Raw genomic sequence first — 144,179 nt, 5'->3', positions numbered from 1 at the left:
TATCGTTTCATTTTCCTCATTCATTCGGTCCATTTTTAAGCATCAATAGAGTGTATATAACTTTGGCTAATTTACACATTTACCCTATAAAACTATAGTTTTGTCTCACTTCACTCCCTTAGAGTTTATTATCTCAATTTATCCTCTGTAAGTTTAATCTGTGTCTCACATAATTTGAAATAGTCAAGTCTATCCATTCCACTATTTGAATTATTGACATGACATCTACATAATAAGGGGTAAATTGACGGACTTGACGGTTTTAAGTTATGTGAAATAAGTGAGAAACTTAAAATGAGTAATTTGAAACAATAAACTTTAAGGAAATAAAGTGAAACGAAACTATAATTTCATAGAAATAAGTGTGTAAATAAGCATATAACTTTTATTAGATATTTAGCTCAACCAATGGGAGACTAACTGTATAAATCTATAACCAGCGTTTAACTGATCTGCAACTTGAGAGAATAAAGCCCACACCACATGATAATAAAACGACAATACGGTCATAATCAGCCACATGGGCCGCTCAGGATCGTGGTTTAAATTAGTACCCATAACTTTTTTCTTCAACTTTTTCTTTGTGATTAATTAACATTAATTTAAATACCAGGGAATCAATTCGATAATGGTTGCGTTTAGAAATAATTTTTAATTTAGAGCGTATACGTAGGACCACTTTGAAAGGAACAAGGAACATTTTACTAGGCAAATAATATAATATGGTGTACTTTGCAAGTTGGCTTTAGAATTTGTATAAACAGTTTTCGAAAGATGATTTGGATGTGTTTGTCAATGGGAGGCTGATGGGTTTGGAGTTCTGTCAATGGGTCTAGTCATGTGACTCACCAAAATTTTTCCTTTTGGCTCATAATAATTAACTAATTAAGTAATCAAATTTATAAAATTTGTCAAGTTTCGGCCTTCATGGTTTTGTTATTTTTGACTTCTGATAGAACTTGTTTTTTTTTTGGGCAATGTGATAGAACTTGTTAACTATATATGTTTGAGGTGAATAAATATGTTCTCTTATCAAAGAGTTCAATAATATAACAAAATGTATGTTATATTGTGAAGTTTTCAATTTATATTGTTAATCAAATAAATTCTGAAGTTATTTTTAACTAAGAGAGCGCAATGTAATTATTCATAAGTTGGCACATTTCATTTTGAATAAATGTAGTATAAACTATATTGTCACTAACTATCATGTTATATGTAACCCATTTGTTTTCTTGAAAAACAAAATTACCAATTGTTTCTCTGAAAAAAAAAAAAAACAATAGGTGCTATGAGGGAGTGGGAATTAACTTAGAGCCCAATAATGCCCTTCTTTTTTTTTTTTCCTTTAGATGAAACAAAAATTTAATAAAAGTCAATCAGAATTACATATATTCTCTAACAGGACGTCGTGAAGAAAGTCACGAGGCACATCTTGCCGAAGGCACATCAAAGAAACAGTCATAAAATATCGAAGTAATTCATTAGCTTGACGAGAAATATAGGCAATGGATAGACACCATAGTGCATTTAAAAGGAAGCCAATAATCAATAATCCGCCGAATTCGCACAGTTTGAACAATTTTAAGGAAAGTGACTGAAGTAACTTAAGTCCCTCCACATGATCGATCAACCCTGAACTCAATCTCCATGGTTATTCTCGATCGCTACAAAATTGTCCCCAGCATCCCGAATGATGACTCTCACACTCTTTTTTTTACAAGATTACGAAATATACTTCAACGCATCTACAATAAGTAAATATAACAAACATACATACAATTCTTATAAACAAATAAATAACCTAAACAACAAAGGAATAAACATTTGTATAAAATAGAAACAAATTAAGGAACCTACATGAATTATTCAATAAGAACTTACTTTACCATATATAATTCAAAAAAGAACCTACATTTAATAAAAATACTATAAAGAACCCACATCAAAATCATTCAATAAGAAACATACATTAGAATTATTTAATAAGGAACCTACATTTAATGAAAATACAATAGCTAGCTAATACACCTGCACCATTAGACAAAAAAAAAATATATATTCTACAACATAAAAACTCACATATCTCCAATAAAACCAAAAAACTTACATATCTCTACTAAAAAAAGTCACACATTTATTTCTTTCTATATTTAAATACGAACAACCATAATTCTAGTAATTTAATTATTCTCTATAGTCTAGTGCTTTGGCGGAGAAAGAAATCTGAAATCAACAATAATTACATAATGGCAAAACTTGTAAATAATAGGAAACTAATGAATTATTGTTATCCTGGCATAAGATTTTGAATATGAACTTTAGCTATTAAAAAAAAGTAATGGTGTTAGAGTCTATAAAGAATTAGTTTAAAGGAATATCCAAATATCCCTAAAAAATATCATTCATAATACCCTTTTATGAAAATTTCTATGACATGTGCTTTAGTAGTTTAGTATTTGAACAATAAATTCATCTTCGATCCATGCATGCATATGTTCTCTTTGTCTCTTAATAAATATAATCAGATCGATATGATTGTTCTATGTTGGTGCAATATACTTATCGATCTATCCTTCTTTTCTAATGATTTAAAGAAACAAATACAAATATAGTAATAATATATATTGAGAATTAATTAACTAAAATAAGAAAAAGACCTGTTAGCTAGTACTTTGTAGTAGAAAGATCCAAGAGTGTCTGCATGCATTTTTCTTGTTAAATAATAGAGATATAGATACTTAACTAGTTAACTGTATAGAACCCAAGTACATGCTTATCAGATAATGATTGGTTAAAAAAAAAAAAAAACAATTATACTAGGTTTAGGGATTTCAATTATCCGGCCAAATCTTAATAATCAAGATAGAAATAAAAACAACATGAAAAAGTAGTTAATTTTTAAATTCTTAAACACTACTAACAGAAAGCTAAGGATTAATTTAGAAAGCATCCCTATATATTTATCATATTTTTGTTGTTTTAGAAGCAAAGTACATTAATTACTATATTTTCTGTCTGGTATCTTTGTTAAGACTTAAGACATCATTATATAGAATAATAGATGGCTTGGAAATCAGTGAATAAAAGATTGATCAATCAGTACTATTTGTTGTCCTAAAAAAACCAGTACCATTTGTTGTGCTGATAAAGAAAGAGGGTTTTGTCCTGTTTGGTGATCCATAATTAGAATTAATGCTCTGATCACAATTAATTAGAGGATTACTATTAATGTCATATATTGTAAAATTTTCAATTAAGCACACCATTGGTAGCTTGATTGTAAATCAAGTGGACAAGTGGCGAAGAATAAATATTGTAAATAAAATTAAGAATTAAAAAGAAAAGACAACAAGTTGTTTCAGTTTGAAATGATCAAAAGCTTGTGGGGATCACCTCCGGATTTAAGCAATATATTAGAGGAAGTTAATTAGCTCTTTGGCATCCGAAGATGTGTGTTATTGATTGAGAGTGAGGATGATGTTATCATCGAGATTATCAAAATGAGATGTATTGTCAATTAATTTGTAATGAACCACGACAAGTTTAAGGGCATTTACGTAGAAGCCATGGGAGCACTTACTTGGAAGAATATATCATAATTGGGAGAGACTTGGTGCTCTCAATTATTTGAACTAGTCAATTGAGATGAAGATACATATACGGTTCTTTTTTCAAGTCGCATTTCATGACACCTCAATGCTCACCGTCATAATCATCATTAAAAATGAAACCATATATAATTAGATGCACAGATTAATGCATACATTTATAAGTTTGAATAATGATCTTTGCATGTATCTTTCAATTAATTAGATTTAGCATTAATGATATAAATGTAATTTTGCGTGAATACTTGAATTTTGGACATTTTCAAAAATACTACTAGATTAATTGAAAGTTATTTACCATTGTTGAAGAATATTATTAGGCCAACCGACAATTTTTGTCTATGTAGTTTTTGCATCAATCAACAAAAATTTTTATTTTATTTTATTTGTTTTCAATAGAATTTAATACTATAGTCTTTTTTAATTTAGATATTAAGTTTTAATTCTTAGATTTTAGATAACAAACGGGTTGTCAATAAATTGAATTAAAAAACTATTTGCATTGTTGACCAATCGATGCCGCACGCATCTTTGTGCGGTCGTTCCCTCTAGAGACGGATCACATATATATAATATGTATGTAGTTATTATTATTATTGTTATGTTATAAGAGAAAATTACAGATTTAGTCCACTTATTTTATACCTAGTTCAATTTTGGTCCACAATCTTTTTTAAGTTCTGTTTTGGTCTACTAATTCTTCCACTTGTTCAATAAAGGTCCAGATTTCTTTTCTCAAATTTAGCCTACCTTTTACTCTATCAAATCTCACTCAAATTCAGCAAACATATACTTGTTTAAAAGTTATGCATCTCTTCTTTACAACCATATAAAGATCATTCAAATTAGAGTTCTAAAACTCAAGATAATTGACTCCAAAGTAGGTTACCCGAAACTGCCAATTTTTCAAATTTCACCCAATCTCAATTCTCTTAGATTGTAATACTCCAAATTGGTTCCTATGATTAAGAAATGATGAAATATAACTTATACTTCAATTATAATTTAAGAAAACACAATCTAAAAGATTTAAAGTCACAAATCTAGACCTTTATTGAACAAAAGAAACAATTAGTGGACTAAAACAGAACTTAAAAAAAATCGTTGACCAAAATTGAACTAGGTATAAAATAAGTAGACCAAATTTATAATTTTCTCTATGTTATAAATCTTAGAGTTTGTATTATTTGTATGGAAAAAACTTATTTATCACGGTTGTATACACTTTATGTCTATCTCTTTCATCATATGATCTAGCATGTGATGCGAAACATAGACACAATATTATATACACTCGTTACATAGAAGTCTTTCCGTATATGCATTTATATGTTGATAATATATATGATTCTTTATTAGTTGGAGGTAAAAGTGGACCCATAAGGTTTAACGTAAATGATCAAATCAATCAAACTTTGGAGTTATGTTAATTTAATTTCCTTGGCACAATAAACAAAGAAAATCCATTTAAGGTACGTATAATATCACTATATAAGTCACAATCATATATAATCGTACTCAAATACATACACAGAAGTTATGTATGTTGAGAAGGAGCCCAGCGACTGCATGTAGTGAAAGAAGTAATGGCTCGGACTTTTTTTACTCTCGCGGGCTGTAGGCTAGCCCATGTACAAGGTTAAGGTAAGGCGTGCCTCCTAAATCCAAAGTCTCTGCCAGCTGCTTCATGACTCAGACTGAGACTGAGAGAGAGAGAGAGAGAGAGAGAGAGAGAGAGAGAGAGAGAGAGAGAGAGAGAGAGAGAGAGAGAGAGACGTGTGAAAAAGACCTGGGGGATAGGATGTGGAGGTAGAGTTGGTGGATCTCCCAAGGACATTGAGGGAGGGGAGGGTCTCATTCATTCTTATGATCTTATCAGAAAGTCAATAAAGGGGTTGGTTGGCCACTTTGGCGTTTGCTACGTACCAGCTCTTTGCCTCTTAATTTGTTTCTTCTCTTCTCAAGGTTAGCCCTCATGGGTTTGTCTTTTTATGACATCAAACCCCCATAATTAATTCAATATATAAAATATAATATTACACGCTCAGTAGTACTAGCACTAGTAGGTTAAAATCTTTGAGAGTGTGAGTGCCTCAGTATTTTCAGACCCTTTTATGACCCCCCCCCCCCCCCTTTTCCCTCTCTCTCTCTCTCTCTGGGTGTGGCCTAAAATTCGGGGGGCTTTTCCTAGGACTGGAAAGGACGGTTGTTGGTACAATAATAATAGCTTTATCTCTGTCCCAAGCTTAAGCAACATGCACAACCCTCCTTTCTTTTTTCTGAACCAGCCAGCTGACCCAGCTTCCATACACGCATGTTTCACAGGAATCTTCAAAACTTGCACTGATTCACCAAAAAAGCAATTATAATATTTGTAACACCAACGCGCAACTGTTGTTAGCTAGTGCGTACGTGCATAACACTATCTAATTGGTTAAAGTGTCACCCAAAGTAGCTAGTATTAATTAATTAAATGATCAGAAGCATTCTGGATCATGTGGCTTTATTTAAGTAGCTAAGAGCCCAAGGCACTTGCTTAGAATATGTACGTCCAACGCAATCAAATTGGTCACACATGAATATTAAACTTGCATTTATCAACGCCCAAGTAAATTGATATGCATAACGTCACAATCCAATTGATTTAAAATGTGACTCGGAATTGTGTTATTATTGGGTTTGAGCTATGTTTTAAAAGGAAAAATTATAGGATATAACCAATATATCATTATATGGTATAACCAATTTAATATATAAGGATATTATTGGATAATGTATTTATATTCGTAGGGTATATTATTAATAACATCCACTCATATTATAATACATAGACTGATTATATTATGTGTCAATATATCAGTTATACAGAATAATTTTTCTTTAAAAAGACATCAAAATAATGCGGGACTAAATTGTTAAACATTAAATAGAACTTATCCTTCAAAATTAATTTTCAAGGAAATGGTGTTCACCTAGTGGTATCCTAATATACTACGTATATATTTTAGAGATACCAAAGTCATGTGAAACTACAGTGTCGGTAGCATTTATCCTTAAAAATCCGCTTGGTCATGTTTACATTCTACATATGTCAAAAGTAACCAAATGATGGAGGACTATGCTAATATATATGACCAAGATATATAACACTATTGTTTGTGGGTTTGTGGGTTTATTTGTAGTCAAGGGGCTTAATTAGGCACTTGGGTAGAGTAAATACGAGTGAGAGTGGAAGCACAATAGGAAACTGAAAGGGGGTGAGGGGAAAGGGGTATTGGGGCAGGTAATACACTACTGAAACTGAACTCCAAGTGTAAGAGCGTGCAGGAGTAGTGCAGTGGAGGAAGCTAGGCAATCCTAAAGAGGACCCCGGGATTTAAGGGGAGAAAATGAGAGAGAGAGAGAGAGAGAGAGAGAGAGAGAGAGAGAGATCATAAAAGAGACCAATTCCCAATGGGACTGTGAGAGAGAGAGAGAGTGAGAGAGGCCTCGTGGCCGACAGCCATACGGTGCCCCTTAACTTCTCCTGCGTTGTTGACTTGGACCGCACGTGAGATCTCTCTCTCTCTCTCTCTCTCTCTCTCTCTCTCTGTGCAGCTTGACGCCACGCAGCAATTGGATTGGGTAAAGCCCATGAAGGAAGACAGGGTTAATAACAACAATTTACAAATCATGTACATGAACAAATTATTGAATTATAATTGACAAGTTTCAACAGAGTGCGAGTATTGGAGACCCACTACACTTGGAATGGGACCATCATCATTATTCACATATTTTGTAGTCTCTTATTTACCCCAACCATTGGAAGTACATTTGTACTCTTCTTCTTCTTCTTCTTTGTCTTTCTTTTCTTTTTTTTTTTTCAATAATTAAGGCATAAAAATATGACAAAAATAAAAGAAAGAGTGTAAACTTATAAAATTGGAGCGTCAAAATTCTCATCCTATTCTAATTATACAATGCATATTCCAAAATACAGAGCAGGACAATGACAACGGAATAGACATGCATTTATAACGTTAATTTTTTTAATCTTAAAAATATTAAATGGATCATTCTAAAATTTAATATTTTGAGTTATTTTATCATGTGTCCTTGTATAGGAGAATTTTTCTCAGGAAAGAACATGAAAACGGATATATTGACTTAGTCTGCCTAGAGTTTACGTGGATCCAAGAATTGGATTTGACATTAAGGATTCGTTTTTCAAAAATCTTCTTTATGTCCTTTCAACTTTCAAGTACAAGCTCCCTGAGAAAAACACCAAACTTCTTGGTACCTTTACTCCTGTGCTTGATTAGCTCGTGGCTAACGCGATAATTAAGAATATTATAACAATAATATAGTCTTATTAAGGAAATTATTTTGCCATTAGGAAAACAAAAAAAATACTTCACACTACCGAGAATAAAAATTATTGCTTGACAAAAGGATAGCGAGCACGATTTGTACTGATCAGTTGTATCTCTACACAGGGACGAATCATAGTAGGGGGCTGGACGTGCTCCAGCACCCCCTAAATTTTTTTTTATTTTTAAAAAGCTATGTATCTATTACAGCCCAGCCCAGTCCAATTAAAAAAATACAAAACATCACCCACTCACCCATCACTCCCAGCAACAAGCATGTTTTCATCTCAGCAAGAGCAAACACATTTTCTTTTCTCTTGTATTTGCATTGCTTGTTGTATTGCTTTGTTGTTGGTTTTGAGTCTATATTTTTGTATAGATATGGATTTTTAGGGGTGCGGCTCACTATATCTCCTCTAAGTAAATGTATCTTTTTTATTTATTAATGAAATTTTTTTCTAGTACCGTCGAAGTTTTTTTAGTTTAGCCCCCCTGACTTCTAAATCCTGGCTCCGTCCCTGTCTCTACAGAGTCCTAATAATAACATTATTACAGATTTACAATGGTAGCACTTCCTCATGAGTCATGATCTATAATTAAAGATAAATGTAAGAGATTTACAGTGAGTTGTCTTTAATTCAGTGCAATAAATTTAAAGATAAATATCTTAAATTCTAGAGGGAGATTAGAATTAAAATAGCAAGAGGAATTTTCACCATAATTCTAATTAACTGTAATTCTAAAAAAAATACAAAAAATTATAGTTTAACTGTTACAGTCCAAGGATATAAAAAATATTAATTGATCCCATCCGTATCATTGGTTCCTCTTCTTTCCCACAAGCAATATATATAATTAAAAAGCAACCACTTCCAATTGTTTTTTTTTTTTTTGGTCATTAAACTTCCAATTGTTAATTTAAGTTATTTTATGGATTGGCATTTTTTTTTTTATTGATCATAAGGTTTATAAAAAAGGGAGCTACGTGCTTTCTTGGTAATCAGTATATTCCTAAATTTGACTTTTTTATTTTTGTAAGGAAACAGATGTAATGCATTAATTCAAATGAATACAAAAGTCCTCTAAAAAAGCGTCCTCAATAAAATTAGGGGACTCATGATGCCATAGGAGCTTATGAGATACATAAATAGTATATCTAGCTAGTCTTTGGGCAACGCCATTGGCTTGCCTAGGAATATGACATAAGGCGACCCCTCTAAGAAAATCCGCAAGGAACATAATATCCTCCACTAACCAACTCACATAGAAATGTCTATTATAAGTCGGTTAACTTTTTAATGATCTAAGCGTTTGGCACCGCATTGAGCTCTCAACATCTTTTTTATTTTTTTCTCTTTTTTAATGGAATCGCTAAACAGTTTTAGTACAACGCACTTCAACAATTTCAACATTTTTTTTCAAAAGAAAGGACTGAATTTTACTATGAATCAAGATTGATTACATGATATACAAATTGAATACAATCCGTCCGTGATACACAGATGACCAAAAACCAAAAGAACATATATTGTTCCTTTAACACAAAACGAGCAATAATACTATGCTTTCTCAGCTTACAACAAAAATCCTAGAGATCGGTTATAGCGAACAATGATTTGACCTTCTTCTATTAAGCATTAAGCATTAAGCATACTTGAAGAGAGGTTGACTTCATGATAAAATGCAAATAACCCACATCTACTGATTGCTAATAAATCCAAAACAATAAACCAACTTTAATCCCCAATTGATAAAGTATTTTTCTAATTGAACGACAATCATTCTTTATTCAATAGGGAAGATCACAATAGACTTCTTGTCAATTTGTTTCATACTCGAAACCTTTCTTCCTTCTTTCTTCAAAGCTACATAATACGACGTAGGTTTAAGAAAAGACATAACCACAACAGTTGTGTGAGGCACAATGAGACTCAAACCAAAATAAAACTAGAGTTTATGATAACCCTAGAAAAACCCTTTCTAAGATTAAAAAAAAAAGGGACAAACTCTCTCTATAATCAAGAAATGGACAACTCTAAGATCAATTAAAGAACTCTTTAAACTAAAATGATCAAATCACTAGCCTACAACGGTCTAGGAAAGGAAGACTGCGGCAGAAAAAAATGGTTTTGCGTGCTGCGAAAAGAGATAAGTGAAAGAAAGTCTTCAACAATTTCAACCCTAAAGTCATATAAATTAAAAATGATATTTACACAAATATTTTTTGTCTTTTTGTTACATATATACATGTGAACAATAAATAAATCAACACAAAATTACAGTAATTTATAATCACATTCATCCTAATTTTGTTAGTTAATTAGTATTAAAAAAATAGTTTCAACTATCCAGTTAAAAAAAAAAAAAAGGACACATTGAGCGCTCGACACTGTATAAACACGCAGTTCATTTTATAATTTATGTCAGTTTATCATCATCAAATAATGGCTGAAATTACAAATTTGGTTTACTTATTTTATACTTAGTTCAATCTTGGTCCATGATCTTTTTAAATTATGATTTTAAATCCTTTTGGTTGTTTTATATTCAATTATAATAGAAGTATAAGTTATATTTCATTATTTTTTAGTCATACGAACTAATTTGGAGTATTAGAATAAAATAGAATTTAAGTTTGGTGAAATTTAAAAAATCTGAAAAATTTTCTAAGAAAAATTAGTAGTTTCGGATACCTTACTTTAGAGCCAATTATCTTGAGTTTTAGAATTTCGATTTGAATGATCTTTATATGGTTGTAAAGAAGAGATGCATAGTTTTAAAACAAGTATATGTTTGTTGAATTTGGCTGAGATTTGATAAAGTAAAAGAAGAGACAAATTTGAGAAAACAAATCTAGATCTTTATTGAACAAGTAGAACAATTAATTGACCAAAACAGAACTTAAAAAAGATCATGAATCAAAATTAAACTAAGTATAAAATAAGTAGAACAAATCTGTAATTTCTTCGAGTTAATTATTAAGACAAACTCCCAAACGAACTAAGGATTATATAATTATCTTTTTTAACTTCTTTGTGATAGCAAATTAATACAGGGCTATGAAGTTTAAGAAAGTGTCAAAACTAGTTGCCACATTCTCTGGAGATACGACCAAAATAAATTTTTTATGGCCGCATGAAATCTTTTTATAGTCCATAAGATTCAAGATTGTGTTAGACATATATATAAATAATAGGATTTGTTTTTTTGCGATTAAGCAGTTGAAGATATTTATTGTGAACTAAGTGAATATACTGTAAGAAACTTTTAGGAGCGCTGTCAGCCACAAACAAGCATGGGAAACTTCAGAACACAAATAAGTGCCAAGAATATCTCAAAATTGGCTTCACTAATTTTTAATTGTATGATGTGGGATTCACTCATCCTTCTTTATGGTTGTTATATTCACAAATTGCATGCGTATTAGACTTATAGATAGAGGAATAATGCGTAATACAAATAAAGGCATATGCTATATAGCATTTTCCTAAAATAGAGCTAGATTCTTAACTCAGTCTCTCACAAATGACACAATGCCTTTGCCATGCCAAAAATAACTTATACCAATATGATCATATCGCTAGTTAATTAATTCTGAAGATATTACTAGAAGTTAAAATAATGATGTCATATAGGACCAGAAATAACTTATTCAGGAGTTCCTAACTCCAATAGTATAGCTTTTATACCTGATATCCAAGAAAAGAGTTTGATTCTTATTCTTCAAGTCCCGTCCATAAAAAAAATAATCAAATTACACGTTTTTAATCTCTATATTTTTGGCCATGTTCCACTAAGATATCTATAATTTCAATTGTGCCCATTTTGCTCTTTGATTTCCTAACGGGTTCAATTTAAGGATTCATCCTTAATTTCGTTAATTTGTTTGACAGAAGTAGCATGCACATGAATGAGGTATTTTAGACTTTTTGGAAGATCTATTTTTATTGTCACTATCTATAATATCCCCAATCGGTCTTGTGTTATTTTTGTCGACCAAATTGAGAGAATTAAGGATGTGTCTACTTATTGCAATTGTTAGATCTTAGTGGAATTTAGCTTAAATTACATATACAAAAAATGTAATTTGACCTTAAAAAAAACAGTTCACTATCCATATTAATTTTTCAAAAACAAAAAAAATCATAGATCGGACAACAATTACATGTGTGTGAAAAGGTTAGTATACATGCAATAGGGATGACAAAAAAAATCGTGGGTGCGGAATTGAACGGGACAGGTAATTGGGAAAATTCAGGTATAGGATTGGATTCAATGATTTTTTGAAAATACCCGATCGAGGATGGGGCTGGGTAGGTATTGCAATCCCCGGCCCCGAACTTGCGCCTAATTAAATATATATGTATTATTTTATTTCTATAATATCACTAAAGTAATATTTTTTAGAAATATATGTCTAATATTTTTTTATCGATATATTTATGTTACATATTTTAGATTTGGATATTTATTATTATTATTATTATTATTATTATTATTATTATTATTATTATTTCTATATTAAGAAGATCTATACCAACATTTTGTCATTTCATGTTATCTCGTACTTTTACTGTTTCACATAAAATATTCACATATTTGGTTGATAAATTTCAACGCCTCCAAATGGCCGCATATTTGGTTTGAAATTTGGATGATTGATTGCTTTATCCAATCGTATATTAAAATGAGATCGATGTTCTAATTAATTTCTTCAAGTAATAATTTGATTTTGAGGATGCTTGATTATTGGTGGAGTAAGCACCTTTCTAGCTAATATTTATTTTCTATCGATTACTAAGTTATAATAATTGTTAATGAGTTAGGTAAGTCATGGTCTTTTTATATTTATAGCACCTCACGTACGTAAGAAAATGAACCCTTTCCCATCTGCAATTTGAACACTGTACATGTCGAACCTTTTCTTTAATCACTTAAATTGGGATCTCTCTCTGGGTCAATTTTGAATTGTACGTACTAAATCCGTCTTGTTAAGCTGTTTATTTGCTATTTGTTTATTGCTAATAAAAATAATAATATATTTTTGTTAGTTGTAGCTAGCCTTGGCCTTATAATGGCCATAACAATATGATTAATAAGGGTTTTTAAATTATCTAGCTATTAAAATTTTTGCTGAAAACATGATTTTATTTATTTATTAATTAACTGACTTTTATAAGTATTAAATTTATGATTGATTTACTTGGACAAAGAAAAATTGAGAGCCATTCATTCATTAGATCAAACGGTCATTATTGACAAAACAAGAAATAAAATCGCAGCCAATTTACTGACTAGCTAGATACCTTTGCCACATGGAATGCATTCAATATATAACTCATTGTCGGTACTGAAAAAATATTGAAGTTTATAGCATACATGAGCTTCATGCATAACCCATTGTCTCCTGGATTTTGATTTTTTTGACAAAAATCAGTGCGTAACGTCTCTTTTTGGTACAGGATTCTGAGAAGATCACTCTAATTAAGGATACTGGAATAATTAAGGTTAGCGCGCGAAAAGAGTGGTAATGGTTCTCGAAGATAGGTTTTACCATTTAGGTTAGGTGTGTTAATCATTCAATATGTCAAGTCATGCGCATGAATGAGGTTCTAGGTTGTGAGGTGCGTGAAAAGTCCAAATCAAGTCTTATAATATTATGTTTCTTATTTTTAGAAGTTAAAAAAAATGTGAATTAAAATAATAGAGACAAAAACTCATGATAAATTCTACAAGCTAGAAAGGGCTTATAACTAGGGGTGGGCGCGGTGCGGTTCGACTTATTTTTTCCCCAGAATCGTGCGTCGTGCTGAACATTAATACACTGTGCAGTTCGGTGCTTAAAATCGTGAAATAAATAAAAAAACCAAACCAAATCAGACCATTCAAGGTGCGGTTCTCCACTGCGGTTTTGGGCTTAATGGGCTATTATTCAGATTAGCACTTTTGGGCCTCACATTTTTTTTTTAAGCCTAAGCCCAATTATTTAATGATGCAAACTCATCCTAATTAACAAGTTTTGGCAACAAAAAAACAAATTTACAAGTTTATTCAATGAACTTAACCAAAAAGACTCACACCTTATATGGCATATACCCTATACACTTATATAGTATATAACTATATATTATACCCTAGAACTATAAACAATTTAAAATTTTAGTATATAGAGTATAAACTATAAATAATATAATAATTTTTTTTATATAAAATATAAAGAATATACTAATTTTATTATATAGGGTAATGGGTATAACTAAAATTATATACTAAAACATTATTAATTTATTATTATATTATATATCTACAAAATAGGTCATAGGGTTATATAAAATATATTTTAGGGTCTAAACCCTAAAATATAGCTACGTTAATATTAATTCTAATATTTTATTATGGTTTAGGGTTTATGGTCTAAAGTGTATAAAAATGTGTACAAAAAGTGTATAAAAAGTATATAATAATGGTATAAATATATATAAAAATATATATATATATAATGGTGTATAATATGTATAAAAATATAAAAATATATATTTTTTGTAAGTATGCGGTGCGGTTAAATAAGGTGTAGAACCGGAATCGGAATCGGAGAGAACCGGTGTGGTTCGGTTTTTTTGGCGGTGTTGACTTTTTTTTGTCAACGCGATTTTTTGGTGGTGCGGTTCGGCCGATTTTGACAGTGTGCGGTTAAAATTAATGCCCAACCCTACTTATAACTCTAATATCATAAGTTCGAATTCTTTTTTCAGTATCGATCTTTCTGAGTTAAAATGGTTCATCATTAATAGGAAAAATGACCATATTTGACATTATCCTTCATTAATGTAGCATTTTATTATGACCTTAGTTTCTTATTATGTAAACTTCTCATATTCTATTAACCATGGATAAATCCATTCATCATCAAGAATTATGTCAACTCAAATTAATAATTTAATAAATAATATCTTCGCCTATTGATGAACAAAATGGGAACTCACAAAACTTTTCAAAAATTATTGGTTGGACGATATAATATATGATCATGCTTTTCTTCATATGTGAATTCTGGATCGCTTAATATTAATCATCAACTGAAAATTCTATTTTCCTTAAGCAATCAACACTCGTTTATTGCTTAGAATTTAGATTAACTTTTGGATTTTTGGCGAAGTTAACATCTAAAATCTAAGATCTAATGATTATTCTACACCTTAAAGTACTAAGCAACCCTATCAAAAATGAGAGAAAAAATAAAGAAAAAACTGTTGATCGAAGCAACTACGCTTCTAGTAGTGCAAATTCTACGACACATATCAATATGTGTTGAGTCTAGAGGTTTATAAATTTTCGACATGAGAATAATTAATATGATGTATATATGCTTATATTTAACTTAATGACACGTTATAATAACAATTTATGTTGGAAAAACAATTTTAAAAACTTGCATATCAATCGTTAGATCTTATATGACCGATTAAAATACATATATATATATATATGGATTAGAGTGAGTGAGCTAGATGCATAGTAATCGTTCCAGGGCCGGTCCGAGGATTTAGGTGGCCCTGGGCGAGAAAAAAATTTGAGGCCCTTTGCCCATTCAATAACTAAAATTAATTGACCAAAAAATCAATAAGCAATTTCTAACTTGATACCCATCAATTTAGTAAGAGAAATTAAAAAAATAGAACTGATTTGAATTAATTGAAAATCTTTAAGTACACAAAAGCTGGAGTTAGTTTTAAAGATAAGTAATACATGTAGTAAGATTTAGGCTGCAAGTAGCAAGCTTCTTGGAAATCTATATTCCAAATTCTTTGCTAACAAACCTTTGTTATCAAATTAGAGAGCTTCCTTACTCCTCGATATTAATTAAAGGAGGCAAAGTGTAAAGCAACTAAGAGGAATAGTAAAATGGATGAAGGAGACCCTAAACTGTGAGACTGAGAGTGATGAAGAGGAATGAATAGTTAACAAGGAATAGTTAGAGAAGAAAAATGATTAGAGGAAGAGTCAATAGATGAAAGAGGCCTACACTAAAAGTAGGAATAGTAAAAAAAATTATTTTATTTTATTTTAATTAAAAAGCCTAACTTAGAAGTTGGAAGCCCTTTGGATGGGTGGGCCCTAGGCGGTCGCCTAGCTCGCCTACCCTCAGGGCCGGCCCTGAATCGTTCATATATATAATTTCATAACTTGGGAAATTTTTCTCGAATTTGAAAATTTGGGGGTCACATATTTTCTCTTATTAACATTTCACCTGAATTCACGAGAAATTTCATCAGCAAAGATTAATGTTTTCTATGCATTCAATGATGTAATTGGTCCTTGATAAATAGTTTATCAAAAAGTAGAGTGAGCATCGATTTGGTTGGGACTTAACTCGTTGACTGCTCCGAACCGTTTCTTGTCATTCATTCAACCACCTCCTACACCACCATCAATCAGATCGGTTCTATCGTTCGTAGTTCATTGGGTTTGTTGAGCATTTGTTAGGTTAGTTTAGTTGTGAGGAGGAGATCGACCATGATGAGGTGAAGATGGTAAGGAGGAGGAAGGAATCAGTGAGACACGAGAGAAAAGAAGAGAAAGTGATAGGGGTTGGATTTTTTTTAGGATGATAGGATTAAGGTTAGTTTTACTGATAGATAATAAAATAATAATCATCGGAAAAAAAAAAAGATAATAAAACAATATATAATATATAATTATAATAAATGAACGCTCTAAAACTAATTGGTTAGCAAATTAATTCGAAGCTAACCACCCTTTTGAACCCTCCACATGTAGGGGTGGGCGACGGTTGGGTCGGCTTAGGGCTCAACCCGCCACCGCTCGCACAACCATCGGTTGGAGCGAGTTTAGGTTAGTCGGAATGGCAGTCGAGGTTCGAGTTAAGCCGACAAGGGTTTTTTTTTTCTCTCTCTCTCTCGCCGAAAAAAATGGCAGCCGATGCCACACACATACACACACACACACGTACACTCTCACTCTCACTCTCTTTCTCTCTCTCTCTCTATCTCTATCTCTCTCTCTCTCTCTCTTTCTCTCTCTCCTGGGTCTCTATCTCCCTGTCTCGCTTGGGTCTCTATTTCTCTTTGTCTCACTGAAAAAAAATGGCACTCTGTCACTCTCTTTTGCCTGGGTCTCTATCTTTCTCTCGCCTGGGTATCTATCATACTTTCTCTCTCGGGTCGGCTAGGGTGCTAACAGTCGGTGGAGGACAGAACCCGAAATCGAGTAGGCGTCTATCAGGTTGGGTCGGCTTAAAATTTTTTGATCGGCGGGTTGGTTGGAGCGTCGGCTCGGACGGGTTGATGCCCACCCTTATACACATGATTACTCTCATAATCTGAACCGACCATATTTTAGGCCCCACTTCAAAAATTATCATTGCAAAAAATCAATCAAATTGGAAACTATAGTCATCTAACTGTAATCAAATAAATAGATTAATATTATGTTTCGATAAAAGCATGTAAATGGTTGTTATTATAATAAAATGACTCAAAAACTTTTGATTTGAGAGATTTTTTACTTTGAAGTAGAGCCTAAAAAATGAATAGTTCAGATTATGAAATTATATCGTGTGGTAAGCCCAAATAATTATTAATTTTGTATTAATTTATTAACTAATTAATTTTATAATATTTTTGAATTATACATAGTTAATCAAGCAGTTTTTGATTGCAACTCGCAACCAACCCGCTTACGATCAATTTGTCTCTTTTACTTCGGCCTCCGTCTTTCCTTTCACTCACCCCGATCCGACCCGATTCAGACGGTATGGGCGGGTTGGGCCAAAAATGCCCACCCCATTGACTCAATTACACAAAGCGAAGCAGTCAATCAAAGATGGCTGGCTAGAGAGAGAGAGAGAGAGAGAGAGAGAGAGAGAGAGAGAGAGAGAGAGAGAGAGAGAGAATGAGAGAGGGCCGTCCAGTCCAGTCCAGGTTGGGGGAAGAAGACAAAATAAGTGGGACCCACCCGCCGCAGCACCTTCTCCCACTTGCCCATTCGTCCCCCGTTTTTGTAATTTAAAATCAATATTTTTGTCCCCCCTCACGTTTCAAAGCTAACTCATCAACTCCTTTGCCCAAAAAAAAAAAAAAAACTTATCAACTCCATCAGTCAACTTTCCAAGTGAATTAATTAACCATGGTTAGTTTTTGCACCCAAGTCTAACCCCATGACCAACATCAACATCTCACATCTATGATCTAATAACCCCACCCACACACACACACTTCCCCCATCTAAGGTTCTTTCCCTCAAATGTTTATGTATATCATTAGATCTCACACAAACTTTTAAAATACACTTCCCCACGCTCCTTTATCCTTAATTTGTCATGGACTCACCCATCTAATTTAAATATATTTTCTTGGTGCCACATCTCATTCAACATATATTAACAAATCTTAAAGCTAGCTAATTACTTAATTTTCTAGTTCAAAACTACATTAGAGAATTGCATGATTCATATGATTTCCCTTATCACCTTATCAAAGAAATTTGCTCTATAATAACTAGTTCATGAGTTAAATTTTTTCTTTTTTAAGTTTTTTTCTTCTAAAAGTGCCGATTCATACTCTAGTGTACTTTTGTGTGTCCAAAATTGAAATATATACATGTCCTCTACTTATATACGTTCTATGTGGATATTATGCTTATAGTCAATCAAAACTATCCTTTTTAGGCATTCATTTTATTCGAACTCTAACACTGTAAATTTCAATTAAATTATCAACGCTAAATCAATCTTAAAATTTAAAGCCGTGTCGTTTCGACCATAAATAGAAAAGAGAATAAGATTTTATTATGTACATCAATAGTTATTAGAAAATTGAAATCAAATTAGAGTTTGGCTTATCAGACTAAGAAGTTCAATTGAATTGAGCTCAACTCTGATAATTTTCTTAAGAGTTGAGCTTAATACAGTCTAGATCATTTGCTGATCGATCATATATATACTTGTATTTTAAACTTTCATCTAGATATATTTTATAATATTGCACATTTTGATATATATAAATACCATATCAACATCAAATGCATGCATAGATATTAAGAATGCTATTTGTAGTTGTTTTTATAACCTGACCAAATTTTTTGGTTTGATAAACAGGTTTTCTTAATCCAAAATTGAAAATTCGAAAACCAAAATATGTGAGAATAAATAATAAATATAATTCTTCCCAGTTCCCACACATAGTTTTGAAAATGGCGTTTTCACTTCACGCTCCAAGACCTGAGAGTCATGCTTGCAACCATTGCCTTCTTCCTCAGAATAAGAAATCAATATATAAACTTAGCAGTTAGCACAAATTATTATTTAACATTGTATATTTAAACTTTTGGTGCGAGAGAAATGACTGCGTTTTGAGTCCTTGTCGCCCCCACTCCACCTCATACCTCTCTCTCTCCCTCCTCTTCTTCCCTTCCCTTTCTCTGCACTCGATCTCTCTTGTTCTTGTTGTCGTTGTTAGTTTTTGTTTTCTTTAAATCTCTTCTTATATATTCAACTCTAAAACTTCTAGTACCGGAGCAACCCTCTCTCTCTCTCTCTCTCTCTCTCTCTCTCTCTCTCATCTTTTCCCTTCATTATTTTCTTTATATATAATTTTCCCACTTCCATAAAATAAACAAAAGCAGAAAAACAAAAACAGTTTTTAATTTGCTCGATCATCAGTTTCTTAAAACACTATTTTATAGAAAACATTTTTAATATTTTCCTCCTTGTTTTCTGTTTTTCTTTTTGATGTGTCCATGGCTGGTTTGGATTTAGGCTCAACTCCTCGCTACGTTCATCAGCTCCACAGGTCAGACTTGCACCTCCAAAGACCAAACCAACAAACTCATCATGACTCCGAAGATCAAGATGGTCAAATCTCCGCCGACCAGCACCACGAAGATGGTGGTCAGCACCAAGGCCTCGACCTCGCTGCTTTCAACGCAGCGGGGTCAGGCGACATGGTGGCCCGCAGGCCACGAGGCAGGCCTCCCGGATCCAAAAACAAGGCAAAACCGCCTGTGATTATTACAAGAGAGAGTGCAAACACTCTCAGAGCGCATATTCTGGAGGTTGGGAACGGCTGCGACGTCTTCGACTGCGTGGCCACGTATGCTCGCCGCCGGCAGCGGGGGATCTGTATTTTGTCCGGCAGCGGCACGGTCACCAATGTGAGCTTGCGGCAGCCGGCAGCAGCCGGAGCTGTAGTAACCCTTCATGGAAGGTTTGAGATACTATCACTTTCTGGGTCCTTTCTGCCTCCACCGGCCCCGCCCGGCGCGACGAGTTTGACCATATTCTTGGCCGGCGGGCAGGGCCAGGTGGTGGGAGGCAGTGTTGTGGGGGAGTTGACCGCCGCGGGGCCGGTGATCGTGATCGCGTCTTCGTTTACTAATGTTGCTTACGAGAGGTTGCCTTTGGATGAGGAGGAACAGTTGCAGATACATCCCCCGGTCGCATCCCAGGGCTCGGGCGGTGGCGGTAGCGGTGGTGGCGGTGACGGCGGAGGTGTTGGGAACAACCCTTTTCCGGACCCGTCTTCGGGGCTCCCCTTCTTCAATTTGCCGCTCAATATGCAGAACGTTCAGTTACCAATTGATGGGTGGGGAGGTGGTGGTGGTGGAAACTCGGGGGCTCGTCCCCACCATTTTGAACATTGACATCATAAGTGGGTTATCGGTTTTAACTTCTTGAGATGGTGTTGTGGATTTGGAGGGCTGCTGATTAGGTAATTGCATTGGATGAGATGAGCTTTGTTCGAGATTAAAAAAAAAAAAAAAGGTCAGCAAATTTCATGGACTAGCTAGTTATCATCATGACCATGTTAATTTGATCTTCTTAATTTGCTAGCTACTAGCTACTGTTGATGTTGTAGTTCTCATGATGTTTTTCATTTCGATCCACTTCTTCTTCTTTTTTGTTTTTTGTTTTTTTGGATGGGTCTCTTGGATTTCTGGAAAGAGTGTTGTTGATGATGGTGGCCGGGAAGTACTCTTACTTTTTCTTTATAAGGAACGGTTTGAGGATTCAGCTTTAAACATTAAGCTCTCTACTCTCTATAGCTAGCAATTAATTATTTCTGCATTTAGAAAATGGCATCCAGTCCCTGAAATTTAGGGGTTACTATAATTATGCTAGCAGATCCACTTCACAGTCTTCATATAATTGCCTTCTGTTTCAAGTTATGCTTTTTTTAACTTCATTAATTTTTTGTGTTTAGAGCAGATATAATGTTGTCACCTTTCACTCTTTCAGTACCAGAATAGTTTTCTATTCTATGACTACATTGTTAAACATTAATTTCAACTAAATCTTGTAGGATCTGTGACTTGGTATTCTGTTTTTTTGCATTGTTTTCATGAAATTAATATTAATAAATAAGCAACACTATATATAATTAACAAATAAATAATATTTAAGTTCGAGGGAAGTAGAATAATTGATGTGTTGGTGTCTAGTTAACTCAAGTTACATTGATGTTCATGCTGACTTCTCTAAGTACATATATATTCGAGTCCTTTTATGAACTAGCATTCAACAAGATTTTACTAGCTAGATAACATATATATGATTATAAGATATAAATTCGAAAAATAAGCAAATTACATATATGTTTCTTCTACTTATAGACTCTACTAGTACTACTTCTTTCTTGGATATATAAGTAAATTTTGAAATTGGACCAATATTTGGTACGTTACTCACAAGTTACACCTTACGCTCCAACTAATTAAAAATACTCTAATGGAAAAATCAGTGCTTCCCAGAGCTACTATATAGTCTCAATAGGTTTGGGATATATTCTTGGTGACTGAGATGAGAATTAATAGGCCAGAATACTAATATATAGTGTAGCTAGCTCATTCATTTTAATTAGTTATATATGGTGATCGGCTTGAAACACTACTAATTAACTTGTTGATGTTTCTGAGTTATTATACTCAGGTTCCAACACTTTTTAATTAACTATATACTTGACGTTTCTGGAAACCCATTTGGGTAGGAAGTGGAGTAGTGTATGAAGTTATCCATATCTCTCTCCTGAATCGCATACATTTGCTAACTTGAATGAAGTCTTATCCATATAATTATCCTCCTTGATTAATTTGTGACATTGATGAATTAAGTACAATGCTATTGCATATGCATATATCATCAATGTAATAAATGTGTAAGTAGCTAACCCTCTTCATGCATGATTAGCAATGATATATACAGACTCCTTCTATTGAGGTATACCTCAACTTATTTATGTTGAGGTATACCCTATTGAGGCCCACACGAGTCGTTTTGTGTCAATCCGAACCATTCATTTTTTACATCTCCATTGATAGATCATCCTTGCAAAAAATTAGCCAAATCGGAAATCATTTGCCTATCTAACTTTGATCAAATAAATGGACGAACAAAATATTTTCGATGAAACCGTTCATTTGTTTTATCAAAGTTAGATAGACAAATGATTTCAGATTTGACTAATATTTTGCAAGGATGATCTATCAATGAAGATGATCCTTGCGAACGGTTCGGATCGTCACAAAACGACTCGTGTGGGCCCCAACAAAGTCATACCTCAACATAAATAAGTTGAGGTATACCTCAATAGAAGGAACCTGATGATATATATATATATATATGCTTATTAGGCTCTACAAATTAAGCATTGTTGATTAATTAATTTCTAGAGCTTTAGCATGTACAAATTGAGTCCTTTACGTTTAGATGTAAGTAACTTTTCCCTTCAGTACTTGGCCTCAATGGAATCGGATCGGAGGCTATTCTATCATGTTTGCACGTACACCATAATTTTCTATCTGTAGAGAGCCAAAGAGCTAGTCATTAATTAATGCAGCTAGCTGATCAACTAGAACAGTAGCTAGGTAGGTGCTCCAGATATATATATATATGTAATATGCGAATAATCCTCTCATTATATAATAATTCAACAATACTATGGAATATCACACTTGAGAAACCACTTCCGGCCACTAACCATTATTTTTGTTTAAATAAGTCACTGCAGCCTCTATATATACTTCGCTATGAAACAAGCTGCTTTTCGTCATATGTATGGACAATGAACTGAATATATACATATTTATAAATTTATACACAAATTCTCTGGAGGACGTTAAAGAACGGACATGGGTGTTTTTATGACATTTTGTTGTTTTTTAGGTTATTTTTTACAGGTTTCAACACGTTAGGGTATAGGGTTTTATATTTTAAGGTATAGAATTATTGTTCGAGGTTATATTTTAGGTTTTAACTTAGAATTTGGGCGGTAGTCTAAAACTTGGGAGTTAAAACCTAAATTCTAATAGAGAAACGAGCTAGCTAGAACTCAAAATCATGAGAGTAAAAACCAAAAAATAGGTCTCGATTGATGATTTATATCCTAAATAGTTGAATTTTGCCAAGTTTAAGATTAAATGGTGAAAAAAAGGCCATAAAACATGTGTCCGTAAGAATTTCTGTAAATTTATATATATATATATAAAGTATTATAATAATTAATGTGATTTCCATTGACTTCAATTATATATTAATATTCTCCATTTGGAATATTGTTTATATATGCAAGATACTGCTCAAGATCAAAATGGTTGTTTTTGTATCCGATATTGAAATCAGTACTCCAGATATATGGATGAAACATACTAAATCATCATGGAATTTCATTTGATTCCTTAAAGCACTGAAGGATACAATATTCCTCTTAAGTGGATTCTCAGGCCACATTAATTATATATTTAGGTTAAGAAATGAATAGTGAAAACATTGAGAATCTGGCAACCTAATTAACATTGCATGTCCTCTAAAAAGGTAATGAGAAGCGAGTTAAGAGATGCATGTCTTCTCTCTTTAGCTTTGTGGATATATAACCTTTGGCAATTACGAGAGCAGCCCTTTGCATATACCCTATATTAAAGGGTAATGAATTCTCGATCTGTTTTGACATTATTTAAATTTTATTTTGGTCGTGTAACTACATTACAGATTTAACAGATTCTCCTATATAATAAAGGTTTGGTAAATAATATACTCCAACATAAAGCATTACCTTAAATTTGTAACGCAATTTTGCTGCCTGTTGTTTATATGTATATATGTAATGGATGATGGATCGAGCAGAGATCTTCTAATTTATTGTGTTTGTAATACCTCTTTTACTTTCTTCTTTGACTTTGTTCCTTTCACTTCATGAATGAGCTAGCCTTATATAGTTAGGCACTTCAGCAATGTACGTATTAATTACTGCAGGATCCATCTTTGGTTTGGATCTAAACCCCAAGCCTTATATATCTTCACCCTGTACGTGCAAGTAATCCTTTGTTTTTGTTATAGGTTGGAGCTGTGAATGTTCAATAACCATCAAGTGATATAATATCAGTAGCCATGGATAATTAAATAGGTTGGTACTGTGAATGCTTATAGCCGGATAGATAGAGAAGTTTGGAAAACATGAAAAGGTAGTTAGAACATAGGCATTGATCTAACCTCACCAAATTAAGTAAATAAAATAGGGCAAGTGTTCTTAATTGGATTTTAATTAACAGAAAACTTGGACTAAAATATATGAGCTGACCGGGTCATATGATCTAACAATATAAATTATATAATTAATTTTTCGATCTATGCTTACCCATAATGATTTAATTAATCAGTTGTCACCTTCTATATATATATATAATGATCAAGAGCAGTGGAATATATATGCCCCCACAGATAAACATTAATTTGTACAGGTGTACATTTCCATGAATGTATTCAATTAATAATTAATTTACAACAATCAAATGTAACTAAAGTTCATAAGAGTTGTTTATGGTAGTGTACAGCATCCTAATGGCCACTTCCATGGAGGCAGCAATGATGATGAGCAAAGTACCACGGTGCATGTCCACTTTCATGCTGCTTTAAAGTTACTGGGATTATCTTTTATTTAAAAGTTACTGGATATTTTATATATAAAATTTATGCTTATATATTTTTCATTCTTTAGTGGTCTAGAAAATGGATTAATTACTGTATCCAGATCATGTAAACGTACAATATTAAACTGTTTCATTAAAACACTATGAGTGATTCAATCCCCTACGAATCTTGTTTTTGATGGAGTATGATGAAATTCTAGCAAAGAAGAAATTAAGTAGCACAAACAAGCAAAAGAACAACCCGTACACCAAAATTAATGTGGTTAGGGGTGCAATTTGCCTACTTTCCATGGCGAGCAGTAATAGATTTCACTAATTTCAAGAAAAAATTATAATAATCACACGAACTCTCTCTATTTAGATCTTAATCTCTCTCTCACACTTTTGGCTAACACTCTTAATGTTATTTTTAGGGTTTTTCTGAGCCTTAAGGTCGTATTTATATTTCATAGACCTTTTGGTTACGTGGATCCAAGAATTGGTTTCAGGTGGGATTTCTGGTTGGGTTTTCTGGGTTCGAGTGGGATTTGGTTTTGGGGTTAGCTGGGTTCGGGTGGGGTGGGGTGGGTTCTGGTGAGGGGGGGTGGGATTTGGGTATGCTCGGTTCGGGTGGGATTTGGGTTTTGTGTTAGCTGGGTTCGGGTGGGGTGGGGTGGGTGGGAGGAGGTGGGGTTGGTTCCGATTAGAGGGGAGTGGGAGCAGGGAGCAGGGAGCAGATTGGAAGGTGGGGTAGCCGGGGTGGGTTTTGTGAGAGAGAAAGGGAGGATCGAGGCCGGGGTGGGGTGGGTTCCAGTGAGAGAGAAAGAGATGAGAGAGGGTGCTCAAAGACGGGGGGTGGCCGGAGAGAGAGGAGATTGAATGCTATGGGGCTGGGAGATGAAAGCTGCAGAGAAGAGAAATGAGAAGTGTTTAGAACCAGAAAAGAGAAGGAAAAAAGGGATTAAATCCCGAAAACTTTAGGCAACGAAATCAATGGTTCTGTCGCCTAAAAAGGCTTTAGGTGATGAAAAACATTTTGTTGCCTAAAGTGTGAAATTTTAAAGCTCCATTAAGCCCCGCCAAAATTTCACACTTTAGGCAATGGAACATTTCGTCACCTAAAGACTCTTTTGGCGACGAAATAATTGATTTTGTCGCCTAAAGGCATTAAAATAAATAGCATCCATTCCTTCGACTATGATACCTAACTTCTACATCTCCGATTAGGGTCATTTTTTGTATAGATGATCTCTGAGTGGGGGACTTTAAAAAGAATGATTCAGATTGTTGAAAACATGATCGAGAAGTAGCTTCCACATGTAAATGAATGGATTTGACACTTGAAGACTAAAATTTTATTCACTCTTTTGTTCAAACCTTGTTGTTTCGATAATGGTGAAGACCACAACGTGATTTCAACGATCGGAGCCTGTTCATGTTCTATGTTCATATTCAAACATCATCCTTGTAAAAAATCGGCCTAATCGGAATTCATCTAGCCGTTTGATTATTATTATGAAAGCCACGATCGTTCATACACTCTAAACTTTAAACCTAACTTATTCATCTTCGATTGAGATAATTTTTTGTATGGATGATCTTTCAGTGGGGGACTAAAAACTGAATGTTTGGATCTTTGAAAAAACGATAGATATATGAGTTTCTACATATACATAAACGATAGATATATGAATACACAGCGTGATTTCAACTATTGGAACCGTTCATTTTTTAAGTTCATACTCAAAGATCATCCCTGCAAAAAATCAGCATAATCGGAATTCATCTACTTGTTCGATTAGTATTAGAAAATTCACAATCATTCATAAGTTCGATCGCCGTTACCTAACTTCTACATCTCTGATTGAGCTAATTTTTTGCATGAATGATCTTTGAGTGGGGAACTAAAAAATGAATGGTTTAGATCGTTGAAAACTCGATCGCATCGTATGACACGTACAAGGTCTTTATCTTGAAGCACAAAAAAGCAAACTCGATCGCATCGTATGACGCCTACGAATCTTGTTTTTGATGGAGTATGATGAAATTCTAGCAAAGAAGAAATTAAGTAGCGCAAACAAGCAAAAGAACAACCCGTACACCAAAATTAATGTGGTTAGGCGCGCAATTTGCCTACTTTCCATGGCGAGCAATAATAGATTTCACTAATTTCAAGAAAAAATTATAATAATCACACGAACTATCTCTATTTAGATCTTAATCTCTCTCCCACACTTTTGGCTAACACTCTTAATATTATTTTTAGGGTTTTTCTGAGCCTTAAGGTCGTTTATATTTCATAGACCTTTTGGTTACGTGGATCCAAGAATTGGTTTCAGGTGGGATTTCTGGTTGGGTTTTCTGGGTTCGAGTGGGATTTAGTTTTGGGGTTAGTTGGGTTTGGGTGGGGTGGGTTCTGGTGAGGGGGGGTGGGATTTGGGTATGCTGGGTTCGGGTGAGATTTGGGTTTTGTGTTAGCTGGGTTCGAGTGGGGTGGGTGGGAGGAGGTGGGGTTGGTTCCGGTGAGAGGGGGAGTGGGAGCAGGGAGCAGATTGGAAGGTGGGGTAGCCGGGGTGGGTTTTGTGAGAGAGAAAGGGAGGATCGAGGCCGGGGGTGGGGGGGTTCCAGTGAGAGAGAAAGAGATGAGAGAGGGTGCTCAAAGAGAGGGGTGGCCAGAGAGAGGGGAGATCGAATGCTAGGGGCCGAGCTGGGAGATGAAAGCTACAGAGAAGAGAAATGAGAAGTGTTTAGAACCAGAAAAGAGAAGGAAAAAAGGGATTAAATCCCGAAAACTTTAGGCGACGAAATCAATGGTTCTGTTGCCTAAAGAGGCTTTAGGTGATGAAAAACATTTTGTTGCCTAAAGTGTGAAATTTTAAGGCTCCATTAAGCCCCGCCAAAATTTCACACTTTAGGCAATTGAACATTTCGTCACCTAAAGACTCTTTGGGCGACGAAATAATTGATTTTGTCGCCTAAAGGCATTAAAATAAATAGCATCCATTCCTTCGACTCTGATACCTAATTTCTACATCTCCGATTAGGGTCATTTTTTGTATAGATGATCTCTGAGTGGGGGACTTTTAAAAGAATGATTCGGATCGTTGAAAACATGATCGAGAAGTAGCTTCCACATGTAAATGAATGGATTTGACACTTGAAGACTAAAATTTTATTCACTCTTTTGTTCAAAGCTTGTGGTTTCGATAATGGTGAAGACCACAACGTGATTTCAACGATCGAAGCCTGTTCATGTTCTATGTTCATATTCAAACATCATCCTTGTAAAAAATCGGCCTAATCGGAATTCATCTAGCCGTTTGATTATTATTATGAAAGCCACGATCGTTCATACACCCTAAACTTTAAACCTAACTTATACATCTTCGATTGAGATAATTTTTTGTATAGATGATCTTTCAGTGGGGGACTAAAAACTGAATGTTCGAATCTTTGAAAAAACGATAGATATATGAGTTTCTACATATACATAAACTTGAAGAGTATAATTGTATTAACTATTTCGTTGAAACTTTGTTGTTTCAACAATCATGAATACCACAACGTGATTTCAACGATTGGAACCGTTCATTTTTTAAGTTCATACTCAAAGATCATCTCTGCAAAAAATCAGCTTAATCGGAATTTATCTACTTTTTTGATTAGTATTATAAAATTCACAATTGTTCATAAGTTCGATCGCCGTTACCTAACTTCTACATCTCCGATTGAGCTAATTTTTTGCATGAATGATCTTTGAGTGGGGAACTAAAAAATGAATGGTTTAGATCGTTGGAAACTCGATCGCATCGTATGACACGTACAAGGTCTTTATCTTGAAGCATCGGTTCTTTTTAATTGAGAAATGTACCAAATTTCTCGTTGTTTACCACAAAACTAAGCAATACCTTGACTTTTCCAGCGTAAATTATAAATGAAAAACTTGTGTCTTTCTTTGCTGAGGGAAAGAGTTATTTTTATTGGAACAGGCTTTGGTTTTAATTTGAACAGGACACATACAATTAAGGCCACCATGTACTTCTCCTACACTCAGATCAATTCTCCTCATGTAATTCAGTTAGCAGTTCATTCAGTGTTCTTTTATTTCCTCTCTCTTTAATTAAAAAATTAACAAAAGTATTACCAAATTATTATAGACCTGAAAATTCTGGGAAACAAGTAGTTATTGGTCCAGCTATTTCAATTTCTGATGTAACCTTAACCCATAATATACACATGCATATCTGGAAATTGAGTTTGTGATGATGATGATGATGGTTGATGAAGATAAAGCCCATAAGTAAAGAAAGAGAGAAGTTGAACATTTATAGTTAAAAGGGAGATAATAATGTATTCAGTGCCATGTATATATGTATTCATATGAGTTATAAGATGAACTATAAAATGTTTCTTTACACCAAGAATGTTATGGACTCGTATCAGTGAGCATGGTACCTCTGTTTTCATATATGTGAGTACCTCTGTCTCTTCCTCTATAATCTTCTCTAATTATCTTGAGCGTAGAAGTCCATGATCTCCTTAACATTGAGCTTAAACAAAGAAGAGCAATCATTGTACATCAACCACAACATGTGCTCAAACAAAATAGCATCAACATCCACAAAAACTGTCCTCTCCTTGCTGCCATTCACATGATCAAAATTCACCATCTTCTTGTTTTTTTCCTTGTTCACGGTCTGATCCATCAAAACCCGGAAGGGGTTCTCTTCTAGCACAAAAGGGTCTACCAGGAACTCTCTCTTCTCCTTCCCAACCACCACGGTCACCAGATTCTCCAACTCACCGCCAAACCCATCTTCGGTTAAAGGCCGGTAGCCTAGCCGTGACCCCATGCACCTCTTTCTCAACATGGAAATTGGCAAGACCAAGCAAGCCATTTTGAAATGAGATATTATAATACGTAAACAAGTAGACACAAATATAGGTAGGGGAATAAGAGTGTATGCGTAGGTATGTAAATAATATATTTGCAAATTGATTGTGTATTGTGGAAGTTTGTTTGGTTTTGGGCTAAAATGGGTGCTGCGATTTGCTTGTTAATTTGGAAGTGAAGGCGAAGGAATTTATGGGGAAAGAGCCTGCTTGATAGAGATGGGTTGAATAGGCCAGCCAACGGCTAGAGAGAGAGAGAGAGAGAGTTTTATTTGCAATGAGAAGAGTAGTTTTGTATTTTTATCTGTATTATTTATTGTATGGTTTGGTGTGGCTTTGCTTAAAAAAAAGAGCCGTTGGAAGAATCTCTTGCCTCTTGGTGGTAGAGAATTAGGAAATGGAAGGTCACAACCGAATACACATTAGTAGGCCCAACACCCGCCTGCTGTCTGTTGGCGCGGACCTGATTTTCATGGAAGGCTCCTTCTTATTGATACTGATATTGTGTTTATGTTCGAAACCAACGTTTTAAATTTTTTTTTTAAATTAAACAGGATTTGGTATTTAGAATTTATATTAAAAATTTAAACACAATATTAACAAAAGAATCAATAGAAAATCCGAAAACTCGTTTTAGAGACCGTGGTAAACTGTTGTGAAACTTCAAGAATATGACGCGGTTTTGCAAGGTTTGACAGCAATTAATTGCCTTGGTCGGCAAAACTTTGTATTGGTTTTTCTAAGCATTGCGCGTGCCAACAGTAGTGTAGTGTTGTCAAACTCATTTAATTGAGGATGTATTCAAATGCTATTCACTTAATAATTGCCTAGATAGAGTTCTGGCTGCATTTCATGTACAGATGCCAACTTTCTTCAGCTGGTCTGCGCATGCATTAGGATTCTCATAAATTGTTAAGGCTACTATGGTAATGCTACTAATTTTGGTTTTTTTTTTTTTTTTTTTTACTTTTAGTTAAAGATATAGAAAGCATGAAATTTATTCAGGTGCAACAGATGTTTGCACTGTGTGAATGTCTCACACCAAACGCTCGGTGCTCGGTGTATGTCCGCACCTAATCGAGCCCGTAGAAAGCATAAGGAGAACCAAACAAGCAATGAGATGGTAATGGTGAAGAATAGAGAAGATGACATGTGACTTAAGGTAATCTGTAGTTCACCAATCTTTTGTTTTGGCTATCACACCTTTATGACACTTTAAAATGGTGATAGACATAACAGAAATTAAATTTTGATAGAAATTAAAAACAATTTATGCAGCAAATGAGACTGCTGAAAATGCAGTGAGCCAACTGAAACTTTGGGAGAGAACTCGTAACAAGTTTCCACTCAGCTTTGAAGACTGATATCAAATTTTACACTCCTAACACAATATTACATATTAAATCCAGATACTCCTAGCAGGAACCAAAGAAATATGAAACCAGGAGAAAATTTAAAAAGAGAACTCATGAGAACCTAAGTGACAGAAGGCATATTCTGAGCTATCCACGATAGCCACGTTTTAATCATATAAAAGAAAAAATGTTAACTACCTGGAAAGAAAAAAAAAAAAACTCAAATCCTAGAACTAAAATAAACCCCTCTGAGTTGTTTTGAACAATGCACGTAAGCATTTGGAAATGACCCCTACCCACTATGCAGAATAATGAAGCCAATACCCCAATGTGCTGTACTGGTAATTAAGCGGGAAACATCATCTTCACTGTTGAGCTTGGCCTGCCCATAAGTGTTATCTGGGGAACATCTTCACTGTTGAGTTTGACTGGCCCATAATGGGTGGTACATCTGCATATTATGAATGGGTTGACTAGTATTACTGTAGAGCATAGGTCCCCTGTTAAGAGGGCTACTACCATTCTCATCAGATGATTCACTTGAGCCTCCTCCTTGAGAGGAAGGACTGGCTGGTCTCAGAGCTGCTGTCCCAGGTGCACCAAAGTCCAACATTTGAGTTGGTGGAGGAGAAGAAGGCCCGGAGTTTAAAAAATTGGAGTTGGATTTTTTCCCATCCGCGATAAAACTACCCACAATGACCTGGAAGTGCATTCAAATAAAGTTGAAGTACAAGATGAAATGCATTCATCGAATCTTCGTGTGTTGAAAACTTCTCAATACAGTTAACACAAAATGTTTCTTGCCCTTAAAATCTTTTTATAGGTGCAGAAGGTGGACATATCATCATAAATTCATAACTGATACACAAGCAAATAGTAGCAAAGTGATATACCTGTACAGGTGATGCTGCTATTAGCATGCCTGCAACTCCACCACCCAAAACTCGACCATCAGACCCTGCCAAGGACACACTCAGACCACCACTTCTGCTGCGATTACCATTATTTTCAGAAAACAGGTAGGAACCTGACAGAGAAATAATCTCATATCGACCCTGCAAAAGAAAAAATGCATACATAATATGAAGATAAAAAAAACTATCCACAAGTATGGGGGTGGGGGGGAGGGGAGGATCTCAAACCCTTGGGCCCCTTGGGTATGCAATTGCCACGCCTTGGGAATGCGTTTATTGCATTATTTATGACTAAATCACCCTCATTATAAATTAAAAGTAACAGTACAAGTATGAATAATTTTATACATACAATCTAAGGGTACTACTGGAAAACTGAACGATCTTGATTCCCATTACTACACAAACCAAACATTGGAATGGAAATATATTTTCTGGTTACCATTTCACGACATTTCAAAACACTGGAATGAAAATCTTTCATTCTCATCCCCCCAGGAATGGGCATGAAATTACATTCTCACAGAACTCATTCTGCAAACCAAATGGAGCCTTAAGGGAAAATGTGCCATATCAAAACTGAAGAACTAAAACTCAGTGGCATCTCTATTAATGGACAGTCTATATCCAACCTTTAAATACAAGTACTTAAGGCAGTGCAAAACATCTGGAACAATGTTTTCATGTGCTTTGATCTCATTGTGAAACCTTAAAACTTGCTGGAAAAGAGTATGTGTTTAATTCATTATCCATTAAGGAATCACAAAATACACAATATGTTATCTCAAGTCCTCATCAAACTAATTTCTTGTTTTATAGGTATTGTAAAATCAGTATATACACATACAACCAAATCCAAGTTCCTATGGCAGTATATAAATTAAATCTTATAAAAATGTCAAAGGTACCTCATAGGTGACAGTACCACCAGACATTGCTGGCTGCCGAAGAGTAACGTTGCAGATGGCACCATTTGCAGAGAGAATACAAACTGTGCGTGGTCCTTGCTGTGAAAAGGACATAACCTTTGATGCTATATCCTACAAACCATAAGGGCACGCACACAAATGAGAAGGCATGCCATTACTGGACAATTCGTTATGCATGGATGATGAGATTCCATTGATACAGACTCAATTCCAATACACTTATTGGAGGTATTCAATATATTTATAAAGCATGCAGAAAACTAAAATTGGGTATAAACATAAGAATTGAAAATGAGAACAAAGTCCCGAAGACATAATTAAATACCATAAAGCAGTGCATATATAGAAAATAGAAATTTATTTTCAGCTTCCAGTTATCACAACAGTCAACCGTCAAACAAATATTTGCAACAAAAATTTCTTCTATTAGTATCCTGCTTCTGAATAATACATATATATATGGATTCTAAATTCACAATTATTGATATCTAACACTTTTAAGTCATCTCATATAGTCCCAAATAATCCTGGTTATCTCAAATTTTTGACCTCCAAGTCTCCAGCCAAAGATTGAGTACTATGAAATGAATCATTAATCAAAACACCAATAAATAGAACATTTTACCTACAAAATATGACCATGAGATGGAGAATAATGATTAAGTTTGCAGCCAGAGAAAACAATATCTCTTAAGGTACTAAAACTTACAAACTGAATGTTAAACACCATGCCTGCAGAATCCCCTAGTTAAACTAAGCTATGATTATGTTTGATATATCTCATTGGAGGCACAATGGAAACAAAAGGCAAGACGTATTCATTCTTTTGAAGCAAGGGTTAAAAGTGGGAGAATAGCTTGTGCTTCATATTCTATATCACTAACTCAACAGATCTCCAGCCTAAATCAGGACCTATCTGCACATTGCATACATTTATCATTTCAGCATGTGGTTTGGATAGATCTCACAAGCCATCACTTGCAGGGGTTGAGCAAATCACGGTGGAAACCGACCAACCTAACCCAACGCAGTTGAAGCAGGTTGGTTCGGTTTTCAGTGTGAATCAGGCTGATGAAAGAGGAACCCAATTTCATTCACATAGGTTGAAGGGTCGAAGAATTTAAACTCATAAAATCAACCCGAACTGATATGTATTTTAGAAAGGAAAAAAAAATTAAACATATCATGTGTCTCTTTCTGATTTTTTATTACTAAATGCAGATGTGGTCATTCCCATAGCGAATCAGTCTCACAACTTAACCCTAATCCCTGATCCATTTTCATCAGATGTCTTATTCTTCTTAATTCTCAAACCCTTACTCCCTAAGCTGCCTCTCTTCCCTCTCACTCTCTAGCTTTCCTTTCTTTCACCCTTGCAGCACCGCTTATATCTGTTTTTTCTAATTCGTTTTAGATACATTTAATTTTGGTTTCTTAATTGCTTCCCAAAGTTTTGGTTTACTTTTTATTTCATATTATACTAAACTTTTTAGGAGAACTGCAATATTATGGTGGTGCTAATTGTATTGAGCGTATGCTACAGAAGAGGAGAAGTTGTTATCATTTTTTATAGAACTATGTTTCTTTATTGTCTTAACAAAGGAAAAAACTATGTTTATTTATTGTGTTTTAAGATGGAGCAACTATACTACTTTATTGTGATATGCATTCAACCTAAGATTTTAATCTTGGTTTTTTATAATTTAGATTTTAAATTTTTCTTAAAATGGACTTGACTTTGTCTTTAAACTTTTATATCTTGGGTTGTATTTATCTATTTATTTTTAGTCGTTTATAAGAAACAAAATTTTATTAATAAGTGAAAAGAAAAGTACAGAGTACAGAATATGATGAATAAGAAGTCAATCAGGAAAACCAGCTAAGAATCAAAAACAGGCAAGGCCACACTAAACCAAGACCAGATCAACAAACACCTAGTCCAAAATATCAGACTAACCTATCTGTAAAAGACTAAAGGGGCCTCCTTAAATGTTTAGACAAGGAAGCCCAAAGAGAAGCAAGAAAAAATTAATGCTGTACCAAAATGAAGCTAATTCTTCTTCTTTGTCATAAAAAATTCTTTGTACTAAGTCAGTTCGGTTGATGGGTTGGGCTCCAACCCACACCAAACCAACCCATGCCCACCCCTAATCACTTCAGTATGTAGCTTAAAGGAATCTCAAAATCTTAAGCTTGAGATATCTAATTACAGATTTTGTAACATAAAGCAGCAGTGTTGCTCATCAGAGGCAAAGATGGTTGTGGCAAATATGGACAACATTTGTTTTCTATGTGAACCAACAGTCAGAGGAGAGATGATTTCTTAACTAATAAGTAAATAATAATACAGATATCTTGTACTTCCCCCAAGCATGTACTATTGCCCTCAGCACATAACATCAAAACAAGTAAATATTTTGCGATAATTTGGCAACTATGGCAACAATGGTGTCATCACCATGATGCGAACTTCAATAACACGGGTGGTAGCAACATCATAGACCGCTGTACATCTTTATATAGACATCATACCTTACGTCAACATGATGATGAGTACAGAATGTTCTTACATTTTTCAAACATTATGAAATATAGATCACACTTAAGCCTGTAAATGTATGCACTTGTGAGTTGAAGAATGGGATTTATCACGCATAGCAAAGATGAGCTCCTAAGCCGATGGGGGCATATCTCTACTACATACACTACTGTGGATGGAGCTAGCCAAAAAAAGGAATGGGACGTTTGGGGGATGAGCAGCAGAAGCAATACTCTTTGCTGATTACCATTATATTACCACATCACATTATATTTGTTCATTTTCTTTTCCAGTCTTAAACTGCCAACTACAACAGACTATATTAGAAGAATCTTCTTTACTCACAGTTTCCTCCTTGGCCGAGACAACAAGATGCACCAGCATCTCTGTCTGGTTAATTTAACAACTTGAACAAAGACACTTTCAATTAAATCAAAATATATCTTGGAAACATACAAATATAAATGAAGAATTAAGATATCACCATTTTATCGTGAAAAATTGGCTGGAAAAAAAAAATTCACAATAAATTTGATGTTTAATTGGAAAATATCGTGCCTTGTAAATAACAGAATCTTCTGCAAAATATTGCAAAAAATATCAATACTTAAGACATTGCCTATTATACCAACCAAAACAAATTCTAGAAAAAGAAAGTCCAGAAAAAGAAATTCTAGAAAAGGATTTCTGAAAAAGAAATTCTAGAAAAAAGGAAACGTTTCCTTACCATAAACCAACACAACCAAGAAGTTACTATGGAAGTGCGATTTTCATTAGGTGAAAAAACAAACAGGACAAATGTGATGGACCCATATATTACAAAATAGTTAAGTAATTTTCATTCCTTAAAAAGCAAAAGTTGAATGATTTTCACACTTTTATAACCTAATTTCCTTTTACTTTAATGTAAGCACATTTGGTACATCAGACATCATATCATAATGGAAAAACACTTCCAATGCATTTTAAATAGAATTTTAAAAGAATACCCGTTGTTCTTGGCTGCTGTATGTTTTTCATAAATGTATTTTTATATTATGATGATGAACACATAGACCCTGAAGATATGACATGATTTACCAATTGCTATACTAAAAAAGAAACAAATACACAGATACACAAACTGCAGCATGACATGACCATTTTTTCAAACATTTAATTAACAGATTGCACATATATTCATTTTGAAATCACAACACTAAAAAATACAAGTAATCACATAATCAATAAACTAAAATTTATTAACAAATCAATACCCTCAAAATAATTTACAATGCCATTTTATCATGCAAACCAATATCCTCAAAATAATGACTACAATAACCACGAGCACTTTCCAAGGCCATAACAATACCTATTTCACCATTTCAATCATTAGAGTCACAACATTGAAGAACATCCTTTTTTGCACTACATAACATTGAGTATATGTGAATAACATTCATTATTAATAAATCACACACAGACAACCCCATATATGAAAACTTCCTTGCAAGAAGTACAATAAATCACACTTCATTAACTACAATTTACTCAACATAAGAAACTTGGCATCAAGAAAGTCAGTACTTTTAACATCAAGAAAGTCACATATGTACCTCGCCCGCTTGCACCATAATAACATGAGGCGTGAACCCAAGTCCACCGGCTCCTGCACACCACAAAACAAACACTAATCACCATAATGTACTATAAATTGACACTCAATTTTCTTATAAGAATTCACACTGAAAATCCCAATTACCCAAAGCGTCCAACTGCTTCTTGCCGGAACCGGGCGGCCGCCCCCGGTTCTTCTTGGCAGGGGGTTCCGACGACAAGGTGCCACCGCTCGACTCGCCGTGATGGCCGGCCGGCGGCGGAGCAGATGCAGGAATGTGGGTGGGCGCCAATCCCAAGGCAATGTTGCCGTCGGGCGAGTACTTCCTGGGCCGCCCCCGCTTCTTCTTGGCCGATGCCGCCGAAGAAGAGTCGATGCTGAAGCCTCCGCTGCTGGCGCAGGGCCTCAACGATCCGTCACCGTACGGACTGCCACTCAGAGAATCCAGTTGCGGTTTGGATGTGGGCTGCTGGTGCTGGTGCTGGACCACCGCGTTGAACGGGAATCGACCCGCATTCGACCCGCCCATCATCGCACCCGAGTTGGGGTTTATGTTGGTGTTCGCCATGGCCGACGGGTACGAAGTGGGGCCCACCATCATGTTCGGCTGTAGCGCTGGCGGCGGTGCCTGGGGTTGCGGTCCTTCCCGTGAATCCATTTACGGGGGGAATCAAGAAGGAGAGAGCTGGTTTTCCGAGAAAATGTTACTTTTTGAGAGTTAGAGACCTACTTTGTTCCTGAGAGAGAGAGAGAGAGAGAGAGACTACTGATGGAATTAAAATAACTAGCAAAGAAAAAGCGTTTGATTTAAAGTAGGGTTTAGATTTTAGGGTTTTAGTATTATAGCCTTTATAGGTATCCCTTTTATATAAGATGTTCTTATTTAGAGGGCAAAAACAAAAAGAAAAAAAAAAAAGATTTTTCCTTCTCACCGCATACCCTTTTTATTTAATTTATAAAATGACAAATTTAACCTAATATTAAAGTGGCAAAAAAAACCTAATATTAAAAAATCATAACACACAATTTTAAAAGTTGAAAAAATAAAAAAGTCGAAAACTAACCATGCCACCGCTCTTGCCACCAGTGATCAGACCTCATTTAGACGCGTCTCCTCCCATATATCTCCCTCTCCCTCCCTCCCTCTCTCTTTTTCTCTCTCTATCTTCCTTCATCATATCTATATTCACACCCTCTTTGTCAAACGAAAAAGGAGGTCGACGACCATGCTGGCCTCAAGATCAAAAGTGAGTGACCTCAGACTTAGAGGCAGGCATTTTTGTCCTATAAGGAAGATGCAAAGAGATAGAAAGAGAGAGAGAGAAAGAGAGAGAGAGAGAGAGAGAGGAGGGAGGAGATGTGCCGACGATGAGGTACGGCGGTTGCTGCAAAGGTGGTGGGTCGGGTCTTAATTAGGCTCAATTCTTGATTTTGATTTTGATTTTGATTTTGATTTTGTATAGTGTGGATTTTATGGAAATGTTAGGGTGTTTCAGTGTTTGTCATAAATTACAAATACCAAAAAGAGGAGTGTGTAGTGGGAAATGGAGTGGTGTTCAAAAAGCAACCGCATGTTCTCAAATGTTTTTTCATTTGTTTTTATTCTGATCAATTTTTTTCTTTAATCACCAACCATTATTGCAACATTAAATAAAAAATAAAAAAACTATTATTCCAATAGGTTTAATTACATGAACACTTCTTGAGATCTTTCGTGTATTTACATACACTCCCGAAGTATAAAAAATTACAGCGAGACCGTTTATGATTTCATATCATTTTCACATAATCCATTGTTAAAATCTTGTCAAAAAATTGTTGACATCGGTATGAAAACATCTCTAAATAATTAATTTAATCTTATAGTTATTTATACGAGCACTCCCTGAAGTTTATTATGTTCTTACATAACTACTTGAGATTCTAAAATTACAGTACAACTTGATTTTAATTAAATTACATTAAGATCCCTTAAGATTTTAACACATTTTTGCATAATCCTTTAATAAAAAGCAAATGTGATAGAATATGGTAAAATACTAAAATAAGCTCAAAAATACTATTTGGCAACTATATAATATTGCTGAATATATTTCCCTCTCCCATATATCTCCCTCTCCCTCCCTCCCTCCCTCTCTCTTTTTCTCTCTCTATCTTCCTTCATCATATCTCTATTCACACCCTCTTTGTCAAACGAAAAAGGAGGTCGACGACCATGCTAGCCTCAAGATCAAAAGTGAGTGACCTCAAACCTAGAGGCAGGCATTTTTGTCCTATAAGGAAGATGCGAAGAGATAGAAAGGGAGAGAGGAGAGAGAGAGAGAGAGAGAGAGAGAGAGAGAGAGAGAGAAGGGAGGAGATGTGCGGACGATGAGGTATGGCGGTTGCTGCAAAGGTGGTGGGTCGGGTCTTAATTAGGCTCTATTCTTGATTTTTATTTTGATTTTTATTTTGTATAGTGTGGATTTTATGGAAATGTTAGGGTGTTTGTCATAAATTACAAATACCAAAAAGAGGAGTGTGTTATGTGTAGTGGGAAATGGAGTGGTGTTCAAAAAGCAGCCGCATGTTCTCAAATGTTTTTTCATTTGTTTTTATTCTGATCAATTTTTTTCTTTAATCACCAACCATTTTTGCAACATTAAATAAAAAATAAAAAAACTATTATTCCAATAGGTTTAATTACATGAACACTTCTTGAGATCTTTCGTGTATTTACATACACTCCCGAAGTATAAAAAATTACAGCGAGACCATTTATGGTTTCATATCATTTTCACATAATCCATTGTTAAAATCTTGTCAGAAAATTGTTGACATCGGTATGAAAACATCTCTAAATAATTAATTTAACCTTATAGTTATTTATACGAGCACTCCCTGAAGTTTATCATGTTCTTACATAACTACTTGAGATTCTAAAAATTACAGTACAACTTGGTTTTAACTAAATTACATTAAAATCCCTTAAGATTTTAACACATTTTTGCATAATCCTTTAATAAAAAGCAAATGTGATAGAATATGGTAAAATACTAAAATAAGCTCAAAAATACTATTTGGCAACTATATAATATTGCTAAATATATTTTTACTTTGGAAATGTTCTTTTATTATGTAATTTAGTTTTTTCGAAATAATTCATTTATTTAATTTGGAAATACGGTATTACATTACATTTAAATTAATAAAAAGTTTAATAATTACATAATGCTTGGGTTGGGATTTTACTTTTGTGTTTAGTCAATCAATTTTCATATTTTGTTAGCAGATTGGTCAAAAGAGTTGGCCCACACGTTGGTTATTTGGGCTTAGAAAACTACAAGCGTGCTGCCTGCCCATCATCAAAAGCTTCGTTTTTTTTATGAATTTTCAGTTGGATTTGAATTCCCGTTTTCGTTTTGGAGTTTCTTGTTTGAGATTTTGGACAATTTTCTTTGTATCTAATCAAGCTTGATCATAGCGGCCAAACAAAAATCAAGGTTGATCAGGGTTGTTGGATTTTCTGCCATGTTGGATTCGATTCTCCCTTGGTATTAGTATTTGAAATCGATATGGTTTCTAGTAAGGTATATATACTATTCTTGAATGTTTTTTCTAAATTATTTTGAATTTTTTAGAGTTTTTGATTGATCTAAATAAATATTTTGTTGATTTTAATTTGGATATTTAGGTTTATGAATTGATATTGTGATTAAGAAAATAATATGTAATTTTTTTTTGTTTGATCTTTTTGAATAATATATTAGTTAGATATTAGATTTTTTTTTTGCCGAGATATTAGAAAATTAAGATTAAATACCAAATATCAATAGTTTTTCAATAAAATAGCAAAATACTAATTTTTTTTAGTTTAGGTATTAACTTAGAGCAAGACATTTTGAATTAGGTCACAAACTGTACGAAACGTGAATTTTTTGACATTGAATGCTTAGCCAAAGTACCGAGCCTTTGGTGGTTTTCCGTTACTTTTTTTCGGTTTGCTATATATCAGTGACGACTGTATGAAATTCATGAAAATTCAAAGTTTATAAGGGTTTAATGCTTTTGATTTAGGCTTAGGGGTTAAAGTCCTACAATCTAGGGACTAAACATTAAAGTTTAAGGCTTAGTTTGAGATTGCTATGAGAAAAAACAAATGTAAAAGAAAACAGCTGTGAAGTAAAGTCAGCTATAAAGTAAAGCAGTTGAGTGTTTGGTAAACTATATTTTCAAAAGTGTTGTGACTACAAAAAGTAGTGTGAAGGTGTTTGGTAAATTGTAATGTAAAACTGTTGTGGCTATTTATAATGGGCAAAATAAAATTTTCATTATTGTTGTGATTCACTGCAACTTTCAAAAGCACCTACAAACTTGCTTTCTATTTTTACTGTGGGAGTTGAGAATTGTGGGGCAAAGCATTTTTTCATTTTTTTTTACCAAACACCAAAACTGTTGTGGGTGATTGAAAATTGTCATCTACAACAGATTTTGGGTCCTCCACAACAATTCCAAACGGGGGGGCCTAAGTCTCACAAACACTGAAAAAACAATAAATCAATAAAAAAATTGTGACTGTTGTATAGTCAAAGTAGAAATTTCTAAACAAAAAAAAATTTATGAACACTCAATAAACAAAATATTAAAATTTGGTATCTAAATTCAATGGACTTTTTAGATATTTTTTATTGGATGCTATTGTTATTGTTCTTGTATCTTGTTTTAGTTCATGTTATATTGATTACAATAGGTGATCCTCATGTGGCTGCCAAAATGAGTTAGAGTCGTCGTCCAATTCATTAGATTCTCCCAAAAAGGGGGATGACGACTTAATGGCGATGCCCATCAAAATTAGTCACCTACTCCTCCCTTTTGGCAAGAAAGTGCAAGGCGTTGCCTAAAGTTTCATCCTCAAATGGTCAATTCATTATAGTGATTAATGTTTTTTACAGTAAACTTTGCTTGCAACTTGTTTTGTAAATCTACAAGATAGACCTAGATGTGCCTAGAATGGGGGTTGAATAGACACGCACTCTCTTTTTCTCTCAAACATCCCAAACGGTGTCGTTTTGGGCTGGGCTTTTTTAAAAACCAAAATTAAAACAAACGCTGAGCCTCAAACAAATAAACAATACAGAAAACCCCAATTCCTGCGCGACTCTCTCTTCTCAACTCTGTCATTGAAGACCCAAACCCTAGCTGCTCTGATTGGAGATTTCGACAGCAACCCATGGTGTTGGAGGTCATTTCGGCGGCATAGAAGTTCCTTTGGAGCACCCTAGCTGCTCTGCTCTGAGTCCGGCTGCTGCAACACTTCCGTTTGGAAGGTTTTTTTTTTCTTCCTCTTCTGTTTCGATCGAAAATGGAGTTTCTGTTGTGATGATTTACTGTTCGTTTTGAAGATGATGATCCCCAAGTTTCTTTCTTTGATAGAGCAAAATCTCCTTCCCACATTGATACATTGGGACATGATGATAGTGATGTTAGTTTGAAGGATGTTGGTGATGATGAATGGGATGAATAAAGTGGAATTCCCTTTAGGATTGTATTTTGTATGTTTTGTGTATGATCTTGTTAGGATTCTTATTTTAGTTGGATGATCTTGTTGAATTTGATATGTTTATGTTGATTATTTTGCTTGAATGACTATTAATGCTATTTTTTGAACTATATTATATATTTATGTCAAGGCTTACGCCTCGCCTGATGAGACCGAAAACTTTTTGCCTTATGCATTAGCGTTTTAAAACCTTGATAAGAACCATGTTCTTGAACAAATATGTTATGTGCACTCAGTGCACTGTACTTCTTTTAAATGTGCTGAATCAGTTACGTAATCATTTGGTTTTAATTTAACATCACCTAAAGTTTAAGCTCATTGAAGTAATATCTTTTTTTTTTTTTAAATCAGATAACTGCTGCAATGGGAAAAAAAAAGACAGAGGACACTGGTGTGACGATGAAGGCTAAGTCAACTGGAAAAGATGCATCTAAAGATGGGAAGAATCAGAAACTATCAGTCTCTGCCATGTTGGCCAGCATGGACCAGAAGCCTGATAAGCCCAAAAAAGGATCATCCTCGAGCACAAAGCCAAAAGTTGCTCCAAAATCATCATACACTGATGGTATCGATCTCCCTCCCTCTGATGAAGAAGATGAGGATGTCTTGGAAGAGGTAGCACAACAAGAAAGTGCACAGCAAAAGAGGTCAAATTATAAGCCGCTTGATGTATCCATTACAGACAAAGAGTTAAAAAAGCGTGAAAAGAAGGACCTTCTTGCTGCCTATGCTGTTGAGCAAGCAAGGAAGGAGGCCCTTAAAGATGATCATGATGCTTTCACTGTTGTTATTGGAAGCCGGGCCTCGGTACTTGATGGTGAAGATGGCGATGCTAATGTCAAGGATATAACAATAGAAAATTTTTCTGTGTCAGCTCGGGGAAAGGAACTTCTAAAGAATGCATCAGTGAAGATATCACATGGGAAGAGATACGGTTTGATTGGGCCCAATGGAATGGGTAAGTCTACTCTCTTAAAGCTTCTTGCTTGGAGGAAGATTCCAGTACCAAAAAACATTGATGTGCTTTTGGTTGAACAAGAGGTAGTTGGTGATGACAGAACAGCTCTTGAAGCAGTTGTTTCAGCTAATGAAGAACTTCTCAAGCTTCGGCAAGAGGTTGCAGCTTTGCAGTATTCAGTTTCTGGGGAGGAAGAGGACAGCCATGATGATGATGCAGGTGAGAAGCTTGCTGAGTTGTATGAGAAATTGCAGTTGATGGGGTCAGATGCTGCTGAAGCTCAGGCTTCAAAGATTCTTGCTGGGTTGGGCTTCACAAGGGATATGCAAGGCCGTCCCACTAAGTCATTCAGTGGTGGTTGGAGGATGAGAATTTCATTAGCAAGGGCACTTTTTGTGCAACCAACTCTTCTGTTGCTTGATGAACCCACAAACCATCTTGACTTGAGGGCTGTTCTCTGGTTGGAGGAGTACTTGTGCCGCTGGAAAAAGACCTTGGTTGTTGTCTCACACGATCGGGATTTCCTTAACACGGTTTGCATTGAGATTATTCATCTGCATGATCTGAAACTCCACTTCTACCGTGGAAACTTTGATGATTTTGAAACTGGGTATGAGCAGCGCCGCAAAGAGGTGAACAAAATGTATGAAATTTTTGAGAAGAAGTTGAAAGCTGCCAAAAGGACTGGAAGTCGGGTCCAACTGGAGAAGGTCAAGGATCGAGCAAAGTCTGCAGCAGCTAAGGAAGTATCAAAGAACAAGGCCAAGGGCAAGGTTGATGAGGATGAAAACCCAGTTGAGGCTCCTAAAAAGTGGAAGGATTACAGTGTGGAGTTCCACTTTCCTGACCCTACTGAGCTTACACCTCCACTCCTGCAACTTGTTGAAGTCAGCTTCAGTTATCCAAACCGGGAGGACTTCAAGCTGTCGAATGTTGATGTTGGTATTGATATGGGGACTCGTGTTGCCATTGTTGGACCTAACGGAGCGGGAAAGTCTACTCTGCTCAATCTTCTTGCCGGTGATTTGGTTCCTGTTGAGGGTGAAGTAAGGAGGAGTCAGAAGTTGAGGATCGGTAGGTATTCACAGCACTTTGTGGACCTCCTGACAATGGACGAGACACCGGTTCAGTACCTTCTTCGTCTTCATCCAGACCAAGAGGGACTTAGCAAGCAAGAGGCTGTCCGTGCAAAGCTTGGAAAATATGGACTCCCTAGCCACAATCATCTTACTCCAATCGCAAAATTATCTGGAGGGCAGAAAGCCCGCGTTGTCTTCACATCAATTTACTTTTCAAAGCCCCACATTTTGCTGTTGGATGAACCCACAAATCATTTGGATATGCAGAGTATTGATGCACTGGCCGATGCACTTGATGAATTCACTGGTGGAGTTATACTGGTTAGTCATGACTCTAGGCTGATATCACGTGTGTGTGACGATGAAGAGAAGAGCCAAATTTGGGTTGTTGAAGATGGTACTGTGAGGACTTTCCCTGGGACTTTTGAGGAGTACAAGGAGGAGCTACAAAGAGAAATTAAAGCTGAGGTCGATGACTAAGTTTGCATTTTTTATTATAGTAAATTTTGCTGATTACATATTAATACTGTTCATGAGATTGCATCCTACTGATGCATTTTTATTATTACTATTTTTTGAGTGTATAATCATTCGGGTTGTGGAGAGTGTAACATTAGATAGATGTCTTTGTAAGATTAACATTTACATGGAGTGTACATTATTGTATTCTCTCTTCTTCTCTTTCTGTTTTTTGGTCAGAACCTTTGCTTTGACGTGTAGGTCTGGACTACTAGTAGGCTGTTAGATTAATAGGGAATGGCTTGTTAAGGTTTGAGAAAACCTGTGAAATTTCAATATTTTAATTGGGCCTACATTTAACTAGATTTGAAAACAATAAATAAAACGTTTCTTGTAGCCCTTTTGGAAGGGCATTCTTTCTAGAGCCCAGTTGTTGAAAAAAGGCTTCACTTGGAGAGAGGGGTTTTGGCATGATGTCTGGAGCTGCTGTGGCAGACTCATTGATCATACCATTCATCCCTGTTTGCAAAAGTTTCTGATTACCATGTTGGATCTGAGTGGAACTTTGGCTGGTGGTTCTTATGGAAATGGAGAAACAAATGTATGTTTTATGTTAATATGTGTATATTAAAGCTCCATTTTGACTTCTTCAGTTTTAGAAAACTTGTTCTATGTACAGCAGGGCTGCATTTATGAATTCTTGGCTCTACTTTATGCCAGTATTATTGGATCTTAGCTTGCATCTATTATTTCAAAAGAAAGCAAATGTGTAATGAATGAGGTTCTGATTCCTAAAATGATGCGTTTTTGCTTTGGAACAAAAAAAAAAAAAAAATTGTGCTGGGTTTTGAGGGTTTATTTTCAGAATTTACATTGTTTTTACTGCTACCATGTTCTTATAATTCCAACTTGCAAGAAGAACAAATACAAAATTGAGTCTGAAATGACTGAAAATTGTTGTTTTTCAAAGTTTTAATTGCTTTGGAACTAAAATTTGAAGGATATTGAAATGAAGTTGCTGGCCTCTACGCTCTGGTTTATTATGCCTCGATTCATATTCTTTTCTTTTTTTTTGGCCACGATTCATATTCTAAAGCAAACAAATATAGTTGAAGATGGTAACAGTCTAACAGATGAGTGGAACGGCGTTTGTGCTTTCTATTTGTGGAAGGAGTTTTTTTATTTTTTATTTTAAATTATGTGTTGTCAAATTTGTAGCAATTAGATGGAATTTAAATGAGTTGGCATGTTTTCAAACAGAAGTCAAGCAGATCTTAGCAGAGAAAAATCCGAGCAGAGGACCTGTGTCCGAAAAGATAATAATTATTCAAATTTTTAGTAAACCTTTATAATGAATCAATGATTGTGCCAAGGATCATTTGGTGCTGTAGCCACACTAATCTCAATTTCATTTTAATATAATTTGAAGTTTAAATTTTATGGAGACCTACTATATATATTATGATCGATATTTATTATGTGGTTTTTCTTTTTCTTTTTTTGGAAACACCATTTATGATGTTGGAAGGTGATGTTTGGACTAAAATGAATTACCTTTTGTTGAATAATTCTTAAAGACGATATTTAAATAAAAAAAGGAAGTAAAAATAAATAAAACACTTTCAGAAAAATGTTTCAGAAATCTCCTTGATGAATTTTTTCATTCTTCTAGGGAGCTTTAACTTGGATAAGATCATGCGGGGGTGAACCACGATCACGACCCTGACGGCAGCGTGAAAGATTTTATGTATTTAAATTAGTGAGGAAATTACAGATTTGGTCCATTTATTTTATACCTAGTTCAATTTTGGTCCACGATCTTTTTTAAGTTCTGTTTTGGTCTACTAATTGTTTCATTTGTTCAATAAAGGTCCAGATTTGTGACTTTAAATCCTTTGGGTTGTGTTTTCTTCAATTATAATTGAAGTATAAGTTATATTTTATCATTCCTTAGTCATAAAAACAAATTTGGAGAATTTTAATCTAAGAGAATTGAGATTAGGTGAAATTTGAAAAATTGACAGTTTCGGATACCCTACTTTGGGGTCAATTATCTTGAGTTTTAGAATTTCAATTTGAATGATCTTTATATGTTTGTAAAGAAGAAATGCATAGCTTTAAAATAAGTATATATTTGCTGAATTTGGGTGAGATTTGATAGGATAAAAGACATACCAAATTTGAGAAAACAAATCTGGACCTTTATTGAACAAGTGAAATAATTAGTGGATCAAAACAGAACTTAAAAAAGATTGTGGACCAAAATTGAACTAGGTATAAAATAACTGGACTAAATCTGCAATTTCCTCTAAATTAGTTTATAGCAATGAAAGATTTTAAGCCTTTTCTCATAACTGATATCCTCTCTATATTATCACCATATGTGTTGTATATACCAAGAAATGAAAAAATGAAATTTTCGGCAAAATAAAATAGGAAATTAGATTTAGTCACTAATTAAATAATTTAATTAATTTCTTTTTAAGGAAATGTCATGGTGCTTTGAATTGTATTAAATGACTAATTTTTGCTTAATTTTCTCCTCAGTTGGTGTTTTATTTTCAAAGAATTTAGTCATCTATTCATTTATGATTATAAAAAGTTATCCTCTTTCGTACTGCTTGATTGTTTCTAAGAAAATTAATTGCTTACGTCTTGTGCTTCACTACTTTAGGCTTTTAGCTGCATTTTTGTATCATGTTTATTCATGTCTCAAACTATGTCTCGTGCTTAACTACTTTTAGATTATTCACATCTCAACCTTTTATATATTTTAACAACAGACTCATTATTAATTATTACAGTTTAAACGAAAAGTCACATACACCCGAGAAGAAGTTAATGTGCTAGGAAGAAAGTGGGCTGAAGAAATATTGGTGCATTCATCTGAGAATTACATTGAATATGAAACTTTTGATGACCTATATTTTTTATTTACAACTTTGACATGGTTTGTTTCATCGAAATTTGTAGATTATGTAACGTTTTATGAAAATATTTCCTTTATATATCTTAACAAAATATAATTTTTGTTAGCAATGTCTTCTTCTTTTTCTTCCATAATTGAATTTTATGGGTGCTTTTAATAATTTTTTTAATTGTTTTTGAGCTTTAAGAACGCTTTTTAGATGTCCTCTTTACTTTTTAATGAAGCTTTTTAAATGTCTTATTTTCTTTCTAACGTCTTTTATTACGTGACATATGAAAGATATAAGGATCGATGGTTTTTCGAATTTTAAATACGCTTTTTATTTTTTTAACAATGCACTATTGTCCATGAGTTTTGATTTATAACCTACTCCAACAAATGAAGACTGAGCCTCATCCACTAGCCCAAATTAAGACGCTATTTAGATGTTCTCGTTTTGTTTTGATGACGCCTTTTTTTGCCTTTCCAATAGTCGAATTTGTGAGCATGGTCTAGAGGGCACAATTTGGATGGTTGGATCCAACTGACAGTTGCACAAAGTGGCTCCCCTTGAATTTTGTTTCATTACACTTATAGGGTGCCACATGTCACTTGCAACTACCAATTTTTTCAAAAAAAAAAAAAGTAAAATTAAGTCGACACTTCTATAGAAAATTAATATTAATAGTTTTCAACAAAGCAACAATTACACTAATTTTTTTTAGTTTAGGTACTAACCTAGAGCAAGAAATTTTGAATTAGGTTACAAATCGGTTTGTTATACAGTTGTGACTGTCGAACAGTTTTAAATTCATAAAAATTCAAAATTTATATGGGTTTAATGCTTTTGATTTAGGCGTAGAGGATGAAGTCCTATAACCCAGAGAGTCAAAGACTAAACATTAAAGTTTAAGCCGAGCCGAACTGTGACCTACAGTTGTGATTGGAGAAAAGATAACATTTGGATTCAAGCCGAGCTGAAGATGTCTGGAGAAAAATGATCTCTCGAGTTCTTGGTGGATCTCAATGTCGGTTCGGATCGGACCTGGGTAGCCCGGAGGTAAGAGCTGATCCCAAATGTACACTATTTGTACTGCTGAGCTAGCATGATGACATAGATAGCTGGGTCTGACCAAATTGACCATTGAAAAGTCAGAACAGAAAATAAGGCCGATGTACCACGTGTTAGATGGTAATTGGTTGTTGAATTCATGTGGATTTATTCACAAACATGCAGCATCCTCATTTACTCTGTCTCTTTGTTAGTACCTCATTAATTATACATTGTTCCCTCAATAGGGAGGCACACAGTTTTTCCAACCAACCAACTATATCGTCCGCATGCATATGTTAACATGTTCTGAAAAAAAGGGAAATAAAAAACAATTAACTAGTCTTTATATTAATCATATGTTAGATTAATTATAGTGTACCAAATTAGGTCGATTAGGCTTGCAATAATTTTGTACTTATATATTCATGCATTAATATTTGTGTAAAATGGTGTGTTTCTCCTTCTTATATATATCCTTATTAATTTATCAGACTTATCATATTTTTGTTGTTGCTTTATGTTTTTGCCATTTCATTAGAGACACTCCTTGATATTAGTTATTTTCTAAATTTTGCAGCCCAAAAAGCCTTGAAAATTTTACATGACATAAGTTGTGGACTAATCCTCAACTCTCCCTCCCACCTAGGATCCCTAATTTGGGGGTCTTGTATATGGACAATTGATCTTTTTTTTTTTAGTGATCCGAAGTAATATAATTCTGATGTGTGATTTTTTTTAAGGTCCGTTGATTTTAGGTACCAAATTATAATGTTTTTTATTTTAATTACCAAAATATTTATATTATTTCACTTTAGATACTAAATTTCAGTTTAGGTACCAACTTTAAAAAACATATATAGTTATACCAAGGTGTGACTATCTAACAGTCATAACTTTTTTATTGATTTATTATTTTTTCAATATTTGCAAAGCTTAAATTTTAATGTTTAGTTTCTAGGTTATATGACTTCATCTTTCAAGCTTAAATAAAAAACATTAAACTCTTATAAATTTTGAATTTTTATGAATTTGAAATAGTCACAACTGTGATTATTCGACAGTAATAACTGTATAGCAAACCGATTTGTGACCTAATCCAACATGTCTTGCTCTAGGTTAGTACCTAAATTAAAAAAAAAAATAGTATATTGCTGCTTTACTGAAAAACTATTAATATTTAGTATTTAATCCTAATTTTCTATTTTTTTAAGGGTATGTAATTAATGTTGGTGGCTCTGATATCATATTGAATATTTATTCTAAAAAATTATATTATTGGGTGAAAAAATTCAATGAGTATGCTTGTGTTATATTATTGGCATAGTTATTTATCCTACATTGAAAAAATGTAAAGGGGAGGCCTGTTACACCCCAAACTTGAGCCTAGAAGGTTTGGTGGCAGTGCCACAGCTAGTGGACATCCAAGTTTATAAATGATTACTAAGTCTGTGATAAGTAATCCTAAAATCAAATGATTAATATAAAGCTATACTTCTTTTTTTGTTATACTCGAGATTGAATAGGTAGGACAGAGTGCTACTAGAAGCATGCATGGTTTGTGAGCCCTAATTAAGGTTGTATCAGTAAGAAATTCTTTTTAAAATGTCTGGCCCTCAAACTCCTTACAAAACAAGATTGTAAAAGTTCTCTACAAGCTCTAAATTATTTCCTCAAAACAGCTTGGAAGTAAGGCATTTGAAAAATTTATTCGTTTAAATAAAAACAAGAGCTTTGAATAAAAATATGAGACATATCTCTTTAAACTTCAAACCTCTAAGAAAGTATAAGGGAATTAAATAAGGGAGAAGAGGGCACTTCAGGTGGTATACACACACTGTCATAGAATTAAGGATCTTCATCACTATTGTAAACTGGAGTTGTGGGTGTCTGAGTGGGTGGGATTGGAGACTCTGGTTCGGAATCCGAGATCACTATGTAGTCAACCATGTTGCCTAACTTTACTGCAAATACTAGGTCTGTGTAGGGTTGAGCTTTACCAATTCAGCTGATCATTTGCTTAATCAACCCAAAATCTTTATACATAAGTTAAATAAATTTAATAAATATAGGGTTTTTAAAAAACAACTATTTATTAAAACTGAGTTTCACTTACAAATAGAAACCCTATTCTTAAACTAGAATCCAAAATCTAACATGTTAACAGCCTTATTTAACCATAATCCTAGAAGTTATACTAATTATCCACTCAAAACCTTAACAAAACAATGTGACAAGGCAACAGGCAGACACATAACATGCAATGCATTTTTATGACGGACTGGTTATCATGCATGCTATATTTTTGTATGCAATCGTACTTTAGTTCTAGTGGCATGATTGTACCTGTCAAATTTTGTAAACAACAGTGGACCAATCCAGTCTAATCCATAATTGACATTATATATTATCCTTTCACAACCTAATGAAAACAAATCATAGGTTTAAGATAGCAAGATGTCCTAAACGTGGATAATTAGAGGTTTGAAAGCATAGCCGGTATAACTCCTAGCATACTTTTAGAACTAAGTAACTGAACCCAAGGACAAGCATGAATTTGACACTTCATCTCAAATTAGGAGGTCCATGTAAGAATTCTATATGGACATACACTAGTTCACTTAGACAATGACAACAACTCATCATGACTTCAGGAACAAGAAATTGAGTTCACCTAGATCAATCCGGATTCATCCTTATACCAGCTATATATACTATCAGTATTCTATAAGAATTAAGGGACTTAATAGGAGCTGAAATAGCTCATCTAGATATGAATTAGGACTATTGGACTATTTTTAAGGGGCAATTAATGTTTAACCATATGTCTTAGTTCATTATGGGTAGGACTTGTCGAGCTAACCCTTATAAATAAAGATAGTCCATGCTCTCATAGATACGTACTGCAGAAAATTGAGCCCCATAAACCAGTTACTTCATAGTTGTAGAGATAGCAGAAGGCTAGTTCAAGCATTCCATCATGTCTTCCTCAATTCCAGGTTAGTCTATGGTAAAGGGTTGTGTTTCATGTTGCGTTCTTATTCATGTATGCCTAAGGTACGTATATATCTGTTTTGGTATATGTAGATTACATGTGGTATCAAAGCCCTTCCATACATGCTTAAGAATCAAAAGGCCTACTAATGATGTTTGCATAACAAGAAACGAAAATAAGTAAATTGTATCTGTTTTGATTATCATAAAGATCAGGTTTTCAAAGTTCAACTTAAAAGCTCCAAGTTTTATATCTTGTATCCCATACAGTTAGATCTGATCCAGGTAGTTTTGAAACAAAACCTTGTTTTGGTTTCACACTTCAGTTAGATGGCAAACAGATCGAATTGGGATTTTAAGTTTCTAAGTATAGATTATAAAATCAAAGTTCTAACCATTCCGAATGGAAGTTTAGTTTCTGTTATTCAGCAATTTTTTGACTAACTAGTGTAGCAAGAATCTTATGCATCAGGTAAGTTTTTTATTTGACATGTTTTAATTTCAGAATACATTTCTAGAATACATATAGGGTACACGTACAAATCAGTTTCCAGTCTAGGCATACCTTTCTTATGTTAATTACTAGTTGTTCAAATATATTTCAAAGATTTTGATCGAGAGAAATATTCCTTTTAAAGATTTTCAAGGTTCAAACTCACGGTGACAAATTAAATATCTTTTGAGATAAAAATTTGTGCATGTGATCATAGATTTGTCTCAAAAATCAAGCGAGCACTCAAAAACAATAAAGGGAATTTGTTTTCTTCAAAGACAAGTTAAAAAAACCCTAATTTGCTATAAACCTAATATTTAAAACTTTATAAAAACCATGTTTGCAAAAGTTTATGATTACCATGTTGGATCTGAATGGAACTTTGGCTGGTGGATCTTATGGAAATGGAGAAACAAATGTATGTTTTATGTTAATAAAGGAAATTACAGATTTAGTTCACTTATTTTATAGTTAGTTTAATTTTAGTCCACGATCTTTTTTAAATGCTATTTTGGTCCACTAATTATTTCATTTGTTCAATAAATGTCCAGATTTGTTTTCTCAAATTTGACCCACATTTGACCCTATTTTAAAGCTATTCATATCCTCTTTACACCCATATAAAGATTATTCAAATTAGAGTTCTAAAACTCAAGATAATTAACCTTAAAGTAGGGTACCCGAAACAACTAATTTTTCCCATAAAATTTTTACATTTTCAAACTTCACCCAACTTCAATACTCTTCGATTCTAATACTCCAAATTGGTTCCTATGACTAAGAAATGATGAGATATAACATATACTTCAATTATAATTGAAGAAAACACAACACAAAAGATTTAAAATCATAAACTCCAAAAATGAAATTTCGGATTAGACCTTTATTGAACAAGTAGAACAATTAATGGACTAAAACAGAACGTACTTAAAAAAGATCGTGGACCAAAATTGAACTAGGTATAAAATAAGTAGACCAAATCTGTAATTTCCTCTATGTTAATATGTGTATATTAAAACTCCATTTTGACTTCTTTAGTTTTAGACAACTTGTTCTATGTACAGCAGGGCTGCATTTATGAATTCTTGGCTCTATTTTATGCCAGTATTATTGAATCTTAGCTTGCATCTATTAATTCAAAAGAAAGCAAATGTGTAATGAATGAAGTTCTGATTCCCAAAATTATGCGTTTTTGCTTTGGAACAAAAATAAATAAATTGTGCTGGGTTGAGGGTTTATTTTCAGAATTTACATTGTTTTTTCTGCTACCACGTTCTTCCTATAATTCCTACTTGTAAGAAGAACAAATACAAAATTGAGTCTGAAATAATTGAAAATTGTTGTTTTTCAAAGTTTTAATTGCTTTGGAACTAAAATTTGAAGGATATTGAAGTGAAGTTGATGGCCTCTACCCACTGGTTTATTATGCCTCGATCGATTCATATTCTAAAGCAAACAAATATAGTTGAGTGGAATGGCATTTGTGCTTTCTATTTGTGGAAGGAGTTTTTTGTTTGTTTTTTTTTTAATTAAGTGTTGCCAAATTTGTAGCCACTAAGATGGAATTTAAATGAGTTGGTATGCTTTCAAACAGAAGTCAAGCAGATCTTAGCAGAGAAAAATTCCTGCAGAGGACCTGTGTCCAAAAAGATAATAATTATTCAAATTTTTAGCAAACCTTTATAATGATTGTGCCAAGGATCATTTGGTGATGTAGCCACAATAATCTCCATTTCATTTTAATATAATTTGAAGTTTAAATTTTATGGAGACCTACTATTATGATCGATATCTATTATGTGGTTTTTTTTTTTTTTTTTTTTTTTTTTTGTGGTGAAAACACTTTGTACGATGTTGGAAGGTGATGTTCCGACTAAAATGAGTTACCTTTTGTTGAATAACTCTAAAAGACGATATTTAAATAAAAAGAAGGGAAGTAAAAGTAAATAAAAAGAGAAAATTAAGTAAAACACTTTGAAAAATGTTTCTTATCCTTATATCATGCTACAAAGTCAATGAGACATTATTAGTACTCACTAAAGGATTCTCCTTGATGAAATTTTCATTGTTCTAGGGAGCTTTAACTTGGATAAGATTATACATGGGTGAACCACCACCCTGACGGCAGCAGTCGATCGGCGAGCAACCACGGTCATATGGGTTACTAGGAGGTGGAAGAATAGCTCCATGTGGCATTGTTGTTCTCTTGGCCATGCCTTGCATCCTAGTCACCTCCATATCCCCATGGCTCAGCACCACCATGCTAGTAAAAAGTATCAAATACACCAACCATGACTTCATGTTGGAAAGCCTCAAGAATTCTTTTTTATTTTGCTTAGACAGTTGTTTTGTACGTATGCAAGGGAATATACAATGTGATGTATATAAATACAGACTATACAGTTAATTAAATATTATGTATCTTGAGAAATTTTAAGGGTGTATCTCCAACTCAGATTTTAATAGATTTTATAATTCATATAATCCATCAAAATCCAAGGAAATTAACTAGAATTCTTATGGAATTTTTTATGTGTAAAAAATGTATCAAAATTCATTAAAATCCTTCACTTAATGAAATCTATGACTTTTTTAGGACACCTAGATTTCATTAGAATCCATTAAAATCTGAGTTGGGGACACCTTGATTTCTTTGGAATCCATTAAAATTTGACTTGGGGACACTTAGATTTCATTGGATATTTAAAATCCAATGAAATCTAAGTTGGGGACACCATATATTCATAATACCTAAACTCTAGCACATCGTATCACATAATCTTAGCAATCGTGCATTAATCACACCCTTAATTCTAGCAAATCATAGTTAATAGCTGAGATATATGTGTTTTCTATTTCTCAGTTGTAAATTGCTCCTCAATTGTAGGTAAGGAGAAAATTTTCATTTTTTGGGGAGGGGGGAGATTTTATCAAAATACCAAACAATTTTCGTTTAGATTTTGGAAAATTTTGCCAAAATTTTGAAAACTTCCTGAAAACCTCAAAATTTCGGCGAAATTTTCTAATGTGTCTTAGGTTTTGTCAATGTTGAGCATGTGCCTTGTCTTTCTCGTATTGGCTCGGTTACGTCTATTTTATACCAGTATTCTTGATTTTCCGACTAAATGGAATGCCTTTTGTTGTGCAATTAAAATGAGAAATTTGAATAAAAATAATAATAAATAAAAAGAGAAAATTAAGTAAACACTTTCAAAAAAATGTTTCTTGTCCATTAATGAAAGTCAAACTTTCACCTTCATTAGCCTTATTCCTTGCTACAAAGTCAATGAGACATTAGTTCTCACAAAAGAAATTTTCAAGAAATCTTCATTCTTCTAGGGAGCTTTAGCTTGGACAAGATTTGCAGTAGAGGTGGGCGCGGTCCGGTTTGGACATCAAACTGGAAACCAAACTAAGAAACTTTAACGGTTTGGTTTGGTCCGGTCTAACACAAAAATAGTTTGTGAACCGAATCAAACCAAACCACTCATAACTGGTTTGGCTCAGTTTGATTAAGCGGTTTGTGTGTAAAAAAAAAAAAGAATTCAACTAGCACTAATCAAATAATTAATTATTAAATTTGAAATAAATTCACTAAAACATTCAAATGCACAATCTACACTAACAAAACAATAAAACATGCAATAATATCAATATGAGAATATGTATTAAGCAAACAAATAACTATGACAGTCCAATCACAATATGCCACATATAAAAAAAATAAAAAAATATAATGAATGGTTTAGTTCGGTTTTACCTGTGTGTCAAATTGTTTCTTAAATTAAAAATTTGGTAAATTAAGCCATCTAACTTTTAAAAATAGGTCAATATAGGTCAATTTCCTAGAATTTCATCAAAATTTTCATCCAAAAGATGTCATGTGTTCTTCAAGTGAGGGCAAATTAAAAAATTCAAATCCAAAGTCTTACATAGGTCTTGTGAGTTTGTCTCAACTCACCACCAAATTTTGTTCCTTTTCGTGTCCTATTTTTCCAGAAAGGGGCAAGTCTTGGTAATGTCAAACCGCATTTAACCCACATATGGCTTTGGACGTGAATTGTCCATTTTTCCGTTACACGATCTTTTGGAAGAAAATTTGGATTAAGTCCTAAAAAATTGGCCCACATTTACTTATTTTTAAAAGTTTGATGGTTCAATCAACCAAATTTTTTATTTCAGGAGCAACTTGACGAACGGGTTATATTTAAAGGGGCAAAATAACTACTAAGTACTAACCTTGAATTTTATCAACTTTAAGTTTTTGGTCACTAATTAAATAATTTCAAAATAAGGAAAATGTCATAAATAGTTTCCTTTCTAAGAAATGGTCATAGTGCTTTGAATTTTATTAGTTTTAAGTCAAACACGATTGATTAGGGAATTGAAATTTATTCAATTGCCCTTTAAATATTTTCAATTTTGAAGCTCACCAAGTATCAACTTGTATGCATGCCATGTGGCAACCTCTATGGGGACCTCCATTGCCATGTCACCTCCACCTCCGACACCACATCACCCACTCCTACCATGTCACTAGTCACCATAAAGAACAATTATTTTACTATAATGTGATGTAACCAATTCACTTTTGATAAGATAGGTGGACGACATGTTTATACTTTGAATGTATAGTACTAATAATATCCACCTATATTATACCAAGTGAACTAATTCCCACTACGTGACGGTATTACGATTATACAGAATGTCTTTTGCTTCTCGAGTGGTGGCAAACAATAGAGTAGGGTACTACAAAAGGAAGTGGATCATGGATTATCAATAAGCCAAGTATGGGTTGAGAAAGGATCATTTGAAACTGGCATACTCTTTCTTTGCTTCTGGGTTTCTGGGTAAAAATTGAACATATATGGGAGTGACGCTACCCTCTTTAGCATCTTTATAGCTTAATTCCCTCCACCGCAACTTCACATGTCGACGCCACATCTGCTACTTCCATGTCACATGGTCACCCTTAATTCCCCCCGCCACGTGTCAAGCCTCTTCTGAAGTAGTTAAAAACATTAGATAAGTTGTAATGGTTGGCCTGTACCACATACATCGGATGCAAGTCATCTGCAAGAGTTTCTGGGAGAAAACAGACAAAACCAGTGCATGCAAGAGTAAAGAACATTTCTTCCGGCAACAGAAACTGTTATTTGATTTCAAATTGTGAAGGACCTTAGTACCAAATCACAAATTCATGTATAGAAAAATGGCTTCAACATGAGAAAACCAAGAGGACTGTTAAATTTCACTAAATCCACCGGCAGCAACCAACGCCAAAATAAACTATCACCCCAAACTTGACCTTGTCACCTCATATGCCAAGAAGCATGCTGCATTAGCTGGAACACTTCTAGCCATAGCTGGTCCAAAGCCCTTGTAGAGGCCTTTAACTCCCTCCGAGGCCAGGATCTTTCTAAATGCATCAAGTGAACCTGAAAACTTGGGATTTTTGTAATCATCTACCTGAAGTACACTCTTGACAACATCAGTAGGGTAGACAGAGACCCAGAAGGAAGCTCCAGCCAAGCCTCCAGCTGCCATTAAAGAGCCTCTTCCCAACCCAGAAGTGTCCTGACCTCCAGCGAGGTACTGCTTGAATGCTTCATAGACACCAAACATTGCAGCATTTCCAGGTATCTCACGTGCCATGGTGGGAACCAAGCCCTTGAAGAGACCCCTCGCACCCCCTTCTGATCTAAGTACCTGCTTGGCCACATCCATTGGCCCTCCATACTTCACTGCAACACCAACTGAGCCACCACTCGCCAATGCACTTTGAGCTTGCAACCTGTTCAACCATTAATTAAACCCAAACAGCTTAAATATAAGAAGGTTTTCATTTCTTTATTGAAATGAAAACATGATGAATTTAGGATTTTAAAATTATCTGCCATAAAAGCTAATTCGAATAAAAAAGAATCAATCTGCAGATACAATTTCCCTTTATGGAAATCCAAATGAAAGGAAAGGAAAATGATTAAGGTGGATAACAAAAAGTTTTAAAGAACAAAACTATTATTGGTGTCTCCGTTAAGCACTGTCTATAGTACTTTTGAGAGTGGTTATACACACTCTGCACAAGGGCTAAAGAGAATATATGCTTGAGAATGAATCAAACTTTAATTCAAAACTTTGAAAATGTATAGAAGATTGGTTTGTAATTTTTTTTTTTTTTTTTAAAGAAAAGATCCATAACACTGACCTACACTTGATCAACTCAGTGGGGCATGCTAGAAAGGACACAGCTAATCCAGCCCCGGCCCCACAAACGACCTGTTGGCTAATTGTAAGGGGAACACCAGGTTGAGACCTCAGCAATGCCTCCATTTGTCCTCTTACCGTGAAGAGGACAGCATTGAAGGCTGCAACAGTCGCAAGTGGAGCTCCCATACCTTTGTAGAGACCCCCTGGGCCTTCAGCAGCTAGCGTCTGCCTGACAGCATCCATAGCACCTGAGAACTTCAGAGGTTGTCCAGGGAGTGGAGCAGGCTGGCTTTGCAGTTTAACCTTGATGGTATCAAATGGGTGCCCAACTATTAACTGTGCTGCGCCCCCAACGGTACCAGAAGTCAGATCCTTCACTATATCCCCCATCTGCAGAATCAGAATTCAAAAACCAAAACAATTAGATTTGGGCATATGAATTCAATATATAAGGACCTTGGTTAAAAGTGTGGAGGAAGAGTGGTTCTTATACAAATTGTCAATCTATAACCATAGAAATGTTGCGTTCATCCCAAAAGGCTTGGAACAGAGAACATTTAGAAACATCACCTTATAAAGAAAGACCTCTTTGTCAATTAGGATATATGAAATACAATATATCGTATTAGATTAAAAAGAAAAAAAGAAGCTAATATGGTAATTGTAAACTACCCTATTTTTCATTTCTTACTTTTACTCCTTTTCCTAAACCAATTTCTGCACACACACTGAATGTAATAATCCTTCATCTAAGGATTATTACTATTTCTAATAAATAAAGAGGAAAAGCTAATTTCTTTCTTTTTTCATTCCGTTTACTTTTGTTTAGGGTGAAGGCAACTCCTGAAAAACTTAACCTAAGAAACGAGGAAATTATGAAATTAAGTGATATCCTTAATGTAAACTCATCCTATACTTGCTAAAAAATTCCACCATACTTGTAGAAAATATTTTCACCAAACCATGCTTCCATTGCATCCAATGAAGAGTACGATTTTAAGTTCATAATGTCGACTGCATTAGATCCACATCAACACTACGTAATATTCAGAAAAGGCAGATCAACCATAGACTCTTAGTAAGGTTTCCCCTGTCACCGAATTATAAATTTCAAACATTTCTGGAAGGTGGCAAATGAATTACATAATGAAATGACATAAATTTACTCATCCTAGTCTTTAAAAAGAATAAATACATTCCTTGGAAACAAAGAACAATCAGCAACCCAGAAAAATAAAATAAAAATATCCCTTTGGCAAAACGAATAACAAGTCCTTGTCCCAGCTTTATTGATCAATTGGACAGAGGTGGGAAAAGATTAAAAGCCAATGTTCTATAAAACTCAACAAACAAAATGAAAAGGTTTTTCCCAATAAATAATAATAGATCAACAAGTTGCCTATGAACAGCGTAAACTTAGAGCATTATCAATTACAATCAGCCTATTTAGCAGCTAAGTCAAGTTTATATCTAAGCTTGATGGTGAAACAGGCCTATCATGAGCAACAAGGTGCTCAAATCATCAAAGCATGTAAACATTGACATTTTCTCAACTTCTTTGTACTGATAACTTGAATTCTAACTGAGTTTATTCCTCAAAAGTACTCAATGTTCAGTTCTCTTGAAAAGCATATAGATGATATACATACTTGCGCTACATGCATGTACATACACAGCTGTTTATACATACGCATAGATATGTGAAATATTTGACAAACAGTTAATGAATATATAAAATATTTAATACATGACAGTAGTACTGTATTCATCTTAATTGCACATCATCCAGTCCATAATGAGGATTAACTAATTAGGCATAGATTAATCAATTAGTTCAAATTAGCAAGGCAAGGAAGCATCACAATTGTGATATGGACTCCAAACTACATATGCATTACAAATGAATACCTTTCTAATAGCATTACAATGTGTTAGTACAATTCAGAACTGAAAGTGACAAGGTAACATCAATATCTTTAGTACCCCAACTATAAAGAATGGCATAGTTTAAATTAAGACTGTTTAGAGTGGGAGCAAAATGACAAGAAGTAAACGAAATAAGGGTAACAAAATTATGCAAGTTCTCAACTTTACAAATTCCTTTTTCAAAACAGCAATGAAAAGATATAACATATGTTTCCAAGGGATGGAAAGAATATGAAGGAAAAGTCAGTTAAACAATGGTCATTAATCATAGGGACAATGGTCCTATTAAAAAATGCCTGTTTCAGCTGATGGTTCCATTCAAATTTATAAACAGAAAATTCACATGATTGCAGCTATGTCTAATGTTGTTCAGCAAAGGGCAAAGGTGTTATAACAGAGATTTTAACTACAAGAAATCAGGAGATGATACTCTACATCAAATAATGCTCAAATAATTATGAATCACTGAAATAAAAAATCACCAGATAAATTTCTATGCAAAGATAAGACCTACACAATTGATTGTTCTTTCTTGAAGATCTCAATCACAATTGGGTTCCACACATTTGTTGGGAAAAACAAAGAAGCAACCAAAGACATTTGCATTTGATAGAATTAACAACTTAAGAAACAGAAGAAGCAAGAATCTTACCGGACGAATTATTTGGTGGCACCCAAAAGAAAAGAAAGAGCTCTGAAGCTCTAACCTGCCAAAACCCAAGAAGCATTAGATCCAAAAAATAGAATTGCCAACATCAAAAACCCAGAAAAAAAAAAAAACTAAGGAACAAAAGTGGGTAAGATTACCAGAAAGTGAAAGAAGGAGAGGAGTTTGGTGAGGGTAATGTATTTTGGGGGGAAGAATGAGAAAGAGAATCTGTGAATAAGCAAAAGGGGGATTGAATCTTTGGGGATTCAGAACCACACGAGATTGGTTGTGTGGGACAAAAACACAGACCAACCACCAACGCTGTTGGAGTGTGAAGAGGACGAGAGGGAGATAGAGGTGTGGTTGAGAGAGAAGGAGAGAGTGGATTCAGATGAGGACGCAGTGAGTGTGGTTGGGCAAAAATGAGTTGTAGGAAAAGCCAATCACAGCCACTCTCTCTCAGAGTCACTGTCTTGTGCTCCAATTGAGTTGGGACTTTGAATATATATATAAACAACAGAGGAGGGAATTGAGTGATGATGCATATATGTAGCCAATGTAGCTGTAATGCTACCCTGTCTGAGTGTCGGGCCAGTCGCCAAGTTCGAATCGGCTGCACCAACCATCAGCTATCTGGGTGGGTCAGCCATTTTGTCCATGTGGCATAATGTAATTGTGAGTTATTTACACATATATCTCTTTAAGTTTATCCTTTTTTTACACATTTTTTTTTTATATTTTAAAAATTACACATACACCCCCTGAAATTTAAAAAATGTTACACATAATCTCCCCTGCAAGAGAAAACATTGTCACAATAAAAGGAGGTGTCCAAATAAGAATGTTAGAAGGGTGCAAAGAGGTGGTGTAAACGTTTCAAGGGGAAGATAAAGAGTGAGTAGAGAAGTTAATACATTAAGGGAAAACGGGTTGTATGTAATAATTTTGAAACTTCAAGAAGTGTATGTGTAATTTTTAAAACTTCAAAAAATATATATGTGAAAAAATGATAAACTTTAGAGGTATAAATATAACAATAATGCTAATTGTCCCATATTTTTTTTCCCACATTTGTATTCCACCTGATGTGTCATTACTTCACTGGAAGGGTATTTCCTTTTTCTTTTTTAGGTTTTATTTTTTAATTTTTAATGTCCAATATATGAATGCCATGTAAAATGGTATAAAATTATGGTATAAAAATGTAGTAAGTGTAGCATTACTGTAAATATAAATAACCCGTAGTATTGTAGCTCCTTAACCTCTATTTTGTGGTCTCAAGTTATTTAGCCTTATAAATAAGAGTGATTAGGGATCATCATTGGCCCGGTCTGCCCTGGAGTTATGGCTCGGGACAGACCTACTTGGGTTTGGAGGCAATGACAAATCAGGGTCAGGTTGAGATTAGGCCACAATATGCAAGCCCAAACCCACTTACATGGGCTAAGGCTGCTAAGCTATGCAAGCCTAAGTGGGTCGGGCTAGATCCGCTCAATTGAGCTTATTTTTTTTAGGGTAAATTACAATTTAATACCTCAACTTTACCTCAGATTTCAAGTTAGTACCTCAAGTTCAAAAAGTTGCAATTTCATGCCTCAACTTTCATTTTGTTTCAAGTTAATACCTCCGTTAGTCTGACTGTCAAAAAAGTCGTTATCTGATGACGTGACACACCACTAAAAGGCTTCATTTCAATTTAGTACCTCAACTTTACCATATTTTTCAAGTTCATACTTCAAGTTAAAAAACTTGCAAATAAATAAATATTTTTCAGTTTTTATCTCAACTTCACCTCAACTTTTGACCCATCAAATCTTCACCAAAATCAACAATTTTATACTCATTTTGAAGCTATGAATCTTCTCTTTGTAACCATATAGAAATAATTCAAAAAGGAGCTATGAAACAAGAAAGAAGTAGTCACAAATTAGGCTACCCGAAATTGTCAATTTGTTTGAAAAATTTGGCACTTTCGGGTAGTCTACTTTGTGACCAATTATCTTGGGTTTCATAACTCCTTTTTGCATGATTTTTATATGGTTGTAAAGAGAATATTCATAGCTTCAAAATGAGTATAAGATTGATAATTTTGGTAGAGATTTGATGGGTAAAAAACTGGGGTGAAGTTGAAATAAAAACTGGAAAATAATTATTTATTTGCAAGTTTTTTAACTTAAGGTATGAACTTGAAAAACATGGTAAAGTTGAGGTACTAAATTGAAATGTTGAAATGAAGCCTTTTAGTGGTGTGTCACGTCATCGGATAACGGCCTTTTTGACGGCCAGACTAACGAAGATATTAACTTGAAACAAAATGAAAGTTGAGGCATGAAATTGCAACTTTTTGAACTTGAGGTACTAACTTGAAATCAGAGGTAAAATTGAGGTATGAAATTGTAATTTACCCTTTTTTTTATAATAAATATGTTTTATTATATAAAACTTGTGCAATTATAAACTATATAAAAATTAGTGAGTACATTATACAACAAAATTAAATTCTTATTAGTTTTATCATACAAATTACATTGATCAATTAAAGTCTATAAATTGGTGAAAACTTAAATCACTCATCAACTAGGTTGGCACCTATATAACTATTAATTGTTTACACTTCACAACCTAAGATAAAACGAGGAAAATAAAACTCATTTATATTTTATAATGAATTATAATGTTAGTTTACAATGTATATTCAAACTATTTATACATATAAGTGTATATTAAAATTAATTAAAATGTTATCCATTACAATATATTAAAATTATGGGCAAATTACACAAAAGTACCTCAACTAACCACCCTATATCACTTGAGTATCCCAATTACAAAAAGTTGCTCTCAGGTACCTCAATTACTGATTTTGCACGCCCAGGTACCTCCGTCAGCTTTTCCGTCTGGGAGCCGTTAATTGCCTACGTGGACTCTGACCTGGGCCACGCGGGACGCAAACCTGGCACTGACGCGGCGACCCCAGATTGGTTCCCGCCCAAATTAGCCCAGTCAGCATCTTCCCTCCAAAAACTGAGCTGCCACGTCACTTAAAATAATAATAAAATAATAAAACAATTAAACCTGAGTTTTAAAAATCAAATAACATATAAACAAAACAATTAAACGTTTCAGATTTCAGAAATTCTAGAAGCTTATCCCTGACCTTCGATCTCCCACCAGGCCACCACCATTGTTGTCCTCCTGAGATCAGAACACCAGAAAAGCGAGATCGAAACACCAGAAAAGCCATACCCTCCCGACACTAGAACAAGACATTGAAGAAAAGCGATGGGTTGGAAGTTTCGCCCGCACGATGTGTTGGAAATGCCCATCTATGGTAAGTTGCTCATTTGAATCTCTTGAATTCCTAGTTTTTCCGTCTTTAAGGCTTTATATTTCTTTGTTTAGGCCTTTATATAAGCTTTAGGCGCGTAGATTCTTTGTCTTGCTTTTAGGGTTTTCGGTGGGTACGGTGGGTTTGGACTTTGTGTAGATTCTTCTCTGGGCATGTGGGAATTGTCGCGTGCTTTGTCTGGTAGTGTGTTATTTTATAGGGAAGTGCTTTGTTGAGTCATAAAGCAAGTAGTGTTATTTGTCCTCTGTTGCTTTACTGGTAGGTGGTCCAAATGAATAAAGCAAGTAGTGTTATTTTAACAATTGACTGGTAGGTGGTCTAAATGAATAACAGTTGCATTCGACTGTGGTATTTGTCCTCTGTTGCTTTACTTTATGCATTTAAATAGTGACTTAAAAATTCAGAATGCATTCGTCAGTCAATTGTTGATTGCATATTGCCTTTTTCTTTTGCACAGACAATCCTGAAAAGTTCTCCATTCGACTGCACCATGGTGGGGAATTCACACACGCAGAGTATAAGGGTGGCAAAATACAATGGGTTGATAACTGCAATAAACAATACATGTGCTTCAAATATATATATAAAATGGCAGAAAAGTTGGGTTATGGAAAAAGTTTCATCTTCTACTACTACAAGTACCCTGAATGGGAATATGATGAGGGTTTGCTGTTGTTGGAGTCCGAAGATGATGTGAGATACATGGTTAGTGTAGTGCCAGAGGATCTTCCAATATTAGACATGTATTTTGAGCATCTCACACCAGAAGAAGCTTACAAGAGGCACAAGGAGTATGTAGATGACATATACACTATGCCATCTACAGTGGTTATTGAAGATCCCGATGAGGAAAATGATGATGAACCTGAACATGTTGGTGATGATGATGAACCTGAAGAAACCCTGAATGGTAATGATGTACCAATGAGGGATCAAAGTGATGAAGAAAATAGAGATCCAGCTGGTGAGGGAGTTCATATTACTGAGGGGCAATCTGATGAGTTTATGGATCCTGACTTCCCACCTGATGATGATCAGACAAGGTTTACAAGGTTTGTGGAGGAAGAATGTGAGATGGAAGGCAATCCTTCTCAACCTACAGAGCCACAACCTACAGAGCCACAACCTAATGCTGCTCCAGGATCCACAGATCATGCTTCCACCAGTCAGGCTCCTTCAAGTTCATTACCAAATTTAGATTTGGATGTAGGAGAGATTGATGATCCTGAGGAGGGATACAGGACAGAGGAGCTAGAGAGTATCCATGGTAGTGATGATGAGGATGCACCAACCAGAAGGTATCCTGCATTCAATCCTGACACTGACCTAGCTGACCCTCAGTTCATTTGTGGCCAAACTTATAGAGATGCTGTGTTGTTTAGGGCAGCCATCAAGCAATATTCAATCAAGAATGGTTTTGGTAAAATTCACTTCACTCGAAATTTAACATTGAAGCTTAATGTCAGGTGTGCAAAAGGTTGTCCTTGGAAGATCCATGTGGGGAAGATGTACAAACAGCCTACTTTGCAAATCAAGAAGATCTACAAGCATCATGAGTGCCAGAGGATCCATGAGAACAGGAATATTCTTGCTGAATGGATATGTGACAAGTACTTAGATAGGATCAGGAATACCCCAGAATGGTCCACTGACTCATTCCAGCAGACTGTTTCATCTGAGTGGAATGTCAAGGTGACAAGAATGCTAGCTTACAGGGCATTGAGGAGGGCAAAAAATATCATTGAAGGCACACATGCTGAGCAGTACAGGAGACTATGGGATTACTGTGCAGAGGTTAGGAGGACAAACCCTGGGACCACTACACAGGTTGAAATGGATGAAGGGAGGTTTCTGAGATGTTATATGTGCTTAGGTGCATGTAAGGAGGGTTTTAAGAAAGCTTGCAGACCAATAGTGGGGCTTGATGGTTGCCACTTAAAAGGTCCATATGGAGGGCAACTGCTTGTGGCTGTTGGTGTGGATGCTAATGAAGAAACCTGGGTCATAGCTTACGCAGCTGTGGAAATAGAGAACAAGGACAGCTGGTCTTGGTTTGTTGAGTTACTTGCTAATGATCTAGACATTGTCAACTCCCACCACTGGACTTTTATCACTGACCAGCAAAAGGGTTTGTTGCCAGCCATACAGGACATATTACCCAATAGTCAACAAAGATTTTGTGTTAGGCACTTGTACACAAATTTCAACAAAGAGCATAAGGGTCAGGCCCTGAAGGATGCTTTGTGGAAAAGTGCCAGGGCCACTTGCATTCCACATTTCGAGACTGCTATGGATGAAGTAAGACAACTTTCTGATGCTGCATATGTCTGGTTAAAGCAAAGGCCTGCTGAGCACTGGAGCAGATCACACTTTCAATGTGGGCCACACTGTGATATGCTGCTTAACAACATATGTGAGTCTTTCAATTATGTGATATTGAAAGCCAGAGGGAAGCCAATCCTCACCATGTTCGAGATGGTAAGAACTATGCTAATGAAGAGGATCCAAGTTAGGAGGGACAAAATGCTCCGATGGCACAAACCTATTTGTCCCAAGGTTGTGAAAAAAGTGGAGGACAACAAGGATGCATGCAGGGGATGTGTGATAACATGGAATGGAGATAGGAGCTACCAAGTGGATGCTGGGAGGGGTCAGATCTTTGTTGTGAATTTGGAAGATCGGACATGTGCATGTAGAAAATTCCAACTGACTGGGATCCCTTGTTTGCATGCAGTGGCAGTCATGAATCATATGCATTTGAATCATTATGACTATGTGGCCTCATGCTACAGCAAGGAGAAATACTTGGAGGCTTACACATGCCTCATCAATCCAGTCAATGGTATGAGTTTGTGGGAGCGAACAAGGAAGACTCCACCAGAACCTCCCCAATACAATAGACAACCTGGAAGACCAAAAATGAAGAGGAAGAGGGGTGCAAATGAGCCACTGCAGCCTCTGGCTGACATGACTGTACTAGGCAGGGAAGAGCAAATCACAGTCAAATGCTCCATTTGCCATCAAACTGGCCATAATGCCAGGACTTGTCACAGGCATTTGCCAAGGAGAAGAGGTGCAGCACCAACCACTGTTAGAGGAGGGCGCTCTCAAGCTAGACAAAATGGAGGGGCAAGTACATCTACAACGAGCCAGAGGAGAGGAGGAAGAGCACATGTAATATTCAAAATGATCATGGTGTGAATTTTATAGAACATTTGCATACCTATAGACTGATTTGTTTTGTACTTTGCAGACCAACAGAGGTGCTAGGGGAAGAAGAGGTTCTCATGCTGCTCAACTATCTCAGTCATCTCAGTCCAACACTCAAGGAACACCCCCAGCCTCCCAAAACACTCAGTGAAGCAGGTTGCCTTTATGGCAAGAATGAACAATGGGTTGTATTGACATTTTGCTTTCTTTTTTGTGGAAAATATGGTTTGTTTTGTGTTTTGGAATTACAGATGAAGCTAGGCTATTTAAGTGATTTTGTAATACATGTGAAGTTAGGGACTTTGGAGCCTTTCAACAGATTTTGTGCAGGTGGGAATATCTTTTTTGGACATAATGGTGAACAAGTAGACAAGGTTATTGAAGTTAGTATTGCACAGATTGACACATGCAGGGTTTTTTGTGTAACAAGTAGACAAGGTTTTTTGTATTGCACAGTGAACAAGTAGACAAGGTTTTTGTGTAATTGACATTATCTAAGCGAATGCAGGGTTTTTTGTGGTATTCCTTATGAGCCTCTTTTTGTTTTTTGCCATGACTTGTGAGCCTTATTTACATTTTAAAGTCCAATTTTACATGGTATTATCAAACCATACACCCACCCTGGGAGAAGGCGTGAGAATTCTAATAGGGGATTTTTGAAACCATGTTATGTATAATAGTGTGTTTGCCATCACCACAATGAAGCTATAAAAGGAACCTCAAAATAAACCATTTAAATTGCAATTGCATTGCATTGCATTGCATTAAAGCCATAAACCATTTCATAAAAGGCATAAACCATTTCAAAATAAACCATTTGCATTGCATAAAGGCAGAAACAAGTCCAAAAAAACCACAAAATATATGGCCATGGTTAACCTACAAACCTAAACACCCACCCTAAACCCTAAACCCTTAACTGCTGGCATATACCCACAACATCATAACGCCTGAAGCCAACAACAAAGTGAAAAACAGCTTGTTCTTCCTTCCCAGTATCTTTAGGCATAAACGAGTCCAAAAAAACCACAAAATTTCTGGCCATGGTTAACCCAAACAACCTAAACACCCACCCTAACCCATAACATCAAAACACCTGAAGCCAACAGCAAAGTGAAAAGCAATTTGTTCTTCCTTCTCACTATCTTAAGCTCGTCCTCAGCCATCGTCGCCTTCCTAAGCAACCCTGGTATAATCACCCTCGAGCGTTCACACATCGGGGGGTCCACCCATTCCCAGAATTGGCAGCCTCCTCGCTGTACATTGCAAAAAATTGTCAAGTTTCAAAAAACAAAATTACCTATTATCTTTATTCAAGAACAAGACAGGCATACCCCATAACTGGCACACCGGACAAATCTCCTCCCAGGGTTTAGATCAGTCCAAGAAGTGAAGAGTACAGCTCTTCGCCCACAATTGCAAGATACCGAATCCATTGGAGAGAAGGGTGAACTGGAACAGAGCATACCCAGAGAAGATTCCTCGGATCTAGAAGATGAAGCCCAATAATGCAAGGTTTTTCTCTTCAATAGTTCTCTCCAATAACCCTAAGTCCTAAATAATCTTCGCGTTTTTCCAAGAACTGATCAGGAACAACTGAAGAAGAGAAAATCAGACAATACCGGTTTAATTGTTTTGTTTTAAATTGTTTTATTATTTTATTATTATTTTAAGTGACGTGGCAGCTCAGTTTTTGGAGGGAAGATGCTGACTGGGCTAATTTGGGCGGGAACCAATCTGGGGTCGCCGCGTCAGTGCCAGGTTTGCGTCCCGCGTGGCCCAGGTCAGAGTCCACGTAGGCAATTAACGGCTCCCAGACGGAAAAGCTGACGGAGGTACCTGGGCGTGCAAAATCAGTAATTAAGGTACCTGAAAGCAACTTTTTGTAATTGGGGTACTCAAGTGATATAGGGTGGTTAGTTGAGGTACTTTTGTGTAATTTGCCCTTAAATTATAATGTATATATAACATTTATAAAGAAGAAGATGCACTGCCTGGTTCAGGATTTAAGAAGCTTGAAAAAAAAGGGCAATTAGGACCATTACATTAATAAAATGATATTAAAAGAATAAAATAAATATGTGGAGTGCAGAACTAATTTTTAGGAGTGCCAATAGAGCCTCCCTAACATTAAATCAATATTAATAAGGATCGATTGGTTTGATTTTAACCATCAAGATTAATATATCTCAAACTGGTTATTTAACAAAAAAATGGGAAAAAAAAAAACAAACAAACAAAGGAGACCTTAAAACTCGGTTTGGTTAGTTTTCATTAGAAATTTAAAATATACATATAGAGAAATGCTATCAACAATCGCTTTAAGTGACACAAATCTACCTTGAAAATCCATCCAAAACCTCCTTCACTTGGCAGTCACCTAATCAATTTTTTCTCTTTTGTGAGAGTTTTACGTTTATTACTTTTGGGGTTGGATCTAATTGATGGAGTAAAGATCTTCCCTTTAGTAGTCAATTCTTCCTAATTTACAAATTAGAATGATGATTTAACATAAATTAATTAATGAGTTTGATTGATTTATTTTGGGGTACTTTAACTTGTGATGAATTTGAGCACAGCCATCAACGACGCCGGCTGAGTCTTTGGGCCGGTGGGGTGAGTTTTTTTTGGTAAACACTAAACAGTGGGTGCAGTGGAAGCTAGCAAGCGTCGATTAAACTTAGGACTGCCCATCGGTCGGATCGAATCGGTAAATGGCCTTACCGATTCGATTACCAAAAATTTCGGTAATCTAGTTTTGTTGCCGATTTCCGAATCGATTTTTTCGGATTTCAGCATTTTTCGGATCCTTCGGATTTCGGTATATTTTGGTATTTTCGAAATACCCACACACAGAGGCACACCAAAACCCACACACAACAAAGGCACACCAAAACTCAGATCAAAATACACAGAAGCCATGGGGAGGGAGAACAAAGAGAACATGGGGAAGAATGGGACCACTATTAACGACGCCATGGGCAAGATTAAGATCCAACGGCGAAGAATCCACCATCAGATCTGTCGGCCCCCGCTGGAAGACTCCACCGTGCTGCTCTGGCTCGAGATCTGATTGTTGCTGCCGCTATGATTATTATTATTTTTAGAAGTAACATTGAGATTGAGAGTCTCTGAAGGGAGGGGGAAGTTAGTCTTGGCCTTGGCGCCGCGGAACTCTCTGGCGGCGACGTCATAGGCTCGAGCCACTTCCTCAGTCGTGTTGAAGGTTCCGAGCCAGACCCGGCTTTTCTTGCCCAGGTCCCGGATCTCAGCGACGTACCTCCCCCACGGTGGCACTGGCTTTGGGTGGTGGCCTTGCCGGCATCCTTCGCCAGACGCGCTGGCGCTGGGCGTAGAGGAGAGAAAACAGGGTGAGAGAACAGAGAAAAAGAGAGAGTGAGGGTGACGGCTGGGAGAGAAAAATGAGGGAAAAAGTCTGAAAATGAAGCTTTTATACTCATTAAACCCTAAGTCACAAAATAACAAAACTGCCCTTCACTTCAAACGCCCATAACTCTCAATCCGTAACTCCGATGAATGTACGGTTCGAGTCTATGGACTCGTGAGTTCGAGACCTATCCAACGAGTCTAAGTTCGAAACCAAAAGCCCAATATAACAAAAAGTCAATTTTTGGTCAAACCTAATTTAAAACAAAAATTAAAATTAATCCAAAACCTTTTTATTTTTCAAATAAATTCCCCAAAATTTTCGAATAACCCCAAAATAAAATATTGTAAAAATACGGGATCTCACATTTTACTGTTTTGTTTAATGGGGTTTTGATTGGGGTTTGAGCAAATTGGGATTTGGTTGGGGTTTGGGTGATTAGGGTTTGGTTGGGCAAATAGGGGTTTGGGAAAATTAAAAAAAAACTAGTTTATATATAATTATACATACATAAATAATGATAGGTATTAAGATATTAACATAAATAATAGGGTTTAGATTGAGGTTTGGGAAAAAAAAAAAAAACATTAGGATTAGGATTAGGGTACTAACAATTTAAGCTTATAAGTTATAACTTTATATAACTACTAACTCTAGTTTCATGGAAAAAAAAAAAAAAACTACTAACTAGTTTATAACTACTAAGACTATAATACTTTGTTATATGTTCTATATGTTACATATATAATTATAGTATTATAAACTATGTAGTATATACTATCAAATATATAAACTATAGTCTTATAGCATTATAAACTATATACTATAAATTATATAAACTATATACTATCAAATATATAAACTATAGTCTTATAGTATTATAAAATATATATTATAAATTATATAAACTATATACTATCAAATATATAAATTATAGTCTTATAGTATTATAAACTATATATTATATTATATACTATAAATTATATAAGCTATAGTCTTATAGTATTATAAACTATATACTATTAAACTATAGTAACTACTAAGTACTAACTAATTTATTACTTTATAACTTTATATATAATTATATATATTATCAGTGCCCTTCCAATAAGAGATCCCTCATTTAGTGTTAAATGAGGGATCACCCTGTGGGGCCCACAAGGGTCATTTTGTGTTGATCCAAACCGTCTATTTTTTACAACTCCATTGATAGATCATGATTGCAAAAAACCAGTTAAATCGGAAATCGTTTACTAGTTTGATTAAGCGGTCAAAGTTTAAAACAAATGAACGAACAACAAGTTCCTCTATGAACACCTAAACTTTGACCGCTTAATCAAACGAGTAAACGATTTCTGATTTGGCTGATTTTTTGCATACATTATCTATCAATGGAGATGTAAAAAATGGACAGTTTGAATTAACACAAAATAACTCGTGTGGGCCCCACAAGGTGATCCCTCATTTAACACTAAATGAGGGATCCCTTATTAGAAGGGCCCTGATATATTATATACATAAACAATGTTAGGTATATATAACATTATAGAGTAATTAATAAATAATAATAGACTTAGTGTATAGAGTTTAGTGTTTAGAAATTAGAATTGTATGCTTAATTGGGTTTTAAGTTTTAACTTTTAATTATAGTGTATAAGATATTTAATAGAGTTTAGTGTATTTTTTTGGCCAATTTAGTGTATTTAACTTTTAACTTTTAAGTTTTAAGTTTATGATATAAGGTAAAGTGTATAGACTATAGAGAATATAATATATATAAGGTTAAGTGTCTAAAACTATAAGTTATAACTAAAAGTCTAAAACTATATACTAATTAGTAATTTTATTATATAGGGTATAAGTATAACTAAAATTATATATTAAAACATTATTATATAAGTAGTTTATACTTTATACTATATACTATATAAATATATAAAGTTAGTAAAGTTATAAACTATATATTTATATAAACTATATGGTATTATAAACTACATACTATATAAACTATAAACTATATATATATATATATTAAGCATATTAATGTAATAATAATACATATAAATATATATAACCATATACTAACCATATTAAATTATTAATGTAATAATATTACATATAAATATATATAACCATATACTAACCATATTAAATTATTAATGTAATAATATTATATATAAATATATATAACTAAATTTCGGTAATTGTTTCGAATTTTTCAGTATATATTTTGATTTTTTCGGTAATAATCGATTCGGTTGCTTCGGTCATAATTTTCGGTAATCGGTCGGTTTACCAACTTTTTCGGTAATTTTTTGATTTCGGATTTTCGATTTTTGGCTTGTTAATAAATAATAATAGACTTAGTGTATAGAGTTTAGTGTTTAGAAATTAGAATTGTTTCAAATTTTTCGGTATATATTTCGATTTTTTCGGTAATAATCGATTCGGTTGCTTTCGGTCATAATTTTCGGTAATTGGTCGGTTTACCAACTTTTTCAGTAATTTTTTAGTTTCGGATTTTCAATTTTCGGCTTGTTAATAAATAATAATAGACTTAGTGTATAGAGTTTAGTGTTTAGAAATTAGAATTGTATGCTTAATTGGGTTTTAAGTTTTAACTTTTAATTATAATGTATACGATATTTAATAGAGTTTAGTGTATTTTTTTGGCCAAGTTAGTGTATTTAACTTTTAAGTTTTAAGTTTATGATATAAGGTAAAGTATATAGACTATAGAGAATATAATATATAAGGTTAAGTGTCTAAAACTATAAGTTATAACTAAAAGTCTAAAACTATATACTAATTAGTAATTTTATTATATAGGGTATAAGTATAACTAAAATTATATATTAAAACATTATTATATAAGTAGTTTATACTTTATACTATATACTATATAAATATATAAAGTTAGTAAAGTTATAAACTATATATTTATATAAACTATATGGTATTATAAACTACATACTATATAAACTATAAACTATATATATTAAGCATATTAATGTAATAATAATACATATAAATATATATAACCATATACTAACCATATTAAATTATTAATGTAATAATATTATATATATAACTAAATTTCGGTAATTGTTTCAAATTTTTTGGTATATATTTTGATTTTTTCGGTAATAATCGATTCGGTTGCTTTCGGTCATAATTTTCAGTAATCGGTCGGTTTACTAACTTTTTCGGTAATTTTTTAATTTTTAATTTTCAATTTTCGGCTTGTTAAAATTGATTTACCAAATCAAAAAATTTTGGTCGGTTTGGTAAATACCAAACCAATGGCAGCCTTAATTAAACTTAATCAAACAAAACATATACACGTGGCAGAAGATTAACTACTTAAAATTTGGCCCTCCAAGTTAGTCATGGTCCTCATGGATACCACGTGAAGTGGGCCACTCTCAGTCTCTTGTAGATGCAACTAAGAGCTTATCCAGGCTTGTGACGTGTCCTCAATCGGTCAACCCAAAAAGGAGGGAATACATAACGGTTTTGCGTAAAACTGTAAAAGCCTTGCACGTAAAGAAGCAAAAACAAACACCACTGATCTCATCTCATATATCATTCATCAAAAAAATGGGTGATACAACACAATCTCATAACTCATCACTGCCTTTGGTGTCTAGGTTGGATCATTTGGATTTCATTGTAAGTTAATTTCTCTGCACTCCCTATAATATATTGTAGGAAATTAATCATGGAAATTATTGTCCTATACTCCTATGCTAGCTGTTCACCCATTTATTTTTTTTCCATTAATTTTAGATGAAATATTTGGAAAGAAAACAAAATTTAGCAAAATTGGGCAACAATGGTTTGAGTGCTGGAGGAGGAGTGAATTGGCAATGCATGCCAGTGGATATGGCATTAAAGGAGACTTACTTCAAAGGGTCACTGTTGGATCGAGTGGCAGCTCTTGAACATAAGCTTTTTCAGGTGAATTTTATTGTTATTAGTTTCATTTAGATAATATGAAATGAAATCTCCTTTGTCAATTGCACTTAATTTCTTCTCCAAGTGTAATATATATATATAATTACAAAAAGCTAGCCAATTAAATATCGATCACCAAACTTCAAGCAAAATAAAATGTATTAATGATTTATAAAATTGCTTTCTTGCAAAGTTGACAACATATTGAATCTAATTTTTAAAGTGGTTCTGATGAACTTTCATTAGTTATATAATACCATTTAATTTTAAAATTGCAATACTTTAATGCTAGATCAACTTTCAATAGGATGGCGGAATGATTACATATGATACTATTTTTGTTTTTTAATTATCAAATAGGTCAAGATCAAATTAACCAATTAAAGTACTTCAGACTTATTTTAATATTATATATATGCCAAGTTAGGTTCATATGATTTTATTACCAATATGTATATACGCTGCGCGCACTAGCAATGACATTTCTAATTAAGTCTAAATGTCTAATGATGGTTAATTAATTATTTTTCTTAATCATGAGAAATTTCATTTTTCAATTAATTATTTGGTATCCAAGAATTAAAAGCTAGAGTTAATTACACTTACACCCCTTAAGGTTTATCATTTTTTCACATACACCCCCTGTGATTTCAATAATTACACATACACCCTATGAGGTTTCAAAACGGTTGCATATAACCTCCTATATGAGATGAAAAATTATACAAAATTATACAAAAAGCATGCTAAGGGATAAAATGACCTAATAAGATTATTCAAGGTGTAAGGTCCAACCTCAATACAAATATTTTATTTTTTGTTTATTTATTTTTTTCTCTTGTAGGGGGTTATATACAATAGTTTTAAAACCTCATGGAGTGTATGTATAATTATTGAAACCCCAGGGGGTATATATGAAAAGACAATAAACCTCAGAAAGTATAAGTGTAATTAACTCTTAAAAGCTACCAGCAGCATCATGATTTGAAAAAACAATCAATTTAATTTGTTTATATATAGACTATAATATACAAGCTTAAGTAGACCCAGTTTTGAAATATAAAATTAATTGTGTCAACTCGCATATATAGCTAGACAACTCGCATTATTTGGTTGAAGAGTACTAGCTAGCTAGTGACCTAATCCTCTTTTTCAGAGGATCAACTATATATATTATTAAAGAACACAATATCCTTCTTAATATATATCTTTTAATTTCCTGCGAAGCAAGAACATTAATTTGTTGATTTTATATATATTGACCTATACATGGTGCATGTGCTTGGTCAGCTGTGCTTAGAAATGGAATCAAGCAGCTCCTCAGGCACTTCTACACAAGCATCTGGGGATACCTATTGGAGCCATGGATCCAAGGGGGAATCATCTTGCTCATTCCCAACTTTCAGTAGTACCATTCCCTATCATGGTCGCAAACGACTAACCAAAGTCCATGCCACTAGGCCTGAAATTCAGGTAATTAATTAAAGCTTGCAATTCACTAGTACATATATCAACGACGATAGTTATAAAAGCTAAACCACTTCAAATTAGGAGATATTTTAGTGTGTGTCTGGCGCACTGTGTAGGATTCAATCTCATACACAAGATGTGGTATACACTCTTACAAGAGTCTTTCACAATGTCAGGTCTCACATCCACTCGATCTTATGAGAACTCTAACCACTACACCGGACGTATACCACAAGTTTGTGTACATCTAGAAACTTAATTAATTAAACTCAAACAAATGTGTTAATAATTGTTTGCCTAGCTTGGTCAATATATGGCGGCATAAGTTGGCAAGTCTATCTTAAGTGCACATTACAACAGTGCATCATATTAAGAGAACAAAACTAGAGCTGGACAGTGTCATAATATATATTAAAGCTTTCTTTAGAAACCTATGTCATTTGCTTCAACTTCTTTGTTGGTTGGAATTTGGAAATTTCCAAGTTAGCTTGTCTTTTTGCTTTGGCACTTTACCAAGTTGATGTCATTGTGTGTAAGGATATATGGTCGGTTTATTATGGATGATGACAATAGACATCTTGCATAAGGCTGGTATAAATCTATCTTCTGTGCAATATTCATGAATGGAGCTTCCTTTGGTCACATCAAATTATTCTCTTAAACTTTCACGTACAAACACTATACACATTGGTTTCAGTTCACCTCAATCTACACTTTCGACAAACAATATAAATTTAAGAAAAAATGATAAAGTGGTGATATTTTAAGACTCCATTAATTATGTGGCAAATGACTGTCATTAATTGATTTATACTAAAATTATTAAGTCGGTCCAATTATTAATTTGCACATCATTTATCACATAATGTGCATGGTACATTAATATGGTGCTGAACTTTATTTTCTTGAGCGTTGCTCTAAACTTATTAAGTGACAATGGTAATTCGGAATGATTGGTTTATGTGCAGGAACAAGCTCATAATAGAGAGCACCCAAAACAGAAGCCTCCAAGTTCTCCTGCTCAACAGCAACTTAGGAAGAAGAAGGATGAAAAATCTTACAAAAGTGAGAAGAAGAGAATCTCTCCTAATTGGCCACACTTCAAAATATTGGGCTGCTAGTCCTCTATATTTCTTTAACCTATTAATCACCTGTTTGGATATAAGAATTTCCTTACTCTAATCCTTTATTTTCTTGTTCTTTTCCTTACAAATTCTAGCATGGGATGGCCGGTATATAAGCTTCGATAATCAGTCTTTTAATTTGTTTCCTTTTATCCTTTTACTAGGTCTCCAATCTTTCAGCCACCAATCAAAGAAAAACATTATAAAACTAATATAGTTGCCAAGCTGTGCTTCCAAATCTTCTAGGCTACTCTACAAATTGTTTCATATACTTAATTCACTGAGGAACAATCTTTCATTTCTTTGGGTCAAATACACATGAATTGCAACAAGACATGAAATTTCTTCTCAAGATTCGAATACCAAAATTTAAAAATGACAATTATTGTGAATACAGCTATTGCAGAATCATTAGCCTCGAATGGCTAGACTCATCGATCTTGCTAAGCCATTTGAGCCTATATATTTAATTAGTTGCCTATCTATAATGGAGTACTTAAAAATTCATTGGTGAGAATAACACCAATCAAAGACTAAATAAACGCTAACATATATCATGACTTAAAAATGGGGCATGGCCTAAACAAACTGCACCAATCCAATATCCTCTTTGCTACTTTATTCATGGTCAAGAAAATTAAAGGAATAAACAAGAACCACAAACCCAAAAGTGGAAAGATCAAAATATTTATATTATATAATATAGGAGGGAACAAGAAGTCGTGGGCAAAGGTATGGCTAGCTAGACTTGTTGGGTTCTTCATGTCTAACATGAAAGTGAATTTGCTTTGTTTTGTTTTGGAGAAAATATGAACCAGGTACACTTACCATTAATTTCAGTTGCAATGGGCTGAGTGGTAGACCTAGGAATTTCTGTTTGTGGGATACAGTCAACTATCAAATCTTTTTCAAACCTTTTATCGAGCAGTTTTTTTCAATTTAAAACAAATAATAATAGACATAAATCCACTGGTGAATGGGTTTCTTAGAATTCTTTATACAATGTATATCTGTCATATATATTTCTTTCACATAGATTAGATTTACATGGAATTCACTTATGTAAGTTGATGATAACTTTATGAGAATAAAAACGCTAAAGTTGTTAGCTGTACGCTTGCCTAGTCAGCAGCCACTCTAGTCAGCTTCCAAGCTTGCCCAGTCAGCAGTCCATCTGTCAGCTTCTAGAAGTTAGTCTGTTACATTAGCTGGCAAGTTAGTTACGATGATGAAACGAATCTGTTAGAAGACAGTTTCAGCTTTATAAGCTCTTATACTGTATCACTTTGTGCGTGTGAGAATATGAGAATTCTCCAGCTTATTTTTCATTTTTCCTGCATATTTTCTCAGCTACCAATCACAAATTTTACTTGCTCAATCATGGTATCAGAGCCACTGATCCGTGTTCGTTGCTGCGATTGCTCTGTTTTCCTCTCTAATTTTTTCTTCGGCGTGATTGTTCTTGATCTTGGTCTTGATCTGGTGCGCTCTCGATCTCTGATCTGTAAGCTTTCTCTGATTTGATCTTGGTCTTGTTCTTGTTGGTTTTTTGGTTTCTTTTGCGAAGTTTAGACAACGGTGAATTCTTGAAAGATTTTAGTCTTGTTGATTTGCTGAAGTATTGGAAAGAATGCAATTTTTGGAAATCTTGAAGTGTTAAAGAATGAAATGTTGGAAATCTGAAGTGTTGGACAGATTGAAGTGTTGTGCTAAAGCTTGAAGTTGAAATTTTGTGTTGAATTGATCATTGCTTGTGAATTTTCTCTCTCGGAATTGAGTTAATTGTTGCTATTTGTTGAAGATTGTGAAGTTGGACTCGATTGCCACTCGATTGCTATTCGATTGCTACTCGATTGCTATTTGTGCTTGATATTCAGTTGCTTGTTGTGATCACCATGACTCCCATATCTCTTCTTCCTCAAATTTGCACTTTAGTTCCTGTACGCTTGGATGACTCAAACTACATGGTTTGGAAGTATCAAATAGAGACTATGCTTCAAGGTCATGGTCTTATGGGTTACATTAATGGTCGAATTCCCTGTCCTCCCAAATATGCTTTTGCTGATGAAAATGGTGCTAATGCTGCTCTCACTCAAGCTTTCTTGGACTGGGAGCAAAACGATAAGGCCCTGATCACTCTTCTTCTTGCTACTCTATCAAGTGAAGCTTTGCCTTGTGTTATTGGTTGTGAAACCTCTCAAGAAGTTTGGGAGAATCTGCGAGATAATTTTGCTAGTCTTACTCGCACTCATGTGCATCAATTGAAGACTAATCTTCACAATATTAAGAAGGGTAATGATTCTTGTGCTCAGTACCTGAATAAGATCAAGTTGGCACGAGATGCTCTTGCTTCTGTTGGGATTTTCTATTCTGATGAGGATATTATAATCACTGCTCTTAAGGGTCTTCCCTCTGAATTCACAATGATGAAGTCTATTCACAGGCATCAGAACATTAATTGTACTATGAAGGAGTTTCGCATCAACCTTCTTGCTGAAGAAGCTTCCATTTCTGAGAACTCACAAGATGTAGGTTTTACTCCTTTGTTTGCAATGTTAGCCAAGCAAGAGTCTTCTCAACCATCTTCTGGTCAACCTGATGCTCCTTCTTCTCAGCATCAATCCTCTGCTGTTCCTCCTTATCAACCTCCTTTTATGGGGGTGGAGGAAGGAGTTCATGGCAGAATAATACCTATCAGGGTCGAGGGACTTCTTTTGGAAATAACTATGGCAGAGGTTTTGGTAACAATGGCAATGGTAACTATGGCAACTATGGCAGAGGTTATGGTCCTAATAATAGATATAATTCTAGTTTCAATGGTTTTCATGGTCAAGGCAATGGTAACTTTGGAGGCAATGGTAACTTTGGCCATAGACAACATGGTAACTTTGGAGGCAATGGTGGTTCTTTCACCAGCACTGGTGGTACAAATGGTCAAGGCAATTTTGGATATAGACAAAATAGTAACTTTGGTGGCTATGGTGGGAATGCTGCTTCTGGTTCAGCTTCTCAATGTCAAATTTGTGCAAAGCATGGTCATTCTGCTGCAGATTGCTTTCAACGACTCAATATTAGTCCTTTATCCAAGCATATTGAGCAATGTCAAATCTGTTTCAAGAAGGGGCACACTGCTCTTGATTGTTTTCACAGAACCAACTTTGCTTACCAAGGCAAAGGTCCTACTTCCACTCTCACTGCTATGAATGCTTCTCTTCAGCCTGATGCAACTATTCAAGATTTTTGGTTAACTGATACAGGAGCTACACATCACATGACAGCTGATCTTTCTTCTATTTCAGCTCCTCAACCATATTCCACCTCAGATACCATTACTGTTGGCAATGGCGAAGGCTTACACATATCTCATTCTGGTTCCTCTTTTATTCCTACTTCCTCAAAACCTTTGCATTTATCCCAAGTTTTTCATGTTCCCAAGATTTCTGCTAACTTGCTATCTGTCCATAAGCTTTGTCTTGATAATAACTGTTCTTTTCTTTGTGATGCTCACTCTTTTTGTATCCAGGACAAGCTGACAGGAGCAATACTCTTCAAAGGTCTGAGTAATCATGGCTTGTATCCCATTCCCAAGACAGTATCTTTTCCTTCTTCTGTTCATTCTTCTCCTATTCAGCAAGTTTCTCCTTCTACAGCCTATCTTGGACACTCGGTCAAGTCTTCTCTTTGGCATAGACGATTTGGGCATCCTGCAAATGAGATAGTTTCTCAAATGTTGTCCAAATCTCAGATATCTTGTACTTTAGATTCACACATGAGTCTTTGTGAGTCTTGTTTAGCTGCTAAAATGTCAAAGCTTCCTTTTCAGCTTTCTTCAAATAAATCTGTAATACCTTTTTCAGTCATTCATAGTGATGTTTGGGGTCCAGCTCCTGTTGTATCTTTGGATGGATTCAAATACTATGTTTCTTTCATTGATGAGTGTACACGGTTCCTTTGGCTATTTCCAATGAAAAATAAGTCTGATGTCTCTTCTCTTTTCATTAAGCTTCATGCCTTTTTGTCTAATCAATTTTCTGCTAAAATTCATACTTTACAATCTGATGGAGGGGGTGAATATCAAAACAAAATTCTTCATTCTTATCTTGCTTCTCATGGTATATCTCATCAAGTTTCTTGTCCCTACACACCTCAGCAAAATGGCTTAGCTGAAAGGAAGAACAGGCATATTGTTGAAACTACTATAGCCTTGCTTAAAGATGCCTCTTTGCCTTCTATTTTTTGGTCTTATGCTTGTAGTACTGCTGCATATTTGATTAACAGAATGCCTACTCCAGTCTTGAATCATAAGTCCCCATTTGAGTCAGTTCATGGCACCCTTCCTGCTCTTCATCATTTAAAAATATTTGGTTGTGCATGTTATCCTCTTCTGAGACCATATAATCAATCTAAATTTCAATCTCGCACCACTCAATGTATCTTTTTGGGCTATGTTGCAGGTTATAAAGGCTATCTATGTTTTAATCCTGCTTGTTCCAAATTTTATATTTCTAGACATGTTGTTTTTGATGAATCTGTTTTTCCTTATAAATCTTTGTCTTCCTCTTCTATTGATTCTCCCTTGCCATCTTCTTCTTCTGCGTCTCCTGTTGTTCTTAATTTTTCCATTCCTTCTTCTGTTCACCCTCCCACTGCACAGCCTGCTTCTCCAGTTGTTACTTCTCCAGTTGTTTCCTCTTCAGGTCATGGTACTCAGTCTCCTATTGCTCCTGCTCAAGCTTCTTCAGGTACTTCTTCTCACTCTTCCTCTCATTCTAGTGAGCCTATTATTTCTAGTGAGCCTCCTATCTCTCATTCTAGTGAGCCTAATGTTTCTTCTCCATCGATTTCACCACCTGCCATTCAACTTGATATTCCCATTTCTTTTTCTCCACCTCATCTCTCTCATCTTCATCCTATGCAGACTCGGTCCAGGTCAGGTATTTTTAAGCCTAAAACTTATCTTGCTCACTCTCCTGTTGATTTAACACTTGTTGAACCAAAGACTTATGGTTCTGCATCTCGCATTCCTCAGTGGCAGCAGGCCATGCTTGAGGAATTCACTGCCTTGCAGAAGCAAGGTACCTGGTCTCTTGTTCCTCTTCCTCCTCACAAGAACCTTGTTGGTTGTAAATGGGTGTATCGTATTAAGAAAAATGCTGATGGTTCCATTTCTAGATATAAGGCCTGGTTGGTTGCTCAAGGCTTCAGTCAAGAGGCTGGTTTGGATTTTGACGAAACATTCAGTCCAGTAGTCCGACATTCTACTGTTAGATTAGTTCTTGCATTGGCTGCTCAATTTGGATGGAAATTGCGGCAATTGGATGTCAAAAATGCATTTTTACATGGTCTGCTTACTGAAGAAGTTTATATGAAGCAGCCTCAAGGGTTTGTTGATGCTTCTTATCCTCATTATGTCTGCAAGTTAAATAAGTCTCTCTATGGTTTGAAGCAGGCTCCTAGAGCATGGAATGAGAGGTTTACTTCTTTTCTTCCTAGTCTAGGCTTCAAGGCCTCCTTTGCTGATTCTTCCTTGTTTGTCAGAAGTGATGCACAGTCCAAGTCCATGGTTCTTTTGTTATTGTATGTTGATGATATTATCATCACAGGCACTGATGATTCTGTCATTTCAGCCGTTATTAAGGAGCTTTCTTCTGAGTTTGAAATGAATGATCTGGGAGAACTCAACTATTTGTTGGGTTTGCAAATTACTAGGACTTCTACAGGTATCTTTGTTAATCAACAGAAATACATCACTGATTTGCTTAAGAAGGCAGCTATGGAGGATTGCAAGTCTTGCTCTACTCCATCTATTCCCAATCACAAACTGCTCAAGTATGCTGGCACACCTCTTTCTGATCCAACTTTATTCCGAAGCTTGGTTGGTGCTCTGCAATATCTTACATTCACCAGGCCTGATATTGCTTTTAGTGTCAACACAGTATGTCAATTCATGCATGCTCCTACAGATGTTCATCTTGATGCTGCTTATCGAATTCTCAGATATCTTAAGCATACAATTGACTATGGCATTCATTATCAAAAAGGTACTCTTGATCTTCTTGCCTACAGTGATGCAGATTGGGCTGGTGATCCCAATGACAGACGCTCCACCACTGGCTATGTCATCTTTCTTGGCTCTAATCCCATTTCTTGGTGTTCAAAACGTCAACCTACTGTCTCCAGGTCTTCTACTGAGGCTGAATATAGGGCTCTAGCCTTCACTGCTGCTGAGTTAACTTGGATTAGGCAGCTTCTTTGTGATGTTCATGTCTTCATTTCTACTCCTCCTCTGCTTCACTGTGATAATCTGTCTGCCATTGCGTTGTCTTCTAATCCTGTGTTTCATTCTAGAGCTAAGCACATAGAAATCGATTTCCATTTCATTCGCGAGAGAGTCATTCGAGGGGATATTCACTTGGACTTTGTCTCTTCCTCTCAACAAACTGCCGATATTCTCACTAAAGCTTTGTCTTCTCCCCACATCAAGTCCCTGCTTTCCAATCTCATGCTTGTTCCTAAGCATGTGATTGCGGGGGGGGGGGGGGGTGTTAGCTGTACGCTTGCCTAGTCAGCAGCCACTCTAGTCAGCTTCCAAGCTTGCCCAGTCAGCAGTCCATCTGTCAGCTTCTAGAAGTTAGTCTGTTACATTAGCTGGCAAGTTAGTTACGATGATGAAACGAATCTGTTAGAAGACAGTTTCAGCTTTATAAGCTCTTATACTGTATCACTTTGTGCGTGTGAGAATATGAGAATTCTCCAGCTTATTTTTCATTTTTCCTGCATATTTTCTCAGCTACCAATCACAAATTTTACTTGCTCAATCAAAAGTTACATAATTTATTCACCAACAATGTCTCAATATACATGTCGATCAGTATCTTTACCAATTTAAAATAAATGAAGAGTTATCAAAATAAATCCATCAGTGATAAATAAACCACTGTCACATGGGATGAATTTCATAAACAAAGTTGTTAAAAGCTAGTATGATAATTTAGAATATTGTGGTCAACAATTAATGTATTACCAAAGAAGAATGGTTTGCTTAGCTGGATTAGATGTGGAATGAGGTCGACGTTTACTTTCCCAGGGAGGAAACCACGCAAGCTCCAGCACCTTTCTAAGACTAAGGATTAACCTGTCAAGTCCAGCTGACCTGAACAAAAAACAAAAACCTGTTGAGCTCAGCTTCGAGTTGAAACATGGTGAACCCTTTGGTTGCAAAGTTTTTTGGCTACTAATTTCTCGATCAATTTTTGGATGCGGAAACATTGCAAATTAAGTACGTAATTCTTTGCAGTTTATGAGATATATATATATATATATATTTTTCAATATTCAGTTTATGATCGAGATTGTAAATAGCAATAAACAGTTAATAAGATTAAATAATTTTATGAAGGTTCACACCCCAATAAGGGAGGGATCCTTAAGGCTATAGAGGTTTTTAATTAATTAGTAGAAGTCTTAATTGGATGGATCATCGGAGATAAGTCATAGCTAGCTTTACTTTTGGACTCATAATTATTAAGCTTTTCCTTTCCGGCCTCTATGCCATATCTTCAATTGTTTTCAAATGATCTGCCTATGAATATTGATTGAAACTTTTTTCAAACCTATACTTCACTGTATGGACTTAATTAGTTTATAAAAGGGTTCTTAGTTATAGTCTTATAGAGTTACTTAACTTACTTTTTGGGCATTAGTAATAAAGACTAGCACATGTTAGATATATCCAACATAATTGAGTGGATGGTGGATCTCAAATCATTTGTATAGTTACATACTTAATTACATATATGTGCACTTAACATATATAGTTGACCAATCACATAGAACTCTTGTATATATGGAGTTTTATGTCAAATTGTCTGACATGCGCACTAGATTATAATGATAAAACTGGACTCAAGGGCGAATCTACAACAAGGGCTACATATGGGATTTAGCCCATGTATTTTTTTATAATTTTTTCTAGGTAATGCATGTTAACTGAAGTCCACCCCAGCTTAGCCACTACTCCTGCCTATCATAGTTCAACCGGCCAGCCTATCATAAGCCACCCTAGCTCATGTTGAAAACATGGATTCGCCCCTAACTAGACCTTAGACATGAGGTTCTATGGTTGTCTTATGTGTGTGTTGCTAGATTGGACCATACAGCTGGGTCATACATGAAGATATATATATATATGGTGAGTGCACGAAATGAGATCTATCACCTTCCATAGAGAAGGTGAATGTTTTATGTTGGCCACCAAGATATTATGCATGAAATCTTTAGTCAAAGTGAGAATTAACTTGAAAAGTAGGTTCTAATTAATTATATCCGGCCATTGAGTTATATCAAATAGGTTGTTCATACATGATCACATGCAATAGGGTTCAATCATAAATATTCATACTGTAATATTTGTGTTTGATACATAGTGTACGTAAGATAGAGAATCTTTATTACATTGAAATTATAATTGAATAGGTTCATCATAATTCTAGTTTCTCTCTAGAGAGAATACTTTGGACCATCGGCCAAGGTATGCACACTGCTAATACGCACACTACTCATTTCTCTCATCTGAGTCGAGATCAATACCTTGATTGACTTTAAGTATCAAAAGGTTTTTGGCCAACACCACACTAGTGTCTTCTTCATAGGTTAATCATTCTTTTTTGTATGACGTTAAGACATAAAAGACATACTTAGCCCCTCGTAATAGAGATTATCATAGTAAGAGTCAGTTCATAATTTTAAGGTATGTTTGGACAAAAAAGTTTGTCAGATAAGCATTTTTCATATAACAATAACCACATTGTAACCCTTAAATTTTGACAGAATTTCACTACATAAATATAATTTTTCTACATTAATATGTAATTGTATGTCATACCACAGATACAAACTCCAGCTTGGACTATCTTTGATAAGATTATGGTCATCAACACCTTAATATACAATTCATTATACTTGCATTCTACTACTTTTTGAAAGGAAAGCAGTAAAGCACTACTCAAACTCCATTCGTATCTTCTAGAGGTTCAAATATAAAAAAATCAAACTGACCCAAACCCATGCCCTAGTGAATAATATTTTTTTTAAAAGAAAGAAAAAAAAAAACAGAAGAAGAAAAATGGACATGCAGTCAGCTCGGCTTGCATTGCAGCCTAGCCAGGTTGATCTGTCAAGCAACCAAGAACAAGTGAAGAACCCACATGTCCGCATCAGCAAGTTGACACCTTTCCAATACCCTTAAAAAAAAACAATTTTTTATTTCGAAATTAACCCCATAAATTTAATAAAAAAACCCCGCATTTCCCATTTTGCCCCCATCTTCCTACAAAATCCCCACCCCATTTAACAAAACACACCCCTTAGAAACCCCCTCTCTTCTCTAGGACTTGGTAATGGAGAAAGGCGAGGGCTCATCGCAAGAGGCGGCGGCGGAGGAAACCCAGCACCACCTCACCCTCCCCTCCGGTTTGACTCAGGACGAGTTCGACGAACTGAAGCGTTCCGTGGTCGAGTTCCACAAGTACCGTGTGGGCCCGGGCCATTGCTCCTCCCTACTCGCGCAGCGCGTCCACGCGCCGCTCGACGCGGTGTGGTCGGTGGTGCGGCGCTTCGACAAGCCCCAGACCTACAAGCACTTCATCCGGAGCTGTACGGTCAAGGAAGGGTTTAAAATGACCGTGGGGTGCACGAGGGACGTCAATGTTATCTCCGGGCTACCGGCTGAGACCAGTAACGAGAGGCTCGACCTGCTCGACGAGGACCGACACGTCACCGGTTTCAGTATTACTGGGGGAGAGCACCGGCTCAGGAACTACCGCTCCGTCACCACCGTGCATGGGTTCGACCGTGACGGGAGGATCTGGACCGTCGTTTTGGAATCGTACGTCGTCGATGTTCCCGAGGGGAACACCGAGGAGGACACGCGTCTCTTCGCAGACACCGTCGTCAAGTTGAACCTCCAGAAGCTGGCGTCGGTCACCGAAGGCGTCGCCCGTGACGGTGACGCTAAATCGCAGGTGATGTGAGAAAAAAAAAAAAAGAAGTTTTTTTTTTTTGTTTTTGTTTATTTGGCTTTGCTTTGGGATTTCTACTTGTAAATTGTAAGTACGCTTCTCTTTTTTTTCTCTGTTTTTTTTTTTGGCCAATTTCTCTGTTTTTTTTTTAATACCGAAAATATCCTTGGTTTTAATGGATTGACCAGGCTGCCAAGGCTGAGTAAGTTGGAATTGTGAGGACAAGGTAAGGGCATTTCAGTCAATGCATGTGTACATAAATGTCAAAGTTGAGGATGTTTATGTTCTTGTTCCTGCCATGTGAAATTGTGAATATTGATTCAGCATTTGGGTGGCAACTCAACTCATTTCCGGCCATCTCTTCTTCTTAAGAGCTTAATTAATTTTGCTTTGTAATTAACCTTTTTTGATTTTAATGCATTTTGTAAATTTAAGGGTAAAAAAACAATAAATTAAGGGTCACAATCCTTTTTCCAAAATCTGCCCACCCTATGTTTTGCATTAAAGAAAAAATGGAATCTATGCTTTTGACTTTATGTAAAGAATCTAACTGCGATAAATGGGGCTTTTTGTCCTTGAAATTCTAATCACAATTCACAAATGCACTTATGCACCATCCGTCCACTTTGTTCCAATTAAAATGTTAATAAATACTCACTCTCACTATGGTTTTATACTTTGTAGTAATTATCAATTTGTCAGGTTCAATGTATCTATCAATGAACCATATATAGTAAAATAGTAATACTGCCCCATATATATTGAAATGTCACCAAAGAGTTATAATTTATAAAGTAGTAGAAGAGAAATGGGGATACCATTAAGGCTCATTGAACTGTCTGCCAAAAACTATTCATGAGGAGCAATTTGCATGGTTTTGACAGTTGATACCATTTACTAATAGTCAGAATCCCTGATATTTTCACTCCAGTCCTTGTCACTTGTCAGTTTTGTTTGGATGGGATGGCTTTGAAAAATACAATTCAATCTACAAAATTAATAATAGAGGAAATTATAATTTAATATCTCAATTTTACATGTTATTTCAATTTAGTATCTTAATTTTAAAAACTTACAAAAAAGTACTTCAATTTCTATTTTGTGTCAAAATAGTATCTCCGTTAGTTTTTCTGTCAAATAAACCGTTAACTGTTAACATGGCAAGGGTATTTTCGTATTTTTTCTCACATTTAAAAAATAATAATATTTTTAAAACTTTTGAATAAAAAAATTAAAACATTTAAAAATTAAAAAAATTGAGCCTATTACTGTTTGGCAGGGAGGGTCGGGGGTTGGGTAAGGGGGGTGAGGGGGGTGGTCGGGGAGGGGTTGGGTTGGGTTGGGTTGGGGGGGAGAGAGGCAGGGGAAGGTTATGGGCGGGGGGCTGGTACGAGGGGGAGGGGATGCGATTGGGTTGAGGCTAGGGGGTATGAGGTGCGATGAGATTGAGGTGGGGGGAGAGGGTGGGTCGGGCAGGGAGAAGGGCTGGATGGGGGCTAGCTGGGTGGGGCAAGGGTGGGGGGGCGGGCTGGGGAAGGGAGAGGATGGGTGGAGGAGGGCTGGGTGGGTAGGGGCAAGGAGGAGAAGGGAGAGGCTGGGGGTTGGGGCTGTGGGGTGGTGCTGCATGAGGCAAGGCTGGGGAAAGGTTTTTTATTTAAAAAAAAAAATTTAAAAGATATTTTTTTATTTTAATTATTTTAAAAAATTTGTTTATCAAAAAGTTTTTGAAAATATTATTATTTTTTAAATGTGGAGAAAAATACTTCTGCCACGTCAGCAAATAATGGTTTATTTAACAGAAAAACTAACGGTACTAGTTTGACACAAAATGAAAGTTGAGGTACTAAGTTGAGGTACTAAGTTGAAATAACACATAAAATTGAGGTGCTAAATTGGAATTTGCTCTTAATAATAATACAACCAACCAATTTCTTCTCTTTCTTTCTTCTATTTTCATTTATTATATTGGAAGAAATTGAAATATGCATCTATTTTGATCCTATTCGTACTTACTTTTTCTTTTCTACTTATTTTTTTTCAATATTCTCTTCTAATTATTTTTCTTCCGTAGTTTCATTGTTCATTGTTGGAACCGTTCATATTTTAGATCATTATTTAAAAATCAATCGAATTAGAAATTATTTGATAATGTAACTTTATCAAATAAATACAATTTTAGTAACAATTAGATTTATCGATTATTTATTTCATGACCAAATGATATCATATTTAATTAATTTTTTATAGAGATTATCTTTGAAAAATGATTTAAAAATGAATGATTATGATTATGAGACCACATTGTTGAATAAGAATAATAAGAAAAAAGGTGGAAGGAGAATGTAGCTAGTAGTCCTCTTAATCCTAAACCTCTCGCTCTTCCTCACTATTTAAACTAAAGCTTAAACATCCAAAAATTAAGACAGTGTAATCTTTTTATTTGTCCTTTCTATTTCATTCGCTATCAAATTCTCAAATGAATTGTCAAGGGACAAAGTTGAGGTTAGAATAGTACTAGAGTGTTGGGGTCCAGATAGGCTAGCTTAACAATACTGCTGAAAAAAGAGGTCCATATCTGGAATAGCACTCTTTCCATTTTGGGCTTAAGGTTAAAAAGCAGCGTTTTATTTTGCCCAAAATCCAGACTAGTATTAGAAAAGTGAGTCTTATTTTTTTTTTTCCTAGGTCCATTGTAATAGTTGGGAGTTGAGATCCATCTCTTGCTGCTGGACCCCAAAAACTGTACCAATCAAAGGTGATCTGGACAGTGCATCACAATCATGTGCACACATGATAATTATGGAACAATGTTGTATAATTTGTTGTCTTGGTTGGTTGTGGTGGGGAATACATGCACCATAGTGTAGATTGAGTACTAGTAAATATGTTTCTATTTTGAATTTCATTTATTTTTAACAAAAAAACATAATGAACATATGTAACAATATATGGTTTTGATGAGCAACTTTAGTGAAGAAATTTGGTGATATTGACATTTCTTTTATAAGATTGCATCTTCACAAAAGGTATCCTCCTCTTCTTCTTAAGTTCGTCTTTGATACAAATTTTGTATGACATATGTACAAACACATTTAATAACAAGAAACCTATACCCTAATATGAAAATATGAACATGTTAACATTTAAAGATAGAAAACGTTTGCATGATGCATTATAATTTTAGATTTGAACCCACACATCTTCTAATAAAGTGAAAAAATATACCACCGGCCACATCATCTAAAGATAAGCTACAATGAAGACACTGCCCTGTATGCATCCAAATATAATGGCTCAAAGTAACTTAAGAATAAAAAAGTGAAAAAATTATTAGGTGTATCTGATATACAACCATATGATGTAACTAATTCAATGTGTAATGGTTACGTTAGATGATATATTTATATTAGTAAGGAATAATATATTAGTATTAATAACATATATCCATATTATGACACGTTGAATTAATTACACTATATAATGGTGTATCGAATGCACATAATAATTTTTCAAAAAAGTGAATCCAACATTTGTAAAATTTAAGGGTAAAACATATGTCCACATGACTCAGTGGTGTTTGCATGTTAATTAGCAGTTCCCTCAAATTTGATGCGGGTGGCATTATTGTTGTAGATCAACATTATGTAGAGCCGTTCAGATCTCTGTATGTCAGGTTGAGGAATGGGATTGGAACGTATCTGAATGGATTGTAGGTTAGGTGTATCTGTATCATCATACATAAATATGATCAAGAATGAACGGACTAGCAACAGCCACGTTGCCCAATCATGTTCAACTAAATTGTCAACATGTTTTGACTTTTGCTTCCTGGACGTTGGGAGTTGTTGGTACTATATATAATACTAGAGAAATGTTAGTTGCATTTAGTTGAACATGATTGGGCAACTTTTTTTTTATTTTTTATTTTTTATGCATTACAATTTATTGTCAGAATTATTTATTTTTTATTAAATCAATAATTAATAATCATCAACTATTATCAAATAAATAAACAATAAATCTACCTATTATCAAACATACTGAAATAAAGAATCTAACTATTATTAAAATTGTTTATTTATTTATTAACAGTTAGATAATTAAATGAATTTTGATTTAATTTAATTTTTAAAAAAATGACCAGTATTTGAATAATAATTTGAAAAATAAACGATTGTAATCATAAATCTATACTACATGCAAAAAAGTACAGAAGTAAAGAGAGTTCACAAAGCCAAACCACAAATGAGAAAGCAACTGCATTTACCAAACTTCTATATGCTTTCGTTATTGAAGCTCCTCCATCAAATGATTTTAAAGATCTGGTTTATAACATTTACCAAAGAAAAATCTGAATTTATACTTCCTTTTGATTTTATTTTATCTCTTTGTTCTTTTAATTAAACATAAAAATAAAAGACAATTGAAAAAGAGAGAATACCTTATCAAAACAAATAAGAAAAGAGAGAATAGATAAATTGAATTTAAATTAAAATCACTCAAACTTTTTAGATTTTACCAGATGTATTAGACTCATAAACCCATATCTTAATATATAAAAACAAATCCGTCAACATTTAAAAAGTCAAAAATTTATTCATATGTCGGTTCGTACAATAGAATTTTCCTCGCAAAACTTTAAATCTTGAGAGCAACCCTCATACTCTAATGAGGTCGCGACGGACAAGGATCCCCTACCCATTTTCCTACCATGCTTGGTACAAGGCTAAAATCTTAGCCATTGAACTCATCTTTCTCTCCCTTCTTTTTCTCTTTCTACTCTCTCTTCAATGGCTAAGATTTTAGCCTTGTACCAAGCATGGTAGAGAAAATGGGTAGGGGATCTTTGTCCGGTCGCGACAATTAGTGAGCGGGAAAATAGAATTAGGACTTGATAGATCAAGAGTTCAATCAATTTTTTTTTTTTTTTTAAGAAGCGTACACCCTATCCTAATCAACCTGTTTCGATATTTATGAAGTACAATCCAATATACAATTATGCTTGATGGGATTGGGGGGCATAGGAGTTGTTTTCCTTGGTTCAAGATCAATGCATGCCAAGGAAATGTCTTATAAAGGTTATGCATGGAATTTCATGTTCATTGTTCTGCTAACTAAAGTAGTCTTCATACAAATGTCATTTCTAAAATAAGTATCAAAGGTTAAGCCATGTACCTAAGACATATGTGGGACCATGGGCAATTTATATGAAGCTCAAAGGACATTTAAAGAAGAACAAGTGTAATTTGGGTAGTACCCACAATGGAAGGCAGTACCGACAACAGGAGGTAGTGGCTACAATGTGAGGTAGTACCTACAAAAGGTAGAGATACTCACAATGATGAAGGACCTACACCTTTTTTTTTAGCCAACGACCTACACCTTAATTAAGAAAATAAACAATGAAAGATGAAACTACCTTAATAAGGTAGTCACCGAATAGGTAGTCACCAATTATTAAAGTACCATAAGGACCTCCATTTGTTTATGGAAAGTGGAAGTATCTTGTTAGAAGGTACTTAACCCATTAAGGAACCTAACAAGGTAAAACCTCTTTACAAGGGTAGTACTTTAGTCAGTACGACCTTTACAAGGAACAAGTACCTTCACTTTCGCAACAAGTGAATGACCTCCTTCTATTCATCAAACAAACAAAGAAGTTGAATCCAAATAAGATTGGACCTCCTCCATAACACAAGATGGGCTTCAATCCTCCCCAAACAAGGATTCAAGCATAGAAGTTCACTCCTAAAAGGAGTATGTTTCCCGGTGATTACAAGCTTAGCAAGCTTACAATCCTTAGGCCATGAGGATTAATTCATCCTCTATAAAGACTCCCTCATATACTCAAGATCAAGGTAATGCCATTCATAGCTCCAATCTTATTTACTTAATTTTATTCAAATACCTTATTGACTTGATTGTTAGAAGGCCCTTGGCCGGCACCACACCGGTGCCTCCTCACCTCCAATGGTTTTCTTATGTCTTTTTTGCAAGGTATATAGGTCAATCAATAAGGTGGCGATTTTATTCTTCAACAACATATAATTGGCATCCTGAACTTTTATTTCCCTTCTAAACAACACTTCCACTTCAGACTTCCATCTGCTTCCAAAATTTCCTCAACTAGCAAAGCCTAAAGGTTAGAAATATCGAACATTTTCAAACCAAGATGTGAGGAATCATGGTTAATCTCACCTTTCTAACGCACATCTCAGCCTAAAGGGTATATGTTTTTTGGTTATAATCAGGTCACAGATCTAGGTCCTTTTACTATACCAGATAAATCCCTCAGAGACCATTTCTAACATTCTACAAAAACTCTATACCAACTTGAAAAATGCATGGGAACGTTGATCTTACCATAACTAAAAGTGAAGGTAGGTCCACCACTCCACCATGGACATCCCCCATCCAGATCATAAAAATTAGGGATAAATGAATACAGGCATCCAATCTTGCAAATAAAACAGCCTTATTACAATGAAAAAGGAAGCTAAAACCTACCCACATCATACAGTAAATGCCAAAGAAAAATAATGGGGGAGACAGAAGATATTTAACCAGAATTGGAAAGCCTTGGAATGTCAGCAAATATAGGATATCACAACTAGATCTCATCTTACAAAGATAGAAAGCACTATAAATTGGCATGTACCTAAAACATCCCCCTCCCCCAGAGGGAGAGAGAGCGAGAGAGAGAGAGGAATTAATCTCAAAAGTCCTACACGTGAACAAAAGGATAAAATGCTAATATGAAGGCAGTTGAAGAAAATAATGGTAGTAGATGTTAAATGCATTCCTTCAACTTACATGAATCTCATAAAAACCTACAATATATTTCCTCTTTCTCATACTATTTCTTTCATAAAGGAAATCAATTCACAAGTGTCAGCAATCTATTATCTAGATAAAAATACAAATGAAACATTTATTTTAACATTATCAATACAAATTTGGGTTATAGTTTCTCAATTTCAGATTCTTCCACAAACCTGAAACAATCCAAGTGTCAAACTTCAATGCAGAACAACAATTATTACTAAGAAAGGAAAACATTGGATCAATATATGAGCTGCCCAAGCAAGATATCCTTCATTGAACAAAACAAGGTACAACAAAGCTAAAATCAGTAATATGAAAATTCCTTCCACGTGCCAGTTAACTGAAGAAGAATTTAACTCCAAACTAAGATTTTAAAATATTACAAAATTACAATAACTGTTCCACTATAAAGCCTACACATTAAATTTCAATTGTCCTACCTCCTTTCATGTTACAGCTGACTTTCCAGTCTTTCATGTTACAGCTCCTGTCAAATCTTCCAATTGCATTGTTGATCTTCACTATATTGCCTAAATTGAACTTGTTGAAAAAAAAATAAAATAGATAGCAGCTGGTACAGAATTCAAGATTCAGAAAAGCTGCAGAATGGGTGTCAACAAAAGAAAAACAAAGAAGTGAGAAATGAACACTACAAGTAGCCCAAAGGACCTCTTACACTACCAGTATACAATACATTTTTCACAAAAGAAGCTCTTAAAAGAAGTAGATGAGTCCACATAAAGAAAGAGCTCATGAGGAAGCATGGAAACTCACATACATAACAATGCTGTGACAGCTAATGATCCCTCCATCTTGGACTTGAAATGGGGAAAAACCCTGAAGGAGATAATGGAAATAAAATTCCCGGAGAAGGTGGACCTTGAGGCCCTGGACCTAATATCCCCGATTGGGCCATGGGTGAAAACTGAAAATTTGGGGTCAGCGGTGGAGGAAACTGCATCCCAGGTGAAAGCAATGGATAAGGTGACCGTGGAGACAATAAGTTCATGTAACCTGTTGGGGATGGCAATAGGAACTGTGAAGTTGGAGAGGGTAAAAGGGCAGGACCATTCACTTGCGGGGACGGGAGATTATGCCCAGGTGGTCCAGGACCATTCATTCTTGGAGGCGGGTGAGCAGGCATGGATGGATTAGGCAGTAAACCCGTTGACGGTGGCTGAGCCTGACTATGACCTGGAACTTGTGGTTGATGCTGAGCCTGGTTTCCCCTTGGAGTTGGATCCAGCATCGAAGTTTGAAGGTACCGCATATATGCCGAGATAGGAGACTCAGCTGTATTCCCCCAAATTGAGTCTCCAGGTGGAAATGGTTGCATAGGTGATGGTTGCCCAAATTGAGGAGGCCGAACTAAGCCATTATTGTATGGAACCGGCGGTGGGGCAGCGGGAAGAGGGACTGGAGACGGGATTGGGGGTCTATTCATAGGTGTTAATGGAGGAGGTCGAATTTTCTGCAATCGCATACTTTGGGGCTTTGGTGGATTTTGGGGAGGTCTAGGCAAAAGTTCTTGAGATGGCGAACCAGTAAGCTGCTGAACAATGTTCCGAAAATCATTCTTGCTTATGTTGTATACCTGAGGCTGAGGCTGAGGCTGTTGCCTAGCAGGATTATTAGCAAAGTTGGGCTGGTGCAATGGACTCTTCCTTATATTTTTCCCCATTTTGTTCACACCCAAATGATCATTATGTCTGTTTGAGGAGTTATCCATTTTGAAGCAAACGCTAACAAACTCACACTACCAACCAAATACCTTATACCAATGTCCCACGAAGTCAAACCATTCACAAGCTTCAAAACAAATAGCCCATGACTTCAAAATTGAAGCTGAAAACCCAGAAGCCTGAATCTCAAATACAACTTCAAGGAATACCCACAAAGTCGTACAATTCCAAAGCTTCAAGGAATACCAAGAAGTTCCAAAATCAAGCAGCAATCTTACAAAATGCAACAAATTCAAACAAATCAAGAAGCACAAGAGGTGCCCTTTTCTTTGCTCAGTCCAACACAAGAACCCCAGTTACAATTAGCTCCAAAAGTCAGCATAAGTCCCAAGCTCGGATTCCTGTATTACCAAACCACAAATCTGAATTTCCAGTACTTTTAAGTTTTAACCCCAAAACAAAAATACCCAAAAAAGCAATTCACGCAACAGAAAAAAGAAAAATTAACTAAATATGAACCACAAAAATCCCCAACAAAGAAAACCAAATTCATAAACTCCAAGACCCACCTACAAAATCCTTCTAAGGGTCTCAACAACAGTAAACGCCAAGAATACCAGGAAAGTATGAAAAAAAGAAAGAAAGAAAGACTAATAAGAAAGGGAATAGAAAATTACCCCTTGACTTGAGGAACTGATACGGCAAAGAAGAGTCAACCTGGAGCTTTTCCCCCTTTTTCCTCTATACCTCCTTGGTTTGTATCCGCAGAGAAAAGAAGCCAAAGATGGTGAAGGAAGCCCTAGCAAGTTGTAGACCAAGGTGGGCAGTGGGTCAAATACGGAATGAAAGAAAGAAAGAATGAGTGAAATTTTGAGACGGAAACAAACAAAGAAGAAAGAAAGGAAGGGCGTTTTTTGGTGTGAACGCACGCAGTGGGGTCGAAGAGTGACGATGGGCTTGCGTTGATTCGAGTACATTCACATTTCTACTAATAGAGACTGCCTTTATTTTCAGAATTCAAAGAGAGCAAAGTCAATATTTTACCGGAATTGACGTCGATGTTGCTTAGCTTTATGCCTTTATCTCTGTGGGTGTCTGACTTGTATGAAATCAAAATACATAAATAAATATGTGTAGGTGTCATAATTGTAAGCCACATACTGAATACCAAATCTTCACTTTATCCAAAAATCTATTCGAAAATTCCTAATTTGTATTACGACTGGGGCAGTAAAATTTTAAATTTTTGCAGAAATTTCGATTAAAATTTCGATTTCGACAAAATTAGACAAAAACAATGAAAATTGCTATCAAAATATGAAAATTTTAAATGAAACTTGACCATATATTTATTTAACATATTATCTACTATATTGATAAAAAACATTGAAGAAACCAAATTATATAGTATGTTTCATGTGATATAAGGTGAATATAATGTGCGCTGGAGACAAATATTGTTAAATAAAAATGGTTCACTAATTAAGAATTACATAAAAATGACCTTTTTTTAAGGGATATTTAATCATTTTAAATGCAATTGTCCTTAAAACATATGTGGAAAAATATGAAAATGACATGTATTGTTATTTTTTAAACCCTTTAACCCAATAACCAAACACAATCCAAATAGATTTTGAGATCCCGGAAAGTTGGTTTATAATTTATTTTGCAGTAAATAGTGATTTATTGATAATTATCTAGTTAATTTGGAGATATTAAAATTTTTCTGAGGAATTTTGGAAGGCAATAAATGAATTTGAAATCGTAGAAAAATAAGATTTATTGAGATGAGTTCACGGGATTTTACAGAACGTTTTTCGAACCTCGAAGTTAATTTTGGTGAGTTATTTAGAATTTAAGTGATTTTGGCGAGCTATGGAGGAACAATAAAAATTAGGAAATGCCCAGTCTTGATTTTAGTCCTGTTGGAAATGTCTCGGGTCAACGAGCGCGTAGACGCAAATGGAACGTGTTTTGGAGTTACGGTTTAAGAATTAAAGACAAACAAACGTTAAGGGGTATTTTAGTCTTTTCACCATCTAGGGTTTAGTATAAAAGAAACCCAAGTTCCAGCCGCCACACACCATCTCTCTCTACCAAGTTCCAACCGCCACACACCATTTCTCTCTACCAAGTTCCAGACATCTCTCTCATCTCTTTCTCTCCCCAACCTCATCTCTTTCTCTATCCCCAACCTCATCTTTCTCTCGTAGTTCCTCTTTCCCCTGCGTGACCTTGTGGGAAAGTTTTCTTTTTCTTTATTTGATAGAAATATAGAATCATGGACCAAGATGTCTTTTAGCATGGCTTTAATTGATTGCCTTGTCTGTATCCTTATCGATCAACGATATTATTTTACTTGCAGATGCAGTGGAGTCACAAGCATCATGAAAGATGTCCATTCCATAGTTCCATCTATCATTTACTAATTTTGTTTTGGGGTAGCTGAGAGAGATCTGATTTTAGCGAAATTTTGCCAAATTTCTCTGAAATTTCGTTAAATTTCGTCGAAATTTCGACGAAATTTTAAGAAATTTTACAAAAACATGCATGTGGGGTGTTCGAAATTTCGCCGAAATAATTACGAAAAATAATGGATATGTGATAAAATTTCAGAACCTTAAAAAAACGAAAAATTTCGCCAAAATTTCGTTGCAATTTTCGAAATTTGATTCCTTGATTACAACTAAGATCTATTTGAGTATCTCCAATTTTTTCTATATTTTTTTTTTTTCCAATTTGAGAATAAGTTAAGAACAAAAAATATTTGGAAAAAGTCTCTCCAATACTAAAGTTGAAATTTTCTTTAATTTATTTCTTTGCTTGGTTTCTAGTTTGAAATTTGACTATTGGTGATTTAGGGAGAGTTTGAATATCCTCATCCGTTCAATTTAATTTGAAATTTTTTTATAGAGAAATCTTAAATTTAGGGAGATTTTAGAGAATAATTGGAGTTATATTTTATGTCATTTTCTCCCAAATCTAAATTTGAGGAAAGATTTATAAAGAAGCTAGAGATGATCTTAAAAATTTAATTTGGGGATTGATTTTAACATTCACATGCGGGTCTTCTACGTATGATCTGCATGAAATTTTGTACAACACTCTTATATGTATTTTTATACAGTCATTCTGATCATGGACTCTGTTGTCGTATAAGATCGCACGCTTCTTATCTAAAATTGCATATATGATTGCCGTATAGAATTCAATATGAAGCACATATGGACGATCTGCATGTGAATGCGAGAATATCTATTAGATGGGTAAGAGAGAGAAACTTAAGGCAGCTTTTTTTTTAATTTATATATAAATTCAAATTAGTTTATTTTACTTTAAAGGCACTAAAGCGTATTAGTATAGTGATTCAATTAGTAAAAAAATGTAAAAAACATATTATTATAAGTATATTTTTATATTAATAATATTATAAAAAAAATAAAACTATATTCATAATGGGTTCCGGGACGGGGATTACAATACCATCCCTGATTGGGTATTTTCAAAAAATTCTTGAATCCGTCCATATACCTGAATTTTCCCTCTATACTTGCCTTGTTCGATTGGTTAATTGCGAGTACCCGAATCCACGATATTAATCTCTAATATATTTAGATTATAAAAAGGGAGGCACTATTGGCACTCCGAGAAAGTAAACATGCACTCCTTTCTCACTTTTTAGTTCGTAGTTCGAGGCATTTTAAATGTTTATACCCTTGTGGTATTTGAAATGTTTATGCCCTTGTTGCATTTCAAATTTTACCTAATGACATCTAAAGTCATGTTTTGACACTTATATAGTCATACCCAAGAGTTTCTAAAGTCGTTCCTAAGGGAATCTCAAGTCGTTCCTTAAAAATTTCAATTCATAGCTTGAGCCATTTTAAATGTTTATGCCCTTGGTACATTTCAAATTGTACCTCGTGACATCTCACGTCATATATTGACACTTCTATAGTTATACCTAAGAGTTTCTAAAGTCGTTTCTTAGTGCATCTCAAGTAGTTTTTTAAAGCATCTCAAGTTGTTTCTTGAGAATTTCAGTTCGTAGTTCGAGGCATTTTAAATGTTCATACCCTTGTTGCATTTCAAATTGTATCTAGTGACATCTAAAGTCATGTTTTGATACTTCTATAGTCATACCCAAAAGTTTCTAAAGTCGTTCCTTAAGAATTTCAAATCCTAGCTCGAGCCATTTTAAATATTTATGCCCTTGGTGCATTTCAAATTGTAACTAGTGACATCCCAAGTCCGGTTTTGACACTTCTATAGTCATACCCAAGAGTTTCTAAAGTCGTTTCTTAGGGCATCTCAAGTCGTTCCTTAAAGCATCCTAAGTCGATCATTGAGAATTTCAATTCGTAATTCAAGATATTTTAAATGTTTATACCCTTGGTGCATTTCAAATTGTACTTAGTGACATTTCAAGTCATGTTTTGAAACTTATATAATCATACCCAAGAGTTTCTAAAGTCGTTCATTAAGGCATCTCAAGTCATTCCTTAAGACATCTCAAGTGGTTCCTTGATAATTTCAATTCATAGCTCAACCCATTTTAAATATTTATGCCTTTGGTGCATTTCAAATTGTAATTAGTGACATCGCAAGTCCGATTTTAACACTTCTATAGTCATACCCAAGAGTTTCTAATGTCGTTTCTTAAAGTTTCTAATGTCGATTCTTAGAGTCTCTTAAGTCGTTTCTTAAGGCATTCTCTGTCGATCATTGAGAATTTCATTTCGTAGTTCGAGACATTTTAAATGTTTATACCTTTTGTGCATTTCAAAATGTACCTAGTGACATCTCAAGTCATGTTTTGACACTTCTATAGTCATACCCAAAAGTTTCTAAAGTCGTTTCTTAAAGCATCTCAAGTCGTTCCTTAAGATATCTCAAGTCGTTTCTTGAGAATATCAATTTATAGCTCGAGTCATTTTAAATGTTTATACCCTTAGTGCATTTCAAATTGTTTTTAGTGACATCTCAAGTCCGGTTTTGACACTTTTATAGTCATACCTAAGAGTTTCTAAAAAACGTAATTGAATATATGTAGTTTAGGTTTTTGGAAATATTTTTTATTTATGGAACTAAATATTAGTCTTTATATTTTTTTAAAAAAATTGAGAAATTAAAAAATAATATAAACGGGCCAGCCCATAACGGGCTCGGGATGGGCCGGTCCAACGGGATAAAAAGCTTTGGCTCAACCTAACCCACTTAATGACGAGTTAGGTCGGGCCAGGCCAGACCAACTTTAAGCAGGCCGCCCTAGCTCGTTGTACACCTCTATTTGCATCCTCAGTTGAAGTCCACAAATGCTTGTTTCTTCCACTTCCTTTTTGTGGATAAGTTGATTGTGAATCTGAAAGTTTAATTTAGGTGATCTATTCACTCAATTAACTTGATTAATTTCACTTTCAGTGATCGGACCCCAATTTTTGGTTTATGTGATCACTCACGAACTAGTCAACCAAACACAACTCAGACGGTCCAGTAACAAAAATGTGAAACTCCACATTGACTTCTAAAAACCAAAAATCACTTCAGTAAACAACACAAATCAAACACACCAAGGATCAAGTGACATCCTATACACTTAGAGGATCCATCACAATAGGCATCCCAGTGTTATCCACAACTACAGTGGTGTGTGATTAGCTAGACAATTAAATAAGGCATATATCAATTTCCAGCATATAGCTACAGTACCGATTTGTGTTTAGATGTTGAGTGAGTCAGTAATCATAACAACACAAACAAGGAAGACAAATGCACACAAGATGTTCACCCAGAAAAACCACAAAGGGTAAAAACTGGGGGTCTATCCAGCTGACCAAGCAATCCACTAAATCAGAAGTTCAATACAAAAGGGAGCACTCAGCACACAAGCTCAATCACTAAGTCCTAGACTAAGTGGCAGCTTTCTTACCCCTTTGTGCAACTTCCATAAGCAAGGCAATCGGTCATTCATGAAGAAGGCAGCTCCACTCCAAGCTCATCAACCCATGGCACCAATCCGCACCAAGCCCAGTGGTTTCATCAATGCATGAACATGATATGCCAATGTAGGATTCAAAGAACAAAGATCAACTTTCTCAAGCTATAGGCGTGAAAAGATTGATGTTGAATCCTTCACCTAAAATCTAAAATGAATGTGTTTGAATAAAGTGTAAAAAGATTTAAGCACTCAAACCCATTTAGAATTTTAGATGAAACAAAAACAATTTCAGAAAATCTCTTTTTGATTTTTCAAGAATTAAAAGATTATTTTCTAAAAATGTTGAAGATGAGCACTTCACATGGAAAATACCCAGACGTGAAACCCCAAGAATACACGCTCAAAAATTGCTCATCCACACACTAAAAAGATCTGAACCAAAAATGCCCATATACCCGTACACACCCACGCAACACTCATGTTCGCCCAAGCCACGTGGAAGCCAATCAATGGCTGTCCACAAGAGACGAATGAGGGGCATATTCTCTTTGTCCTAGAGGGGTATCCTAGTATGACTAAGGATAGGAATGAGGAGCTGTAAAAAGGAATTTTGCTTTATTTTGCAAAAATCAGAAATGGGGAAGATGATGAATAGTGCTGATGTGTGAAGGTGTGTGGCGTGAATGGCAAAGATGCAATCAGATCTGATTGCTACAGTAGGGGAACCAAGCCATGTGCAATGCACATGCATGTCTAGTACTAAACAGAACATGGGCTTTCAAGAAATGGGCTTAAAAAGCAGAGACCCGAAATTGACCCACTGTAGCGACTGTTACTTAAAAAAATCACTCACTGTACGTGAAAAACGTTGTTCTTTATGATCAGTGAATGACTAGTCAAATAGACAAAAATCTGTTAATTTCATGAAATGAATGAAGTGCAGTATACCTTGTGTCTTTGTTCATTCTTGACTTCTTCAGTGCAGCAGAACTTGTCCTAAATCTAGCCTAGAGCTTGTGAGAGATTAAATACAAATTAATACAATTGTTTTGACAAGGAACATAGCCAATATAACAAATCCTAGAAACTAACAGAATCCATTCTTAAAAAAATTATAACTCATAAACTATGTACATGATTCATAAAATATATAATTGGTGACATAAAACAATCCATACAAATGAAAAAGTTATGAATTATTCGTAGAAACAAAAAACACATAAGAGTCATTTTATTCCTAATATATCAAAACATAAATCAAACTTTAACTTCAGATAATAAAAAAACTACTTAACCACCTGGCCTATTAGCCATTCACTCATTGATCGAACATTTTCATTGCTTAATTTGTCCTCCAAGCACTCCATTGGTTAGATGGTTCAACAATAATGATTGGGTCACCTTGCACTTGATGCACATGTTGCTCCAATGTATCGTCTAGTGGGTTTATCATGTTCTAATATTTTTTTAAAAAAATTTTCATGTGTAAAAAAAAAAAATTTCTTATAAATGTAAGTAGTAGATAGTAATCTAACCACCAATCTTTTTTTATAGATGCATTAGAAATGTGCAAAAACAAATCCGATAGTCTATAATTATAAATTCATAATACATAATCCATAAATCAATATATTCATAAATCCATATACCAAACATCCATGATTCATAAATCCATAATACATATACATGATAAATATATTATAATATTAACATATATAATATTAATATTAAAAATAAAAATAAAGTATATATATAATCGGGGCAGGTTCGGGGTCGGGGGAATCTATACCATACCCGGCCCGTCCCCAATTGGTTCCCCATTTAAAATCCCTGAATTTGAACCCGCCTCATTTAGCATTCCTATTTATTTTTTAATCTAATCGTGTCTCCGCGGGAACCTTAATCCACGGGTATTTTTGCCATCCCTAATCACATATAAGGATAGCCCAATGTAGTTAAGTAAACCGAAACACCTCTTAAATAACATTTCTAGCTACAGATTGCTTCATATTAAAAAGTTCTTTATGAGTTTTTGGAATGTGTCCTCCATATAGGCCAGAAGGCCATTTCCATTTGTATACCCAGCATCCACACAAAGTAGTAGTAACCTAAAATAAATGGTTTCAAGTTTGCTTAAAGGAATTATACTAGGTTATAAAAGAGAAAAATATTTATAGTTTTAGCTTACCCTGTGGAATTTGTAAACCGTTTCTCCTACTCACAACATCTCAAAGTACTCCAAATCCAACTAATGAGTCTTCCTAGCTAGTTAAAACATAAATAAATTGAATGTCTTGGAAGCAAACTCCTAATACATTAATTAGTTGCATTTTCATTCTTTCTAGTTTGATATCTAGGCTTGTTTGCCTCATGTACATTCACCCTAATGTATGTACTATCTGGTGCTTCTAAGAAATTCTATGAGGAAAAAAAAAATTGATATGATTTGGAGTACAAACTAATAATAGTTGATCAAGCTACCTTGGATATTATTATATACCTTAAACCATTTTCATCTCTCATCTGTAGAGTTATCAGGACAAGCTCAAGTGATTTAAGTAGGTTTCCATGTAACTAAAAAACTGCATTCAATACTGCATTGAAGCACCTACTAATAGTCTAGCCAAATATCACAAAACGGAACTTCATAACTCGATTTTTTTCATGAGCAAGAATATGTGATAACATTGCGACCATATCATCTACGCTTACATATCTATAATTTTTAATTTTTTAGTTGTAGGAAGCATTGCACACAGCTTGTTAAAAGTATGCCTATCCATTCTTAGATTCTCAAAAAAAATCAAACCATTTCTATAAATAAGTCGAATAAGATTATCATGTCGTAAAAATCTCTATTAGTCGTTGGTTGCTCCCTCAATAAATATTATATAACATTTTTTTGTTCGGGATTGCAACTGAAAACAAACACTTATTTATTTCTGCTTGCCTAAAAATATAGCATAAAAAACATACCATATAAAAATTATATACAATACCATAAGCATGATGTTAAATATCATATAATTCTATGTAGTAATATTACAAAAGTGAACAATCTGCAATACAAACCTAACATGTTGCAATACATATTATATAGAGCAAATTACAACAATGGTCCTCGAACTTTACTCTTACTATATAATTTTTTTTTTAAAATTCGAGAACCAAAGTGATACTCAAGGTAAAGTTAGGTTTAAATCAAGTCACTGGTTGTAACTTTTCAGATATCGTAGTGGATTGTTTTCTTTGGACTAGATTTCGCAATTTTTCTCCGTTTTTCCTAGTTGACGGTTTTCCGCGTCAAAAAATCTCTTTTGTTCTTTGTGTGGTTGATTGATTGTTTGCATGATCAAATTTGATTGATTTTAATTCGCTGCTTAATTAATCAACTTAGTAATCTTGAAAATTGGATTTGTATGTTTAGGCTTGTTAGTAATCTATTTGGGAATTTCATGACTCTCCCATCACCACATAAAAAAAAAAAAGATACATTATTAAGATGATATCAAGCAATTTAGCTATGAACATTATTAAGATACACTAGAAATAATGTAATTGAAATAACTATACAATCATTTGAAATTCATTTTTTTCTTATGCTTTAAATTTCTTTTAGCAAAAAACAAATTTTTTATTTTTTGAAAGTTATTTCATTGAAAAAGCCCAAAATACCAGATATAGAAGAACAAGATCCAACCTGACATAACACACACCAAGAGTATAGCTCAAGAAGAAGACTTGTGTAGGGAGTTAATTGTCACCTCAGATATTACAAAAAAAAAGGCCCAAATAAAACGGCCCAAAGGCGACAGAATCAAGAAGAGAGCAAAACGACAACAAACAGCAACAGAAAACACAGGAAACGGCAAAGAATGCGTTTCTACGGCATGAAAAACACGTGGGAGCACCTCGCGAAAACCTGTGTAAATGGCCGTGGCCTGGTGCGTGCCTAGTACAAAAGTTGAAATCCCTTCGTTTCGTCTCTCACTGCGAAAACCACCTCCTCCTTCCCTCGAGTTTTCCCTTCCCCTCTTTCAAAAATCTGACTCGCACCCACGACTTCGCTTCTGCAAACAGACCCAGATCTGCATCTATATTTCTCAAAGGTATAGCTGCTTTCATGCTCTCACATCTCCTCTGCTTTTCTTTTGTACATAAATTCAAAAGCCAAAAAAAAAAAAAAAAAAGGAAACCCTTATTTGCTTATTTTGTGTATGTCATCATGGTTTCATTTCTCTGCTCATTTTGTTTTTAATCTGAGTGAACTGTGTGGTCACGTTTCAGAAACGATCAAGTACCAAATGGGTTTGTGTTAATTACATCAGATTAAGGTGTAATGGTCAATTTAGAATTTGATTTTGATACAAATTGCAGTGATTCAGTATGTTGCTCTTTGGGTTTAGTTTTTGTGTTTTTAGTTTTAGTAGACTGTAAATTGAGCATATGGGTCAGATGGATTTGTTGTTACTTTCTTTTTTGTTATTAAGTTTCCAACTACTTTTTCTTGCTTATCAAAGCAAATTATGTGTTATTTTTGGCTCTTGAATGTTAGAAGAAGCACTTCCAAAATGCTAACAAAGCCATTCCCTTGAGACCTACATTGTGGCACTAACTGCATATTTTGCAATTGCATAGTAGTATGTGCCTATATATAGAATAATGTATGCACCATGCTATGGTACAATTATATATTGAATATATGTAATTGCACAATGATATGCGGATCTGACTATCTATGTAGTGGTCAGCCTTCTTAGAGTGTCTTGGTATTTATGCTCCAACTTATGCTTTGGTACATTGATAGCTTTGATGGGTTGATTTTTGTTTTCTTTGAGATTTCTTCCTATAATAGTTACAATGTCATGCTTACTATAAAATTGATTTATCGTGGCAGGTTGCAGCAAATAGAGGCAATAGATTCACTGTTAATTTTCAGTATTGTATTAGCTTTTTGTGTTTCAGGTCCAATAATTATTGAATCAAATGGCTTAATAGAAGTTTCATTGCTTCAGGAGTTCCAGATGAAAATATAATACACAACTCTCTTGAAAAACTGCTTTTAGCCTGAAAGGGGTGCTAGAGAGACTGACTTGGCCACTGCTGTAGTTATTCGATGATCGTGTCTGGATTGCGAGTTAAATTCAACAGGGTTGAAGGCTTAAGAAGCTTAGAAGGGAACTGAGCTGCTGACATTGGATTCAAAGATATTTGAGTCCTTGTTTCATGGTAAAAACCCAAGCTTTATATCCCTGTTTTTTGTTTCCCCTTTTGAGGGCCAACTTTTAGATTCTAACCATATTTCTCTGGGGCACTAGTTGTGGCTGATTAATAAAGCTCCAAAGGTTATGAAAAAACCTTGAAGAATTAAGGTTATATATAGTATATTGATAGATTCAATTAAAAAGGGATCCCTCTTCATAAGTTTGCTTAATTGAAGTCAGTTGTCGCCAACTAGTTGTGCGCTAAGTTTACTGTGAAATAGGACATTGTTTGTGAAGAGTTATTGTTTAGATTCTTTCTTTATTTGATTTTTTTCATACTTATTCTAGACTTTGTCTGAATGTGAGGCAGGCAAAGGTATGAACGCCACTCGAACACAAGATAGTTTTATAATGAAGCCTATAGATCAAAGAGACCGCACCAGAGGTCGCAATGACATTCTGACTCGTCGACTCAAGAACCGAGAACGACAACGTAGATATAGGGCCCGGAAGCGTCTTGAAGCAGATATGAAGAAGTCTAGCATCATAAAGCAGTCAACTCCACCAGAAGTAGAAGTTCAATTGAATGGGTTTGCTAGCAATCACACACCACCTGTGCTAGGCAAACGTGATTGGAAAAAGGATGCAAGGAGGGCTCATCTTTTTAAAGATCCTAAAGTTACAGCTAATGGTTGTGCTATCCCTACTCTGATGCCAACTGGTGAGAGTCAAACTGTGTTCTTGTCTGGTACTACGGCAGAACCGCAGCAACCACTATTAGAAAGTGAAACCCATTCTGAGATATCTGTTAACCAAAGTAACTGCAGAGTGCTTAGACCTAAACATGGTAGAAGAAATTGGAAAGCCGATGCAAGAAAGAAGAAAAACTAAATTAGATGGTTGGTAACTCCTAACTATTCCATTTTCATGGTATGGTAAGTGGTAACTTAATGGATTTCGAAAAGAGTTGTCATTGCCGGTCAAAGTTTATCAACTTGTGCTCTTGTAGAAGTATAAGGGATGAGCGTATATGCAGCTAAGTTCTGAGTTGGTTATTACTGGATCACATAAATGGAAGCTTACCAATGACAGAAAAACAGACTTCGACTTCGATACTGTTTTTGTTAGAAAATCAGGTCAGTGGTCAAAGTTATGATAATGTATGATTACTGTTCATGAAGTATATAAGGATTGTCATCAAATGTTTCATCCGTAAGGATTGATGGGATTTGAATATTTGCTTATTAGAAAGTAATGTATCTTGTATTGCACCTGAAATTTGCTTCACATGTCTTCATATATATGCATCTGTACATAGGAGTTTCTGTAGTCAAAGTGTGAAATTGTAACACAGAAGTTGATGTTGCTTACATGTAATGTCAATGCCACCATTAGCATCATTATATGATGAGGCAGCAGGGAGAAACATATCTTTTACATAGCAGTGATGGCTCATCATAATGATGTCAAATCTTAGAGACATGGTTGTGGTGCCCTGGGCCAGACGCCCAGCACGTATCGTAGAAATTCCCCTAATAGCATCTCCGGCCCTTTCTTAAACCATTTCTCAAATTTAAATTTGGGAAAAAATGATATAAAATACAGCTCCAACCATTCTCTAAAAGCTCTCAAATTTGAGATTTTAAAAAAAAAAAATTCTCAAATCAAGTTGAATGGATGAGGTTCTCCTAACTCTCCCAAAACCTCTAATAATTAGATTTTAGACTAAAAACTGAAACAAAAAGAGAAAAGATAGTAGGGAAAATTTCAACTTTAGCATTAGCGAGCGCTTTTCCAAATTTAACACTTTTTTTTAACTTATCTTTAAATTAGAGAAAAATATAGAAAAAGGACTTGAGATGTTCTAACAATAATAATACATGGTATTTTATGTAGCAATTGTTATGCATTATGCATCTGCTGTTAGTGGTGGCTGGTGGTTTGCAGTCGCTATATTTTGTCTGCTTTTTGTCAAGCCTAGAAGAATCATAGATATCAAATTTTAATCAACCAGTGAGCCCATGGTTTCTTTTGAATCAACGCATGATTTTTCAACCAAGCCATAACTCAAATATACTTTTGTTCCTCATTTTACTACAGGAAGGTGCATGAGTGTTGAGATGAATATGATTCCACTTGAATTCACTATCGGTTCTTCTTTGTTTGGTTATGATTGTACTTTGGGACCGCAGAGATTGTGTCTGCATGCATAGTTTGTGGAAAGTTCTGTCATGCAGCATTGTATGTCATACAATTAAACCATTAGATCTTGATGAGTTTATTATTCATCATTAAGGTGTAGATTTTTTATATATTTCTCTCAATCGCTCACACTCTCTCCTATATATCTCCCTTACACTATCCACTCAAACACCCACCGTGACCACCTTCTCCTTGATGTCCCTTTCTTGACTCCTCCCAAACCCTAAACCCAAACACCTGAAACTCCCAAATCCTAACAAACAGAAACCCCCAAACCCATAGAGCCAAACACTCAAAAACCCAAACAACCGAAACCCTCAAAACCTATAGACCGAGCTTCTTCATTTCCTCTCGAAAAAGGTTGCAAGTTTGTTTGGTTGTTAATTGGGAGGGAGAAGGGAGAAAGAGAGAGAGGTCACTGGCAGTGGGAGGGACCGCTGACGGTAGAGGAAGGCCAACTGCTTGTTGGCTGGGAGCTGTATGAGTGAGAAGGGCAGTGGACATAAATGGCCTTGTTGTACCGATTGATTGAGTCCCAACTCGACCCACCAGGACCAATGCCCACCCCTACAAGTCCAGATAGCTTGGAGAGAATTTACATCCAATCTCAACCTTTTAATAACAACACACGACAAACTCTAGATTTTCAGTTCAAAACACATATATGATGCAAACTCTATGCGAGACATATAGTGAAATTGCACAAGGGATAAGAAGATTAATTTCTTTAGCTAGCTAGGGAAATATCGAGAAACAATATATACTTGAGGGATAAGGTGGAGATTAAAAAACTCCACTGAAAACACATGCACTAAAGTTGATTTTAATTTTTTTTTTTTTTTCTGATTTTAAGTATAGGAAATTAGGAATAACAGACATGTACATTTCAATAAGGAATTTTCAGAGTTCAACACTATAAATATATGTTCAAATCTCCGCCCCATTGATCAAACTTCAACCAACCCATCTGCACTTCCCTCCGGCTCCCAAAAATAAAATTAAAAACACAAAAACTCATAAAAATAAAATATATAAAAAGGAGAATGAACATGAAAAGAGAAAGCTCCCAAACAAATATTCTGTATCTTAATTATCTCCCTTTCTTCTTCTGGTTTCTGAGGAGTCCCAAATTCTCAAAACTCCAATCCCTTCTCATTCCGGAGCTCCGAACCAACCGCGGTTCGGTGCTCCCTTCATATGCAACTCCTCCGGTACTATAAAGCCGGCGGTGACCGGGCCCCTTCTTCACCTTCACCTTCTTCTTAATCTCCTTGGTCCAAAACTCAGAAGGTGCTGACTCGTCTATTTGCTCATAACAAGGTGGAGGGGTCAAGTTCCCAGACCAGCTTCTCTCAATGTGTACACAACAAAGCGTCCTATATGCCTTGTCCTGCTGCTTGTTGCCATATTCCCTATCAGACCCATATGAGTTTGTCCTCTGCAGGACATGGCAAGTTAAGCAATTAAGGCTCATATTAGCAAGAAAGCTCTCTACAACAATGAGAGGTTGAAAGCTTTCAGGCTAAGCAGCTAGGTTTGCATATGGGAGAGGAATGAATTTTGGGGTTGGAGATGAAATGGGTAACATTACAACTTACATTACAGTTTACAACAAGGAGATTGAAATATACAATGTTTTGGGGGGTAGTTTTTTGGAGGCAAACTCAATTTGGTTGGAAACAGAACAACCTAATGTTATTTTTGTGAGTTTGGGATTTGGATTAGGGTAATGCCACCCGGAAATACAGCTTAACCAGTTCTAATTCGGGCCATTCACCAACAATATTAATTGATGTCCCTATCCAATTGGTCCAATATAGGTAAAGGTTAGGTTTAATTATATACTGTCACAATTAATATTGTTGTTAATAACTACTTTTAAAATCTGGTTCAATACAATTTAGTTAGCTGTTACTGATGTGGCAGGGAACCTCAAATGTTGAGGTACAAATTACTGTCATAAAATTGTATCTGTATTATTGATGTTGAATAAAACCTCTATGTCACGAGGTACATATCTATTGTCTCTATCTCTCTCAACACATGACCTAATATGTGATGAGAAAGATAAACACACATAATAGATAAGTTTTTCAATTGATATCACATTTCATATTGTCATATATATCTGTATTTTCTTTTTCCTTGTTTTTTTTTTTTTCACAAAATCAATATATATATATATATATATATAATTCATTAGTTTTGTGCACACTGACTTGTACATGGATCATTTATCCTAAAAGCAAAAGGGTGTTTAGTACAAGTACTTAGATGAGTTTCAAGGCTAATTGAAATTTTCGAGATTTTATGGACACCAAAAACATGGCCTCTGAACATCCAGACTTTAGCAACTTCTTGGTGGGCGTCATAATTAAAATTTATATAGAGAAATAGAGCCATTGCGAGACCCATCAAAGGAGTGGCTCCTCAACCAGGAGCTACTTTACCATACTATGAATTTAATAGTTTCAATAAACTCCCTACATTAGTTCGTTTTGGGCGGCCATATTTAGAACTACCTTCAACAGTTTGTTTATTTATATTCATTGCAAAGGAAAAATTTACAAATATGACACATACTTTGATGGTTGTTTCATTTCAAGACATTAGTTTTGATTCGTGTTAATAAAGGACACATACTTTTATTTTGTGTCAATTAAGGACTATATTTTTTTTTTAGTTTTTATCTTAACTTTGATCCAACGTTGGACCTATCAAAACTCCACCAAATTTAGCAAACTTATCAAACTTATACTTGGTTTAAATCTATGCATCTCCTCTTTACAACCATATAAAGATCACTCAAATCGGACATCTACAACTCCAGATAATTGGCCCAAAAGTAGGTTACCCGAAATTGTTCAATCGGACCTCTGAGAAAAAAATTTGGAAAATCGGACAGTTTCAGGTATCCTACTTTGGGGCCGATTATCTGGAGTTGTAGAGATCCGATTTGGGTGATCTTTGTATGATTGTAAAGAGAAGATGCATATCTTTAAACCCAGTATAATTTTTCTGAATTTGGTGGAGTTTTAATGGATCCAACGTTAGATCAAAGTTGAGATAAAAACTGAAAAAAAAAATATAATCCTTAATTAACACAAAATAAAAGTATGTGTCCTTCATTAACACGAATCAAAATTAATGTCCTTAAATGAAACAACCATCAAAGTATGTGTCATGTTTGTAAATTTTTCCGTCATTGCAAAGAGCAACGAGGTACTTAATTAATTTAGAGGATGAGTTATGAGCAACATGGATGCATAATTCATTAGTACCTAAATCCAATGTTAGGGGTGGGCAGCGGTTGGCTTGGGGTTCAACTCGCCACTGCCCCGCACCAACCATTGGTCGAAGCGGGCCAGCGTCCATCAGGTTAGCAATTGGAGCGGTCGGGGATGGGTTAAGACGACAAGACTTCTTTATCTCTCTCTCTTTCTCTCCGAAAAAAATAGCACTCCGGCCACTCTCTCTCTCTCTCTCTCTCTCTCTCTCTCTCTCTCTCTCTCTCTCTCTCTCTCTCTCTCTCTCTCTCTCTCTCTCTCTCTCTCTCGGGTCGGCTTGGGTGCCAATGATCGGTGGAGGACGGAACCACTAGCCCGAGCCGGCGTCTATTGGGTTGGGTCGGCTTCAGGTTTTTTCGTCGACGGGTTGGTCAAAGCGTCGGCTCGGACAAGTTGATGCCTACCCTTATCCAATGTTGTCCCATTATATATGGTGAGACGTTGTGTTACCATAAAAAGTGGAAGTAAATTAAAGGAAACAATGTGTGTAACTCATTGTCATCTAATGTTGTGCCAATTATATATGGTGGGTACGGACCGTACGGTAAGTCAATAATACGGTTTATTCCATATGATATTGTGTCCAAAAACAGCAGGCTTAGAAATTTTTCTTTATGGGATGAGAAATTTAAAACAAATTGTCTACCTCAATCTTCTAGGGTTTGTTTGGTTCACTGAATTGATTTCTCAAGAAATCAATTCCTATGCATTTTTCAGTGAGAAAAGTGCAAATAAAGAATGAAGTTTTTATTTCTATTCCCATATTTAGTTTGAACATGAATAAAAAATAAAAATTGTTCAGTTTTTCAATTATACCTACATCTATTAAACAAAGAATAAAAAAAAAATGTGAAAAGTGGTTTTGGATAAAATTTGACATTTTCAATATTAACAGAGGCATATTTGCAACAAAAAAAAAAGTGGAATAAAATTTTGTATAAAATTTGGCATTTTTAAAACCCAAGCTGAAAGGAGGGATTCATTTCCCCCCCCCCCCCCCCCCCCTTTGGGTGTATAAGATTCTCATAGGTCAGGAAATAATTTCTCATCCTAGCACTTACTAAACATGGGAATAAAATTAATTTTTCATTCTCAAGTCTCCAAAATTTGAACTAAACAGACCTTTAGAGGTATTTCATAGATCATTTTGCCAACATCATAAGAAAAAGAGCAATACTTAGAATCCTCAGCAGCGGAGACTTGTATACCCTTGGACTTGTGACTTGGCTGATTTATATGCATGCTGAAAGGTGTCAAGTTTATATACTGAAGTATTAAAGAATATGAAATAATAAATTAACAAACCAATGATGGGAAAAGATAGACAAATTACCAGAAGTTTTCAATTAAACATGCGTACAAGTCACTCTAAATTTATTACAAGAACATCAACAAATTAATGATGACTTTGAATTTATTAACATTTTCTCTTAGTCCATATACGCCAGTATATATAATATATCATATATGATGACTTCGTATAATCCAAACTAACACATGTACAACACACAATTATATATCTCATTCCAAACTGACTTAGCCAATGCTAGCTGCATGCATGCACCCTTGAGATAGATCTGCAATTCTTACGAAAAAATTAAAACAAATGATATTAAGAAGCACAACCTTTTTTTGGTTTTTCAAAGATTAAACATACGAGTGAGAATTCATGGAATTAAATTTCAAAAATTTTGTTGAAATTTCGAGATTTTCATTTTTTGGAGGTTTCAAAATATTACCAAAATGAAATTATCTAAATTTTGTTAAAAGTTTCAATTGTTTTAGTTTAAATTTTTAACGAAATCGAAAATTCTTTTGAAATTTCCATATTTTTTAACCCTCAAAATTTCTTCGAAATCTGAAATTTAATTCTTTGAGTGAGATGGACGACGAGATTAATCTGTCTGTTGAAAATCAACAGCCATATTAATTTGTTAGTTATAATTAAACAATTAAATTAATAAAAATATAAATATAAAAAAAATTCAGAATATTTTCTAACGGCTAGTTCATTATTTTTACAATATATAGCTCATTCACACCTCATATTTTCAAGAGATAATTAAGCTTAGTTCCTTTAGAAAAATAGTTTTTAGATGGAGACCGGGGGTGTTTTAAAATTTATAAGACAATTTTTTTAATTCATAATAATTTATAAGAAAATCTTTTTAATTCATAATAAAGTCTTTTTAATTTATAAGAAAATCCTTTTAATTTTTAATAAAGTCTGTCCCCGATTTGAAGGGTATTTCCCTTTATTTGAAAGGTATTTCCCCTCTTAGGGTGTAGAGTGAGTTTTGTAAAGGTTGCATATTAGGTTTTAACTCCGAGATTTTGGATGGAGCCCAAAATCTTGAAGTTAAAACCTAACATAAATCCGTCAAAAAAGAAAAATAAAATGACTTAATTAAAAATCATAAATCATTACCGGTCGATCTTAGTCTAAGAAAGGCTCATTAAATGAACTAGACTGTAAGTCTCCCTATTTTCAATCACTCATCTATCTTTTTCACACAAAATAAGTTATTTGTTTTCATTGATGGGTGAGAAGAGATCGAGGTGCGAATTAAGTGGCCGAATGTTGAAGACTACACTCTATGTAGGGCTTGGCTACAACACATGGAAGATGCAATCATGGGCGTCAATTAAAGAAATATGGTATTTTGGCAAATAGTGTTTGATCAATTCATTATAAACCATCCCGATTCTAGCTCCTCGATTAACAGTCTCAAATCTCATTTTAGGAAAATAATGAGTACTTGCACGAAATATTATGCAAACTAGGAATTAAATGGAGGCAACAATTTTGCTTTTAATCATGTTTGGAAATTATTACAACAAAATGTTAGGTGGGGTTCTCAAATGGTGATTTGTCTGAGTGACAAAAATGTCATCGTTGTGGTTGTTGTTGTTAGGCTAATGTTGTTTCCTAACTTTCCTTTATATTTTTTCATTTTATTTTATGTGTAATGTTGTTGTACTTCTCGCACCTTCTAATTTATTAAATTTTACTATTTTTATACATTTCAAATATTGAAAAATACCAAACAAGTAGAAAGACAATTTGGTGGAAAAGAAAATAGAGAAATACTAATTTGGGTAATAAAAAAGATATTTAAATATATCCAATATTAGACTCATGTGGCATGTTTGGTACATCGTATTAGACTCTGAATAGGAGTAAATAGTTTATGTCAGTTGTTTGGTGTCAATTTGTATTATTTAATTACCTGACTATGTAAACCGGACTGTGCTTTTAATACTCTTCTTACCTGACTAACTAATACAACTCACACACACACCTAGGATTAGATAATACACGCTTAATTATAAAAAATTGGGAAAATAAAAACACGCTGAAAACCAACAGACGCTCTTTTCATCTTCTTCTCCCTAGGGTTCTTCTCTGCTATCTTCTCCACAGGTTATTCTCTTCACTCTTCTCCAGGTATTCATCTCTCATTTTCTCTCTCTCTCTATCATACTCTCTCCAATATGCTTCTTCTTGCTTCTTCTCTGTTCTTCTCTCTTCATCTTCGCTTTCTTTATATATTTCCTCTTTTATACATGGTGTCTGATTATTTCTTCTTATCCTTTATTTTAGATTTATTCAATAGATCTTTTTATTACATTTTTTTGGGAATTAGGTTATGATTTTTTCTTCCAAGTTTTGCTTGAGCAGTATTTTTCTTCAATTTCCACTAAGTTATAAAAAAAAAAAAGTCTGATTATAACTTATTCAGACTGTTTATCCAGAACAGTACCAAACGCCTAATAATATTCTGAATAAACATTCAGTACTCTCCGGAACAGATTAATACTATCCGATAGAAATTAGTCAGTACAGTCCGACGTACCAAACGAGCCCATATAGTCATATTATAGATCTCATTAAAATAAATACAATGGTATAATTTTCATAAATATTGAAGTTATAAATTATAAATTAACAGTTACTTAATCTAAATTAGGCTTAATTTAATAGTTTTTTTTTTTTTTAAGTCTAGTTGAAAAATAAGGCTGATAACCCAGCCTGCGCGCTATAGTGTGCTTCCAGCCCGGTTCACCGAGTGCTTGGTATGACAGTGACAATAATTGCCACTGTGCAATAGTGGTTATTTGAAACTGCATAAAAATAATACTTATATATATACCTTATGTCTTTTCTTACATAAATATGTCAACAACTAATAAAACAACCATAAAACACATAATTCAAGCTGATGGAGTCACATCCAGTACCTACGTTATAATGTACAAATGTTTGTTACTAATTGTCACTGTTTGACAGTGGCAATAAGGGCCATTATTCGTCAGTAGCAATCTACCCATTTAAAAAAAAAAAAAAAAACAAGCCGAGTGACGAGCCCTCAGCAAAAAAAAATACGGAACATGTTATAATGTAGGTTTATTTGTTAAAAAGTGAACCTATTTGTCATTGCAACATTTTAGTTTTAGATGAGTTTATTTATCATCAGGGGCTGTAATGCGGTAAGGTATTTGATATTACTCAAGGACTCCAGATTTTCGATCACAGCCATGAATAGACAACATTCCAAGGTTAGGCATTGCAACTCTTCGCTAAAAGTTTCAAATTTTTTGCACCCAACGGTGTCTAAATTTCGAAGATACGTAAGACATCTCTTTAATTTATTCTCCTGGAAAATACCCTTGCTTTATGGTTAACACCAAGTGTTGTGGGATAATGAGATTTCTCGCACCTCCGGGCAACTCCTCAAGTACGTTCCTCACAGTTTGAAAGTATTAAGGTCTGCAAATTGTGTAGATTGCAAATGGAACCCGAAATGTTAACAAGACAGGTCAAGATACCTTAAGTGATTCAAGTTACCAATGAAACTAGACAACACTTTAAAATTAGAGAAATGCTATCAACCTTCTCCACCAACCTTCTCATTTATTACTCTAATTTCGTTATGTAAATTCATGATTGGAATCATTCATTTTTTAGATCATTCTATGATGATCATCTCTGTAAAAAATTAACCAAATCAGACATTGTTTGCTTATTTAACTATGATCAAATAAACATACGGTTTTGGTAACATGCAGTTTAATTCATCGTTTGTTTATTTGATAACAATTAAATGACCAAACGATTTCTGATTTAATTAATTTTTTGCAGAGATAATCTTCAAATAATAATTTGAAAAATAAACAGTTTCGATCATAAAAATACATTATTAAATGAGAATAATAAAAAAGAAGATCGATGGAAAAAATAAATTGAAGGAGGTGGATAGCATTCTCCTGAAAATTAAGGCGAATGATTTAGAACTAGGACGCGGAGGTACTTAAATCATGAGATGCATGTTTCAGAAAAGATTGATTGATGAGGATCCCAAATATATTCCATAGGTAGAGATAGAATGGTGTGCACTTTGTCCAACTGATGAAGTTCGGGGATTTGTTCCTCTTCCCCGTCATAATTCTTTTGGGATACTGACACGTGTCAAACCCTACTAGAAACATCATGCATGCATGGGGACAAAATTTTATAGCTAAGCAATACTCTCCTTGCAATTGTGCCAATGTGGCGGCTAAATCATGAACTAGATCATGCATTTCAAACAGTATCAAAAATGAACAATCGATCTGATCGATCTGATCGAATCAACTTGAAAGAAAGATCTAGAACATAACTGTCTTATGTAATCTAGCCCAATCTCTTCAAAGTCTTGGCTTCCTTCAAAGGATTGGAGGAAACCTTCTGCCATTCATAGTTGGACCAATGCTAGCTGTAAGCATGGGAAGCCGGCCAGCCCCTCCAAGACTTTCACTGCAATGCTGTATTCAAATTCCTCCATCAGGAAAGGGATCGATCGAGTTATGTTACGTATGCTTGTTTGATGAAATAATTAATGATACTTTTTTATCAACCAATAAACAACGGAATGTGGCATTTTATAGAAACTTGGCTTCCATGTGTGTTCTTCATCAAGTATGCGAAATAGTGTACTCTTAGTATATATTCTATAACATTAATACTTTTAAGAAAGTAAAAGCACTACTATGTGTTAATGAATTTGGTATATGGATCGAGTTTTGTTCTTTTACTAGCCCATTTGTCTATGTATGTTTTTTTCTTTTGGCCAATTATCTTGAAATGTCTTGCATGTTAACACGTATATATGGACACTGCCCTACAAAACAAATGTAGTCACAACAACCTTTGAAATAATCCCAATTTAAAAGTCAGATGAAGAGGATTGCCTACCTTGTAAGATTCTATAATGGAAACAAGAAAATACAAATATACTTATCCACACCTACCCTTCTTTTGGCCAATAACCTTTCCCTTTCAAATTTAATTATTGGGTTTTTCCTGGCCCCTTAATTACAATATATTGGTGGTCACTTCTTTGATTAGGAGGTACCAGCTAATCTTCTTATTTTCCCTTTTCTTCAATATTACATAATGAACCAATTTATTAGTTAGTAAGTTAGTGATATATTGATGCCAAAAATTCTTTTTTTGGGTCATAAATCCCAACAAATTAAGCTAGCTTGTCTTTAATCGACACCAATCTGACCGCTCGGCCAGACATGCATGTGGGCTGCAACTTTTTGTATTACACTTTTTAGCTCTCTTTATGAATAAATTAATGGTTTAGTGAAATTTGTAATTATTTCGACCAAAAAAGAAATTTGTAATTATTGTTTATTATTAGTTTTTGGGGTTTCTTGGAGTAGGTTTAATATGGGTTGGGGGAGTTTCCGGGTATATTTAGTATTTAGGTTTTATCCCGAAATCTTAAGTCCTTAAATGGGATTCAAAAATGAAGCAAAGTACAACTTAATTGGCATTAGTGTAATATTCTCATTAAGTTGCATTTGAGGTTTCTTCCAATAGGGGTTCAGTCTTTAGGAGTAAACCATGTGTCCTAACCATACATAGGGAATCTACAAATTAATTCAACTTGAATTTAATTCTCACTAAGTTACATTTCATTACATTGGTGTAATTCCTACTAAGTTATATGTTTATGAGGATCTAGTAGGCCAGGTTATATGAAGATTTAGGGCTCTAAAAAACCTAGATGAAGAAAAAATTAAAAGATTATAAAAAGAGAAACTGAAAGAAAAAAAAATAAAAAATTAGCCTAGCTAACCGAGGTTCTTTGAAAAAAAATTCATACCAACTAAATAAGCAGAAAAGTTTTGGAATGTACCAACTAGATATACTAAATGTGGATCCCAAGTGATATGAATGTATATATACACGTTAAATCTACCAAGATATGAATCAATACAACACAGCCACATTATTTAAAAAAAGTGTTTTATTAATTTGTAATATTAATTTATTCATGATATCATAATAAAGATTGTATAAAATGATGGATTTGAGCAATAGGTAAAAGACTCTAGATTTTGCAGAAAAATCATAAACCCTTTAGATAAGCAGAATCCAAATCTCATGTATTTATACAATGTCTTTGCAAGATTACATCAGTTTGAAAAGCAAATAGTTCCTATTTACAACGATTTGAATTACAATGTAATTGTTAGTTGGACGTACACAATCTTTGAAAGAGAGTACTCAAGAAGCATTTGAACTTGAACTAGTAGTAACATTCAGAGGAGCTGTTGTGTTGAATTCGAATTTTGAAGAAACCAAATACTTTGGTTTATGAATAGGATGATTTTCCTTTTTTGCATAGTCTCTACTACTGAAATTTATATCTATGTGATGCTCGAAAAAGAAAGGGGGCCTTGTGTATTATATATATAAAAAAAATAAATAAATAAATAAATAAAACTTTTTTGTTTTTGGGTGATGAGAAAAATCTTTTCCATTTCATGGAACATACTTGCTTAAATTCCGTTTGATTTTAGCTAAAGAAACAAAATATACAGAGGAAAGGAATATGAGTGATTTCAGGAGATTCCAAGAGAGAGAGACAGTACGTTTTTTTTCTTGCTTCTTTTTTTTTTTTTTTTCTTTCTTCTTCTTCTTCTTTCTTTCTTTCATTTCAGTGTCAATTGGTACAAAAACTAAAAAAACAAAATCATAATTTAGGTAATTTTCATTCTATAAACATTTAAATAATAACCAACATAAAACACAAAAAATCAAGAAGAGACATCCATAATATTTTGTGTTTTAATAGTAACAATCACCTATTGCTATTGTCTGACAGTAACAATCACATATTGTCACTGCCTGACAATAATAATCACCTATACAGTAGCAATCATGTATTGTTATTGTTTGATAATAACAATCACCTATTGCTACTGCTTGTCAGTAACAATTATAGCTCCAATTATATATTGTTATTGCTTGTTAGTAACAACGATAATCTCACCTACATATGCAGTAACAATCATAACCTACTTACATATTGTTACTTACAAGCAGTAACAACTATAGCCTCACTTACATATTATTACTGATAAGTAGTAACAACCATAGCTCCACTTACATTTTCGATTTTAAAAATCATAATAAAAGTTTGTTATTATCAAACAGTAACAATAACAATAACAAGTGAGCCTCACTTACATTTTTCAATTTTAAGTAAAAAATTAATAGCAAACCTTACATATTCAACTTCTTAGTATGAAAAAAAAAAGTATGAAAAAAAATCAAAATAAGTGAGATTTTATACCCTAGGAACATAAAAATTATAGTAAAATTAAGGTTGTTACTGTCAAGCAGTAGCAATAATAAGTTGTTATTGACAAACAGTAACAATTAGAGCTTACTTACATTTTCAATTGTAAGTCAAGAATTGACAGCAAGCCTTACACCTTCAACCATTCAACATAAAAAAATCAAAATAAATAAGATTTCATAGTCTACAGGAAAATAAAAACCACAATAAAAAGTTGTTACTATATCTAACTTTGTATTGTTACTGACATATCCTCATGCTAATATCAAAAAACTCAATCAAGTCCGCAACAAAATAAGCTAATGCCACGTTCTACCTTTTAGAAACTCAATTCATCAACATCATTTAATAATCCATTACTTTCATGGCTTAGCATACAAACCAATCATAACAATCTTAATATATCACCATGGCCTGGAGGTATATGCTTGTACATGCTAAATCAAACTTTGAAGTTGGTCAAAGGAAAGATTAATTTAAAAATAAAAAGGGTAAATGGGATTAATTAATTTTGAAACCGTTGATAGAATCAGGGGAAAACTGGAGTAAATGAAATGTAAAGGAAAATATACTCAGTAGCAACAGCTCCAACTAGCACAAGCACCAAAATTCTTAACTGTTTGAAGTTGTTAACATGATGAATAATAATGAGACGAAGAGCCCAGAAAAACATGCGAGGAGAACAATCATTTCCATGTTTCCAGAGATAGCAAGTTGTTAAATTGTCCATGAGAACAAGTTCAGTGAATGTGAAGTTGGTCTATACCAAATCTCTCAACTTGTACTTTTCCTAGTTTTAAAATGACGGAATTCAGAGACGAAGAGATAAATAGATATTCAAGCTTATTAATACACAAATATACAAACAGAGGCTGATCCATATATATGAGAGAGAGAGAGAGAGAGAGAGAGAGAGAGAGAATAACCTGGGCAAGAACTGATTTGGGCAAATTGGCACCCTGAAAGAAGGCGACAGCTTCAGCTCCGCTGATCCTGTCATCGCCATCCAAATCTGCTCTTCTGAAGAAGGCTTCCAGCTGATCCGTATTCGCACCCGCCATTTGTTTCCAATTTCACACAGATCACACCCACTCAACAATATCCAAAACCCCAAATCAAATCATACACGCACATCCACAGTCGTTGCTCAATCTCAAAATGGAAACTCAAATGCTATTTTCGTGCGATCCAGAGATTGCTGGGTGCTCCTTGGATCGATATCAGGCGACACGCAGAGGAGAAAGAAATTTGGACATTTATTTATATTTTATAATATAAAATTTAAGACAAAAGGAAAAAATGCATCAGATGGGTCGTGGTGTCCTGTTAATGACCACATTTTATAAAGAAGGGAGCAGCGGCAAAGCTTGCAGACGGAAAAAGAAAGGGAGATGGAGATAGACGGAGAGAAGAGAAGGAGACGGAGACGGAAGAGGATACCGGTTTGGTATAAACTGGGCTTCTTTCAAATAGACTTGGTTCTTAAAAGCAGTGACAGTTTAAAATTGGACTTTGTAATCAGTTACTTTATATTTTATAATTTATATTTTATATTATTTAAGATATGATATATGATATTAGAATTTAAATTCTCTAGAGTGTTTTTAATTATTTTTTATATATAAATATATTAGAGTTTACTAGTTTAAGATTTAAAAATAATTAAACGAAACTCAAAAACGGTCAAACAAAATCTCAAATCATTTTTTTTCTTTACAATTGCCCAAAGGCCCCAAATCTCAATCAACTCTAAACCTTTTCTTTTTCTTTTCTTCCTTTCTGTTCTTCCATTTTCCTTTGCTTTCCTTTCTTTTCCCCCGTTAGTCTCCACTCCCCAGTTCTTTTTTATTCTCTTCTTCTTTATCATCTCTCTCTCATTCATCTATCCCTCTCTCTCTGCATCTTCATAACTAACTCACCCTCACCTCTTTCTCCCTCCTTTCTTCCTCCCCCATCTCCCCCCCCGTCGCCCCCCTTGCCGCCCTCTCCTCCTCCTCCCAAAACCATCTCTTTCTCCCTCAATCTCCCTGCTGCCAAAACCATCTTTTTCTCTCAAAACCCAGCCTCCTCTCCAAAAACCAAGCCTTCCAAAACCCAAAACCAGCCTCTATTGCTCGCTCGATCTCACCCAGTCATCGGTCGAAAATTTTGCCAAAATTTCGAGGATTTTGGCGAAATTTAGATAATTTCGACAAAATTATCCCGAAAAGTTAACAAATATGAGTTTCGATTTCGACACTCCAGAAAATCGAAATTTAACACCTTGCATAGAACCAAAGAAAAACCTTCACTTATTAGTTTTCTTTTTATCTAAGAAAGAAATCTTAATATTTTTGCTTTCTTACTCATTCACAAACCAGTTTTTTTGTTTATTGATAAATTGATACGTCGGCGCCTTCTCCTCCCATCCTATATCTCACGCATCCTTTCTATTATTTAAAAGATTAAAATTTTTTGAACCATCTTAACTGACTATCTTGCTGACCATATTTAAGGTGAAACTCATCTCTATTAGAGAGATGATTAATAAAGTGATCAGTTAAGATCGTCCAAGCAAATAGCAATACTCTATGCTCTAACTTTAATGTACGCAATACTTAGTCATAAAATTAAGCTCATACAAAAGACAATGTTTCTCCCAAGTCTACACAAAACAATATCGTAAGTTTCTAGGTAGACAAAGAAAAAATTGTGAGAAAAAATCTTTATATTTTTGGGATATTCAAAAATTTTTAGAATATATTGGGATTGTTCTCTTAACAAATAGTTTAACATGTTCTGTCGTCACACTGTTTAAGTCCAAATTGTTAATTAAATTGATTCTCAACTGAATGTATAGATCAAATTAATAATTTAAACATGAATGAAAGGTGATAAATTCTGAAGTAAAAGAGTATTACCCTAGTGTATATAGTTTTCGGGAAGACACATGTTTGGTACGTTTCGATCTTCATTAGCAAAAAGAGTTTTGGACACCTTCTGCGGGGTGGTTAATTAAAGAAGAAAAATAAAATTGACATATGGGGAAGGTCCACTCCAGACTCCAAGGCCAAATGTAGCCAGCTGATATTAAGATTGTAAGGTTTCTGAAGGCTGGTTGATGCAGACACCCACACCACAAGTTGGGCAAAGAAAATTAATTCAAAAATAAATAAGGGAAGGGTCTTGGAGTATTATAACAAATTCCATTAAATTAGGGAATACTTCTTTGACATAATTTGAGCCAATATGCAAGGCAGGAAGAGTTACTGTGTGGACCATACAGCAATAGCATGCATGTCAGCAATTGGATTGAACCTGATTCACAAAGCCACTAATGTAAATATTCTTTTGTCTATAAACACAATTATATATGGTGGAGCACCAATGATCAACGACATTTAACATTGGAGGTCTATCCTACACAAGCTTTCTTCTTCTTGGCCATTTGTATTCAGATCGAGCACTATACCCTATATAGCAACCCTGCTTTATGCATGTGGTTATTATAAAGGAAGCTGAAAAAGTTCCCAGGATTCTGGAGATCACCAAGTTTGAACTGTCTTTTTGTTTTTTGGGTAAATACCAAGTTTGAACTGTTTTGCAACCCTTTTAATTATCTCACTGAATGAAAGCATATTAATCGGACGGAAAGAGATGTGGATACACACTATTGCAATTAAAGTATGCCAAGCTAAAAGAGAAAGTGAGAAAACCCAACTTCTTTTGGTGTTTCGTGATGTTCACAGCTCCAACTTTCCCAGTCATGCATGCTTATGCTGCTGCATTTACAGAAAAACTTATTACCAAATAAGGTAGACGTACAATCCAATGAGAGGTAGCTCCTTTTTCATCCATAGGTGTCGGTGCATTTTCAGCACCATGGATTAATAGACTCAAAGGCTGACCCCAGAGTGGAACCACCTAAACAGTGCCTTTTGGACTTGGGGTATTTATTAGAACACCAGTGGAAACCTTTACCCATTTGCTATCCTACTCAAATTTTTTTTTCAAAAATTAAGATTTTTTTTTTAAATGTGAGTTTTTAAAATCAATTTTTAAAATTTGAAAACGCGTTTGGTATGAAATTTGAAAACAATTTTTAAATTTAAAAAATGATGACATCTAAGAAAAAAGAAAGTGAAACAAAATGAGAAAAACGATGTTTTATCATTTTTAAAAAGAGGCATGTTTTTGAATTTTTTTTTTTCTAAAAACTGTTTTGAAAAATGGTCTGCCAAACACGTTTTCTTGACTAAAACTTGTTTTTTTGTTTTTGAAAAAAAAAATAGTTTTTGAATAGAATATCAAACATGCCCTTATATTTTGGACATATTTGGAATTATTCATAATATATTTTCTGAAAATGTTCTCTTAACAGATAGTCTAGCATGTTATGTCTCTCAGACTCTTAACTAAATGTATAGTTCTAATTCACAATCTAAACATGAATGAAAGGTGAGAAAATCTCAAGTAAAAGAATATTACCCTAGCTAGCATATATAGTTTTCGAGAAGGCACCTGTTTGGTGCGTTTCTTCATTAGCAAAAGGGAAAATTTAACTTGATAACCTCTTTAGCAAGGGAAGTTGCTTTTCAAACCCCACTTTTCTAAACATTACATTTATAACCCTTTTTGAATGTGAAACATCTAAAATTTCCTTCTCATTTATTCACTTTCAGCCTTTCTTCAGTGATGGATCCAGAAATTTGATCATATTGTAAATGTGAGAGCTGGCTAGCGGCAACTTGCATGCGGGTGGGCGGCGGTAGATGGGGCTGAGTAAGAGGTTAGAGTTTGAGAAAATGTGAATTGGGAATAAATGGTGAACACCCATCAACCTCATGTTTGTTTTTTTACTCAAAATTTTTAAAAAAATTCATCTCTAAAATGACATCATTTTGAGTTGGACTTAAAATAAAAAAAATAAAAACTAAATAATGTCTCACAATCATTCACACATTTCGTGGAACAAGTTGTGAGAATACTTACAGGTGATCATTCCGGGGGTCAACCTGGCAAGTTTGACAAGGGCACAAGGCTTTTCCAAGCAGGCGGATGGTCAAGCGACCACCCTTGTCCCTTCTCACATCCTAGCCTCTCCCTCCTTTTGAGTAAAGACTCACATCCACGCAAAATCAGCTCATACCAGATCTGTTTTGGATCGCCATCTGGAGGTTTGTGGATAGGCGATGCTGCTCGGTGGTGTTCACGTGGAAGTGGAGATTTGGATGTGCTGCAGTCACGGTAGTGCTGCAACCAGTTTATCATGTTCAAATGAGGTGCTGCAACCATAGACACAGTCAGTCCAGGGGTATTTTTGTCCACAAATTAGCTAAAAAATCTTTTTTGAAATGTTCTGAAAAGTGAAATTATAAAAACAACTTCTTTTGCTAAAGGGATCACCGGGTTAAATTTTCCTTAATAAAAAGGGCTTTGCACACCTTCTGCGGGGAGGTTGAAGAAGACAATAAAATTGGCATATGGGGGGAAGGGTCCACTCCAAACTCCAAAGACAAATGTAGCTAGCTGATGTTACTCTGACATTAAGACTCTGAGGTTTCTGAAGGCTGGTTGATGTAGACACCCACACCCCAACTTGGGCAAAGAAAATTAATTCAAAAATAAATAAGGAGTATGATAGCAAATTCCATTAAATTAGGGAATACTTTATACTTCTTTGACATAATTTGAGCCAATATGCATGTCAGCAATTGGATTGAACATGATTCACAAATCTACTTTAAAGATTCTTTTGTCTATGAACACAATCTATGGTGGAGTACCCTTCCTCCAAAGTCCCAACCACATAACGATCCACAACAATTAACATTGGAGCTAGGTCTATCCTACACAAGCTCTTCTTCTTCTTCCTTCTCTTCTGAATTCTGATTTGAGAGACTGTTATTGCTCAGCTGAAAAATTGAAAACATACATGTAACTACAGTACTGTACCAAGGTTGCTTGGCCACGGTTTCAGAGCACTAACCCTAGCAGCCCTGCTTAATGCATGTGGTTATTATAAACGAAGCAGCAAGATCCAAGATTGTGGAGATCACCAAGTTTGAACTGTCATTTTGTTTTTTGGGTAATACCAAGTTTGAACTGTTTTGCAACCCTTTTACCCTCACTGAATGAAAATATTAATCACACTAGAAGAGATGTGGATACACACTATGGCAAAGTATGCCAAGCTAAAAGAGAAAGTGAGAAAACCCAACTTTTTTGGTGTTTGTTGATGTTCACAACTCCAACTTTCCCAGTCATGCATGCTTATGGTGCTGCATTTACAGAAAAACTTATTACTAAATAAGGTAAACAAACCAATGAAAGGTAGCGTTCCTTTTACATCCATTAGTGTCGGTGCATTTTCAGCACCAAGAATAGACTCAAAGGCTTACCCCTGAATGGAACCACCTAAACAGTACATTTTTGACTTGGGGCATTTATTAGATAAACAGTGCAAACCTTGGCCAAAGAAAACATTACCCATAAAAAATGACCCAATTATAGCCATTCAATAACATCCCCATCTAAAACCCATCTGGGCTACAATCCAACCTTGATGATCTCTTCTGATGTATGCTGAATTCATTGAACTGAAACAACTTAGCCAAAGTTGAACAAGAACTTGCAAAATCGATGATATTTTTTGTACAACTCAAATGGTATGTAGTATGCAACTTCTATCAAGTGGGCAATCCAACATTAACAGGGAAGAGGATCGAAAAGCTAATGAAAATTGGAATTCTTTCAAGCCTGAGTTTTATCAAGCAAAAATCTTAGAGTATCCATGAGGACAAAACAGGTTACAAACTTACATTCTGAAACACATACTTGTAAACCACTGACCACAACTTCCAACAGCCCACAGGTTCAAATTTATAGCATATACATATACACACTGAAGACTGACAGAAAATTGTTCAACTAGTTCAGCTACTCAATTCGCATAACCTCAAACTCAATCTACACTAAAAACAACAACGAAAAGAAACACAGTAGAAGAGTATATTACAGAGCTCGCTCGCTGCTTTTCCGGGAGCCTTAAAATGTCCCAAAGCCCTACACCAATGGTAGCAAAAGAAACTTTCTGTTCCTACACATATCTCTTATTCAGCTCTCTCTCTAATCCGAAATAATAATCACCCACCTGGGGCTTGCGTTTATCGGGTATCATCGCCTACTTTGGATGATAGAGCTAACCTGAGCTGGTCCTGCGTGTAAATTCGGCTCCCCATCTTCACTGTGGCTTGTTGAATCATCAAATCATTCACTACAGAAACGCTGGCATGGTGTACATCCAAGTCAAGCTCCTTGAGCGCCGCCATTAGCCTGGCGGCGGGGTGGTTCTTCTTACAACACTGAATGCGAATCATGGCGTCCCATCCGATTATCTTCACATCTATGTCCATTTCTATCAATTTACTTCCATGGTGATTGGCCAATTTCAGGTCTTGGTCGCCGGAGCCTGAGCCTGAGCCCGAAGACCGCGAGTCGCGGTCTTTACTTGGGCCGACGTCCTTGTTGAAGGACTCTAATTGCTTCTGCAAGTCGTCTTTATCGGACTCCACGGCTTGCAGCTTGGTCTTTAGCTCGTTGATATAGGAAATGGCGTCCCCGAGAAGGGAGGCTTTGTCCATTTTGGACACATTTGGGACAACGGCTCGGAGTGCGTAGAACCTCTGGTTGAGCTTCTCTCTTCTTTGTCGCTCTGCTTCCACATGGTTCAGTGGCTCTTCTCTTCCATTCGCCGGCTTCCTCCCCCGTTTTCGCGGTCGTTTCTCGGGGTCCACCACTCTGCTACTGTCGGTCTCGCGAACAACCGAGGCTTCGAGATCGGAGTGGTCCGAATCCGCCGGGCCGCCACTCGATTTCACAACACCACTAGACGGCAAAATCACTCCCGAACTGAACGACAAGATCCCTTCGTCGTTGCTACCGCGCGAGGTTGGCGATCTCTTCTTCTTGCTGCTATCCTCTGCGGCGGCGATTTGGGTCTGCTGCGACTGAGCCGAAAACAACTTCCCATTGGAATTGTAAGAGCTCTTACTGTCGCCGAAATTCAATATCTCGCCCGATTCAGGCTTCATCCCATTCTTGACGCTATTCCCGTCGTAGCCATAATCCGAGAAATTCAGCTCCCTGGTGAAGAAGCTCTGCGTCTGTGTCTGGGCTTGTTGCTGACTGCTCTGCACATGAATCGCGCTCGGATTCTCCGATAAGCTACTCGAACTGGGGTTCTCGAACTGAATCGCCGCCTTGGAAATCGGCTGGTTACTGGTGCTGGGAACCGAAGCAGTGGGACCCATCGAGTCCTTGACTTCGACCGTGGTGCTCGACGGACCTTCGTTGATCCAGAGCGACGAGGGGTCGTTCTCGCCCTGATCGGCACCACCACCGCCGGCCATCGGCCACGAAGTCATCTCCGAATTGTTGAAATTGAACAACACCCGCACCCTATTCATCAGATCCGGACTTTGGTATATGAGCTCGGTAGACCCCAATTCGACAACCCCATTCGCCGTCGGCACACACACCATGGTCTGGAGCCCGAACACCTGGGCCTGCCTCGCCCGCTCACACGGCGAGTTCGCGAGCCGCTCCGTCCCGGAAACCCAAACCGGGGTGGAAAGAAAAAGGGCCTGACCCGGAAGCCCGGCGCCGTTGACAAAAGACTGAGTCATGGAAACGAGGAAGAACCACTCAGTGTCAGTGACCTCCTGATCCACGACGGCGTCGTCGGCGGAGGTGTCGGAGCCGGAAATGAGAGAATTGAGGTCTCGGAGCACTTTCTTGCGGTACTCCTGCTCGGCCACGGACGTCGTCGTTTTGGCCTTGGCTTTGTCTTTGTCCCTCTCGTCTTTGTAGAACCCTTCACCCCAGCCGAGAAGCGAGGTGCCGCCGTATTCGTAGGAGGCCTGCCAGAAGATGGCGTACGTCCAGCTCTCTCTGGCGCCCTCGATCAGGGCCTGGAGCCTCTGCATGAGAGTCTCCTGGTTGAAGGGCGCGATGGACGGCTGAGATTGAGGCAGTGAGGCCTTTGGGTACTCTGACGTGGACGCTGAGGATTGGGGTTGGAGGTTGGGCTGAGTCGTGCTGGGTTGGGCCGCTGCTGCAGCGGGCTGAGCTGGTGGCGCCGCCCAGAAGGAGGTCAGATCCGATGAGTTCATGAAAGCCTCCATCAGCGAGGCGTTGTCGTCCGTCCAGAGATTCATAGTCGGCGGCATCCGGTAGTCCGTCATTCGATGCGCTCCGTGTTACCGGCTGGTCCGGTTGCTTCAAGTGTGTGGTGTGGTGTGGTGTGGTGTGGTGTGGTGGTGAGAGAGAGTCAGAGAGAGAAAGAGAGTATGAAGGAGAGTTTGGGATTGGGTTTGGGGATTTATTTGCAGCTGAAATTTAGTTGGGAGGAAGCGGACAGTAAAAACAGAACAGAGACTCCGAGTGGAGAGGGGGACAAAAAGGTAAACAAACAACACGCAAAGGGAAGGGATAGGGGAGGTTCTACGAAAGCAAATGGAAATCGCCGATTTAATCGGGAGGGTCTTAGTATCCAAAATCCTCGTATATCTATCTACTCAGGTAGAGATTGAGGCTAAACTCAACAATGCTCAGCTTCAGCTTGCCCGTGTGGCACAGTAAGCAATACACGTGGCACTTATCGGAACTCTTTGACCTCAAGGAAAGAGGATTTGACTCGCACACAATGCCACCACACTCACATGCACACATGTGCGAGACCACATTTTGAGTAATTACATTTCCATTAATGTGCGTGAGTGTGTCCTATTTGTATTTCTATTGATTTTTCATATGTATTAAAGATGTCGTACATTATGCTACTTAAAATGTGATTTTTTTTTCAAATAAAAACAAATAGGATCATCTTAAGTTCTTAACACTATAATTTATTAAATTTGGAGAATATGCGATATTATAAGATAATGAGTCCATTCATTATAAATTTCATATATCATATGCATACTAAGTTCAAACAAATTTTACTTTTAAAGAGGATAAGATGGAATATATATAAAGAAATTATCTGATAAAACTTTCAAAATCACAAATAATGTTCTCACACTCAAAAAATTGAAAAATTATAGGGTATAACCGATATACTGTCACGTGTTATAACCAATGTAACGTGTAAGGGTATTATTGGACAATATATTTATATTAGTAGGATATAGTATTAATAACATTCACTCATATTATAACACATACACTGGTTAGACCATGTGTCAATATATCGGTTATACATAATGATTTCTCAAAAAATTGCTACAACAAAATAATTTAATATAACAATTATAAAATGGTTAAGAAAAATTAAATTTTAAAAATTACCTACATTATCAGTTCATATCCATTTATATGTTTGATGTCTCCAATAATCATTCAAACTCTCTCACTTCACTCGTTTACAACTTCTCCCACTACTTAACCAATAAAAATACTAAAAAAAAAAAATTGAAACAAAATTTACAATTTTAAAAAAATCACCTACATTATTATTACTTCAGCTATATTATGTTTTATATAATCATTAAAAGAAGAAGCAAATTGGCGTGAGAATACATTTCAATGGCATGTCGGTAAGGTAATAATTAAAATATAAATGTTTAGATTTTTTAATTGAGCTTGTCACTTTTTTACATCAGTATAGATGAAATTGATTAGAATCTTGATTCGTTCGATCTCTCTCTCGATCTGAGGTTCGATAAGGTCGCTGACCTACCTTTCTGAGTCCGACAAATTTTACACAGAGTGAGAGTGAGAAAAAGAGAGAGATGGAAAAACTATAGAAAGGGAAAAATAGGGAGAAGATGAAATGTTGGCTCGGTGGGGGTGGAGATGGGAGACTGAGGGGAAAGGGAAGGGCCGTCGGTGATGGATTTGTTGCCGACGGGGACGAAGGGAGAAGGGTGGGTTGGTTATTCCTTTTGTTTCATTTTTTTTAAGGCTTAATTTCACTTTTGCTCCATGTAGTTTGAGTCAAGTTCTACTTTAGTCCCTGTAGTTTTAATTGTTATGATTTTGGTTCTATAGTTTACAAATCGTTGCAATTCAAGGATACGTTAACATTTTTGTCAATTAATTTGTTAAATTAATCATTGAATCACTAACGGTATGTAAAATACATAATTAAAATCGAAATGGTTTGTAAAGTACATGACCGAAAGCACAACAAATTTAACGATTTGATGAACGAAAATGCTAAGATTTGAATTGCAACCATTTATAAACTACATGACCAAAATTATAACATTTGAAACTACATGAACCAAAATAAAACTTAGCTCAAACTACAGAGACCTAAAGTAAACTTTGGTCTTTCTTTAAAACTAATTGAAGGGAAAACTTCGAAATATTAAAAGTTGTTCCAAAAATATGAGAGAAAATAACCTTTCTCAAGTTGTAGAAGTCACATGACACAAAATAAAATTAATAAATTACTCCAAAGTCCAGTTTTAGAAAGCTTTTTAAATGAAAACTCAATTAAATAAAAAAAAAGTTAAAGCTCAATCTATTCATGTGCGTACCAAAAACAAGCTATCGAGAGCTCTGCGGATGCAGATAAAAATGCATCTACATCTACAGATTTTAAGTTACAAATGCCTATTTTTTAGGTTGTAAATGTATTTATTAAGATTACAAATTTATTTTCATCCACTCTAAAACTTATGTAATTCACAACAAATAAAATATTAACACATATAATAACACATAATTTGTTATTCAAATTTCTGATCAGTATAAGTGGCCAAAAAAAAAAAATTTCTGATCAGTAATCATTATCACATTCATCTCGTAGGTTCCATGAAATGGCCGCCACTCGGCAGCAGTGAAAGTCCAAAAATCGGCGGTCAGCATCTAAATAATCGGCGATCCAACTGAAGTTCTCTTTTCCACTCAACCCTGTCCCGCGGTTAATTAATCTGAATAGCAGACAGGTAGAGAGAGACCACTGAATTGGACAGAATAAAAAAAACAAAGAAAAGGGTGGGACGCGTTGGCGTCACGAGATTCAATCCTGGCCGTTGATCGGGTCACCCGCCTTCGTCCCCTTCTGGGTTTTCAAAACTCTCACACCCAATAATCAATAAACAAATGCAATATGTTGAATTAAATATTAAAAGGGATTAATTATTGAGGCACGTTTGTTTTGCTTGATGCGTGTCGTAAAAGCACGTTTGGAATTTTAATTTTTTATTATTTTATTTTGTTAGGCACGTGTATATCCCACCATCGCATGTGAAAAACCCTCTCCACCTTTTTATATTTCATTTTTTTTATATTTAATAGTTTGTCTTATCTTTTGTTTTCTTTAGCCTTAATTCCGTCAAACCCCATGGGACCGTACTACTTAAATTGCTTAATCTCGTCACCAACCAACCACCAAAAAAAAAACCTGAAATATTTTTGGGAGACTTTCATTTGATTCTTCAGTTTTATAATATACTAAATAAAGTCTTATGATTTTTAAAATTCTAACTAAAATCCAATAATATTGTAACTATTTCATATTACACAATATTGATCTATTATTTTATATTTTTTTCACACATACCAAGCGCAGAGCAGTCGGTAGTCATTTTTGATTGTTCGGCAATGCATTTTTACTTCTTTGACAAATCTTGATTTGTCGGCTTTATATTAGGTTTTAAATTTGAATCTCAAAGTTAAAACCTAATATGTAGTTTCCACAAACTTTATTCTATACTCTAGGAAGGTATGAGGTTAACCCGTATCTTATACCTTTAAAAAATAAAAAATAATGACATATTTCTTTGACAAGATAATGATTAAAGGATTTTATTTAGAAAAAATAAGGATTTTATTTGAAAAAAAAAAAAATCATAAGGGTTTTTACCAAATAAGAAATGTTAGAAGGATTAAACTGTAATTTTCCCAATATTTTTTCATCAAAACGACATTGTAGTCCATGTTAGTTTCTTAAATTTCGAAGGTTTAGTAATTTGCTGTATAAGTTTTTGAATATTAATTAGTATTGTTGTGTTTTGATTTTCATCTTTCAATTTAAAAATCCACCAAAAAAAATTGTAGTAAGGGAGAGTTAGTTAAATAAGTTATCACAAAAAAGTATGGTGTCAAAGCCAGTCTGGACTCTGGACCAAAGGCAAATCTGCACCAAATCTTTTTTTCTCTTTTCTTATTGTCTTGACTCTTTTGAGGAATTTGACCCAAATTAAAAAAATATTTCTTATTTTTGCTTGAATTTTTTATTGCATGGTTGTAACTTGTAAGTTGTAACTGGCTAACCCAAGTTTTTAAGTCTATTAATCACTAGTTAACCACTGTTGTTCATATTTATTTCATTATTTCAACCAACAACAAAAGTGTACGATATTTAGGTAACAAAATATGTTGTTTCATCCTTATAGTTAATAGATCATTTTCTTTTTGAGAAAATAAACCTAGACTACAAATGAAAACTTCGATTATACTTAATGAATTGGGCTATCTGACCACGTGTATGGTACAACTATCTTAACTAGATTACCGCGTCATGTGTATTGTTTTTATTTAAAAACTATAAACTTTACTTAAAATAAGCATATATTTGAGTATATAATTAGAGATCATACAAAACACGTGATACGATTGCCCTACTGAATAATCTTTACTCCAACTATAACTAATATCTCAAATAATCAAAATTAACTATGGAAAAAAAAGACGGAATTGAAGTTTACTATAGAAAAGCGAAAAATGGATGGAGTTAGCCCAAAACTCAAAATCCTACAGTGAATGATTCAATCAAGCTAATTCATTTGCATAAAAATTGGAATTGGCAATTTGGAGAAGAACATGAAACCAAAAGGGAAGCCAAATGTCACGTACAACAGTAAAAATTCTCCAAGATTACGTTGTTGGAGTCTTGGTATGAGTGAGGAAAAAGAAGAAGAATAGGAGCTTAAGCTGGCTTGGGGTTGTTGACTCTATCGGATTTGGAATGAACACTCTTCTTAGTTTAGACATAGGTATTCACGATAATTATATTTTGAGGCTAACATGTTTGCATAGTTGCATAGTTACATTAAATATGGTGAGAATAGTCAAGCGAATCTTGACGTTGTACGTTGTTTGGCAGGTGCTACGATTTGTATGATGCCAAACATACTAGTTTTTTTAAGTAACATTGCTTCTTCCCTCCTTAGCTGATCGAATAGAAACGGCCACTACAGGTGTAATTTCTTTCAAATTATATATGTTTCAGAGTAAATTGCTCCATTTTTTTATTTTTATATAGAGAGGAAATCGAATTCTTAATTTATCTTAATTAGAACATATTATTACATTATTCCTCACCACTTGAATTAACTTAAGAGCTTGTAAATTACTTTAATTTATTTGTAGATTATGTGATTCAATGCATAGCATATATATTTACTTGTTAGTCCACTTGCTTCTAACACTAGCCCTAATCCTACCAGTTGCAACAAGTATAGAGAGAGTATTTTATACATATATATTGTGAATAATCGATTACACAATTGAATGAGGAGGGATAGATGAACAATTGTTTTATAATATACATTGAAAAGACTTTCTTAATAGGATTGATAATCAGATTACTATGCAACGATTTTAAATGTAAAAATTCCTACGGTACAATTATCAATAGACTATTTCTATTAAAATTGAAAAAGAACTTTATAATGAGTATTAAGAAGCGCAAAAATTCATGATTTTAAGCTTGAAAGACCTAAATATATCCCTTATATGACACGATTAAAATAGGTACTGCACGACATGAGTAAATAGGATGGCTCAAGTTAAAGTTTTTAGCCCATCAAACACGGAACGACACGAGCATGAACACAAAATTGGCCCGCACACCTCATTTAACATTGTTTCTTCCATTTTTTAAATATTTCCAATAAAAAAGTTCAATTGTTCAAGTAAAAACATGTTAAATATTTAATTATAAAAAAAAAAGGTCCATAATAATCGGTTTTCTCATTCTAAAAAAAAAAAGCTCATGGGTGATGGGCTAGCTTGTTTAAGGCACATCAAAAACACGGAACGCACATGAATAGACCATGAACCATGGCCGTGTCGGACCTAGATCTTAATTATATGGGCCGAAACGAGCACAACACAAAACCACAAAAACGGCCAACTCAGCCTGTTTGACACTTGTACTTTATGTTCTAAGCTAACTTTCTGTTTAGAGTACATACATAATAGAATTATTATATTAAATGTTCTAGAGGAACTCCTCAAGTTGGGAAATTTAAAACTTTACAAATTCCATAATTTCCAGGTGCACTCAAAGCTCAAATTAAAGTATTATATTCCATGTGCCATAAATATATAACTGCAGGTAGGAATCTAGATCTTGTCATTATCAGTTGCATCACGCCTTAAGTAGTGATTAGGAAGATAATGATTTATAATTACTGAGGGTTATGAATGAGGACATGGTTCCATTGTTGGTCATGCATGTCTTTCAACATATATTCTAATATTCAGCAAATAGAGAAGTAATATTAATATATCTTTGATTGGACAGTAAAAGGATTAATTAATATTTGCAATTCTGATTACCCTATTTCATCTTTGGAGATAGAGAGAGAAAGGATTAATTAATATTTGCAATTCTGATTACCCTATTTCATCTTTGGAGATAGAGAGAGAAAGGATTAATAATATTTGCAATTCTGATTACCCTATTTCATCTTTGGAGAGAGAGAGAGAGAGAGAGAGAGAGAGAATTTTTTTAAGGTAGAAAAGAAAATGAAGGTTAACCACCAATCTTGTTCTTGACATTTATTACTTCATTTGATAACCAGCAGCATTTGTTTTCTTTTTTTAATATATAGCAAAATATAAAAAAATCAATAAAAAGTTTCAATATTACAAATAGGTCAATATAAAATTTCTTATCTCATATTAGTCAATGATATATTTTGAGAAAGAGCAAATTACACGTAGATACCTCAAATATGCACCCATTTCAAGTTCGTACCTCAAGTTTCAAAAGTTGTCTGTTAGTACCTCAACTTTACTTTCGTGACAACCACGTATTTCCGTCAACTTTTCTGTCTGTCAGGCCGTTAACCACCTACGTGGCACACTGACATGAGTTTAAAAAAAATGTCACGTAAACAAAAAAAATAATATAAAATAAAATAAACTTTTTAAAATAAAATAATTATAAAAACAAAAGAAAAAAAATTAAAAACCCCAATAATTAAATTGAAAAAAAAAAAACAGAGAAAAAAAAAAGAACCCAGATTCAACCCCACCATCCGAGACCCACCCCAACCCAACCCGCAACCCACAACCCACAACCAACCCTTATCTCCCTGCCAGCCACCCATCCACCTTGCCGCCGACCCCACCACCAACGGCCGACACCGAGATCCAATCTGACAACCACCTATCCTAGTTTGCACCTAAAAATAACAAGTGTGTGAACAAACTCAGAAAAACCAAAATGTAACAAAATCAAACAAACCCAGAAAATCTCAAATAGTAAAGCCAAAATCCATTTCCCAAAATCTCAAAGAAAGTTAACAGCTTCTGGCATCTGGGTTTGCTTAGTTAGCTTTGGCTAATAATCTCGCCCAAAACCATGAAAATTTGGACTTTGCTACCTACCACATTGTGATGAATCAGACCTAGAACAAAACCAATGTGACCCAATTCAATACCCACTTTCTCGGCGTCGATTGGCCGCACATGGTGGTCATATGAGAACTCCGAAGGTACTACGAGACTCAGAGTGACTAGGGGAGCAAAACCCAACTGGTCCGACATCCCAACTCTGCCGGAATAGGCGGATCGCCGCCGACCCAGTTCAATACCCACTTTCCCAGCGTCAATTGGCCGCACACGGTGGTAAGATGAAAACTCCAAAGGTACCACGAGACTCATAGCGACTAGGGGAGCAAAACCCAACCAGTCCGGCATCCCAACTCCGCTAGAATAGGCAGATCGCCTTCGGAGGTGCCGTCTACTTTTGGGTTTTTGGGCGATTTTTTGGGCAAGTGAAGGGTAGAGGGAGGAAGCGGAAAGAGAGATGAAGAAGATGAGGGTGGTCTCGCAAGAGAAAGAGATCGGGAAGAGAGAGAAGAGAGAGAATCGAGGTGGGCGGCTGAGAGAGAGAGAGAAGAAGAAGAAGAATCGGGGTGGTCTCGCCGTCAGTGGTGGGTGGCTGGGAGGGAAGGGAGGGTTATGGGTTGAGGTTGAATCTGGGTTTGTTTTTTTTTTTTTTTTTTTTTTTGCAGGTGAGGGTGGAGATGGTAGGGAGGGAGGTGGGGTGTGGGTTGTGGGTGACCTTGCATAAATTTTTTTGAGTTTTTTTTTTTTCAATTATTTTATTTTTTATTATTTTTTTGTCTATGTGGCACTTTTTATAAGCTATGCCAGTATGCCATCTAGGCGATTAACGGTCTAATAGACGGAAAAGTTGACGGAGGTAGGTGGTTGTCACGAAATAAAAGTTAAGGTACTTACGGGAAACTTTTGGAACTTGAAATGAGATGCATACTTGAGGTGCCTACGTGCAATTTGCTCTTTGAGAAATTACATTTTAGTCAGTGGCCCAACCCAGTTTACTCACTAAGCCCAATCCACTTGATGATGTCATGTATTTTGGTGTATTGAAAAATACCAATTTGCTCATCCATTTTTTTCATTACTTATGGAGGTAAAATTATGACGTTACCCTTAATTTAGTTTAGGGTATAGAAATAGAGTGCAGAGTATATAAATGAGGTTTAGGATTTAGAATTAGGGTTTCAGAACTTATGCTTAAGGTTTAGGTTTTAGGTTTCAGGCTCTAAGCTGTTTTGCTGCGTAGCAGTCAAATACAAACCTAATACAAATCTAAATATAAATAATAATGTATGTTTATTAATTTATTGTAATTCATAATTTTTTCATTTTGGTCAATAATGACTAAAATAAAATTATAAAAAAGTGTATTGATTAAAATATAATTGTAAAAAATTTTATCAACTTATTTGTAATTAGCCCTTTAATATATTCATTCATTTGGTAACCACGGGTCTGATGTAATTAAGGAACTGGCAATCCAAGATCGTTGAGGAAGGGTTTCACTGTAATATTACTCGTTTTTTTTTTTTTTCAATATATTTCTCTTCCTTTTTCTTTTTGAGTAAATTAAAAATTTCCTTCACTATAAACTTCTGTTGACAATGGCCAAACAAAAAAAACTTCTATTGACATTGCACAACATTTAATATGAAATCTAATGATTAGTGCCAATTAATCTTTACTCAATTATCCTAATGCAAGTTGGAATGTGCGACGTCTATAAGACATGGACAAATTTTTTACCATTGAATTGACGGGTTTACACTTTTCTATTATAGAGTATAAATAGAGACAGACTTACCTGCCCCAGAGATACCAGCTTTGGTTTCTCTCTCTCTCTATCTCACTCCTCTCTCTTCTCCTTCTTCTCTATTTCTCTCTCTACCATTACACAAATCTACCTCTATCACAGGGTAGGCAAGTTATTCTCGTATAAATATGTATATAGATGGCCCAATGTATCTGTATGCAATGCAGACATTTATACCGCAGCCATTCTCATTCAAATCATTTGTTTAACACCCAAATTAAAATTATAATTCACAATTATCTTTTGGACTATACATCATATCTTTTTTTAGGTCATCAAATGGAAATTATGGAAATCAGTGTCAAAGGTTCACCAAGACTTGTTTCATGAGATTGGCTTGAATTGTCAGAATACAGTTTAATGTTAGGAGCTTTACCAGCTGATTAGACTATTGTTTAATTTAACTGTAATAACCAACTAATTATTAGTTGAACAGTGCTATTTTTCTTCATAATATTAAAAAAATCCTGAAATTTAAATCGCTCATCCCTCTAATAGTCAAGGGCGCACACTATTACATGATTTGATCTCTTATTTTGGCTGAAAAACTTATCTTAATTAAGCAAGATATTATCTTGATTTTTAGACAATACTTTCACTGAAATCTTCCATTATTTTCAAACAAATTTAACTTCTTTTATTTTATCACTTTCATTCTCACGTGCTCATATTCTCTTCTAGTTATTATTTGAGGCTAAATAAACATTTTTTCAATTAAAAGAAAAAAAAACTCTTGTATATTATTTGGGTATTTAAAAATGAATATAAGGTTGTCCTCACAACTAATTACATGAGTTCATAATGGGATCTATTGTGAGAGAGAATGTGATAAACCTTATCATAAACTCATGTGATTGATTATAAGGACAAATTTAATACTCATTTGGAGTACCCAAACATTTTCCGACAACCAATTACATGCGTTTCTAATGAGATTTATTGTAAGAGAGAATGTGGTAAACTTTATCATAAACTCATGTGATTGATTAGAAGGACAAATTTCATACTCATTTGGAGTACCCAAACATTTTCCGACAACCAATTACATGAGTTCATAATGAGATTTATTGTAAGAGAGAATGTGGTAAACTTTATCATAAACTCATGTGATTAATTATAAGGACAAATTTAATACTCATTTGGAGTACCCAAACATTTTCCTTACTAATGCCTTATTTTTAGAGCTAGCCTAGGGCAGTCAAAGCATGAATCAAAGATGTACATGACCTCTATTCTACAGTTTATTTACCCTTTTTGACATGCCGTCCATGATAAAGCTAGATCTGTAACTCTTTATGACCAAAATGATTGTCAAAAAGAAAATGAAAGGTGATGAGTGTGCCCATATTTACACCTAGGAAAGCTATACATCTGAATGCAATGCGTGTGGGATCCACAATAAGACTGAGAGATGCAGTCAAATGGGGACATTAATCCGCAGGAATTAAACGTGCCAAGCAATTTAAGCAAGTGGTAGAACTCTCTAGGCTGTGTCTGCTCACTATTTTTATATTATTATTATTATTGTTATTTTAATATTATATATTGTTAATTATGTTTTATATCAAATTGTTCTTATCCGGAGACCGCAGATTCATGCCTCTCACAATACCGTACACAAATTATAGATTTTTGTATATTAATATATTTTGATCGATATTTCATAAATTTAATTTGATAAAATTATTATCAAATTTAGACATACATTATATGTTAATTGAATTGTTATGTTAATTGATACTGTCACGTAACAAAAACATGTAGATATTTTTCTCGCCATCTAACCAATTTTGAGAAAATAAAAGCAAGGTGTGTGGAGCAGCGCCAATCATGTTGTTTAGGTGGTGGTGGGTGGTGTACTGGTGTGTCATGTGTGTATCTGGAAAGGGAAAGAAGCATGTGATCTGTTCAACGTCACACCGTTTTCAACCTTTCGCAGATTGCCACTCGTCCGACATGTCGTTTAGGGGTACATCTGGCTGCTGGCTTTATTCTTAAGTGGGGCATGCACATTTATTAATGGGCCATCATAGTGATTCCCCGACATGATTAGCCTTAATTAATTGATTAATAACTTTGCTTAGTTATTTTTTAGTATTTTGATGACGCTTAACAATATATCTTTTGTATCGAAGATTATGATTGATTACTTTCTTTAGATTAGTTGGTAGGGTAGTTGGATGGATGTGGGCCATGTGGCACTATCTTTTTATTTTAGTAGTGTTTTCCTTTTTTTAGAACTATTTAAACAGTGTTTTCAAAGAGCTTTTCCATGAAATTGATTTCTTTTTAAAATCATTTTGTTTTTGTTTTATGTATACAACAGTAAACTTATTGGTTTTTACTTTTTAGATATGAATCCCCCCAAAAACCTTATCCACAAACACAAAAACAAAAAACAACATAATATCATACCAAAATGCTTTGATCCTTGGAAAAATAATTGCTTTGATTTAAATATGATTGTATATACGACATAGTACGTAACTGGAACCCACTTGGCCACTCTAACCTCTCAGTCTCTCACTTATAATCATTTTGGATTGTTGTTGGACACCCAATAATAATTCTAGTTCACTCATAATATTTTTGGTGTTTGATAACAAAACTTAAAATTATAATGCCTCATTATTCTAGGTCACTCACTAATCACTACAATTTTAAAAAACAACTATTTACCTATTTTTCAAAACTGCGGTGATTAAAAGTTATGAGCCCCATTAATTAAAAATTTTAATTATCCAATATATTCTTAATTTTTATACAAAATAACAAAATATTATCCCCAATTTTAGAAGCACTTTTTGTAGATTTTAATAATTATAAACAGCCACAACAATTTTATATTAAAATTTACCACCTTGATATTGTTTTTTACGCTCACAACATTTTTAAAAATATAGTTTATCAAACACTTAACTGTTTTACTTTACAATTGTTTTACTTCACATCAATTTTTTCTCATTACAATACCAAACTAAGCCTAAGACAATTTTCCCTCTAATGCATAGGAAAATTGGAGGTTCTATACTATAATCTAGTACTCTGGTCAGATAGAAAAAAAGGGCTATTATTCTTTTTAAGTTCAAAACTAAAAATAGGTTGATAAGCTAGCTCACATGAAAAAAGGTGATAGACCGATCCACCTTTAAGTGAGGCGAGCGCTCAACTCGGCGCTTTTTTTTATATATTTTTTTTATGTTTTGCAATATAGTTATTGTTGGGCAACAACTGTATTCAATGTGCGACATTGACTATAAAAATGATATTTATAGATATACTTTTTTGTCTTTAACTTTCTTACATAAACATGTAAAAAATTCACAAACCAATATAAAAACATAAAAAATAAAGCTTACAAAATCAAATCCACTCTAATTTCAACAGTACTGTTTGTCACTATAGAGTTATTGTCGAACAATAACTATTGGTCAAGTATAGCTCATCCAACCTATTCAGCGCCTTTTTTTCTGTGTCAATTTTAACCCCCCCTCTCTTTAATATGGACTTTATTTATTATTGGGTAGATCTTTTTAACATTCCCAAACATAAGGTGTGTTGGTTTAACATTAGGGTGTCCCTCCCTCCCTCCCTCCCTCCCTTTTTAATATGGACTTTATTTATTATTGGGTAGATCTTTTTAACATTCCAAAACATAAGGTGTGTTGGTTTAACATTAAGGGGTTTAAAATGAGCTTATTTATCTTTTTCTGTAAGAAAAAAAAAATCTAGTACTGAGGTAACAATGTGTTTCAATGCATTGGAAACTGGAGTACAAACTTTATTAAAATCTCATAAATTATACCAACTTTAGAATTCGATCATCATCACTTGAGACGAATAGAGAAATGATACGACATATTAATATGAAATAAGTTGGGTTAGCATCAAATACAGATTCTCGATTTTGATATGAAAAACCTATTTACTTATTTGGTATATAAAAGACAACTAATTTGTACAAGACGACTAACTATTCTCACTCTTATGCAAATTCTTGTGCAATTATAGGAATATGAAATATGGTTTTTCTAGCATCAGAATAAAGTGGTTGGTGAAAGAAAATAAGTTAGAATTAAGATATGTGAATGGTTCGATCCTAGCCAATATAACAAAAA

The 144,179-nt window shown here is 34.8% G+C and overlaps 10 protein-coding genes and 1 pseudogene across 18 annotated transcripts; 5 read left to right on the top strand and 6 right to left on the bottom strand.

Moving 5' to 3' along the window:
* Positions 1–19,720: 19,720 nt before the first annotated feature.
* Positions 19,721–20,623, top strand: LOC147273498 (Putative AT-hook DNA-binding family protein). Its single transcript, XM_086228229.1, has one exon. It carries the CDS (start codon positions 19,721–19,723, stop codon positions 20,621–20,623), a length of 903 nt encoding a protein of 300 aa, XP_086084355.1.
* An 8,558-nt stretch (positions 20,624–29,181) lies between these two features.
* On the bottom strand, positions 29,182–29,825 carry LOC147273497 (auxin-responsive protein SAUR76). Its single transcript, XM_086228130.1, has one exon. The coding sequence runs from the start codon at positions 29,776–29,778 to the stop codon at positions 29,386–29,388; it is 393 nt and encodes a 130-aa protein (XP_086084256.1). The 5' UTR covers positions 29,779–29,825; the 3' UTR covers positions 29,182–29,385.
* A 1,265-nt stretch (positions 29,826–31,090) lies between these two features.
* LOC147273496 (AT hook motif DNA-binding family protein) lies at positions 31,091–38,250 on the bottom strand. Of its 2 annotated transcripts, XM_086256995.1 has the most exons (6): positions 38,175–38,250; positions 37,255–37,847; positions 37,109–37,161; positions 32,951–33,082; positions 32,022–32,183; positions 31,091–31,828 (listed from the first exon to the last, which is right to left on the bottom strand). In XM_086256995.1, exons 2-6 carry the CDS (start codon positions 37,766–37,768, stop codon positions 31,541–31,543), a joined length of 1,149 nt encoding a protein of 382 aa, XP_086113121.1. In that variant the 5' UTR covers positions 37,769–37,847; positions 38,175–38,250; the 3' UTR covers positions 31,091–31,540. The 2 variants fall into 2 exon arrangements, with proteins under 2 accessions (XP_086113121.1, XP_086113120.1); XM_086256994.1 differs by lacking the exon at positions 38,175–38,250 and having other exon boundaries at positions 37,255–37,928.
* A 3,971-nt stretch (positions 38,251–42,221) lies between these two features.
* On the top strand, positions 42,222–45,803 carry LOC147273495 (ABC transporter F family member 4 pseudogene; annotated as a pseudogene). The gene is made up of 2 exons (XR_015119718.1): positions 42,222–42,416; positions 43,001–45,803. The product of XR_015119718.1 is annotated as an ABC transporter F family member 4 pseudogene (transcript).
* An 11,904-nt stretch (positions 45,804–57,707) lies between these two features.
* Positions 57,708–61,871, bottom strand: BOU (Mitochondrial substrate carrier family protein). The gene is made up of 4 exons (XM_086227848.1): positions 61,538–61,871; positions 61,383–61,437; positions 58,803–59,194; positions 57,708–58,388 (listed from the first exon to the last, which is right to left on the bottom strand). The coding sequence occupies exons 3-4, from the start codon at positions 59,192–59,194 to the stop codon at positions 57,887–57,889; spliced, it is 894 nt and encodes a 297-aa protein (XP_086083974.1). The 5' UTR covers positions 61,383–61,437; positions 61,538–61,871; the 3' UTR covers positions 57,708–57,886.
* Positions 61,872–74,926: 13,055 nt separating this feature from the next.
* Positions 74,927–77,874, top strand: LOC147273493 (uncharacterized). Its single transcript, XM_086228605.1, has 4 exons — positions 74,927–74,998; positions 75,116–75,286; positions 76,574–76,756; positions 77,722–77,874. The coding sequence occupies exons 1-4, from the start codon at positions 74,927–74,929 to the stop codon at positions 77,872–77,874; spliced, it is 579 nt and encodes a 192-aa protein (XP_086084731.1).
* A 9,382-nt stretch (positions 77,875–87,256) lies between these two features.
* On the top strand, positions 87,257–88,244 carry PYL1 (PYR1-like 1). 2 transcript variants are annotated; one of them, XM_086257055.1, is made up of 2 exons: positions 87,257–87,899; positions 88,085–88,244. In XM_086257055.1, exons 1-2 carry the CDS (start codon positions 87,276–87,278, stop codon positions 88,100–88,102), a joined length of 642 nt encoding a protein of 213 aa, XP_086113181.1. In that variant the 5' UTR covers positions 87,257–87,275; the 3' UTR covers positions 88,103–88,244. The 2 variants fall into 2 exon arrangements, with proteins under 2 accessions (XP_086113181.1, XP_086113182.1); XM_086257056.1 differs by having other exon boundaries at positions 87,257–88,244.
* A 6,721-nt stretch (positions 88,245–94,965) lies between these two features.
* Positions 94,966–97,297, bottom strand: LOC147273491 (protein HAIKU1-like). Of its 3 annotated transcripts, none has more exons than XM_086228556.1 (3): positions 97,081–97,297; positions 95,500–96,804; positions 94,966–95,320 (listed from the first exon to the last, which is right to left on the bottom strand). In XM_086228556.1, the coding sequence occupies exon 2, from the start codon at positions 96,448–96,450 to the stop codon at positions 95,518–95,520; it is 933 nt and encodes a 310-aa protein (XP_086084682.1). In that variant the 5' UTR covers positions 96,451–96,804; positions 97,081–97,297; the 3' UTR covers positions 94,966–95,320; positions 95,500–95,517. The 3 variants fall into 3 exon arrangements, with proteins under 3 accessions (XP_086084682.1, XP_086084681.1, XP_086084679.1); XM_086228555.1 differs by having other exon boundaries at positions 95,496–96,804; positions 97,081–97,296; XM_086228553.1 differs by having other exon boundaries at positions 94,966–96,804; positions 97,081–97,296.
* Positions 97,298–106,292: 8,995 nt separating this feature from the next.
* LOC147273490 (FAM50A-like protein) lies at positions 106,293–109,014 on the top strand. Of its 4 annotated transcripts, none has more exons than XM_086227538.1 (3): positions 106,293–106,453; positions 107,360–107,573; positions 107,915–109,014. In XM_086227538.1, the coding sequence occupies exons 2-3, from the start codon at positions 107,571–107,573 to the stop codon at positions 108,437–108,439; spliced, it is 528 nt and encodes a 175-aa protein (XP_086083664.1). In that variant the 5' UTR covers positions 106,293–106,453; positions 107,360–107,570; the 3' UTR covers positions 108,440–109,014. The 4 variants fall into 4 exon arrangements, with proteins under 4 accessions (XP_086083664.1, XP_086083667.1, XP_086083666.1 ...); XM_086227541.1 differs by having other exon boundaries at positions 107,919–108,998; XM_086227540.1 differs by having other exon boundaries at positions 106,308–106,453; positions 107,242–107,573.
* Positions 109,015–110,777: 1,763 nt separating this feature from the next.
* On the bottom strand, positions 110,778–111,398 carry LOC147273489 (uncharacterized). Its single transcript, XM_086228492.1, has one exon. The coding sequence runs from the start codon at positions 111,222–111,224 to the stop codon at positions 110,841–110,843; it is 384 nt and encodes a 127-aa protein (XP_086084618.1). The 5' UTR covers positions 111,225–111,398; the 3' UTR covers positions 110,778–110,840.
* A 17,005-nt stretch (positions 111,399–128,403) lies between these two features.
* LOC147273488 (transcription factor MYC2-like) lies at positions 128,404–131,040 on the bottom strand. The gene has a single exon (XM_086256324.1). The coding sequence runs from the start codon at positions 130,898–130,900 to the stop codon at positions 128,822–128,824; it is 2,079 nt and encodes a 692-aa protein (XP_086112450.1). The 5' UTR covers positions 130,901–131,040; the 3' UTR covers positions 128,404–128,821.
* Positions 131,041–144,179: the final 13,139 nt, after the last annotated feature.

The sequence above is a fragment of the Dryas octopetala genome, chromosome 9 (assembly GCF_963921425.1).
Source record: "Dryas octopetala chromosome 9, drDryOcto1.1, whole genome shotgun sequence".
NCBI classification, from domain to species: Eukaryota; Viridiplantae; Streptophyta; class Magnoliopsida; order Rosales; family Rosaceae; genus Dryas; species Dryas octopetala.
This window is presented reverse-complemented; position numbering and strand designations above follow the sequence as displayed.

Coding starts and splice junctions, on each gene's coding strand:
- LOC147273498 (XM_086228229.1), top strand. CDS start 19,721: ATGGCTGGTTTGGATTTAGGCTCAACTCCTCGCTACGTTCATCAGCTC.
- LOC147273497 (XM_086228130.1), bottom strand. CDS start 29,778: ATGGCTTGCTTGGTCTTGCCAATTTCCATGTTGAGAAAGAGGTGCATG.
- LOC147273496 (XM_086256995.1), bottom strand. CDS start 37,768: ATGGATTCACGGGAAGGACCGCAACCCCAGGCACCGCCGCCAGCGCTA. Junction 37,162..37,254: donor GAAGCAGTTGGACGCTTTGG/GTAATTGGGATT, acceptor TGTGGTGTGCAG/GAGCCGGTGGACTTGGGTTC. Junction 31,829..32,021: donor TAGCAGCATCACCTGTACAG/GTATATCACTTT, acceptor ATGCACTTCCAG/GTCATTGTGGGTAGTTTTAT.
- BOU (XM_086227848.1), bottom strand. CDS start 59,194: ATGGGGGATATAGTGAAGGATCTGACTTCTGGTACCGTTGGGGGCGCA. Junction 58,389..58,802: donor ACTGAGTTGATCAAGTGTAG/GTCAGTGTTATG, acceptor ATGGTTGAACAG/GTTGCAAGCTCAAAGTGCAT.
- LOC147273493 (XM_086228605.1), top strand. CDS start 74,927: ATGGGTGATACAACACAATCTCATAACTCATCACTGCCTTTGGTGTCT. Junction 74,999..75,115: donor TGGATCATTTGGATTTCATT/GTAAGTTAATTT, acceptor CATTAATTTTAG/ATGAAATATTTGGAAAGAAA. Junction 75,287..76,573: donor TTGAACATAAGCTTTTTCAG/GTGAATTTTATT, acceptor GTGCTTGGTCAG/CTGTGCTTAGAAATGGAATC.
- PYL1 (XM_086257055.1), top strand. CDS start 87,276: ATGGAGAAAGGCGAGGGCTCATCGCAAGAGGCGGCGGCGGAGGAAACC.
- LOC147273491 (XM_086228556.1), bottom strand. CDS start 96,450: ATGGATAACTCCTCAAACAGACATAATGATCATTTGGGTGTGAACAAA.
- LOC147273489 (XM_086228492.1), bottom strand. CDS start 111,224: ATGAGCCTTAATTGCTTAACTTGCCATGTCCTGCAGAGGACAAACTCA.
- LOC147273488 (XM_086256324.1), bottom strand. CDS start 130,900: ATGACGGACTACCGGATGCCGCCGACTATGAATCTCTGGACGGACGAC.